The 144179-nt window shown below is 44.3% G+C and overlaps 1 protein-coding gene across 1 annotated transcript; it reads left to right on the top strand.

The window, feature by feature from the left end:
- The first annotated feature begins 24812 nt into the window (after positions 1 to 24812).
- LOC122921652 (vomeronasal type-2 receptor 26-like) lies at positions 24813 to 91732 on the top strand. The gene is made up of 4 exons (XM_044271837.1): positions 24813 to 24821; positions 26986 to 27090; positions 89547 to 90224; positions 91724 to 91732. The coding sequence occupies exons 1-4, from the start codon at positions 24813 to 24815 to the stop codon at positions 91730 to 91732; spliced, it is 801 nt and encodes a 266-aa protein (XP_044127772.1).
- The last annotated feature ends 52447 nt before the right edge of the window (positions 91733 to 144179 follow it).

Below are 144179 nucleotides of genomic sequence, written 5' to 3'. Positions count from 1 at the left end.
CTAGTATTTAGGCGCTGGGTGACAGGTATAGGTTTACTGACAGAATTAGACTTGGAAATGCACAGTAGCGTGTATGTGAAGTTATTCAGAATGACCCTATGTGCACCTTGAATCTGATATACCCTTTTAAGGATAGATTTAAAATAGCTCTGATACAGCAGAAACCACTAAATTAGGAAATTGCTAAATTGGGAATTGTATTTCAACCCAGAACAAAAAAATGTGCTTTGACGGACACTAAATAACTTGCCCAGCCACAGCAGTAACGACAGATTTAGCTGGATATAAATTTGAGGCCTAGTATTTAGGCGCTGGGTGACAGGTATAGGTTTACTGACAGAATTAGACTTGGAAATGCACAGTAGCGTGTGTGTGAAGTTATTCAGAATGACCCTATGTGCACCTTGAATCTAATATACCCTTTTAGGGATAGATTTAAAATAGCTCTGATACAGCAGAAACCACTAAATTAAGAAATTGCTAAATTGGGAATTGTATTTCAACCCAGAACAAAAAATGTGCTTTGACGGACACTAAATAACTTGACCAGCCACAGCAGTAACGACAGATTTAGCTGGATATAAATTTGAGGCCTATTATTTAGGCGCTGGGTGACAGATATAGGTTTACTGACAGAATAAGACTTGGAAAGGCACAGTAGCGTGTGTGTGAAGTTATTCAGAATGACCCTATGTGCACCTTGAATCTGATATACCCTTTTAGGGATAGATTTAACATAGCTCTGATACAGCAGAAACCACTAAATTAAGAAATTGCTAAATTGGGAATTGTATTTCAACCCAGAACAAAAAATGTGCTTTGACGGACACTAAATAACTTGACCAGCCACAGCAGTAACAACAGATTTAGCTGGCTATAAATTTGAGGCCTATTATTTAGGCGCTGGGTGACAGGTATAGGTTTACTGACAGAATAAGACTTGGAAAGGCACAGTAGCGTGTGTGTGAAGTTATTCATAATGACCCTATCTGCACCTTGAATCTAATATACCCTATTAGGGATAAATTTAAAGTAGGCCCGATACAGCAGAAACCACTAAATTAGGACATTGTTAAATTGGGAATTGTATTTCAACCCAGAACAAAAAATGTGCTTTGACGGACACTAAATAACTTGACCAGCCACATCAGTAACTACAGATTTAGCTGGATATAAATTTGAGGCCTAGTATTTAGGCTCTGGGTGACAGGTATAGGTTTACTGACAGAATTAGACTTGGAAATTCACAGGAGCGTGTGTGTGAAGTTATTCAGAATGACCCTATGTGCACCTTGAATCTGATATACCCTTTTAGGGATAGATTTAATATAGCTCTGATACAGGAGAAACCACTAAATTAGGACATTGTTAAATTGGTAATTGTATTTCAACCCAGAACAAAAAATGTGCTTTGACGGACACTAAATAACTTGACAAGCCACAGCAGTAACGACAGATTTAGCTGGATATAGATTTGAGGCCTATTATTTAGGCGCTGGGTGACAGGTATACATTTACTGACAGAATTAGACTGGGATATGGCCAAAAAATAACCACACTATTGATGGTTAAATGCGCTTGGTTTGACAGCTTGACCAACCACACTATAGAGGGTTAAATGCACTTGGCGACAGGCTCAGCTTGCCCCTGATGTAGTATATGGCCAAAAAGTAACCAGACTATTGCTGGTTAAATGCACTTGGTGTGACAGCTTGACCCTGATGTAGGCCTTAGCCAACAAACAACCACATCATTGAGGGTTAAATGCACTTGGTGACAGCTTATGCTGGCGCACCACAAGACACAAAATGGCCGCCGATCACCCCAGAAAAAAGTGACTGAAAAACGCTCTGAGCAGCCTAAAAACAGTGAGCAATTCAATAGCAGCAGTTCAATCATCCACAGCTGCAGATCGATCTCTGAATGAAGTCTTTTGGAGGAGTTAATCACTGCCTAATCTCGCCCTAACGTCACGGCTGCAACCTCTCCCTATGCTGATCAGAGCAGAGTGACGTGCGGCGCTACGTGACTCAAGCTTAAATAGAGGCTGGGTCACATGGTGCTCTGGCCAATCACAGCCATGCCAATTATAGGCATGGCTGTGACGGCCTCTTGGGGCAAGTAGTATGACGCTTGTTGATTGGCTGCTTTGTAGCCTTTCAAAAAGCGCCAAGAAAGCGACAAACACCGAACCCGGACTTTTACGAAAATGTCCGGGTTCGGGTCCGTGTCACGGACACCCCAAAATTCGGTACGAACCCGAACTATACAGTTCGGGTTCGCTCATCCCTATCCATAACATCAAACTTATTTCATTATATTGATAGACTATTACAACCATCAGTTAAATGTTAATATCAAATCTTATATTAAAGACACCACACAAATTATTCAGACTATAGAACAATTAAAGTTTGAACCTCATTGGATAATAGGTAGAGTTGAGCGAACACCTGGATGTTCGGGTTCGAGAAGTTCGGCCGAACTTCCCGAAAATGTTCGGGTTCGGGATCCGAACACGATCCGAACTTCGTCCCGAACCCGAACCCGAACCCCATTGAAGTCAATGGGGACCCGAACTTTTCGGCACTAAAAAGGCTGTAAAACAGCCCAGGAAAGGGCTAGAGGGCTGCAAAAGGCAGCAACATGTAGGTAAATCCCCTGCAAACAAATGTGGATAGGGAAATGAATTAAAATAAAAATTAAATAAATAAAAATTAACCAAAATCAATTGGAGAGAGGTCCCATAGCAGAGAATCTGGCTTCCCGTCACCCACCACTGGAACAGTCCATTCTCAGATATTTAGGTCCCGGAACCCAGGCAGAGGAGAGAGGTCCCGTGACAGAGGATCTGGCTTCATGTCAGCAGAGAATTAGTCTGCATGTCATAGCAGAGAATGAGGCTTCACGTCAGCCACCACTGCAACAGTCCATTGGCATATATTTAGGCCCAGCACACAGGCACAGGAGAGAGGTCCCGTAACAGACAATCTGGCTTCATGTCAGCAGAGAATCAGTCTGCATGTCATAGCAGAGAATCAGGCTTCACGTCACCCACCACTGCAACAGTCCATTGTCATAAATTTAGGCCCAGCACCCAGGCAGAGGAGAGAGGTCCCGTAACAGACAATCTGGCTTCATGTCAGCAGAGAATTAGTCTGCATGTCATAGCAGAGAATGAGGCTTTACGTCACCCACCACTGTAAGAGTCCATTTTCATAAGTTTAGGCCCAGCACCCAGGCAGAGGAGAGAGGTCCCGTAACAGAGGATCTGACTTCATGTCAGCAGAGAATTAGTCTGCATGTCATAGCAGAGAATGAGGCTTCACGTCAGCCACCACTGCAACAGTCCATTGGCATATATTTAGGCCCAGCACCCAGGCAGAGGAGAGAGGTCCCGTAACAGACAATCTGGCTTCATGTCAGCAGAGAATCAGTCTTCATATCATAGCAGAGAATCAGGCTTCACGTCACCCACCACTGTAAGAGTCCATTTTCATAAATTTAGGCCCAGCACCCAGGCAGAGGAGAGAGGTCCCGTAACAGAGGATCTGGCTTCATGTCATAGCAGAGAATCAGGCTTCACGTCACCCAACATTGGAACAGTCCATTGGCATATATTTAGGCCCCGGCACCCAGACAGAGGAGAGGTTCATTCAACTTTGGGTAGCCTCGCAATATAATGGAAAAATGAAAATAAAAATAGGATTGAATGAGGAAGTGCCCTGGAGTCCAATAATATATGGTTAAGGGGAGGTAGTTAATGTTTAATCTGGACAAGGGACGGACAGATCCTGTGGGATCCATGCCTGGTTCATTTTTATGAACGTCAGCTTGTCCACATTGGCTGTAGACAGGCGGCTGCGTTTGTCTGTAATGACGCCCCCTGCCGTGCTGAATACACGTTCAGACAAAACGCTGGCCGCCGGGCAGGCCAGCACCTCCAAGGCATAAAAGGCTAGCTCTGGCCACGTGGACAATTTAGAGACCCAGAAGTTGAATGGGGCCGAACCATCAGTCAGTACGTGGAGGGGTGTGCACATGTAATGTTCCACCATGTTAGTGAAATGTTGCCTCCTGCTAACACGTTGCGTATCAGGTGGTGTTGCAGTTAGCTGTGGCGTGTTGACAAAAGTTTTCCACATCTCTGCCATGCTAACCCTGCCCTCAAAGGAGCTGGCATTGACACAGCTGCCTTGGCGACCTCTTGCTCCTCCTCTGCCTTGGCCTTGGGCTTCCACTTGTTCCCCTGTGACATTTGGGAATGCTCTCAGTAGCGCGTCTACCAACGTGCGCTTGTACTCGCGCATCTTCCTATCACGCTCCAGTGCAGGAAGTAAGGTGGGCACATTGTCTTTGTAACGTGGATCCAGCAGGGTGGCAACCCAGTAGTCCGCACAGGTTAAAATGTGGGCAACTCTGCTGTCGTTGCGCAGGCACTGCAGCATGTAGTCGCTCATGTGTGCCAGGCTGCCCAGGGGTAAGGACAAGCTGTCCTCTGTGGGAGGCGTATCGTCATCGTCCTGCCTTTCCCCCCAGCCACGCACCAGTGATGGACCCGAGCTGCGTTAGGTGCCACCCCGCTGTGAACATGCAGCATCCTCATCCTCCTCCACCTCCTCCTCATCCTCGTCCTCCTCGTCCTCCAGTAGTGGGCCCTGGCTGGCCACATTTGTACCTGGCCTCTGCTGTTGCCAAAAACCTCCCTCTGAGTCACTTCGAAGAGACTGGCCTGAAAGTGCTAAAAATGACCCCTCTTCCTCCTCCTCCTCCTCCTCCTCCTCCTGGGCCACCTCCTCTTCCATCATCGCCCTAAGTGTTTTCTCAAGGAGACATAGAAGTGGTATTGTAACGCTGATAACGGCGTCATCGCCACTGGCCATGTTGGTGGAGTACTCGAAACAGCGCAACAGGGCACACAGGTCTCGCATGGAGGCCCAGTCATTGGTGGTGAAGTGGTGCTGTTCTGTAGTGCGACTGACCCGTGCGTGCTGCAGCTGAAACTCCATTATGGCCTGCTACTGCTCGCACAGTCTGTCCAGCATGTGCAAGGTGGAGTTCCACCTGGTGGGCACGTCGCATATGAGGCGGTGAGCGGGAAGGCCGAAGTTACGCTGTAGCGCAGACAGGCGAGCAGCAGCAGGATGTGAACGCCGGAAGCGCGAACAGACGGCCCGCACTTTATGCAGCAGCTCTGACATGTCGGGGTAGTTGCGTATGAACTTCTGCACCACCAAATTCAGCACATGCGCCAAGCAAGGGATGTGCGTCAAACCGGCTAGTCCCAGAGCTGCAACGAGATTTCGCCCATTATCACACACCACCAGGCCGGGCTTGAGGCTCACCGGCAGCAACCACTCGTCGGTCTGTTGTTCTATACCCCGCCACAACTCCTGTGCGGTGTGGGGCCTGTCCCCCAAACATATGAGTTTCAGAATGGCCTGCTGACGTTTACCCCGGGCTGTGCTGAAGTTGGTGGTGAAGGTGTGTGGCTGACTGGATGAGCAGGTGGATGAAGAGGAGGAGGAAGCCGAGAAGGAGGAGGTGGCAACAGGAGGCAAAGAATGTTGCCCTGCGATCCTTGGCGGCGGAAGGACAAGCGCCAAACAGCTCTCCGCCTGGGGCCCAGCTGCCACTACATTTACCCAGTGTGCAGTTAGGGAGATATAGCGTCCCTGGCCGTGCTTACTGGTCCACGTATCTGTGGTTAGGTGCACCTTGCTACAGATGGCGTTGCGCAGTGCACACTTAATTTTATCGGATACTTGGTTGTGCAGGGAAGGCCCGGCTCTCTTGGAGAAGTAGTGGCGGCGTGGAACAACATACTGTGGGACAGCAAGCAACATGAGCTGTTTGAAGCTGTCTGTGTCCACCAGCCTAAATGACAGCATTTCATAGGCCAGTAGTTTAGAAATGCTGGCATTCAGGGCCAGGGATCGAGGGTGGCTAGGTGGGAATTTACGCTTTCTCTCAAATGTTTGTGAGATGGAGAGCTGAACGCTGCCGTGTGACATGGTTGAGACGCTTGGTGACGGAGGTGGTGGTGGTGGTGTTGGTGGTACATCCCCTGTTTGCTGGGCGGCAGGTGCCAACGTTCCTCCAGAGGCGGAGGAAGAGGCCGAGGCGGCAGCAGCAGAAGAGGTAGCAGGGGGAGCCTGAGTGACTTCCTTGGTTTTAAGGTGTTTACTCCACTGCAGTTCATGCTTTGCATGCAGGTGCCTGGTCATGCAGGTTGTGCTCAGGTTCAGAACGTTAATGCCTCGCTTCAGGCTCTGATGGCACAGCGTGCAAACCACTCGGGTCTTGTCGTCAGCACATTGTTTGAAGAAGTGCCATGCCAGGGAACTCCTTGAAGCTGCCTTTGGGGTGCTCGGTCCCAGATGGCGGCGGTCAGTAGCAGGCGGAGTCTCTTGGCGGCGGGTGTTCTGCTTTTGCCCACTGCTCCCTCTTTTGCTACGCTGTTGGCTCGGTCTCACCACTGCCTCTTCCTCCGAACTGTGAAAGTCAGTGGCACGACCTTCATTCCATGTGGGGTCTAGGACCTCATCGTCCCCTGCATCGTCTTCCAACCAGTCTTGATCCCTGACCTCCTGTTCAGTCTGCACACTGCAGAAAGACGCAGCAGTTGGCACCTGTGTTTCGTCATCATCAGAGACATGCTGAGGTGGTATTTCCATGTTCTCATCATCAGGAAACATAAGTGGTTGTGCAACAGTGCATTCTATGTCTTTCACCGCTGGGGAAGGGCTAGGTGGATGCCCTTGGGAAACCCTGCCAGCGGAGTCTTCAAACAGCATAAGAGACTGCTGCATAACTTGAGGCTGAGACAGTTTCCCTGGTATGCATGGGGTGATGTGACAGACTGATGGGGTTGGTTTTCAGGCGCCATCTGTGCGCTTTCTGCAGAAGACTGGGTGGGAGATAATGTGAACGTGCTGGATCCACTGTCGGCCACCCAATTGACTAATGCCTGTACCTGCTCAGGCCTTACCATCCTTAGAACGGCATTGGGCCCCACCATATATCGCTGTAAATTCTGGCGGCTACTGGGACCTGAGGTAGTTGGTACACTAGGACGTGTGGATGTGGCAGAACGGCCACGTCCTCTCCCAGCACCAGAGGGTCCACTAACATCACCACGACCATGTCCACGTCCGCGTCCCTTACTAGATGTTTTCCTCTTTGTTATGGTTCACCACAACAACAAAAATATTATTTGGCCTAATGTATTGTATTCAAATTCAGCGGGATATAAATTTGAGGCCTAGTATTTAGGCGCTGGGTGACCGGTATGGATTTACTAACAGAATTGGACTTGGAAATGCACAGTAGCGTGTGTGTGAAGTTATTCTGAATGACCCTATGTGCACCTTGAATATTATATACCCTTTTAGGGATAGATTTCAAATAGCTCTGATATAGCAGGAACCACTAAATTATGAAATTGCTAAATTGGGAATTGTATTTCAACCCAGAACAAAAAATGTGCTTTGACGGACACTAAATAACTTTCCCATCCACAACAGGACAGCGGTAATGAGAGATTTAGCGGGATATAAATTTGAGGCCTAGTATTTAGGCGCTGGGTGACAGGTATGGATTTACTAACAGAATTGGACTTGGAAATGCACAGTAGCGTGTGTGTGAAGTTATTCTGAATGACCCTATGTGCACCTTGAATATTATATACCCTTTTAGGATAGATTTCAAATAGCTCTGATATAGCAGAAACCACTAAATTATGAAATTGCTAAATTGGGAATTGTATTTCAACCCAGAACAAAAAATGTGCTTTGACGGACACTAAATAACTTGCCCAGCCACAACAGGACAGCGGTAACGAGAGATTTAGCGGGATATAAATTTGAGGCCTAGTATTTGGGCGCTGGGTGACCGGTATGGATTTACTAACAGAATTGGACTTGGAAATGCACAGTAGCGTGTGTGTGAAGTTATTCTGAATGACCCTATGTGCACCTTGAATATTATATACCCTTTTAGGGATAGATTTCAAATAGCTCTGATATAGCAGAAACCACTAAATTATGAAATTGCTAAATTGGGAATTGTATTTCAACCCTGAACAAAAAATGTGCTTTGACGGACACTAAATAACTTGCCCAGCCACAACAGTACAGCGGTAACGACAGATTTAGCGGGATATAAATTTGAGGCCTAGTATTTAGGCGCTGGGTGACCGGTATGGATTTAGTGACAGAATTAGACTGGGATATGGCCAAAAAATAACCACACTATTGCTGGTTAAATGCACTTGGTGACGGGTGCAGCTTGCCCCTGATGTAGTATATGGCCAAAAAATGAACAGACTATTGCTGTTTAAATGCACTTGGTGTGATAGCTTGACCAACCACACTACTGAGGGTTAAATGCACTTGGTGACGGGCGCAGCTTGCCCCTGATGTAGTATATGGCCAAAAAATGAACAGACTATTGCTGGTTAAATGCACTTGGTGACTAGTGATGAGCGGCAGGTGCCATATTCGATTTCGATAGAATATTCGTTTTATATTCGTCGAAATCGAATATTCGTCATTATTCTTGTTATCGCGATTAATATGCGATTTAAATAATCGAATTTCGATTTTAACTTAAAGGCTACTCTCCTATTGAAATCGCAATTCGATTTTTTCAAGTTATAATAATCGAATTTCGATTTTAACTTAGCACTGCTATATGCCATATTAGGCTAACTAATATGGCATATAGCAGTGCTAAGTTAAAATCGAAATTCGATTATTATAACTTGAAAAAATCGAATTGCGATTTCAACGTAATTCTCAAATCCGACAGTACATTCTAGTATATGGAGTCGTTCCCATGGTGATGGGGACACTCCATAAGCATGGAATATGGCTTCAATGGCTTGGTAGAATTAGCGAATTGACGAATATATTCGTTATATTCCACAAAACGAATATAACGAATGTATTCGTCATATTCCACAAAACGAATATAACGAATGTATTCGTCATATATCACAAAACGAAGATAACGAAGTATTCTGCATCTTCATTTTAGCTACATATTCATCAATTTCGCTAATTCTAGCAATGATATAGGAAAGTTGACTATAGAGACAGCTAAGTATAATTCGCTATGCGATTATATTACTGCTTTTTTTTATAAATAGTATAATTATAATAATTATCAGGTATTATAATTATTCTATTTATTTAAAAAAAAGCAGTAATATAATCGCATAGCGAATTAAACTTACCTGTCCAGTCAGTGCCCGTTGCCGCTTCTGCCGACTTCCATGCTCATGGAGCGTCCCCATCACCATGGGAACATCTCCATATACTAGAATGTACTGTCGGATTTGAGAATTACGTTGAAATCGCAATTTGATTTTTTCAAGTTATAATAATCGAATTTCGATTTTAACTTAGCACTGCTATATGCCATATTAGTTAGCCTAATATGGCATATAGCAGTGCTAAGTTAAAATCGAAATTCGATTATTATAACTTGACATAATCGAATTGCGATTCCAACTTGGACCTGGTTTACTATATGGTTGGCTTCAATGGCTTGGTAGAATTAGCGAATTGACGAATATATTCGTTATATTCCACAAAACGAATATAACGAATGTATTCGTCATATTCCACAAAACGAAGATAACGAAGTATTCGTCATATTCCACAAAACGAAGATAACGAAGTATTCTGCATCTTCGTTTTAGCTACCTATTCATCAATTTCGCTAATTCTAGCAATGATATAGGAAAGTTTACTTTAGAGACAGCTAAGTTTAATTCGCTATGCGATTATATTACTGCTTTTTTTTAAAATAAATAGAATAATTATAATACCTGATAATTATTATAATTATACTATTTATAAAAAAAAAGCAGTCATATAATCGCATAGCGAATTATACTTAGCTGTCTCTATAGTCAACTTTCCTATATCATTGCTAGAATTAGCGAAATTGATGAATAGGTAGCTAAAATGAAGATGCAGAATACTTCGTTATCTTCGTTTTGTGGAATATGACGAATACATTCGTTATATTCGTTTTGTGGAATATGACGAATACATTCGTTATATTCGTTTTGTGGAATATAACGAATATATTCGTCAATTCGCTAATTCTACCAAGCCATTGAAGCCATATTCCATGCTTATGGAGCGTCCCCATCACCATGGGAACGACTCCATATACTAGAATGTACTGTCGGATTTGAGAATTACGTTGAAATCGCAATTCGATTTTTTCAAGTTATAATAATCGAATTTCGATTTTAACTTAGCACTGCTATATGCCATATTAGGCTAACTAATATGGCATATAGCAGTGCTAAGTTAAAATCGAAATTCGATTACTATAACTTCAAAAAATCGAATTGCGATTTTAGCGTAATTCTCAAATCCGACAGTACATTCTAGTATATGGAGATGTTCCCATGGTGATGGGGATGCTCCATGAGCATGGAAGTCGGCAGAAGCGGCAACGGGCACTGACTGGAGCAGCCAGGAAGCCAGGAATCCAAAGGACAGGTAAGAACAACTTTAGGGAAGTGGGAAAGAAAAAAATATAACAATAAAAAAAAACAAAAAAAAAGAATATTCGAAATATCGAATTTATATCACTATATTCGGAATATTCGCGAATTAGCGAAGTGCCGATATTCGCGAAAAAAAATCGATATTCGAATATTCGCGCTCAACACTATTGGTGACGGGCGCAGCTTGCCCCTGATTTAGTATATGGCCAAAAAATGAACAGACTATTGCTGGTTAAATGCACTTGGTGTGATAGCTTGACCAACCACACTACTGAGGGTTAAATGCACTTGGTGACGGGCGCAGCTTGCCCCTGATGTAGTATATGGCCAAAAAATAAACAGACTATTGCTGGTTAAATGCACTTGGTGTGACAGCTTCACCCTGATGTAGGCTTTAGCCAAAAAACAACCACACCATTGAGGGTTAAATGCACTTGGTGACAGGCGCAGCTTGCCCTGATGTAGTATATGGCCAAAAAATAAACAGACTATTGCTGGTTAAATGCACTTGGTGTGACAGCTTCACCTTGATGTAGGCTTTAGCCAAAAAACAACCACACCATTGAGGGTTAAATGCACTTGGTCGCAGCTTGTGCTGGCGCACCACAAGACACAAAATGGCCACCGATCACCCCAGAAAAATGTGACTGACAAACGGTCTGGGCAGCCTAAAAACAGTGAGCAATTGAGTATCAGCAGCTCAATGATCCACAGCTGCAGATCGATCAATAATCAAGTACTTTGGAGGAGTTAATCTGCCTAATCTCGCCCTACTGTCGCAGCCGCAACCTCTCCCTACGCTAATCAGAGCAGAGTGACGGGCGGCGCTATGTGACTCCAGCTTAAATAGAGGCTGGGTCACATGGTGCTCTGGCCAATCACAGCCATGCCAATAGTAGGCATGGCTGTGATGGCCTCTTGGGGCAAGTAGTATGACGCTTGTTTATTGGCTGCTTTGCAGCCTTTCAAAAAGCGCCAAGAAAGCGACGAACACCGAACCCGAACCCGGACTTTTACGAAAATGTCCGGGTTCGGGTCCGTGTCACGGACACCCCAAATTCGGTACGAACCCGAACTATACAGTTCGAGTTCGCTCATCCCTAATAATAGGCACACTTGACGTACATTCTCTGTACACCATAATAGAGCATGATCAGGGCATCGAAGCCATGAAATCACAATTAAAGCAAGGAGGATAATTTCACGAACATCAAATCAATTAAGGTCTAAATTTATTTTAATGGAATAAATTGAAATGATATATTGAATATACGCCTATAAATACAATAGAGCAAATAACATGGGGATAGGCGCTAAAACAAAATAATAATGTCTTTATTAATTGTCTGATTAAGAAATAAGGGGTATCAACCGTCAGTATAATGTGCAAAACTGACTTTAACAATTGTGAAAACACTGATATATACCAAATAGCACCACCATCTGGATTGCCAGTGTAGTCTCACAAGCTACTAGCATAAGGGGCTCATTCAACCACAGGGTTCAAGATGTGTATCCCAGGGTGAAAGGTATCAAGGGGATGTATTGGTATGGGAATTTCACCAAACACCACTCCAAAACAGTGAGAGCCAGCGCGCAGACTCTCACTGCACTAATAATCACAGGTGCTGGACTATGGCAGAGCAATAGCATTCACTCCAGGTGGATTAAAGGAACAATGGTTGCCCTGACATGTCCCTTATTTGCAACAGCTCAACGCTGCGTTTCCATGCATTGGGAATGCATTTCATCAGGAGCTATGTGCACCAGGTTAATACTAGAGCCCAGAGCCTCAGTGTTGTTTTAATGACCGAGGTAATGGACAAACAAACAGTCAGTGATAGAGATCCCTGCCTAGCACCGTTTTCCTCTAGTGTGAGGTACGGAGCTTTACAAACAGTCACTATCCTGCCTGAGCTAGCAACCTCTAGGCTGAGGTGCTGCGTGCTAGTGTGCATGTAATCCGGCACTGTGATGGCCGCAAAGCGGCCCACAGAACACCGAGCTTTACAGGGTGAAACCCCGCCCTGTTAGACACGCCTCCGTCAATCAGCCAATCCGGCCAGGAGGCACGGCACAAGGCAAACTAAAGGCTGAAGGGTGGAGGAACAAGGTGAGTCACAGGGAAAGCGCAGCAAGCGCCACATAAACAAACCAAGGAATTTACAAAGCGGCTTTATATATTTATCGCAGCATGGACATCTTTATTATAATATACAGTGAAGGAGAGTCACTCCAAGAGAAGTGTGTAAAAACGGACAGACACATAGATTCATGTGTGTAGCCACTTGTATCAATGATCACACACATGAATCCACTTCTCATAGTGCATTGTACAGTAACACAAAGAAATCAGCCTGGTCACTAGATGAACGGGACGTATGAGATCGCATCATTGAGGCCGGATGGTTTGATGGTATTCAGAGAAAAAAATCCATCTCGCCTCTTTTTGCAACAATATGCGATCATAATCACCGCCCCTTGGTGACGGCTTCACAGAGTCGATCACTTGAAATTTGACCGAAGATGTATCCCCCCTGTGAAGGTCAAGAACATGACGAGCAATTGGCGTATCTTTGAGATTGGTAATATCCAAAATATGCTCCCCAATCCGTCTTCTTAGCTCTCTGATGGTTTTACCCACATATTTGATGCTGCATATACATGTCATTAAATACACAACACCAACTGACTTGCAATTGTGGAAAGACTTAATGAAGAACGTTTTATCCGCAGTGCTGTTAGTGAAGCTTTTGGATTTTTAATGAACCCACAAAATTTACAGGATCCACAAGGAAACGTACCTGTAAGTGGGTTTCGCAGCCATGACTGCGGACGGGGGCTGATGTACAGACTATGTGTCAACATATCATGTAATTATTGTTGCGGCGATAAGTGACTGAAGGGTTGGCTGAAATCATCCCACCAATATCCGGATCGGATTTCAAAATGTCCCAGTGCTCGTTAAGGACATGGCGCACCTCGTCATGGGCGCCGTCAAAAGTCCCAATGATCCTCACAATATTCTCACTATTGTCCCTCTTTTTCGGAGACAACAACCGATCCCTGTTAGTACTCATTGAGTGCTGGTAAGCCTGCTTTAGACACTGCTGAGGATAACCACGACACTGAAACCTCTGCTGGAGATCTTTAGCAGCCACCCTAAAATCACTGAGATGAGAACAATTCCTCCTAACCCTCAAGTATTGGCCCTTAGGGATTCCTCTCCTAAGGGCCACAGGGTGCGCACTGTCCCATTTCAAAAGGTTATTGGTAGCTGTGGGCTTTCTGAAAACGTTGGTACTAATATGCCCATCAGCAGACAATGAAATGGACAGATCCAGGAAGGAAATGTTCTTCAAATCCATTTCTGAGGTGAAAAAAAGTCCCACGGTGTTGTTGTTGAGGACCGCAACAAATTCACAGAACTACTGTCGCAGCCGCAACCTCTCCCTACGCTAATCAGAGCAGAGTGACGGGCGGCGCTATGTGACTCCAGCTTAAATAGAGGCTGGGTCACATGGTGCTCTGGCCAATCACAGCCATGCCAATAGTAGGCATGGCTGTGATGGCCTCTTGGGGCAAGTAGTATGACGCTTGTTTATTGGCTGCTTTGCAGCCTTTCAAAAAGCGCCAAGAAAGCGACGAACACCGAACCCGAACCCGGACTTTTACGAAAATGTCCGGGTTCGGGTCCGTGTCACGGACACCCCAAAATTCGGTACGAACCCGAACTATACAGTTCGAGTTCGCTCATCCCTAATAATAGGCACACTTGACGTACATTCTCTGTACACCATAATAGAGCATGATCAGGGCATCGAAGCCATGAAATCACAATTAAAGCAAGGAGGATAATTTCACGAACATCAAATCAATTAAGGTCTAAATTTATTTTAGACCTTAATTATTTTATTTTTTTGAATCTGACTATTACCTCCAAATCAAGGGTACCTCCATGGGGACCAGGTTTCCCCTTAGTTATGCCAATTTTTTCATGGGCCAATGGGAAATGAACCACATCACCCCATGGCTGGGGGCAGACCTGGTCTTCTGGCAACGCTATATAGACGATATTTTGTTTGTATGGCAGAACGATGAGGTCAAACTCCAAGAATGTTTATATGAACTTAATAGAAACATGCACAATCTACAGTTCACAGCTAATATAAGCAGATCCCAAGTTGAATTTTTAGACCTACAAGTTACAGTGGAACAAGATAAATTGATGTGTACCACTTATCAAAAAGCTGTGGCTAAAAATGGGTACATATTATATTTGACCTGCCACTTGCCAAGATGGCTTTTGAATATACCTGTAGGTCAGTTTCACCGATTGAAAAGAAACTGTACCTCACATGAATCTAGAAAAATATTTGAGTTCAATACACTTTTACCTGGAGGTCTCAACGCAGAGATGGAGCTGTTTGGCTTCCTATAGGTCTGGACGGCTGCCCCACTTCGACGGGGAATCGGCAGTTAGCTGTTTTCTCCAGCTCTCTGATTTTCCCTTGGAGTGTGGCCGCCGTCCCTATCTATGAAAACAGAAAATACCTATCCATGGGGATAGCAAGACAGCACACACACATATATGTTACACATATATATTATTTTACTTTTATTTTTATTTTTTTACCCGTTTTTTTTAACAATTTGTTAACCATTTTAGTTTCAATACGTTTTATTGTCAGAGTACATGCTCAATGAACAGTTATACATATCCAAATTGTATAAAAGAATTTAAGCAATAACTCCACTTTTTTTGATATATAAAGAAAGAGTTAACACAACAAATAAAGTTAAATTAACACAAAATACAAAATAGAGTTAGAGTCAAGTCTCATAATCACAATCACATATGTAAGCACTCACATATATATAAGCATATGCCGAACATTTCATTTAACACTACATACACGCAGGGTTCAATTAAGCAGAGACCGTTCCTAGCTTTCTCCCTTCTGAGAGACTACCCCAATCCCATTCTCCCCGACAATGACGGGTCCAGACCTCTCCAGAGCTCCAAAGCCTGTATATGTCGATCAACTCGGAAGGTCTGATGTGCTAACATATATTCATAGGATCTTGTTACATCCACCATTCCGATGATCTCCCTCATATCAGGGATAATATCAGTCTTCCAATTCCTTGTAATTGCTAGTTTGGTGGCAATCAGTATGTGGATCACAATAGTCCTAAATTTGGGTAAAAATTTGTCCAGATCTATAAACAACAAGGCCAGAGCTGGGTCCGGAGAGATCTGATGACCCACAATCTCAGAGATCTTATCAAATGCCCTTTCCCAAAGAGCAGCAACCTTCGAACAGGACCACAAAATATGTAGCAAAGTCCCTTTAGAACTACAACCCCTCCAACAAAGCATACTTACATTTGGAAAAAATGTATGCAGTCTAACTGGCGTAAAATACCATCGGAGGGTGGTCTTGATAAAAGCTTCAAGGTGTGATACGCAATTAAGGGTTGAGGTGGCTAATTTGTTAGCTGTTTTCCATTGCAATAAAGTAATTGACCTTCCCAAGTCTGACTCCCAAGCCAGAAGTGGAGCCGTCTTAAGAAATTGATCCTTATCCCCCAGGTACCTATATAGGAATCTGATTCCTGTGAATACCGTGTTTGATGCAGACCATCTAATTAATAGCTGGGAATGACTTTTTATAATGAAGGATGGATTGTTTCCTAAAATGTGTCTAATCTTAAGGTACTGAAGACCTCCTTACTGGGAATTTGGAAGGATTGCCTAATAATTTCAAACGATTTCAAGGCCGTTCCCGACACCAGATCTGCTACTGTATTAATCCCCCTATCTTTCCATTCTTTTAACCGAAGATCTGTGGAAAAGCACTGGAGAGATTCTATCGGGGTAATATGCGCCATTGATGCCACTGTGGGCGATCCTTTGTCATGGTAAGATTTCCATAACACCAATGACGTAGACACAAAGTATGCAGGTTGAATGCCCATATAATCATCATGCAACGCCGCCATTAAAAGGGCACGCAAATTCTTTCCTGGGTTGTTCCTGCGGGAACGATCTTCCAAATCAGCTACTTTCGCTTTCAAAAATGCGATCTCTTCCGCCTGACCGTCACAGGAATCAATGAGATTATTATGCGAATCCGCGAATTCGCCCATCTTGTGCTCGACATGGTGTACTCTGTGTTTTAAATCAGAGACATCCTGTTGGAGGGGCTTCAATATTTGAGACATGTGGGAGGTAACCGAATGGTTAAAAGCTATGAGCATGTCTTTCAACAGAACACTGGATGCTGGCCTCTCATCCATGGGGAACTTTAAAAGCGCCTCTTTAAAAGCACCACCGCCATTTGAGTCTTGGTTGTCGCAAGTCTCCAGAGCCTCTTCAGCCTGGTCATGCAGCCTGGGCCTTTGCTTTGCCGGGCTCTTGGTAGGGGAACTCTGTCCCGCGCGGCCATTGAATGCAGACACCTCCCGCCCTGCTTTAACCCCCGGTTCGCTCACCCTCTTGCTTTCACTCACGGCGGTATGATGCGGCGAACCCTGTGGGCTCCGGTGAGTCGAGCTACCATCTTCAGATGGACGGGGGGAAGAAGCGTTCGCTGTAGATGACGGGCTGAGGGAGGGTTCCATCTGCGCGCTTCTAGTGCCGGCGCCATCTTTGTCTCTGTCTTGGCCAAAGAAAAACTCCAACTTCCCTTGCTTTTTCATACTTCTTTTGCCTCTTGTCATCATCAGGGAAGTAGCCGGCACCAGTCGGTACCGATGGTGACACTGCGGCGACTTTGTTGAGGGTTTTGCTTGACTAACACGCTTTGCTGGAGCAGGAGCTCTGAGTTCAAGCGGCCATACTCCTCGGCTCCTTGGCCACGCCCCTCAATTTGTTAACCATTTTGTATTTTTATGAAATGTTCTAATTAAAATGTTTTATGCACACATGCATAGATTTTATCATTATCAAGGTATATATATTATATATATATATTGTAAGGGATCGCCTCTTATTTGGGGGTCATTCGCACAGATATCTTCAGGACACCAAGTTTAAGATCCAAACACTGTGCTTTATTGCGGCACATCCGCTTAAACATAAACAATAATACAAAATAACAAACACTTGCCCGGCTAGGCTCTAACTAAACAAATAGATGCCTGACTCACCTAAGTCCCTGTTCACACCCTGTGAACACGTGCGGCTTTCTGAGCCAATGTACCACAGCCTCCTGGCTGTACAGAGCACAGTACGCCCACTGTCTCCAGTTCAGTATTTCTTGTGGGGGATTGGGGCTCAGTAGTCTGCCTGACTATGGCCCTGCGACCCTCCCAGGCGTCGCTGTGTCCCCCAACTCCAGGCTATCTCACAGCCTTGTGGTCCCTCAGCATTGCCCAGCTGAGACCACACAGACAGAGCCTCCAGGCCTCTGTCCACAGGTACCACACTCCCCCCTTTCTGACACTCTGGGCGGTGCTTTGTGCTAGGCTGATTACCTCCAGCTTCTCTCACCTGTGGTGGAACAGGGGTGTGGACCGAACTATCCACCCCTTTCTTGCCTCTAACCTGAGTGAGACCTGTCACTGTCTCACAATATATATTATTTTTTTTTAAATAAATTAATATTGAAGTAACTGTATTTACACAAGGTTGAACATTTTATATCTATATGTTGACTTTTTCTCTCACAAAATGATCTAATATAAAATATCAGCAAGTTAATAAAAAAATGAAAAATCGCACAGAAAACGCACCAAAAACGCACCATAATCGCAGGTGCATTTTTGGTCTATGGATGCCATGTAGTAGCATAAGTGCAGACCGACTAACAACTGTTATCGATCTACTATTCGATTTGTTGATCCGAAATAAGTTACTATTCAAAGATTCCATGTTTTCCAAATTGACATTGTTCATCATAGTCAGAATTGTGGACATTGTGTGCTCAATATCGAGGAAGTGGAATATCTGAGCATCACCCACTAATTTTACGATCAGAACTACAAAGTTGCAACATCCATCTGTACTAGCTGTATGAACTTATCTACGACTATATCTACGAATATATCTATATATATATATATATATATATATATATATATATATATATATATAGCAGAAAAAGGAATTCGGCGGCACCAGTCTGTTAGCTCAGGTGCTATGTCCAAAGGAATGAGCTTCAACCTTCTTATATATGTAGAGAACGGGACAGCACTCCAAGACTTGAAAAAAGTAGAAATCTTTATTCACCCATGTGAAAAATAATTGCAACGTTTCAGCTCACAACTGAGCCTTTCTCAAGCTTGAGAAAGGCTCAGTTGTGAGCTGAAACGTTGCAATTATTTTTCACATGGGTGAATAAAGATTTCTACTTTTTTCAAGTCTTGGAGTGCTGTCCTGTTCTCTACATATATATATATATATATATATATATATATATTCAACTACTCTACGTGATTTTTTACAGGTGTTTGAACTCATCTACGAATATATCTATGATCGTATTTATATATATTTATTCAGCCACTCTATGCGATTTTTTACAGGTGTCTTTATCTGCGATTTTACATAAACCAATGTATGCAATTTTTTTGTAAGGTCTTTTTGCAGGTGTTCATAACTGCGATTTTTTATTGAGATTTTTTTTTTTAAAGAATAGCAAAACATGACATTGCAAAGATAATCTGAGATGTACGCAGCCACCGAGGACAAGTATTATTACATTAACAAAAGTTTCCAGTATAATGGAAGACATGACTTGATAGCGTCTTAAAGAAATCACATCACAGGATCAAACTGGTTGCATTATCAGAATACATTTCTTAGCATGTATTAGTTGTTAGGAATTTACATTAAACACTAAAACTATAAGTGACAAGTGTCAAACACAGATCTGTCTAATCAGAAGGCTTAGCTGCAGGAGGGACCTATAGGAGGCAGTCTCAAAGGAAGTCACCAACCCTACCTCTTATGTGGGGTCAGAATATTGAAGATTATCTACTTGGAGAATTTCGGGTGAACCACCCATGGGTTCTAGGTGCGTCTGTACTTTATAGGAGAGAGCACTGAGGGCGGAATCATCCTCTCGTATCGACATGTATTATTTAGCTCAGCAATCACCTCCGAAATAACTGGGGGGGGTAGTTTCTTTCCAATGGCGGGTGATAACTAATTTGGCGCTGAGCAAGACGTGTCCCACTATTGGTCTATATGACGGGCAGAAGTGCTGAATGCCTAGAAACAAAAGAGCAATTTCTGGAGATGGGGGGCTATCATGACCAGATATTTGACCTAGCAATGCAAACACCTGTTTCCAGTAATTAGTGACAACTGGGCATGCCCACAAGACGTGGAGCAAGGAGCCTACGTTTCCACAGCCCCTCCAACACATGGGAGAAGATGTAGGGTAGATAATATGTAACCTCTTGGGTGTAAAGTACCAGTTTAAAAGCGTTTTAACACCAGCCTCATAATGTGTGACACATTTAAAATTGGAGGCTAAAAAGCTTATAGCAGAGGACCATTCAGCCTTAAAAATGAACTGCCCAGCTTGCGTTCCCACTTCTGGAAAGATTTGACTTATCACCCATGTATTCGTATATGCGCCCTGTCGCTCCTTTTTTCAGCAAGTTTTGAGAACAGTAAAGTTGAAGGATCCCTTCATGTATAGGAGGGGGTTTAGTGATGATTGATGTCAGGAGATGTTTAACCCTGAGATAATTAAATATTTCACTTGCTGAAAGCTGGAATAACTGTTGGGCGGTGGTGAACGGGAGGACTCCTTTAGAACAAATGAGTTGAGAGACCTTCTCGATTCCCTGATCCTGCCAACTTCGAGGATTGATATCCCTCAAAATCCATTCCAAGGAGCCGGTGTCTAGATGGGAGAATAGGGTGTTGGTAGAGTCTGCGTATGTGTTGTGGAAATGTAGCCAAAGCTTCCCTACGTGCTTCTCGGTTTGCAGGGAAACATCGGGGACCTTTCTGTTCCATAGTATGCTAATCAACCATTCTTTCAAGGAGCCCTCCTTAATTGAATGGGATTCAATTGTATGTCCCAAAGCTTTATTGCAATCTTTGTCCCACCACTCCCTTCCTCCGGGAAATCATCCAAATTGTATGTCCCAAAGGATAAGGTACTCCCAGAGGTGGTAAAAAAGAAGTTATTAGTACAGGTGGTTATTTCTTGGGGCATTGTACCCAGTGGTCAGAGTCTCCACAGTAATAGCATGTACCCCTTTGGCGTTGTTGATCTCTTCTGGTCGTTGCATGGGTTCTTCAAGATGATTTTCCACCTTGACTCCCATAGGTAAGGAGTCTGGTTTGCCCACAGTCTCTGGAAAGAATAGATGTTCCCGCTGCCTTTTTCTGATGCATCGGTCCAGTCTAACGGCTAGGGTCATAGTCTGCTCTAAGGTTTCAGGAAAGGGATAGCTGACCAACATGTCTTTGAGACTTTCAGAGAGCCCTGATCTAAACTGACACTTGAGTGCTGGCTCATTCCAGCTAGAGGGAACACACCACTTGTGAAATTGGGTACAGTACTCCTCTACTGGTCTGTCCCCCTGAGTACGAGACTTCAACTGAGATTCTGCCACAGTCGCCCTATCAGGTTCATCATAAAGTACACCTCAGGCCTGAAAGAATGATTCCCCTGAAAAACGATTCAGAAGCTTAACATGGGGCTCGATATTCTGCAGTGGGGGGTGGGGGGGGGGGGGCTAGACCGATTCCTGCTGCTGTAACCTTTCCACCAACTCCTGCACCATTTGAGCAAGGTTATGGACCTGATCAGTAAGCACTCGCATCGGGTCCATAATGAAGGTAAGGCATGTGATTCTGTCACATATATGTCCCTGCCTACTTGCACGGTGCACCCAAGGTGACGGTGTACAACTTGATGGCGGTCCCTAATTGGGTACGTGCAAGGCCTTCAAGGTAAGAATACAATAAAGGAGAAAACAACAAACAAAGTGACAGTCAGGCACTGATGGGTTAGTCATATATCAAAGTCAATACGAGCCGAGCTCAGGAGCCAGGAGGAACAACAATACAAAATGGAAAAGCAAGATCAAATCAAACTCATGCAAGGGTCAAAGCCAAGAGGTCACGTCAAATGCAGGAGGTAGCAAGAGCGAGGTCAAAATACGGAGCCGAGGTCAAAACACAACAAACACTAACAGACAATATGCTGGTGAATGAAATAAGACCAATCACAGGCAACCTGTGGCAAGCAGGCTGCCTGTTTTAATAGCCCTGGCTGATGAGTCACATGACATGGCCAGCGTCTCGTGACTCAGTACACAGCCCAACACAACCGAGCATCGCTCATAATTATCAGCGCTCAGCTCCTCTGCCACTCGCCTGTTGCCATGGAGACGAGGACGCAAGCTGCGTTCTTGTGGCTCTCCTTGCTCAGGGCGCCAGCGGCGCTGCGAAGGAAGCACACATCGCCCCGAGTTACAATATAACTATATTCTAAATATATGCAAATTCTCCAAGTGACAATATTCGCAATTCATATTTGTTATTCGAATATTCACGCCCAACACTAGTAATGAGTGCAGAGTAGGAGGGCTTCTTAAAGAAAAAACTAACAGGTCTGTGAGAGCCAGAATTCTTGCTGTTGATAGGTGATCAAATACTTATTTCATGCAATAAAATGTTAATTAATTATCTTCATACAATGTGATTTTCAGTTTTGTTTTTTTAGATTCTGTCTCTCACAGTTGAAGTGTACCTACGATAAAAATGACAGGCCTCTGCATTTTTTGTAGGTGGGAAAACTTGCAAAATTGCCAGTGTATCAAATACTTATTTTCCTAACTGTATATTTTTATGTTATGTACAATTTTAAGGTCACTATATTTTAAATTCATTTTAATTTAATAAAATTTTCATTAACCACCTCCCGTCCGCCCATAGAATATAAAAGTCTGGGAGGTTGTTCTCTATCTCTGAAAGGACATTTAAAAAAGGCCATTCTGAGATCTCAGCTGCACGCTAATCGTGCAGATGCTGATCGGGTTGCTCACTGTCAGTGACAGCAGGGCAACCCTTAGAGAAGGCAGGGACAGTGCCCAGGTGTCCCTGCCTTCTAGATCCCTGTATGCACAGCGCTCACCGAGCACTGTGCATGCAGAGCAGGAAGCGCTATGCAGTTCCTGTTCCAGCCCGGTGGTAATGTGATCACCAGGGGCGGGAGAGTGCAGGAGCTGTGAGGTTGGCTCTATATATATATCACATGATTGACCCAGTCCGATAAACACCATAATAAAATAATAAAAAAACTGTGTAAAAAAATCCATTTTTGTCACCTTACATCACAAAAAGGTGTATGTCCCACAAAATGCTCTTAACTCAAATTTCTTAACTCATCTTGAAACAAAAGCCAGTGAAAAGCAATTGAATGTGTTTGCTTATATTAGATTAGACACAATTTAGAAATCTCAGAAAACAGGAGTGTTAAATCTACTCCATCCGTACCAATAAAACCGTCACCTCATCCTGCAAAAAATGAGCCCCTACATAAGAAGATCGCTCTCAGAACATGGAGACACTAAAACATCATTTTTTTTTTGTAAAAAAATGCTATTATTGTGTTAAAGTGAAATGAATAAAAAAGTATACATATTAGGTATCGCCCCGTCCATAACAACCAGCTCTATAAAAATATCACATGACCTAACTTCTTGGGTGAACACCGGAAAAAAAAACTGTCAAAAAAAGCTATTTTTGTCAGCTTACATCACAAAAAGTGCAACACCAAGTGATCAAAAAGGCATATGTCCCACAAAATGGTACCAATAAAACTGTCACCTCATCCCTAAAAAAATTAGCCCCTACATAAAAAAAAACTATAGCTCTCAGAACATGGACACATTAAAACATAATTTTTTTGTTTCAAAAATGCTATTATTGTGTAAAACTTAAAAAAAATATGAAAAAATATACATATTAGGTATTGTCACGTTTGTAACGATCTGCTCTATAAAAATGTCACTTTCTTTTTGTTTCAATTTTCTTTTTATTGATTTTACATTAATTCTATTGCAAGAACAGAATATAAAGGAGACAAATAAACGTTTGTGACATAAGATACATAATCAATGAGCCAATTATAATGTTACAACAACATAGCGGATAAATGCCATATCAAAGCGCTATGTAAAAATATAAAGCCGAGGTGGTGCGACCCAACAGTCCTGGGATTGTATTGGACAGGTCCTTGAAGCGCATAGTTACACCTGTATTAAATACAGTGAGGACGTGAACTTGGGGCGCAAGCCGTGAAGGATGAAGTGCTGACCGATGCCATGCACAACCAATACTGTGAGGTAGCCACCTACTATTGGTGAATGATAGTGCAGATATGGCGACAGGGCTAAACATCAGTACAGTATAAGTATGTATCAAGTATGTAACCAATAACATAGTACATAATATAACAAGAAGTAGGAAATGGAATGAGGGATAGGGGGTGGAGTTAGGATAGGAGTAGGGGTGGGGGGGAGGAAGATGAAAGGGTTGGGATCAATATCAGAAGTTTTAAAGTTTAGAGTCAGACCACAGTGGTTTGTGACATAGGTGTGAGTTGTTGCAAAACTTGAGAGGATGATCGGAACTCAATCTAGTCCTGCCAAATTTTTGGGAACTTGTAGTGAGATCGTAGTTCCCACGCTGACAGTTCTTTCATTAGGAAGATGAAATTAACCTTTTGTAACCATTGCGCCGTGGTAGGGGCTTTTAGTTGGTTCCATTGTTGTGGTATTAAGGATTTGGCCGCGGCCATGAGGTGTTGGAAAAGAATCATTTTCCCGGTAGGGATAGTCTAATGTTAAGAAGGATGGAGACTGGATTGGGATCTGAGGTTAGAGAGCAGATTTGTCTGGACAGTTTTGGGACTTCAGACCAAAATGGAGTTATGACAGGACATGACCACCACATATGTAAGTATGAGCCTTGTGCAGAGTTGCATTTCCAACACACGTCTGTGTCAAGGCATCCCATTTGTTTAAGCCTGACTGGGGTACGGTACCATCTAGAGATGAGTTTAAAAGAATTCTCCTGTAGTTTTGTGCAGCGTGAGATGCCGTAAGAGTTCTTGTAAATCTGTTTGGATTCTTGCGGGGTCCAAGTGGTAGCAAGATCTTTACTCCAATCTGAGATGTAGTGCCTATCTGTAGGGGAACTAGTTATTTGTAATATAGAGTACACTTTTGAAAGAAGGTGTGGTGGTGGTTTTGAAAGTGAGGACAATTCTCCAAAGGGGGTAAGATCTCTTGGGGTGCCAGCATGGCGAAGGTAAGGAGATATAAGTTTGGTAATGTGCAATCTTTGTAGATGTTGAAGGGAAGTATTTTCTAATGGGTTCTCCCCGAGATCTTTATTGAGGAAGTTAATGAGACCTATTTTATTTAGCTCAGGCAGATTAAGTTTAACTTCCTTAAACTTTGGAAGGTATAGTTCTGATATGTCCCTTATTGTCATCAGAGGGGAGAGGGTGGGGCTAATATCTTTTTTATATTTATTCCAAATCTTTAAGGTGGTTTGTGTGATGGTATTCGAGGAGAGTTGGCTAGGAGGGTTATATGAATCATTATCGCATTGCCATAGAAGGGATCTTAGTGGAAATTTAGCTAGTTGCGATTGTAATGTGAAACTGAGTCTTCTGTCACCGTCTCGTAGCCACTGAACTATTCTGGATAGATGTACAGCGTCGTAGTAGTGTCTACAGTCGGGTAGGGACATACCTCCTCTTAATTTATGTTGAACTAACAGGTTGTGACTAAACCTAGGTCTGTTGCCTCGCCATAAGTAGTTACTAATCAGTCTCCTAATATTTGTGAAAAATTGTACGGGCAGTGAAATGGGGAGAGTTTGGAAAAGGTACAGTAATTTAGGGAGAAGGATAGATTTGATTAGATTTTTCCGTTCCCATCCATGATAAAAATGGTAGGGCCCAGGAATCTAAGGTTGATTTGAATTTCGGTAAAATAGGGGCGTAATTTAAGGTATACAAATCTTTCCATGTGGAGCTGATTTTTAGGCCTAGGTATGTGATGTGGGTTTTGGGCCAATGGTATGGGTAGCGTGATAGGAGCAGTTCTGCGTCTTTGCTGTGCAGATTGAAACCTAAGGCTTCCGATTTTGAAATCTGACCATATTCTTTAAGTAACTTTTGGAGGGCGGGGAAAGCAGAGGTAGGGTTGGTCAATATAAGCAAAATGTCATCAGCATATGCAGCCGTAGTATGTGACCGGGTACCGTCATTGTAACCTCTAATGTCTGGATGTGTTCTAATGGCCGTCAATAGGGGTTCCAATGAGAGTATAAACAGGATTGGGGAAAGTGGGCAGCCTTGTCGGGTCCCGTTTTTTAATAAAAATGTCACTTGACCAAACCCCTCAGGTTAACGCTATAAAAATAAATAAATAAAAACTGTGCTAAAACAACCAATTTTATGGTAACCTTGCCCCATAAAGTCTTATAATGAATGATCAAAAAATCATATGTACCCCAAAATAGTTCCAATAAAACTGGCATCTTATCCCCTAGTTTCCAAAATGGGGTCACTTCTTGGGAGTTTTTACTGTAAGGGTGCATCAGGGGGGCTTTAAATGGGACATGGCATCTAAAAACCATATGGCGCTCCTTTTCTTCTGCGCCCTGTCGTATGCAGTTTATGACCACATGTGGGGTGCTTCTGTAAACCGCAGAATCTGGGTAATAAATATTGAGTTTTGTTTGGCTGTTAACCATCGATGTGTTAAAGAAAAAATTGGATTAAAATGAATCTGCCAAAAAAGTGAAATTTTAAAATTTGATATCCATTTTCCTTTAATTCTTGTGAAACGCCTAAAGAGTTAATAAAGTTAGTAAAATCGGTTTTAAGTAACTTGAGGGGTGTCATTTCTACAATGGGGTCATTTATGGGGGTATTCACTATGTAGGCCCCACAAAGTGACTTCAGACCTGAACTGGTTCTTAAAAAGTGGGTTTTGGCAATTTTCTTAAAAAATTTAAGAATTGCTTATAAACTTCTAATCCTTCTAACACCCTAAAAAATGTAAATTACATTTCCAAAATGATGCCAACATAAAGTAGACATATGGGGGATGTTAAGTAATAAATATTTAATGAGGTATTACTTTCTGTTTTAAAAGCAGTGAAATAGAAATTTAGAAAATGGCGAATTTTTTATTTTTTGGTGTAAATTTAGGATTTTTTCATAAATAAAGGTGAAATGTATTGACTCTAATTTATGACTAGCATGAAGTACAATGTGTCAAGAGAAAACAGTCTCTGAATGGCTTGGATAATTAAAAGCGTTCCAAAGTTATTACCACATAAAGTGAGATATGTCAGATTTGCAAAATTAGGCCTGGTCAGGAAGGGGGCAAATGGCCCAGATGTGAAGTGGTTCTAATATTAATATCATTATCACAATCATTCTTTTTTGTTCAAGTTAACACAGTACATCAAACGACTGCACTCTCAAGATGCTCTAGATGGAATGCTTATTGATGAGAAAGGAGAATGGTTGTCACCTCTGTATATTGTAAACTGGGTAGTAAGATTGAGTGGATCAGGTGGACTTTTTTCAAAGACGCTTGTCGGAATATTTGATCCATCACATCCAGATCTGCTGAATGTTACACCAGCACGGATAACCTGGAGACACAACTTGGTAGGTTAATAAAATGAAGTATTTCTTAGTTTAAATATATTTTATCTTTTCATCATTTTTATTGGTATTATTTTTATTTTTTTCAAACATAAACAGTCCAACACAGTCTGCAAGAGGAGAACAAGGACAGGTTACAGATATCATACTGTAGACCTAATCTATCCAAACTGTCTAAGGCCCAATACACACAAACGTATTTTCTTTCCTTTCCGTTTATTTTGCGGAACCATTCATTTAAATGGGTCCGCAAAAAAAAAAATAGAAGTTACTCCGCTCGCATTACGTTTCCGTATGTCCGTATTTCCGGACATGTCTTATTATTGTCCACATTATGGACAAGGATAGCACTGTTCTATTAGGGGCCAACTGTTCCGCAAAATATGGAATGCCCGCGGACGTCATCCATATTTTTTGGAGATACATTTTTTGCGGATCGCAAAATACATACGTTCGTGTGCATGAGGCCTAATAGTAAGATTACCCATAACAAACAGAGAACAGCTTTCATATTTTCCAGAACAATTTCAAAACAGAAAGCTGAGCTCTGAATGGTTGCTGTTATGGTGGCACTTCGTGACTGTTGCAGTCCTGATACCTGGGACAGGTGCTGCATTACTCACCTAGTTTCTGACTCCCCCTCTTTCCTGCAGCTAAAAGCCCATGTCCCAAACTGCAGGTTTTAATTTGAGTTCAAGGCCTCTTCCTTTGGGCTCATTCACACGACCGTGCCATGTTTTTCGGTCCGCAAATTGCAGGCTCAGCAAAACACAGATGCCGCCCGTGTGCCTTCTGCAATTTGTGGAACGAAACAGAAGGTCCATTATAGAAATGCCTATTCTTGTCCGCAAAGCAGACAAGAATAGGACATAACTCATAATTTTTGTGGGGCCACGGAACGGAGCAACGGATGCGGACAGCACATTGAAGTGAATGGGTTCGCACCTGAGCCACAAAAAATGGGTCTTGGATGCGGAACAAAACCACGGTCATGTGAACAAGCCCTTTCTGTGTATTGAATAGACTATTCCCTGCATTACTTCCAGGGTTAGTTCCCCTGTTTGCTGTGTGTGCAAATGTTTCACTTATCAGCCAATTAATTAACCTACGGTATATATTCCGGTCCGTTTGTCTCACCCGTTGCAATGCCCACGCAACAGATACTGTTTTGTTCTGCTGGCTTGCAAGACCCTGTATTGTTTGGCTGCCTGATTCCTGGATTCTTATCCTCTGACTTGTGCCTGTTGTCCGTACTGATCCTCTGCCCCTGCAGTGAAGGTAGGATCCCTGTATAGGGGTTAAAGGGAGGATACAAGAGGACTGTCAGGACAATGCCCTCAGGAATAGCTTAAAGTCAAACAGGTTAGTTGACGCAGTGTTTTCACACCCACTGTCTGTTATAGCTGCTATGGGCAATAAAGACAGCCCTGCTATTGACCAGTTTGCTTATAAAATTGCACAATAGTAACAACTAAAAATCCCAAATCAAATTTCAATGATATAAATGTGACAGGATGTCTATATAGCAATAGCATTGAAACCCAATGTAAAAACCTTGGGCAAAGCAATACGAAGATCAAGGTACAGTATAAGGGTCCATTCACACGCTCGCAAAGTGGGTCCGCATCCGTTCTGCAATTTTGCGGAACAGGTGCTGACCCATTCATTTTCAATGGGGCCAGAATGTGCTGTCCACATCCGCATTTGCGGATCCGCACTTCCGTTACGCAAAAATATAGAACATTTCCTATTCTTGTCCGCAATTGCGGACAAGGAAAGGCATTTTCTATGAGAGTGCCGGCGATGTGCGATCCGCAAAACACATACGGACGTGTGAATGGACCCTAAGATGTTTAAGAATTTCAACCTGTGTGTACCCCACAATGCACCCTGCTATGTATACAATGGGAACAATATTAAAGTTTAGAATCTGATCAATTAGAAAAATAATGTCTTCAAGCCCAGGATTTGATTGCTGTAATAAAAATGTATTAATTACTATTAGAGATGAGCAAATTGAAATTGACGAAGTGGAATTCGATCCGAATTTCAGCAAAAATCGATTCGCACAAAATCCGAATTTACTCCCGCTTTGTGGTAACAAATGTAATAAAATGGCTGCTGCACATGTGTAACAGTGGCTGCTGTTGTTCCCATGATTACCGCCGTGGTCCCGGGCACCGTGTGGCCAGTGTTTCCCATTTACCGCTGCAGTCCTGGGCTCTGTCTGTGTAGGTACTGTGGTTCTGGGATTCGCTCCACAGTTTCCTCTCAACCCTGGCTACCGCATGCTTGCTGCTTGTTTCTTGCAGCGCTTCCTTAAGGGCCAGCGCGCGTCACTTCCTGGGCTTTATGGGTTAGGTCATGTGACCTCGCTGACCAATCCTTGCCCTCCTGCTCATATATATGTGGCTCAGCCTGCTACTCAGATGCTCTGTGTCAAGGTCCCTGTGTCCTGCTAAGGTTCCTGATTACCACTTGTGTTCCTGTGTTTCTGACTCATACTAGTGTTCCTGGATTCTGCTACCTGTCTGATCCCTGCCTGCTTGCCTTGACTCTCCAGTTGCTGACCGGATTGCCTGACCTGTACCTGTGCCGCCTGCCCTGACCTTTTGACTGTCTGACTACGCTTCTGCCCTCATTCTTCAGTCCTGCATTGTTGCTCCTGGTAACGACCCTGCCTGCTGACATCGCTTGTACTTCTGATACCTTTCTCAGGTATCTCCGGCTCCACCTGGACCAGCTACCTCATGTGCCTATCCTCCTCAAGAGGTAGCGACCTGGTGTTCTCCTCAAGAAAGTCTATCCTTACCATCAGGGGTACTGTGAAGAATTGATAGGTTCACTTAGACAACGCCCTTAGAGGAGGTAGGACGCGTGGTACAATGCGTTCACACCCGCTGGTTTGTGATAAAATGTTATGACATGGAGCTAAGAACTGTGGGAACGAGGGATCACCCACAATGCCATGCATACACCCAATCAGCAGCCAGCCAGCCCCTATGATCTCACAGCCCTATAAATAGCCTCAGACATCTTCAATTCTGGCATTTTCCAGTGTACTTAGTGCAGTGAGAGACGTCAGCCGGCGCTAGGGACAGTGCTTGGAAAGACAAAATTGTGCTAAAAAACAATTTACAAGTTCAGGGAAAGATTAGTCTAGGTGTAGGAAAAGGATAGGGAGGAATTATTCTCTGTAATTCCAGCACACCTTGCTTGTGTCATGGTCTTACCTTCTTGCTGTTCTCCTTCGTTTGACATGTGCTGGCGGCCATCTTGGTTTCTGGGTTTCTTGTAGCCTCCCACCCTGCGGCTTCTCCTTCCCACTGGGAGGAGCTGGATGCCTAGCTCATATATATAGGAGGTCTGTGGCTTCAGTTCCTTGCTTGGTCCTCCTGTGTTCACATGCTTCTAAGACTGCTGCTGCTTCTGGTTCCTGATCCTGGCCTCGTCTGACTACCCCGCTGGTTCCTGATCCTGGCTTCGTCTGACTACCCCGCTGGTTCCTGATCCTGGCTTCGTCTGACTACCCTTCTGGTTCCTGACCTCTGGCTACGCAAGACCCTGCTTCGGTTTAGCCATCCGTTTGGACTTTTGCTTACAGCTTGATTTTCAATAAAGCCTTCTTATTCCCACTTATCTCTTGTTGTACGTCTGGTTCATGGTTCCATGACATTAGGACCAAGCCATGAATTCTGACGGTACAGGGCCATCCTCGCTACCCACGCTGATTGCCAGACTTGATCAGCAGGATCACCTGTTGGGTCGGTTCGCTGTGGCGTTGCAAACCCTGCTTGAACGCACGGCTCATTTCGCTTCCGTTGCCGATGGGTCGGTTGTCGCTCCTGGGCCCGCTCCTACTGCCGCTCCGGTTGTTGCGCCAGAGTCTACCCCGACACCTGTTGCTGCGCCTGCGGTGTCTCGGGGTATGACCGGTTCTGCCCCCCTTCCACAGCGCTTTGGGGGAGAGCCAACTCAGTGCCGAGGTTTCCTTAACCAGGTGGGCATTTATTTCGAGTTGCTGCCACATGCCTTTCCTACTGAGAGATCAAAGGTGGGCTTCTTGATCTCGCTGCTCTCGGACAAGGCCTTGGCCTGGGCCAGCCCTTTATGGGAGAACAACAATCCGGTGGTTGCCGAGTTTTCCGGTTTTGTTGCTTCTCTTCGGAAGGTATTCGATGTGCCGGCTCGTGCTGCCTCTGCTGCGAAGCTCCTTATGTCCATCAGACAGGGTTCACGATCCGTAGCTGAATACGCCATTGAGTTTCGTACCCTGGCAGCAGAGGTGGGCTGGAATAATGAGGCTCTGGTCGCTGCTTTCTCTCATGGTCTCTCGGATGCCTTGAAGGATGAGGTTGCAGCTAAGGACCTACCAGTGGAGCTCGAGTCTCTTATTTCTTTCCTGATTTTGATTGACACCAGACTCAGGGAGAGACCTTCCTTTAAGGAGAGCCTGCGGAGGCCTTCTAACAGATTGGCACCTACGTTTGCTGTCCCACCCGTGCCTCCCTCTCCTCCCACGCCTCCTGGGGATGACTTGTCTGGGGGTGAACCCATGCAGCTGGGGTTTGCTCGCCTGTCCGAGGGGGAGAGGGTACTCCGGAGACGCGAGGGCCGATGCATGTACTGTGGTCTCGGTGGGCATTTTCGGTTGGCATGTCCGAACCGTCCGGGAAACGCTCGCACCTGAGATCCTGTCGGGGGCAGATCTTGGGTGGAGTCTCCTCGTCCCCGGTTTCCCGTGTTGACAAACCACTGATCACTGTTGTCCTCTCCTGGGTCGGGGGCTCGGTGACGACCCAGGCGTTGGTGGACTCTGGTGCTGGTGGTTTGTTCATTGATAGTGTGTTCGCTGCCGCCAATTCCATTCCTCTGCAGCCTCGAGGTTCCCCACTGGCTCTTGAGGCGATAGACGGCAGACCCCTTCTGCCGCCACACGTGACTCATGAGACCCTTCCAGTGGGGATAGCCATTGGTGCCGTTCACAGAGAGTCGGTCTGTCTCCAGGTGATTTCGTCTCCACACTACTCAGTGGTCTTGGGGTACCCCTGGCTCCAGAAGCATAATCCGACTTTCGATTGGAGATCGGCTGAGATCCTCTCGTGGTCACCGCAGTGTGGGGCTAGTTGCATCCATGGGCCTGTCAAGTTGCTGTGTACTTCCTCGGACTCTCTGTTGCCTCCTGAATACGAAGAGTACCGGGATGTATTCGATAAGGTGCGCGCGGTTGCCCTACCTCCGCACCGCCCATACGATTGTGCCATAGAGTTACAATCTGGTGCCGTTCCTCCTCGTGGCAAAGTCTATCCACTGTCGGTAGCGGAGAATGAGGCCATGGAGGAGTACGTGAGGGAGGCGCTTTCACGCGGACACATTCGCAAATCCTCGTCCCCGGCAGGGGCTGGATTTTTCTTTGTGAAAAAGAAGGGCGGTGAGTTGAGGCCTTGCATCGATTACAGGGGTCTCAATCGCATCACGATCAAGAACGCTTACCCGATACCCTTGATTTCCGAGCTGTTCGATCGCCTCAAAGGGGCCACGGTCTTTACCAAACTCGACCTGAGGGCGGCATATAACCTGGTAAGGATCAAGGCGGGCGATGAGTGGAAGACCGCGTTTAACACCAGGACCGGTCATTATGAATCCTTGGTTATGCCCTTTGGGTTGTGCAATGCGCCCGCAGTCTTCCAGGAATTCATCAACGATGTTTTCCGTGACCTGTTGCAGCAGTGGGTGGTGGTCTATTTGGATGACATCTTGGTATATTCTGAATCCATGGAGGCCCACATTATGGATGTCAGACGAGTGTTGCAACGGTTACGAGAGAACAGGCTGTTCGGTAAGCTTGAGAAATGCGAATTTCACCGATCCCAGGTAACCTTCTTAGGTTACATCATTTCCGCTGAGGGGTTCTCCATGGATCCTGAGAAGGTTTCGGCTGTCTTACAGTGGCCCCAGCCCAGTGGTCTCCGTGCCCTGCAGCGCTTTTTGGGCTTTGCCAATTATTATCGGAAGTTCATCAGGGACTTTTCTATGCTAGCCAAGCCTCTCACGGATCTGACCAGGAAGGGCATTCATTTCCAGGTCTGGCCGCTCGAGGCCATCCGAGCTTTTGAGGCTCTAAAGTCCGCCTTTGTGTCGGCTCCGATTCTGTCGCATCCCAACCCTGGGTTGCCCTTTGTCCTCGAGGTGGACGCGTCTGAGACGGGAGTAGGCGCCCTTCTGTCTCAGCGTAGAACACCAGAGGGTCCTCTGCTTCCTTGTGGGTTTTACTCCCGGAAACTGTCTTCCGCGGAGTGCAACTATCAGATTGGTGACAGGGAGTTATTGGCCATCGTGCAGGCCCTTAAAGAATGGAGGCACTTGCTCGAGGGTTCGGTGGTTCCGGTTCTCATCCTGACGGACCACAAGAATCTGACCTACCTTTCTGAGGCCAAGAGATTGACACCACTTCAGGCCAGATGGGCTCTGTTCTTGTCACGTTTTAATTACGTGGTCTCCTACCTACCCGGTTCCAAGAACATCAGAGCGGATGCCTTATCACGGCAGTACTCCGAGCTGTCCAGGGAGGAGTCGATTCCGACTTCGGTCATACCTCCGAATCAGATCCTGGCCGCCATTCGCACCAGTCTGACCTCTCCCCTGGGTGAGCAGATTTTGGCGGCTCAATCTGGTGCTCCCTCTGGGAGACCCAACGGCAGATGTTTTGTGCCTGAGGAGTTGCGCACTCGGTTGTTGCGAACCTACCATAACTCCAAGGCCGCGGGGCATCCTGGAAAGAATCAGCTGTCCTGGGCTGTTTCACGTCTGTTCTGGTGGCCTTCTCTACGTTCCGACATCGCCGCATATGTAGCGGCATGCTCCGTTTGTGCCCAGAGTAAGTCCCCTCGGCACCTTCCGTTGGGCCTTTTGCAACCCATAGCCACCGGGGAGCGCCCATGGTCACACCTGGGGATGGATTTCATTGTGGACCTCCCTGCATCCCGAGGCCATACGGTCATTCTCATGATTGTGGATCGGTTTTCCAAAATGTGCCACTGTGTTCCTCTCAAGAAGTTACCCTCTGCACAAGAGTTGGCCACGATTTTCGCCAGGGAGGTCTTCCGGTTGCACGGTTTGCCCAAGGAGATTGTGTCGGATCGGGGGAGTCAGTTTGTGTCCAGGTTCTGGCGCGCCTTTTGCTCCCAGTTGGGGATTCATCTCTCTTTCTCCTCGGCCTACCACCCTCAGTCCAATGGGGCCGCAGAACGATCCAATCAGGCCTTGGAGCAATTCCTTCGTTGCTATGTCTCCGATCACCAAGACAATTGGGTTGACCTCCTGCCTTGGGCTGAGTTTGCCAGGAACACGGCGGTGAACTCTTCCTCTGGGACGTCTCCCTTCATGGCCAATTATGGGTTCCAACCTGCCGTGTTACCGGAGGTATTCTCTCCCCAGGATATTCCGGCTGTGGAGGATCACCTTTCCGTCCTACGTGCTGCTTGGGTACAGATCCAGAGGTCCCTTGAGGTCTCTGCGCAGCGCCAGAGACTCCAGGCTGATCGCAGACGAGCGCCCGCTCCTTCCTACCAGGTCGGAGACCGTGTATGGTTGTCCACCCGCAACCTCAACCTTCGAGTGCCCACTCCCAAGCTGGCGCCTCGCTTTGTTGGTCCCTTCCGAGTGCTTCGCAGGGTAAACCCGGTAGCCTATGCCCTTGCGCTTCCTCCTGACATGCGGATCTCCAACGTGTTTCATGTCTCCCTGTTGAAGCCACTGGTGTGTAATCGTTTCACTTCCTCGGTTCCTCGGCCCCGTCCGGTCCAAGTGGGCAATCGTGAGGAATATGAGGTGAGCAATATCCTGGACTCACGCCTGGTCCGCGGTCGGTTGCAGTTTTTGGTCCATTGGCGTGGTTATGGTCCAGAGGAGCGTTCCTGGGTTCCCTCCGCAGATGTCCATGCTCCTGCTTTGCTCCGAGCCTTCCACGCACGCTTCCCTCAGAAACCGTTCCTTACTCCGCGGAGGAGGGGCCCTTGAGGGGGAGGTACTGTCATGGTCTTACCTTCTTGCTGTTCTCCTTCGTTTGACATGTGCTGGCGGCCATCTTGGTTTCTGGGTTTCTTGTAGCCTCCCACCCTGCGGCTTCTCCTTCCCACTGGGAGGAGCTGGATGCCTAGCTCATATATAGGAGGTCTGTGGCTTCAGTTCCTTGCTTGGTCCTCCTGTGTTCACATGCTTCTAAGACTGCTGCTGCTTCTGGTTCCTGATCCTGGCCTCGTCTGACTACCCCGCTGGTTCCTGATCCTGGCTTCGTCTGACTACCCCGCTGGTTCCTGATCCTGGCTTCGTCTGACTACCCTTCTGGTTCCTGACCTCTGGCTACGCAAGACCCTGCTTCGGTTTAGCCATCCGTTTGGACTTTTGCTTACAGCTTGATTTTCAATAAAGCCTTCTTATTCCCACTTATCTCTTGTTGTACGTCTGGTTCATGGTTCCATGACAGCTTGTTATTGGAGTACAAGTGCTGTGTGATGTAGCCATTAACAGGGTGTATTACTATGAAATATTTGTATATCTTTTTAGCCCTTGTGCAGTGCAGTTATATGTTCTAAAGCCTTTTTTGGGGTGTATTAGTGGGAAAAGGGCTTATTAGCAGTTCAGCGGTGCAGTTATATGTTTTAAAGCCTTTTTTGGGGCGTATTAGTGGGGGGGAAAGTATTATTTGCCATTCAGCAGTGCAGTTATATGTTCTAAAGCCTTTTTTGGGGTGTATTTATTTTCTTTTTATTTATTTAACTGTATATCAGATAGAGAAGTGATAGGTCCTGCACAGGGGAGTGGCAAAAGCCTAAATGTTTCTGGCTCAGGTAACAGCAGAGTAAGGGGGTGTGGCAGAAGGAGTGTCAGCGAGAGGCCTGAGCGGTGTCATCTAGCGGTTGTATCTTGACCAGCAAACCAGCGATTCTTGAATGGTTGATTCGGTCATCCATTTTGACCTAAGTGACATCAGACACCCCCAGCCAAGAATCGGTAGGCTCGCCAGGCACAACCCTTAGTTGACATGGCCTGGAAGCAGGTCCTGTGCCCTCACCTGTCCTCAACCTGCTTCTGTGCTTTACTGTTCCCTCAGCCAGACAAGTATTATATGTTATGGGCTCTGCTCCACTATACAGTGAGGACGAGCTAGTAAAGGACAGTCATCAGCTACTGGTCAGCCAAGATGTGGAGGAGACATCCGCCGCTTCTGCCGGTAGGTGGGCAAGTAGTGATGAGGAGAGCTGGTGTTGCAAGCGGTCAGGCTCCTGGCTCATAGACCGTTGAGGAGGACATCAGTGATGTGCAGACAGTACTTGATAATGATGTAGCTGATTGCAATTGGGAGCCGGGTGATGAAGGGGCTTCATCATCGGGATAAGAGGGTGGCAGCTTGCACTTGAGGCAACGGCGGAGCCAGCAAGTCACTAGCGTGGCCGGAAGTCAGCAGGGTGGCAGCAGTGGGAAGTCAGGAGCAAAACGTGCCTGGGGTAGACTACCCGCTTCACAGGAGCCTACCTGCCTGGAAAGTAGTGGTGCAGGGGATAAAGAAGGCAGCGCCGGTAACAGTTAGTCAGTGCGAAGTGTTTGGGGTAAAATCACCCACTCGTCAGTGTGGCAGTTTTTTGTTAGGCTGCCGGAGGATGTGAACATGGCCATTTGCCGAATCTGTGGGCAGAAGGTGAATTGTGGCCACGGTGCCAATGTTGGCACCACGGCCCTGCGTCATATGCAGCGTCACCATAAAGTGGCCTGGGAGAACTGTGGCTCTGATGTGGTGGTCCAGCCTGCTGCAGCAACCGCAACAGTATGTGTACACTGATCCAACAGTGCAGAAGCTGAACGTGCTCCTGGCTAAGTTGCTGGTGCTGCAAGTTGTGGACTCTGCACCTTTCAGAGAACTGATGGCTTGTGCCGAGCCGAATTGGAGAGTCCCAAGCAGTCATTTCTTTGCTAAAAAGGCAGTACCAGCCCTGCACACATATGTAGAACAGAAGGTGGGTCAGTTCTTGAGCCTGTTGGTGTCTGCCAATGTGCAAGGCAGCACCGACATGTGGAGCTGTAACTACGGTCAGGGACAATACATGTCTTTACAGCCCACTGGGTCACGCTGTTCTACACCTCTTTTGCTTCGGTGAACTGATTCACACTGGGGAGGAACTGCCCCATGTTCTTCATCAAGAAATCAAATCCTGGCTTTCTCTGTGACAACTCAAAATTGGAACCATGGTGACCGACAACGGGAAGATCATGGTGTCAGTGCTGAATCAAGGAGGGTTGAGCCATGCGCCCTACATGGCGCATGTGTTCAATCTGGTTGTAAAGCTGTTCCTGAATTCTTCCACCCATCTGCAAGACATCCTAAAAATGGCCAGAAAACTTTGCATGCACTTCAGCCATTTGAAAACTGCCAAGCACACCCTCCTTAAGCTGCAGTGGCAAAATGGCATCCCCCAACATAGGCTGATATGCGACGTTTCCACCCGTTAGAATTCCACCATCCATATGTTGGACTGATTATATGAACAGAGAAAGGCCATAAACGATTTATTGATGATACAGGCGGACAGAGGTACTTCCCTGTATAACCTCGATATTAGCCAGTGACAGTTCATGCGTGACAACTGCCGTTTGCTCGGGCCCTTTGAGGAGGCCACTTTATTTGTCAATCACCAGGACTACGGGATGAACAACGTCATTCCACTGATTCATGTCCTGGAACAGATGCTGCTAAACATGGCTGGTCAGGGGATAGAAGACTAGAGATGGACAAACAAAGGCCGGGAAGATTCGCAAACGCGTGTTTGCGATCAAATGTTCGCAAACCGCACATTTGCGGCGGGCCCCATTGACTTTAATGGCAGGCGAACCTGAAAAACCTTCAGGTCATATTTGCAGCCACCAAATACTTACTAGAAGTGCACAAATAGTCCCACAACATGGACCGTGAGGGGAATCACTGGCAAAAATTCCCACAAAAAACAATGTATTTTAATCAGGAAACCATTTTTATGCGTCTTAAAGGGAAACTCTTGAAAATTTACCCTACTGGAGCCTAGAAAGATTTTATTTTAGGCCACTGGAGTACAGGCCCAAAAATTAGGCATTCACCTGACAGAAAATAACTTGTGAACATTGGCCGTTAACCCGATGTATTTGGACACCTGTCGGTCTAGAAATTCCCTGAGGTTGGATCTGGAAGGCAGCTGTCAATGGATTGCTTGAAAGAATGATCTCATATCTGAAGTGACCAACACATCTTCAAACCGCCCTCTTCCTGCAGGCGTGGTAGAAGTGGTACCCGCACCTCTTTTGCTGTGGGTGGAAATTCCTTTGCCAGCGCCCGCAACAGCAGAATGCAGCATCTTTCACAGCAAGGCCTGGAAATGCTGCATTCTGACAGCCCTCTGTGATGCTGGTAACATGTCCACCATTTTGTGCTTGTACCGGGGGTCTAAGTACATTGCCACCCAGTACTGGTCATTGTCCTTTATGCTTATTATATGGGTGTACCTCTTCAAACGCTGGAGCATGAAGGCCCCCATTTGCACTAAATTGGAAGCTGTGGAGTGCCCTGGCTCCTGCTCATCGCCCAGGAGAATGTCGTCCTCGGTCTTCACCCCTTAGCCACGTACAACAGCAGGGATCCCCAAAAGAAACCAAGCTCCCCAGAACCTGTCCTGCTGCAGAGTTCAAACAGGTAGTCATTAGCGTTACGTTGCTGCTTGAGCAGCCTATCAAGCATATACAAGGTGGAGATCCAGTGCGTCGGGCTGTCTAAAAAATGCCCTGAAGTCTGGACTGTGCAGGGCTCCCGAAGTCAGGCTCTGCAAAGGACTCCCATAACAAGCCAGGACCATCAAACTCCTCTCCCTCTGGCTTGTCATGCTCAGCTGTCCAGGGTATAAACTGTGCCACATACCACCAAAGCGCCTGGTAGGCATCCTCCAGCCATAGCTCTTGCCATACCCGGTGCCTCCTCTGCCAGGGCACTCCACAGCTTCCAAATCATAAGCTGACATGCAGGTGGTATCGCCGCTTAACATCAGCAAGGAGAGCCATGGCCGTGTAAGATCTTCTAATATGGCCAAAGATTTTCCTGGCATGCCGCAAGATGTCCTGGAACCAGCGGTATTTGGCAACGAATCACTGCACGACCAAGTTCAGGACGTGTGCCATGCATGGCACGTGTGTCATTTTGCCCTGTTTTAGCGTGCTCAGCAGATTGGCACCGTTGTCACACACCACTTTACCAACTGTCCAGTTGAGCAGAGTTAGTCAGTGATCACCCTGTGATCGCAAAGCTGAAAGCAGTGCAGAACTGGTGTGGCTCTTGGCTTCCAGGCACAACAGCCGCAGAACAGCATGGCAAGGTCTCGTCTGGCACGTCAAATAGGTTCTGGGGAGCTGGGGGGGTGCAGCGGAAGAGGCGGTAGCCGTGTAAAAAAATCAGTCAGCCAAGGAGGATATAGAGTAGGAGGAGGAGAAGAAGAGGCAGGCCTGCATGAAATCCATGGCGGTAACAACAAATCCACACGGGAGCCACGGGTTACATGCTTGACGGCCGTCAGAAGGTTTACCCAGTGGGAAGTAAAAGTTATGCACCTTCCCTGCCCATGTTTGCTAGACCACGTGTCTGTGGTCAGCTGTATCTTGGCACCAACACTGTGTGCCAGAGATACTGTATATTCACTTGCTGCTGAACATGGCCATATAAATATTTCCTTCTGTGGACCTTCTATTGCAGAGTGCCAATGGCCACAAATTTTCTAAAGGTCTCCAAGTCCACCAGTTTATCTGGCAGTAGTTGGCGGGCTAGCAGTTCTGACAAGCCATCGGTCAGCCATTGGGCAAGAGGGTTATCTGGCGTAATCAACTTTTTACTCTTGAACATTTGTGCCACGGAAGCCTGCCCTGTGCCTGATGAACTCAATGATGGCACGGTAGAAGGTGGAGTGGAGGACAAATGGGAGGAGAGAGGAGAAGGAGAAGAGGCAGGACGTGGAGCGCCAGGAGTGTGGCTTTGTGGGTTCTGACCGCGTTGCTCCCATTGGGCTCGGTCATCCCTAGGTGAGTGTTAAGCTTACCGCGACTTATGCGTTGACAGCACAGGCTACAGACGGCAACACTATTGTCAGCAGCTGACACGTAAAAAAAAAGCCCACACTGCGAAGCCATGTGCTGGCATCCTGGGAGCACCAGAAGTGACCGTGCATGGTGGATGGCTGGCTCCAGATACATTTGCAGTCTGCTTTTTGCCTCCTCTGCCCTGCTAGCTCTGCCTGATTCTCCTCCTTCTCCTCCCTCTCTGCTGCTCTGTCTCTCCCTCTGAACTCCCCTTCTCTTCCTCTCTTGTGGGCACCCATGTGACGTACATCGACATGTCACCATCCTCAACTTCACCACAACTGACATTTGAGATCTCAGAGTAGGCAGCAACATCGGGTACCTCCCTCCTTGGGCTGATATGAGTAGTGTTGTCAGACCGCTGGGCGGCGGCCATTGCTTCCTCTTCTTCCTTATCAGATGTCAACAATGTCTGCGCATCGGTAAGCTCTGGGAATGGATGGGAAAACAAAGAGGATGAGGAGTGTAATTTTCAAAATTACCCTGTGCCTAAGTCCCTAGAGAAGAGTAGTATTTGTGGAAGCAGGTATATATCGCAGGCCTCAATCAATATTTGGTGGAAACAGGTATATTGAACCCCTTAATCTGTGTTTTGTGGAAGCAACTATATCGCAGGCCTCAATCAATATTTGGTGAGAACAGGTATATCAAATCCCTTAATCAGGATTTTGTGGAAGCAGGTATATCGTAGCCCTCAATCAATATTTGGTTGAAAAAAGCTATATTAAAGCCCTTAATCAGTATTTTGTGGAAGCAGGTATCTCACAGGCCTCAATCAATATTTGGTGGAAGCAGGTATATCAATCCCCTTAATCAGTATTTTGTTGAAGCGGGTGTATCACAGGACTCAATCAATATTTGGTGGAAACAGGTATATAAATCCCCTTAATCAGTATTTTGTGGAAGCAGGTATATTGTAGTCCTCAATCAGCATTTGGTGTAAGCAGGTATATCAAACCCCATAGTCACTATTTTGTGGAAGCAGGTTTTTCGTAGGCCTCAATCAGTATTTTGTTGAAGCAAGTATATCAATCCCCTTAATCAGTATTTTGTGGAAGCAGGTATATCGTAGCCCTCAATCAGTATTTTGTTGAAGCAGGTATATCAATCCCCTTAATAAGTATTTTGTGGAAGCAGGTATATCACAGCCCACAATCAATATTTGGTGGAAAAAGGTATATCAAACCCTTAATCAGTATTTTGTGGAAGCAGGCATATCACAGGCCTCAATCAATATTTGGTGGAAACAGGTATATCGCAGCCCTCAATCAGTATTTTGTGGAAATATGTATATCAATCCCCTTAATCAGTATTTTGTTGAAGTGGGTGTATCACAGGACTCAATCAATATTTGGTGGAAGCCGGTATATCAATCCCCTTAATCAGTATTTTGTTGAAGCGGGTATATCAAACCCCTTAATCACTATTTTGTGGAAGCAGGTTTTTTATATGCCTCAATCAGTATTTGGTGCAAGCAGGTATATTAATCCCCTTAATCAGTATTTTGTGGAAGCAGGTATATCGTAGCCCTCAATCAGTATTTTGTTGAAGCAGGTATAGCAATCCCCTTAATAAGTATTTTGTGGAAGGAGGTATATCACAGCCCTCAATCAATATTTGGTGGAAAAAGGTATATCAAACCCCTTAATCAATATTTTGTGGAAGCAGGTATATCGCAGGCCTCAATCAATATTTGGTGGAAACAGGTATATTGAGCCCCTTAATCAGTTTTTTGTGGATGCAGGTATATCACAGCCCTCAATCAGTATTTTGTGGGAAGTAGGTATATCAAACCCCTTAATCAATATTTTGTGGAAGCAGGTATATCGCAGGCCACAATCAATATTGGGTGGAAACAGGTATATCAAACCCCTTAATCAGTATTTTGTGGAAGCAGGTATATCGCAGGCCTCAATCAATGTTTGGTGGAAAAAGGTATATCAAACCCCTTAATCAATTTTTTTGTGGAAGCAGATATCTCGCAGGCCTCAATCAATATTTGGTGGAAGTAGGTATATCAATTCCCTTAATCAGTATTTTGTGGAAGCAGGGATATCGCAGGCTTCAATCAATATTTGATGGAAACAGGTATATCAAACCCTTTTATGGAAGCAGGTGTATTATAGGCCTTAATCAATATTTGTTGAAAACAGGTATATCAAACCCCTTAACCTGTTCCAGACAAATGACGTACCGGTACGGCATGTTGTCCCGGTACTTAAGGACACATGACGTACCGGTACGTTATGTATAGTTCCGATCACTGCCGTCCAAGGGCGGTGATCGGTACCCGGTGCCTGCTGACCGTGACCCCCCCATGTCGGCGATCGCAGCAAACTGCAGGTCTGAATTGATGCTGGTTTGCTGCGTTTCCAGGTTATTCACGTCTCTGGGGACCCGACAACCCGCAACAGGATGGTGATGGGTGGTGTGATAATACACCACCCATCACCATCCTGCGATCTTGAGAGATGATGTGACATCACCTTTCAGGATCGCCTCTCATTGGTCGGCTGCAGGGGCGGGCAGTTCAAATTACGTCAGCGCTCCTTTCCTCCTCTTTTTCAGTCCGGGAGCCGAGGACCTCAGAGCCAGCACCCCCATCTGTTCAGAGATCATCATACAGCACCCCATATGTGCCCCAGCACACCCATCTGTGCATCCAGGTATTTAGGGAAAGGTTAGGTTAGGCAGGGATATTCAGGGAAAGTTAGTGAGAGAAAAATAAAATAAACAATTTTTGTTGCATCGCCCCAAATTGGGTGTCTGGGGTCCACAGCACAGCTGTGTGACCTTACCCCCAGGGGTGCTGCAGGTTGCCCCCTTGCCCCCCTCTCCCCCACAACTTTTTTGGGGGCGCAAGCATTTTTTTCCCTGCGTACGCTGACTGTGGCCGGCACTGTTAGTGTATCGCACACCCCACCGCTGATCAACTTCGGACGGTTGATCAGCGATTTCGATGTATTATTTTTTTTTTCACATTTTTTGCCTTTTTTTTGTTTGTTTTTTTGTCTGTTAGGTTTAGGTTAAGTTTGCGAACAGCCGTGACAACACACACACGCACACCAAATAAAGTTTATCACACACACACTCCCCTAAGGCCCGCCGGATGTTCTCAGCCGAGGAGGCATATATCCCAGCTTGTCTCTGAGTCCGAGAGCCCCAGTAAGGATGAGGATGACCCCACTTTCCTTTTGTCATCCGCTTCCTCCTCCTCATCTAGCTAGGGACCCTGTGGCCCATACTAGTACGAGCCGCTCTGGGGATCATACTAGTTTTCCAGCCCACCAGTTAAGTCCACCAGAGCCCCCTGCCGGTGAACTTGTCTGGTATACCCCAGAGAGTTTTGAGCCCATGATTCCTGATTTTGTAGGCCAACCAGGAATCCAGATTTCCACTGTGGGCTTCACTGAATACGACTACTTTAGTCTTTTTTTCAGTGACCTCTTTGTAAATCTAATGGTGGAGCAAATAAACCTGTATGCCCAACAGTTTGTTGCTCAACACCCGGGCTCCTTTTTGGCTAGGCCAGGTGGCTGGACTCTGGTCAGTGCAGCCGAGATGAGGATGTTTTGGCGCCTTGTGCTGCACATGGGTCTAGTCAAGAAACCTAGTGTCAGGCATCACTGGAGTAGGGAAGTCTTCTACCAGACCCCACTTTAGGCCTCATGCACATGACCGTTGTGTGCATCCGTGGCCGTTGTGCCGTTTTCAGTTTTTTTTCGCGGACCCATTGACTTTCAATGGGTCCGTGGAAAAATCGGAAAATGCACCGTTTTGCAGCCAAGGCCGTGATCCGTGTATCCTGTCCGTCCAAAAAATATGACCTGTCCTATTTTTTGGACGGACAACGGTTCATGGACCCATTCAAGTCAATGGGTCCGTGAAAGAACACGGATGCACACAAGATTGGCATCCGTGTCCGTGATCCGTGGCCGTAGGTTACTTTCATACAGACGGATCCGAAGATCCGTCTGCATAAAAGCTTTTTCAGATCTAAGTTTTCACTTCGTGAAAACTCATATCCGACAGTATATTCTAACACAGAAGCGTTCCCATGGTGATGGGGGCGCTTCTAGTTAGAATACACTACAAACTTTGTACAAGACTGCCCCCTGCTGCCTGGCAGCACCCGATCTCTTACAGGGGGATATGATAGCACAATTAACCCCGTCAGGTGCGGCACCTGAAGGGGTTAATTGTACTATCATATCCCCCTGTAAGAGATCAGGGCTTCCAGGCAGCAGGGGGCAGACCCCCCCCTCCCCAGTTTGAATATCGTTGGTGGCACAGTGTGCGCCCCCCATCGGGCCCCCCTTCCTCCCTCTAGTGTAATAAATCGTTGGTGGCACAGTGTGCGCCCCCCATCGGGCCCCCCCTTCCTCCCTCTATTGTTATAAATCGTTGGTGGCACAGTGTGCGCCCCACATCGCCCCCCCTTCCTCCCTCTATTGTTATAAATCGTTGGTGGCACAGTGTGCGCCCCCCATCGGCCCCCCTCCCTCTATAGCAGTAACAACATTGGTGGCAGTGTGCGGCCTCCCATCTCCCCCCCCCCATCATTGGTGGCAGCGGAGTTCCGATCGGAGTCCCAGTTTAATCGCTGGGGCTCCGATCGGTAACCATGGCAACCAGGAAGCTACTGCAGCCCTGGTTGCCATGGTTACTTAGCAATAGTACAACAGTAGAAGATTCATACTTACCTGCTTGCTGCTGCGATGTCTGTGACCGGCCGGGAGCTCCTCCTACTGGTAAGTGACAGTTCTTTAGCAATGCGCCGCACAGACCTTTCACTTACCAGTAGGTGGAGCTCCCGGCCGGACACAGACATCGCAGCAGCAAGCAGGTAACTATGAGTCTTCTACTATTGTACTATTGCTAAGTAACCATGGCAACCAGGACTGCAGTAGCGTCCTGGTTGCCATGGTTACCGATCGGAGCCCCAGCGATTAAACTGGGACTCAGATCGGAACTCCGCTGCCACCAATGATCGGGGGGGGGAGATGGGAGGCCGCACACTGCCACCAATGTTGTTACTGCTATAGAGGGAGGGGGGGCGATGGTGGGCGCACACTGTGCCACCAATGATTTATAACAATTAGGGAGGAAGGGGGGGGCCGGTGGGGGGCGCACACTGTGCCACTCACTATTTATTACACTAGAGGGAGGACGGGGGGCCCGATGGGGGGCGCACACTGTGCCACCAACGATATTCAAACTGGGGAGGGGGGGGTCTGCCCCCTGCTGCCTGGCAGCCCTGATCTCTTACAGGGGGATATGATAGTACAATTAACCCCTTCAGGTGCGGCACCTGAGGAGTTAATTGTGCTGATCACGGCCCCCTGTAAGAGATCGGGTGCTGCCAGGCAGCAGGGGGCAGTCTTGTACAAAGTTTGTAGTGTATTCTAACTAGAAGCGTCCCCATCACCATGGGAACGCCTCTGTGTTAGAATATACTGTCGGATCTGAGTTTCACGAAGTAGCTCATATCCGACAGTATATTCTAACATAGAGGCATTCCCATGGTGATGGGGACGCTTCAAGTTAAAATATACCATCAAAAAATCAAGAAAGACCCACGGACAAAAAAACGGTCACGGATCACGGACCTACGGACCCCGTTTTTGCGGACCGTGAAAATAAACTGTCTCTTGCATGAGGCCTTACAGTATGGCCATGACACGCTATTACAAAAATTGTAATAGCAAGCGATCAAAAAGTCATATGGCCCCCAAAATAGTGCCATTAAAACCGTCCTCTTATCCCGCAATAAATGAGCCCCTACCTAAGATAATCAGCTAAAAACAAAAAACAAATGACTCTGGAGATACTAAAATGTTTTTTTTTTGTTTATAAAAAGATAATATAGTGTAAAACATAAATAAATAAAGAAAAAGTAGACATATTAGGTATCGCCGCGTCCATAAGAATCTGCTATATAAAAATACCCCATGAACTAACCCCTCAGATGAACACAGTAAAAAAAAAAAAAAAAAGTGCCAAAACAGCAATTTTTGGGCAAATTTTCCATTTTCATCCGTTTTTTCCCAGTAACAAAGCAAGGGTTTACAGCCAAACAAAACTTAATATTTATTACCCTCATTCTGCAGTTTACATAAACACCCCATATGTGGTCGTAAACTGCTGTATAACCAAACGGCAGGGCGCAGAATGAAAGGAACGCCGTATGGTTTCTGGAAGGCAGATTTTGATAAATAAATAAAAAGTAGACATATTAGGTATCGCTGGGTCCGTAAGAATCTGCTATATAAAAATACTAACCCCTCAGATGAACACAGTCAAAAAATATATATAAAACAGTGCAAAAACAGCAATTTTTTGGGCAAATTTTCAATTTTAATCCATTTTTTTCCAGTAACAAAGCAAGGGTTAACAGCCAAACAAAACTTAATATTTATTACCCTGATTCTGCAGTTTACATAAACACCCCATATGTGGTCGTATACTGCTGTATGACCAAACGGCAGGGCGCAGAAGATAAGGAACGCCGTATGGTTTCTGGAAGGCAGATTTTGATGGCCTTTTTTTTGGGCACCATGTCCCATTCAAGCCCCCCTGATGCACCCCTAGAGTAGAAACTCATAAAAGCGACCCAATCTAAGAAACTACACCCCTCAAGGTATTCAAAACTGATTTTACAAACTTTATTACCCTTTAGGTGTTCCTAAAAAGTTTATGGCAAATGGAGATTACATTTCAGAATTTATATTTTTGGTAACCTTGCCTCACAAAAAGGTGGAAGACATAGAATGCACTGACGCACAACCACTTATGTTTCCTGATGATGAGGACATGGGAATACCACCTCAGCACGTCTAAGATGATGATGAAACACAGGTGCCAACTGCTGCGTCTTTCTGCAGTGTGCAGACTGAACAGGAGGTCAGGGAGGAAGACTGGGTGGAAGACGATGCAGGGGACGATGAGGTCCTAGACCCCACATGAAATGAAGATCGTGCCACTGACTTTCACAGTTCGTAGGAAGAGGCAGTGGTGAGACCGAGCCAACAGTGTAGAAAAAGAGGGAGCAGTGGGCAAAAGCAGAACACCCGCCGCCAAGAGACTCCGCCTGCTACTGACCGTCGCCATCTGGGACCGAGCACCCCAAAGGCAGCTTCAAGGAGATCCCTGGCATGGCACTTCTTCAAACAATGCGCTGACGACAAGACCCGAGTGGTTTGCAAGCTGTGCCATCAGAGCCTGAAGCGAGGCATTAGCGTTCTGAACCTTAGCACAACCTGCATGACCAGACACCTGGATGCAAAGCATGAACTGCAGTGGAGTAAACACCTTAAAAACAAGGAACTCACTCAGGCTCCCCCTGCTACCTCTTCTGCTGCTGCCGCCTCGGCCTCTTCTGCTGCTGCTGCCTCGGACTCTTCTGCTGCTGCCGCCTCGGCCTCTTCCTCCGCCTCTGGAGGAACGTTGGCACCTGCCACCCAGCAAAAAGGGGATGTACCACCAACACCATCACCTCCGTCACCAAGCATCTAAACCATGTCACACGGCAGCGTTCAGCTCTCCATCTCACAAACATTTGAGAGAAAGCGTAAATTCCCTCCTAGCCACCCTCGATCCCTGGCCCTGAATGCCAGCATTTCTAAACTACTGGCCTATGAAATGCTTTCATTCAGGCTGGTGGACACAGACAGCTTCAAACAGCTCATGTCGCTTGCTGTCCCACAGTATGTTGTTCCCAGCCGCCACTACTTCTTCAAGAGAGCCGTGCCTTCCCTGCACAACCAACTATCCGGTAAAATTAAGTGTGCACTGCGCAACGCCATCTGTGGCAAGGTCCACCTAACCACAGATACGTGGACCAGTAAGCACGGCCAGGGACACTATATCTCCCTAACTTCACACTGGGTAAATGTAGTGGCGGCTGGGCCCCAGGCGGAGAGCTGTTTGGCGCACGTCCTTCCGCCGCCAAGGATCGCAGGGCAACATTCTTTGCCTCCTGTTGCCTCCTCCTCCTACTCGGCTTCCTCCTCCTCTTCTTCCACCTGCTCATCCAGTCAGCCACACACCTTCACCACCAACTTCAACACAGCCCGGGGTAAACGTCAGCAGGCCATTCTGAAACGTATATGTTGGGGGACAGGCCCCACACCGCACAGGAGTTGTGGCAGGGTATAGAACAACAGACCAACGAGTGGTTGCTGCCGGTGAGCCTCAAGCCCGGCCTGGTGGTGTGCGATAATGGGCGAAATCTCGTTGCAGCTCTGGGACTAGCTGGTTTGACGCATATCCCTTGCCTGGCGCATGTGCTGAATTTGGTGGTGCAGAAGTTCATTCACAACTACCCCGATGTCAGAGCTGCTGCATAAAGTGCGGGCCGTCTGTTCGCGCTTCCGGCGTTCACATCCTGCCGCTGCTCGTCTGTCTGTGCTACAGCGTAACTTCGGCCTTCCCGCTCACCGCCTCATATGCGACGTACCCACCAGGTGGAACTCCACCTTGCACATGCTGGACAGACTGTGCGAGCAGCAGCAGGCCATATTGGAGTTTCAGCTGCAGCACGCACGAGTCAGTCGCACTACGGAACAGCACCACTTCACCACCAATAACTGGGCCTCCATGCGAGACGTGTGTGTCCTGTTGCGCTGTTTCGAGTACTCCACCAACATGGCCAGTGGCGATGACGCCGTTATCAGCGTTACAATACCACTTCTATGTCTCCTTGAGAAAACACTTAGGGCGATGATGGAAGAGGAGGTGGCCCAGGAGGAGGAGGAGGAGGAAGAGGGGTCATTTTTAGCACTTTCAGGCCAGTCTCTTCGAAGTGACTCAGAGGGACGTTTTTTGCAACAGCAGAGGCCAGGTACAAATGTGGCTAGCCAGGGCCCACTACTGGAGGACAAGGAGGACGAGGATGAGGAGGAGGTGGAGGAGGATGAGGATTAAGCATGTTCACAGCGGGGTGGCACCCAACACAGCTCGGGTCCATCACTGGTGCGTGGCTGGGGGGAAACGCAGGACGATGACGATACACTTCCCACAGAGGACAGCTTGTCCTTACCTCTGTGCAGCCTGGCACACATGAGCGACTACATGCTGCAGTGCCTGCGCAACGACAGCAGAGTTGCCCACATTTTAACGTGTGCGGACTACTGGGTTGCCACCCTGCTGGATCCATGGTACAAAGACAATGTGCCCACCTTACTTCCTGCACTGGAGCGTGATAGGAAGATGCGCGAGTACAAGCGCACATTGGTAGACACGCTACTGAGAGCATTCCCAAATGTCACAGGGGAACAAGTGGAAGCCCAAGGCGAAGGCAGAGGAGGAGCAAGAGGTCCCCAACGCAGCTGTGTCACGGCCAGCATCTTTGAGGGCAGGGTTAGCATGGCAGAGATGTGGAAAAGTTTTGTCAACACGCCACAGCTAACTGCACCACCACCTGATACGGAACGTGTTAGCAGGAGGCAACATTTCACTAACATGGTGGAACAGTACGTGTGCACACCCCTCCACGTACTGACTGATGGTTCAGCCCCATTCAACTTCAGGGTCTCCAAATTGTCCACGTGGCCAGAGCTAACCTTTTATGCCTTGGAGGTGCTGGCCTGCCCGGCGGCCAGCGTTTTGTCTGAACGTGTATTCAGCACGGCAGGGGGCGTCATTACAGACAAACGCAGCCGCCTGTCTACATCCAATGTGGACAAGCTGACGTTCATAAAAATGAACCAGGCATGGATCCCACAGGACCTGTCCATCCCTTGTGCAGATTAGACATTAACTACCTCCCCTTAACCATATATTATTGTACTTGTATAGTTGAATGAACCTCTCCTCTGTCTGGGTGCCGGGGCCTAAAAATATCTGACAGTGGCCTGTTCCAGTGTTGGGTGACGTGAAGCATGATTCTCTGCTATGACATGAAGCCTGAATTTCTGCTATGGGAACTCTCTCCTCTGTCTGGGTGCCGAGGCCTAAATATATGACTATGAACTGTTCCAGTGTTGGGTGACGTGAAGCCTGATTCTCTGCTATGACATGAAGACTGATTCTCTGCTGACATGAAGCCTGAATCTCTGTTATGGGACCTCTCTCCTCTTTCTGGGTGCCGGGGCCTAAATATCTGACAATGGACTGTTCCAGTGTTGGCTGACGTGAAGCCTGATTCTCTGCTATGACAGGAAGACCGATTCTCTTCTGACATGAAGCCTGAATCTCTGTTATGGGACCTCTCTCCTCTGTCTGGGTGCCGGGGCCTAAATATCTGACAATGGACTGTTCCAGTTTTGGGTGACGTGAAGCATGATTCTCTGCTATGACATGAAGCCTGAATCTCTGTTATGGGACCTCTCTCCTCTGACTGGGTGCCGGGGCCTAAATATATGACAATGGACTGTTCTAGTTTTGGCTGACGTGAAGCCTGATTCTCTGCTATGACATGAAGACTGATTCTCTGCTATGACATGAAGCCTGAATCTCTGTTATTGTCACGGCTGTTTAAGGGTAACAAGAGTATACACAGTAAAAAGAGCTACTGACCGGACCCAAACTAGGGAAGAGAAAGGGTGACCCCTGTCAGACCCTCAACACTCTCCCTATGCTGCTAAAGCACATGCCCGGATCCAAATGGTGGAACGAGGCATGCCCGCGTACCTTAGACTGATGAGCCCTGTAACCCCTACAATAGTGGAAGGGGCACGGCCTCCGATGCCCTGCACAGAATAAGGAGGGAACCGGGGCCACCTCAGATCCAGTCAGGAAATCACCAGGTACATAACAAAGTCTGCACACTTAGCTGATGGAGCTGCAGCCGTAGAGAAGACGGATCCAAGGACCGCTGGCAATATCCGGAGTGCTTGCAGCAGCAGAACACAGGTCCAGAGAACTAGTAGCTAAAGGAGTGAAGATACTCAAGGCAGAGCTACAACTGAAAGGAGAAATATAATCCACGCCCTGCAATAGGAGGAGGGGTGATTTAAAGGCAGAGAAATCAAACGCAGGAGAGACAGCTGAGAGTAAGACCTCATCACAGGGGCGGAGAAACAGAACAGATGAGAAAACCTCCAACCCTAAGTGACATCATCACAGGGGTGGAGACACAGAGCTTTGAGAACAGTCTCAAAGCTCTGGTAGTGACAGTACCCCCCCTTCTACGGGTGGACTCCGGACACCCAGGACCCACCTTCCCAGGATGAGCCCTATGAAATGCCCTGATAAGGCGAGTGGCTTTAATGTCCGACATCGGAACCCACATCCTCTCCTCAGGACCATAACCCTTCCAATGAACGAGGTACTGAAGAGAACCGCGGACAATGCGAGAGTCCACAATTCTGGAAACCTCAAACTCCAGATTGCCATCAACCAAAATCGGAGGAGGAGGCAAAGAGGAGGGTACCGTGGGCTGGACATATGGTTTTAAGAGAGATCTGTGAAAAACATTATGTATCTTCCAAACCCGTGGAAGATCAAGGCGGAAGGCAACAGGATTGATGACTGACAAAATTTTATAAGGCCCAATAAACTTGGGGCCCAATTTCCAGGAGGGAACCTTCAGTTTAATATTTCTTGTAGACAACCACACCAGATCACCCACATTCAGGTCCGGACCAGGCACACGTCTCTTATCAGCCACACGCTTATACTTCTCACTCATCTTTCTGAGATTACTCTGAATCTTTTGCCAAATGGTAGACAAAGACGAGGAAAATCTCTCCTCCTCAGGTAAACCAGAAAGAGCCCCTCCCGAGAATGTCCCAAACTGCGGATGGAACCCATATGCACCAAAAAATGGTGACTTATCAGAAGATTCATGACGACGGTTGTTCAAAGCAAACTCAGCAAGAGGGAGAAATGAACACCAACCCTCCTGGTTCTCTGCCACAAACCAGCGCAAATATGTCTCCAGATTCTGATTGAGGCGCTCAGTCTGACCATTCGACTGCGGGTGAAAAGCAGAAGAGAAGGACAGCCGAACCCCCAGGCGAGAACAGAAAGCCTTCCAGAACCTGGACACAAACTGCGTGCCTCTATCGGAAACAATCTCAGAGGGAATGCCGTGCAATTTAACAATATGATCGACAAAAGCTTGCGCCAACGTTTTAGCATTGGGTAAACCAGGGAAAGGAACGAAATGAGCCATCTTGCTAAAACGGTCCACGACCACCAGGATCACCGACTTCCCCGAGGAACGAGGAAGATCCGTGATAAAGTCCATGGACAGGTGTGTCCAAGGACGGGAAGGTATGGGTAACGGGAGAAGGGAACCTGAAGGTCGTGAACGAGGGACCTTAGCGCGAGCGCACGTCTCACAAGCCGCCACAAAACCCTCCACAGACTTACGAAGAGCCGGCCACCAAAATCTCCGAGCAATGAGATCTACCGTGGCTCTACTCCCGGGGTGACCAGCAAGAACTGTATCATGATGTTCCTTAAAGAGTTTGTGACGTAGCTCAGGAGGCACGAACAACTTCCCGGAGGGACAACGGGCAGGTGCCTCAGACTGGGCAGCCTGGACCTCGGCCTCCAAATCGGAATATAGAGCAGAAACAACTACCCCCTCCGCCAAAATGGGACCCGGGTCCTCGGAGTTTCCTCCTCCCGGAAAACAGCGAGAGAGAGCATCAGCCTTCACATTCTTGATCCCAGGGCGGAAAGTAACAACAAAATTAAATCTGGAGAAGAACAGAGACCATCTGGCCTGTCTCGGATTCATACGCCTGGCCGACTCCAGGTACGCCAGATTCTTATGGTCGGTAAAAACGGTGATAGGGTGCCTGGCCCCCTCCAACCAATGGCGCCATTCCTCGAAAGCCAACTTGATGGCCAACAACTCCCTATCTCCCACATCATAGTTTCTCTCTGCCGGGGAGAGTTTTCTAGAGAAAAAGGCACAAGGTCGCCATTTGGCAGGAGAGGGGCCCTGGGAGAAAACTGTACCCACACCCACCTCGGAAGCATCCACCTCAACAATAAAAGGTAAGGAAACATCGGGATGCAGCAAGATGGGAGCAGACGCAAAACTCTCTTTAATCTTAGAAAAGGCTGCAAGCGCCTCCTCCGACCAAGAGGAAAAATCCGTCCCCTTTTTTGTCATGTCAGTAAGGGGTTTGACAATAGAGGAATAATTCAAAATGAACTTTCTGTAGTAGTTAGCAAAACCCAGAAAGCGCATCAATGCCTTCTGATTTTCAGGAAGCTCCCACTCCAGCACAGCACGGACCTTCTCCGGATCCATGCGAAAACCAGAAGCAGAGAGGAGAAAACCCAGAAATTGAATCTCTGATACCATAAAAAGACATTTCTCCAGTTTGGCATACAGTTTATTTTCCCGCAGTATCTGCAGGACCTGAAAAAGATGATCCTGATGAGTCTGAACATCAGGGGAAAAAATCAAAATATCATCAAGATACACCAATACAAATTTCCCCATTAAATGATAGAAAATACTATTAACAAAATGCTGAAAGACGGCCGGAGCATTCATCAGGCCGAAAGGCATAACGAGATTCTCGAAATGCCCGTTAGGGGTATTAAAGGCCGTTTTCCATTCATCCCCCTCTCTGACCCTGACCAGGTTGTACGCGCCTCTCAGATCCAATTTGGAAAACACCTTGGCCCCAACAATTTGGTTGAAGAGGTCCGGGATCAGAGGAAGGGGATAGGGATCGCGAATCATGATACGGTTCAGCTCCCTAAAATCTAAGCAAGGTCTCAGAGAGCCATCTTTTTTTTTAACAAAAAAAAAAACCCGCGGCAACAGGCGACTTTGAGGGACGAATATGCCCCTTCTCGAGACTCTCAGAGATATAGGTTCGCATTGCGAGTCTCTCCGGTTGTGAGAGATTGTAGAGGCGTGCCTTTGGCAGCTTGGCGCCGGGAATGAGGTTAATGGGACAGTCAAACTCCCGGTGAGGAGGTAGCTCCTGAACACCGCTCTCGGAAAACACATCCGAGAAATCAGAGAGAAATGATGGCAGAGTTTTAGTAGACACCTCAGCAAGAGTGGCTGTGAGACAATTCTCTCTACAAAAGTCACTCCACTCATTTATTTGCCTTCCTTGCCAATCAATAGTGGGGTTATGTCTAGTGAGCCAGGGTAGCCCCAAAACTAGAGGAGAAGGCAATCCGTTAAGGACAAAACAAGATATCTCCTCCACATGAGTGTCACCTACAGCTAGCCGGATATTGTGAACAATGCCTTTCAGAGATCTCTGCGAGAGTGGGGCAGAGTCAATAGCAAAAACAGGTATATCCTTTTCTAATGTACAAACCTGAAACCCATGCAAAGCTACAAATTGAGTGTCAATAAGATTGACGGCCGCTCCACTATCGACAAAAATCTCACAAGGAATGACCTTGCTCTCTAGCGCCACCCTGGCAGACAGGAGAAAACGGGAACTGCAGGTCAGAGGAAAAGCATCAATTCCCACATCAACTTTGCCCAAAGTAGCAGATGAAGCAGAACTTGATGATCTACCTCTTGAGGTTTTTCTCTTATTATCGCTCTTAGTACAGTTCAGGAATCTCCTAGACGGACAAACATTTGCCAAATGACCTATGCCCCCACAACAAAAACACACCATATTCTGAGGACTAAATCCTCTTTTATCAGGGGCAAGTCGGCCTAGCTGCATGGGCTCCTCCTCAGAGGGGAGCGAGACAGGATGAGACCCCTGCATACTGAATGAGTCCGCACCATTGCCCCTAGACTGACAATGGCTGGACGGAGAGGTCTTGTTTCTTTCCCTTAGACGCCTGTCAAGGCGTACCGCCAATGACATGGCAGACTCTAAGGATGTTGGTCTCTCATGGAAAGCAAAGGCATCTTTCAAACCCTCTGAGAGACCATGACAGAACTGACTTCGGAGTGCAGCATCATTCCAGGCTGAATCAGCTGCCCATCTCCGAAATTCAGAACAATAAAGCTCCGCAGACAGTTTGTTCTGGCATAGAACACGTAAGTTCGATTCTGCCAGAGCAACACGATCCGGGTCATCATATATCTGCCCCAGGGCCACAAAAAACCTCTCCACGGATCGCAGGGAAGGATCCCCTGATGGCAGCGAAAAAGCCCAAGTCTGAGCATTACCTCTGAGCAGGGAGATGACAATCCTCACCCTCTGTTCCTCATTACCAGAGGAGTGGGGACACAAACAAAAATGGAGTTTACATGCCTCTCTGAAGCGAACAAAATTCTCACTGCCCCCGGAGAACGTTTCCGGAAGTGAGACCTTTGGCTCGCAACAGACTCCATGAGCCGGAGCAGAGCCCAATGCTTGTAGCTGAGTCAGAGATTGACGGAGATCCGCTACTTCCAAAGAAAGACCCTGCATGCGGTCAACCAGGTCAGAAAGCGGATCCATGTCAACAAGGACGGTTTTGGTGGATTATAATGTCACGGCTGTTTAAGGGTAACAAGAGTATACACAGTAAAAAGAGCTACTGACCGGACCCAAACTAGGGAAGAGAAAGGGTGACCCCTGTCAGACCCTCAACACTCTCCCTATGCTGCTAAAGCACATGCCCGGATCCAAATGGTGGAACGAGGCATGCCCGCGTACCTTAGACTGATGAGCCCTGTAACCCCTACAATAGTGGAAGGGGCACGGCCTCCGATGCCCTGCACAGAATAAGGAGGGAACCGGGGCCACCTCAGATCCAGTCAGGAAATCACCAGGTACATAACAAAGTCTGCACACTTAGCTGATGGAGCTGCAGCCGTAGAGAAGACGGATCCAAGGACCGCTGGCAATATCCGGAGTGCTTGCAGCAGCAGAACACAGGTCCAGAGAACTAGTAGCTAAAGGAGTGAAGATACTCAAGGCAGAGCTACAACTGAAAGGAGAAATATAATCCACGCCCTGCAATAGGAGGAGGGGTGATTTAAAGGCAGAGAAATCAAACGCAGGAGAGACAGCTGAGAGTAAGACCTCATCACAGGGGCGGAGAAACAGAACAGAGAGAAAACCTCCAACCCTAAGTGACATCATCACAGGGGTGGAGACACAGAGCTTTGAGAACATCTCAAAGCTCTGGTAGTGACAGTTATGGGACCGCTCTCCTCTGTCTTGGTGCCGGGGCCTAAATATATGACAATGGACTGTTCCAGTTTTGGGTGACGTGAAGCCTGATTCTCTGCTATGACATGAAGACTGATTCTCTGCTGACATGAAGCCTGAATCTCTGTTATGGGACCTCTCTCCTCTGTCTGTATGCTGGGGCCTATATATATGACAATGAACTGTTCCAGTTTTGGCTGACGTGAAGCTTGATTCTCTGCTATGACATGAAGACTGATTCTCTGCTGACATGAAGCCTGAATCTCTGTTATGGGACCTCTCTCCTCTGTTTGGGTGCCGGGGCCTAAATATCTGACAATGGATTGTTCCAGTTTTGGGTGACGTGAAGCATGATTCTCTGCTATGACATGAAGCCTGAATCTCTGTTATGGGACCTCTCTCCTCTGTCTGGTTGCCGGGGCCTAAATATATGACAATGGACTGTTCCAGTTTCGGCTGACGTGAAGCCTGATTCTCTGCTATGACATGAAGACTGATTCTCTGCTGACACGAAGCCTGAATCTCTGTTATGGGACCTCTCTCCTCTGTCTGGGTGCTGGGGCCTATATATATGACAATGAACTGTTCTAGTTTTGGCTGACATGAAGCCTGATTCTCTGCTATGACATGAAGACTGATTCTCTGCTGACATGAAGCCTGAATCTCTGTTATGGGACCTCTCACCTCTGTCTGGGTGCCGGTGCCTAAATATCTGACAATGGACTGTTCCAGTTTTGGGTGACGTGAAGCATGATTCTCTGCTATGACATGAAGCCTGAATCTCTGTTATGGGACCTCTCTCCTCTGTCTGGGTGCCGGGGCCTAAATATATGACAATGGACTGTTCCAGTGTTGGGTGACGTGAAGCCTGATTCTCTGCTATGACATGAAGACTGATTCTCTGCTGACATGAAGCCAGATTCTCTGCTATGGGACCTCTCTCCTATTGATATTGGTTAATTTTTATTTATTTTATTTTTATTTTTATTAATTTCCCTATCCCAATTTGTTTATAGGGGATTTAACTACATTTTGCTGCCTTTTGCAGTCCTCTAGCCCTTTCCTGGGCTGTTTTACAGCCTTTTTAGTGCCGAAAAGTTCGGGTCCCCATTGACTTCAATGGGGGTCGGGTTCGGGACGAAGTTCGGATCGGGTTCGGATCCCGAACCCGAACATTTCCAGGAAGTTCGGCCGAACTTCTCGAACCCGAACATCCAGGTGTTCGCTCAACTCTACTGAACACTAATTATATTATTTCTTTATTGGCCATTTTTTGGAAATAGAAGTATATTTTTCTTACTCTGGATGAGAAGCCAAATGGCTGGCACAATTTTAGATACCGTAATCAGGCAGGAACCCTGGAGTTTGTTTTTTGTTTAAGTTTTTTTAATCTTTTTTTTTTTTTACCTGTTCCTATAATGTGTATAAGAAAATATGGTGGTGGTGTCTCTTATTTATTCTTATTATTCTGAATCCAGATAACCTCTTTAAGACTTTGTCAGTCTATCCTCTGTAAGTCCAGGTCAATTTCATTTTAAAGACATTTCTTACTTATTCAAAACATTTGCAGTATAATTTATTTATATTATTAGAGGCCAAAAGGTCGATGTAGTGAACTATGTCCTCCAGGAACCAGAAAGATTCTCAGGGAAGGACATCACATCTGCTGCTATGACTGCGTCCCATGCTCAGAAGGAGAGTTTACAAATGTTACAGGTAAGCTTTTTAAGAGTAAAGGATCTGATTATCTGATTGTTTAACTGATTTTTCAAATTAAGGGCTATGCCAAATTTTGGAAATCTGACATGTTTCACTTTATGTGGTAATTAATTTGAAATACTTATCCAAGCCATTCTGTTTTCTCATGGCACATTGTACTTTGTGACATTGGTAAATTTGAGTTGATATAAATCACCTTTATTTATTTCAAAAAAAATAAATAAAGAAAATTTGGAAGAATTCACAATTTTCCAAATTTTAATTTCTCAGCTTTTGAGGCACATAGTGATACCTCACAAAATATTTATTACTTTACATTTTCCATATATCTACTTTATGTTTGCATTATTTTGTAAATGTCATTTCTTTTTTTTTAGCACATAAAAAAAAAAAAAAGAAGCCAAAAACAGGCTGGTTACTAAGGGGTTAAAAACATTTTAAAACAGTAATCCAAAGTTGGCTTCAGTACCGGCTGGTACCTCAGTACCCAAGCTGATTTCATATTCCTTAAAATGCTTTTAAAGTTGCAGAATAGAAAGGCGAAGTTATTCACCAAAGTTTTGCGCAACTTCGGACTTTGCCTCGTCGAAGCACATTCATTGTAATGCTGTACAGAGACAGGTCTCCGAACTGCATTAAAACCAAGTTTTTGGAAATTCACATCAGATATTAAACAGACGGGAACTGTGTCTAGGATGTATAAGGTGCTGTCACACAGTGCTTTTCTGACATGCAGTCAGGATGCAGTTTTTTATTGTAACAAGCTGAAATGAATTAAATCATTCCCACAATGCAGAACACCATAATGATGCTGCTAAACTGACTAAATTGAAAACTGCCTCCTGAATGTATGTCAGAACTGCACTGTGGGCCATCACCCCAAGGTACTATTGAAAGAAAAACAATCAAGTATTAAATTGATTTCTAGAGTTAAATGTGAAAGGGATATTGAGGATATGACAAATGAGGAATGGTGGGATATATAAAGAGTCTAGTGATGTTGTCGGTAAGAGCCTCACTCTGAGTTTCACAGTTTTTTTTTTCTCTTACACTGGGTATATTGATCACCTGCACTTAAAAAAATGGGGCTATTAGATATGTAAATGATTGCCCCAGGTGTGGAGAGGAAAATGCAGGTTTGGTGCATTTATTATGGAGATTCCCAAAACTATTTTGATACTGGTAGGAGGCCTTAACAATAATTCGTTTTGAGAAAATCGAGCTTCGGATCCAAGCTCCAATTAGGTCAAAAACTTTGTTTTAATACTGTGCAATCGTGAGAGACTTTGTTTCTACAAGTTTAAAAACATTTTAAAACAGGAATCCGAAGTTGGCTTCAGTAACGATTGTCACCTCAGTACGAAAGCCGACTTCGGATTCCTGTGTGAAAATAGTTTGCTTTGCCGAATCCCATACATTTTAATGTTTTTACGGAGACAGGTCTGCGAACAGCATTAAACCAAAGTATTTGAACAAATTGACTTGGAATCTTGTATCCGAAGCTCGATTTGCTCACCCCTAGCCATATTGAAATCCCCTAATTACTTTATTTTCCCGACCCAATATAGCTAATGGTTCTATAGCTATTGTAAAGAGCAGCTCAGTTATAGCGGGCAAAGGACAGGGACAATACTCCATTCACTGTCACCCAGAAATTAGAGTATATTAATTTAAACCAATAAAACTTTCACCAAAACCAAAGGATCTAAGAACTTCACATAAATCATCCCATTATTTGTAATCAAAACCTTTTGCTGCATCCAAGGACAATATACCTTTGTCATTACTCTTTTTACCCCCAACTATTATATTCATGAAAACCCTCCTAATATTGGAATTTGATCTCCTCCTTTATTATTGCTTTTATTACTTTCTCTAGCCTATCTACCCAAACTTTTGCTAGTATTATAATTTAATAAGTTGGTGTTTAATAATGATATATGCCTGTATGATTCAGGTTATATAAACACAGCATTATTGGCTTATAATAATCACTCTTGTCCCAGACCTAAAACTTAACCTTTAATCTATTTGTTAAAATGTTTTGAGAACGTGAGCAAACTTAAAGGGGTAAAACTTTCTGATACCCTTAAAGTGCTGAAATACAGTAAAGTAACTTCAGGGGTACAGGCGGGGGTGCACTTGCCCGCACTGCATTCCCTGGAGACACTAGTTGTCCTGATTTATGTGATTCTTATGAGGTGCTACTATCCTCAGTCATATTATATTGGAACTGCTGTATTAACTTGCACTGAAAACGGTATACAGAGTCTAAAACCATAACACCTGCCCCCCAACATGTTTTGCCAGCTACTTTGGCTTCATCAGTGGTATCGGACTGACTTGACTAGGATTCAGGTTCATGCAAATCTGGCAACTTTCCTACTGTTTTAGCCTCACACGGGGTCTCCATCAATTCTGGAAGCAATATTTGCATAAACTCTTAACCTCAAAGGTGTCACGCTCGTGTGTGGGAGGAAAATATCAAACAGAGCATAGGAGGGAAAAGAAGAAACAGGAATAAGGCCTGGAAACCAGGGAAAGAAAATGGACACCTCTGAAAACCCTAACTCCAGTCCTGATAAATTAATAGTATGAACAGGCCCCAAAGGTAGGCAAATTCATACACCGGATACCTAGAATCCTATCTCACCCTGTAGGACCCTGGAACTAATGTCAGGACTGAGTCTACCTGTTCTTCCAAAGGGAAGGACAAACAAGAGTCTCCCTCAGGCCTAATGACAAACAACAGGGAAAGGCAACACACACATACAGTATATAAACAAAATGCAAAAGGGGAAGAAAACACTTATCTTCAAGGAAGCTTTGGTAGCACCAGGAACTCAGCCGAGAACCAAACACAGGCAAACCACAAGTCCAACTGAAGCTATAAACTGCAAAGCATAGTGGGAGAAACAGCAATAAATAGAGAAGGTAAAATGACCACAATAGCCACACCTGGAGAAAGAAGGTGCGGCAAGCACCAGAAACAACACAGACCTCATTTGATCCAAAAGGAAAACATGTCTGATCAAACCAAGTGTTGCCAGTATACATGAGCGAATCGAAGCTGACGAAAAATTTGATTTGCACCAAAGCCGAATTTCCTTGTGCTTCAGGGTAACAAATGACATTTTTCCCTAAAATGGTTGCTGCACGCGTGAGGACATGGAGAAAGGAACTCTAATAAGACGGGAACACCCAGATTGACGTGCACGCATGCAGCCAATCAGCAGCCAGCCAGCCCTGTGATGTCATAGCCCTATAAATAGCGGCAGACATCTGATATTCTGCCATTTACCAGTGTACTGAGTGCAGGGAGAGACGTCTGCAGGCGCTAGGGACAGTGTTAAGAAAAAAACAATTTAAAATGTGCAGAAAAAACTATTTACCAGCACAGGGAAAGATTATTTAAGGTGTAGGGAAAGGATAGGGAGGAATCATTCCACAGCGTTTTAAATGAACAGGGTTCAGTGGGGGAGGTTACAGCCTGGGTAATTGGAATAATCCCATTACACCTTGCTGCACTGACTGCAGGTCCAAATTGCCATTATACAGCTCTGTAATTCCAGCAAACCGTTCTTGTTATAGGTTGCAAGTGCTGTGTGATACAGCCATTAACAGGGTTTATTACAAGGAAATATTTCTACATCTTATTTGCCCTTATGCAGTGCAGTTATATGTTGTAAAGCATTTTTTGGCTTGTGTTAGTGGGAAATAAGGGCTTATTAGCCATTGTGTGTTAAAGTGCGAAAATGACAGCCCTTTTTGGCGTGTGTTAGTGGGAAAAGTAAAATATATTTGCCGGTCACCAGTGCTGTTATCTGTTCTAAAGCCATTTTTGCTGTGTATTAGTGACAAAACCAAAATATATTTAGCAGTGCAGTTACTGTATATGTTTTATAGCCTTAAAGCTTCTATTACCGTAAAAAGAAAAAATATAATTGCTGGTCAGCGATGCAGTTATCTGTTTTAAAGCCATTTTTGCTGTGTTCTAGTGGCAAACCAAAAAGATATTTGCCGATCATCAGTTCTGTAGTGTTAGGCGAGCATGCCGGGCCGAACACCATTTTCACTCGAGCATCGCCATGCTCGGCACATTGCGGTGATTGGCTGTATCTGAATTGGGCCCTTTGTGGGTGACACAGTTCTGGACACAATTTTATAGCCTGGCAGATCTCATCATAGACAGCGGGATCCGTCAGGTGTTGACATCCATGAAGTTCCAGATCCGGAACTGCAGTGATTTTCGTTGTTGTGCTCCTATGACCTGGCAGAACAGTGACCGTCACCAGTACAGATGTGAACAAAGCCTAATGCACATCTCAGAAACTGCAGAACCTAATAATAGTGACAAGGGAACTACAACTCTCATCATCACCAGATTGGTTTTATTAAAAATTAGAGTGCAAGACAGGGAGAGGTAAAAGTGGAGACAACTACAACTCCCAGCATGTCCAGGCTGTTATTATTGGATATAGTGGAAATTACACAGAGAGAGTATAAAGCCGGGTTCACATCACCGTTTAGTTTTCGTATTTCTGATCCGTCAGATGAACATAAAAATAAAGAAAAAAACGGATCCTGTATTTCAAGCATCAGTTTTGCATATTTGGCATCTGTTTGAGACATTTCTGTCTGAGATCCGTTATTTTAGACAGAAAAAAGTTCTGCACCCAAAACAGAAAACTAAACGGAGTACATATGGTGGAGTTGCAAAAACATAAATTTTGCCACAGTTTTTTTTTTTTTTTTTTTTTTTTTTTTTTTATGGCGTTCACCAAGTTGGATCAGTAATGTGATCCTTTTATAGATTAGGTCCTTTTGCACATGGTGATAGCAATTATGTGTAGTTAATTTTATTTTATTTTTTTAAACGTTTTTATATGTTTTACATTTTCTTTATTTATTTTTTTTTACACTTATTTTTTTTTACTCAGTCCCACTTGGCTCTTGATTGAAGATCGAGTCTGATGGCTCTTAAATGCACTGAAATAGTCAGCTACTGCAATGCATAGTAACGTCAGTTTTACACTGACACTAAGCCTGACTAGACCCTGCCTCTGGCATAGCCGCCTGGCAGGCTTATAGGTGCATGGCAAGTCTGAAGGCCTTTGTAAGATGTTTGGCTGCTATGGCAATATCTGGGTCCCTGAAAACACATTGAATGGTCCCTCTATTAATCCCATGGATGCCATGATGGCTACCTACCATGGTATCTATGGGGTTAAATGGCTGGGATCAGTGCCAGAACCAATCTTAGCCATTACAACAGAGTTTCTGCTATATGTTACAGCTGACACCTGCTGATGGAAAGCACTAAGGGGGCACAAATAGTCAATTGCAGCATTGAGGGGGCACAGTAGGAACACCAAGAGGCACAGTGAGGGCACTAAGAAACCCAATGAGAGCACAATGGGGACACTAACTGCCTTTATTAAGGCTCCGATCTCCACTGTCATGCTCAGGTCCTTTGAAGAGGCCACCAGACAGTCATTAGGGGAAACTGTGGAATCAACGATATTATCCGCCTGACATTTATATTCAATGCTCACAGTGATACAACAAGTGATGATGGGAAAAGAGCAGTTATCACATCGTCTTGGCTGCCCTGTAGCTGTTGGGGACTTAGATGGATTAAGTACCATGGAGTAAGAAGTGGAAGAGGATAAGGATGAGGAGCTACCACTGGAGAAGCAGAAGTAGGTGGAGTTGCTGGTGCAGGAGCATGAGGCTGATGAGGAGATGAGGACAAAGACACTGGGCATGACTAATCATTGCAGTGGGGCTAGAGCCAGAAAGAACTAGGTCCTGGCGAGTGAGCTTGCTTGCTTGTGTGCTGACAGGTCTATCATTAACATCAAGCAAACTGATGACTACTGGATGGCCATGCTTTTCTAATCTGACTTTCATAATCAAAGCAAAATGTGGCTATGGTTTTCTGGTGCCGAAAGAGAGACAACATGGTGATATTACCAGGATAACCAGGATAATCTCTGTACACAGCTTTTGTTTAGCAGACTCCTGACCCCTACATGTCTGACCACAAAGCAGAATCAACTGCCTTCTGCCATCTCTGCTACAAGTAGTAGAAATTGTAGCAGCAACAGCCAATGCAGTTTGACAAACATGATGGAGTTGTTTCAAGTGCCACGCCAAGGTAACACACATCAGCCAAAATATATGTACCAACTGAACAATTAAGTTAAGTCCTACCTAGACTGTGCCCTCTCTCCAGCAGATGTCCTGTTTCTTGACCCCTTGGACTTCTGGGCAAGCAATTGGAGCAGTGGTCAGAACTGTCCCAGTTTGCTGTTGCTGTACTGTCTTGTCCAGTCTCCACTGTGATCTTGGAGAGGGTATGCTGCATGGAAGTTGGCGTTACACCAAAATGGACAAAGTTATTCTCTGTAGGTGTATAAAATATCACATTTGTCAAAATAGATGATGGACAAATCAGCCAGGATTTTCAAACACCTCCAGTTGAGACCAATAAATAGATCTGACATTATTGATGGTGGCTATATATTGCTGACCCAGTCATGCCACTGGTGCTGGCTGTCTCCTACATTCATAGTACATTGTGTATTTCTGCTGCTGTCACAACCGCAGCTGCTGCTCCCCAACTGCCACTACTATTAACCAAACACAACCTCACATCTACTATTTCGTTACTGCCACTACTACAAATTGTACAACAACATCAATGCACTTAAATTCCGTATGGGGTCACCCCTATCGGGGCGGGTGCTCTGTGTCTGCTAGGCAGGTGATATGGCAGTCCAGTTACCCTAATCAAGTAGGACATGAGACCGTGCATACTTGGCACGGTCTCACGGATGGAAAATTTAATGGGTAATTTAGTAACTCAGCTTGGGACAGTGCAAACAGACGTAATGGTTATACGAGCTGAGATGGAAAAAGTAAGGCAGCGTCTGCAGGAGATGGAAAAAAGGATTCCCACCCTAGAGAAAGTTGTGTATAAATTAGAGAAAGAAGTGGATCTCTTAAAACAAAAAAATGTTAAGATGGAACAAAAATTGGTAGACCAGGAGGATAGAGCTAGAAGGTCTAATATAAGATGTGTGGGGGTCCCAGAGCGAGCGGAGGGAGAAAATTGTACTGAATTTATGGAAAAATGGTTAAAAGAAAATATTAAAGAAGGTACTCTCTCCCCCTTATTTTCTATCGAAAGAGCACACAGGGTCCCCACAAAAAATAGGGTGCCAGGGGATTTTCCTAGACCGATATTGGTGAAATGTTTATTATCTAAAGATCGAGATGGAATATTAGCCGATGCTAGAACCTCGGAAAGATACTATATACAGGGGGTAAAGGTTAAACTATTCCCAGACTATTCATTTAGTACCAACGTACAAAGAAGAGAATTTATATCGGTCAAGAAAAGATTAAGGGAGGGAGGTATAAAATATAGCCTAATTTTTCGGGCAAAATTAAGGGTGGAACATAATGGTAAAGTTGTATTTTTTCAGACTCCGGCGGAAGTTAGTGAATGGGCGGATGGAGAGGGACTTTGAGGCTGGGGTGGGGGGGAGGAGGGGATAGGAGCCAATATGCTAAGTTAAGGAGCCGCCCGGACTGCTGGCTAGCAGAAAGGGGGACTATATAGATGGGAGGGTGGATATGGGATGGGGTAGGGGGGACGTGGAAATTTTGTTTTAAAGTTTTTTTTTTTGTTTTTTTTTGTTTGTTTTTTGCTCCTCCCCCTCGGTTAGATGGTTAAGATTCTTTCATTGAATGTGAGAGGGCTCCGTGAGACAGTTAAAAGATATGCTATCCTCGAGTGGATGAAGAGGTTTCTGCCAGCCATCATCTGCCTCCAGGAGACACATTTGGATAAGGGATCAGTAAGATGGCTAGAGAGGAGATGGATGGTGGCGGGATACCATTCGGTATATACTACCTATTCTAGAGGGGTCTCAATTTTGATCCATAACAAAGTCAAGTTCGAAGGTCTGGCATGTGAGGCGGACAGTTATGGCAGATACCTCTTCTTACATTGTTATGTAGAAGGGATTAAAACTGTGATCGCAAATATATATATTCCACCACCATATAAATCAGATGTTTTGTATCTACTGTATAGATTTATGTCGAATAAACAGGAATGTATGTTGATTGCGGTAGGCGATTACAATGCGGTTATGGACCCACTCAGGGATAGGATGTCTGGTAGAGGGGGAGGAGCACAAAATGTAGACTTATGTAAATGTATGGCGGGTCCAGAACCCGGATGAAGTTATGTACTCTTGTTACTCAAAAACACACCAAACTTGGTCGAGAATAGATATGACTTTTGGAAATAAAAATTTAATGTTCCAAAATAGGATCACGATAAAGTATACACCTATGGCCTTGTCAGATCATAATGCAATGGTAATTGAGCTGGATTTGAATAAAAAAAATATTTTGCCGTTGTTCAAGTTCAACCCCCATTGGTTATTATTCATCTCGGATAAGGAGAGTATAACTGAGGAGTTAAAAAAAATTTTTATGGAAAATAACGGTTCTGTCAGTAGACTGGTGGTTTGGGACACTTTCAAGGCCTTTTTGAGGGGAATACTGTTTAAAAAAGTAGATTATTGGAAAAAAAGTACTAGGAAAAACGGGAAGGTACTGGAGGAAAAATTGCAAGAGGCAGGAATGACATGTATGAGGTACCCTACTGCAGTCAACAAGAGAGTATGGGAGGAAGAACAAGAAAAGTTGAAGATATATCAATTAGAAAAAAGTAGGAAAGAATTGCTTTTTCAAGGGATACAGGTAGCCTCGGAGGGTGAAAAGGTTGGTAAAATCCTAGCAGATATAGTGAAGAATCAAAAAGGGAAATCATGGATCGGTGCAATTAAAGATAAAACGGGTAAATTAACCACTACACCTGAAGGCATTAAAAATGTGTTTCGGGAGTATTTCCTAGAGCTATATAAGTCCAGGGTGCAATACTCAAAACAAGAGTTAGATTCATATTTAGATAAGATTGCTTTTAGTAGGATATCTGAGATGCAAAGAGAATATCTGGAGAAAGAAATAACGGTGGCAGAAATAAATCTAGCTCTGGGGAAGGTTAAACTTGAGAAGGCTCCAGGAGGAGATGGACTTCCTTTTGAAATATACAAAACCTTCTCTCAGGTTTTGGTATCAGAACTAAAAACAACATTGGATGAGGCCCGAAAATTAGGCGATTTACCTAATTCCATGAAGGAAGCAATTATTACACTAATTCCAAAAAAAGGAAAAGAACAAACAGATCCTGGTTCATATAGGCCCATATCCCTGCTGAACACGGATGTCAAAATTTTGGCAAAAGTTTTGGCTGATAGGCTCTCAAGGGTTATCAAAGTAATAATAAATAAAGACCAAACAGGATTTATACCGGGTAGAACAATATACTCCAATATAAGAAGGTTATTTCTCAACATTGAAGCTAATAGATCAGATGCAGGGGAGAAAGCGATACTTTCATTGGATGCCCAAAAGGCTTTTGATTGTATTGAATGGGAGTATCTATGGGCAGTATTAAGGAGGTTTGGCATGGGGGAAGGATTTATAGGGTGGATACAGTTAATATACTGTAACCCTAGGGCTAGAGTGGTGGTGGATGGGAGCTTGTCCCTGCCGTTTGCCCTATCTCGGGGCACAAGGCAGGGATGCCCTCTCTCCCCCCTTTTATTTGCTATTGCAATTGAACCGTTGGCAAATATAATAAGAAATGATAGGGAGATTGAAAGTTTTCAATATGTGGGTGGGGAAGAAAAGGTGTTAATGTACGCGGATGATATTTTACTTTTTTTGCAAAACACCGGGGATCAGTTTAATAAAGTGATGGAGACAATAGATAAGTTTTTTTTTTTTTCTGGTTTAAATATTAACTGGGGGAAATCACACATGTTATTATTAGGAGATGGACAATTACAGGGAGATACACGGGTACACGTTCTTAAAAAAAACGAAAATTTTAAATACCTCGGTATACAAATCTCTAGAAATATAGAAGAATATGAAAAACTAAATGTCCTTCCCTTAATAAAAGAATTAAGAACTAAAATACACATATGGAAAAGACTACCAATGTCAATACAAGGTAGAGTGAATCTAATAAAAATGGTCCTCCTCCCGAAGATACTCTATGTATTACAAAATGCCCCAGTGAGAATACCGCAGAACATTTTCAAACTATTTGATAGATTAATGGGGGATTTTATTTGGAAGGGTGCGATCCCTCGGATAAAGAAGGAAGTCCTTCAGCTTCCAGTGCAGGAGGGAGGATTAGCGGTCCCTAATTTGTTTTTTTATTTTTTAATAACACAATATGGGAATATAAAGGGTAGTTTAGATAGTCAGGTGGGTAGACAAGAATTAAATAAAAGGGGATGGAAAAAAGATTGTAATCACTTAGAGGTGTTGGAATCAGTTTTTTTGGGGGAAAAAAATACTGAAAATAGGATATTAAATTTAATAGAATACGTATGGGGGGAAATTAAGAAGATATTGGAGATTAAAGGGTTTCTGAAATATACACTGATATGGAAAAATTTTAATTTAAAGGAATTAGAAACAATAAGGGATTATATAGATTGGGGAAAAAAAGGAGTGAAATATTTAGATCAGATCTTTGAAGAGGATAAGCTGAAGGACTTCAACAAAATGGTGTCGGAATTTGGGATACCCCACAGTGATATGTATAAATATTTCCAGCTTAGGAATGCACTACGGACAGTGGTACAGGAAGACAAGTATAGAAGGGAAAAATCAGATAAGTTGGATAAGTTTACAGCAGAAACAGAAGGAGGAGGAATAACTGCAAGGAGATATAAGGTTCTGATGGAGGTAAAGAGAAAAAGGACTATAATGCTTGCTGAGAAAAAATGGGAGAAAGATCTAGACTCCTTTACGGAAGAAAAATGGAGAGATGCCCTTAGGAATTATGCGACAATTTCGGACAGGGGTTCACATAAGATCTCACAATTTTACATAGTGCATAGACTTCATCGATCTCCATGGATATTGAAAAGAATGGGAGTGAGAGAAACAGATAAGTGTTCAAGATGCGGGGAGGAGAGAGCAGATTTGATACATTGTTTTTGGAGATGCCCCAAGCTATATAGATACTGGACAGAAATAATGGAAACCGTGTATTTGCTCCTGAAGGTTCGGTTGCCCAGGGATCCGGTAATTTGTATTCTAGGGGCAACTGAACACTTGAATTTGAACAAAAAAATACGATTGGTCTTGAATAAAGTACTATTTCAGGCCAGACTCCTTATTCTCAGAAAATGGATAAAGGCGGACCCACCGATGGTGGGACAGTGGAGAAAAGCAATAGATAATTTAATTAAAGAAGAACGTGTAATGAATAATAATTCTAAAGGGTCATTAAATCTCGACCAAGTGTGGGAAAATTGGATACTTCAGGGTTGACATCTGCCATGTTTTTTTTTTTTTTTTGTTTTCTCTTTCCACGCTCCCCCTCCTTCACTCCCTTTAGGGGTGGGAGGGTATGGTAAAGGGAGGGGGGAATGAGGGGGAGGGAAGGTAAAAGGGGAGAAAGAAAATAGAAAGGAATAGAAACTACTAATTGTTAATATTTTTTGCTTGTTGTTGGTGCAATGTGTTTTATATGGATGTAGAAAATATAAATAAAATTAAATAAAAAATAAAAAAATTCCGTATGGGGTCACCCCTATCGGGGCGGGTGCTCTGTGTCTGCTAGGCAGGTGATATGGAAGTCCAGTTACCCTAATCAAGTAGGACATGAGAGCTAGGGCACAATAGGCTATATTACCATGCTGAATCCCTAACAACCAGACCACCAGTCACCAATATCCTCTTGACACTGTATTGGAGGATACATTTCACACACTGTTTGCTGTGGTTCATAAGTCTGGAGGTGGTAAGATTGAACCTATCATCTTTATTAGACAACTTTCTAGGTGTGTCAATTAGGATCCAGTATTTTTAGCACACTCACCGTCTCTGTCTCTATACAGATTTTTATTGCATATTTAGTAAAAAAAACTTATGTTTTATATTGTAAGATATATCCGGTCCAAAGTTACTACTGCTAAATCAAATTTACCCTCTATTTCTGAAAAGTTTCTGGTGGCATCTTGGCTGTAATATAGCAGGTTGTGATTTTGAATCCTGTCAGAAGCTTCTCAGAAGTATAGGCTGAAGGTAATTTAAACATATATATATATATATATATATATATATATATATATATATATTTATATAAGTTTTTAGCCATAATATATTTACATTATATATTTAGAATATATAATATATTATAATATGTAAATATATTTTGGCTAAAACATCAGTAGTAGTTTCCCACATATTATGCATTCAATTAAATCAGAAGTATGATTATATATGTAAAATCTAAGTAGCCACCTTTTGCTTTGATTACTGCTTTGCAGACTCTTGGCATTCTCTTGATGAGCTTCAAGACATAGTCACCTGAAATGGTCTTCCAACAGTCTTGAAGGAGTTCCCAAGATGCTTAGCACTTGTTGGCCCTTTTGCCTTCACTCTGCGGTCCAGCTCACCCCAAACCATCTCGATTGGGTTCAGGTCCGGTGACTGTGGAGGCCAGGTCATCTGGCGCAGCACCCCATCACTCTCCTTCATGGTCAAATAGCCCTTACACAGCCTGGAGGTGTGTTTGGGGTCATTGTCCTGTTGAAATATAAATGATGGTCCAACTAAACGCAAACCGGATGGAATAGCATGCAAGATGCTGTGGTAGCCATGCTGGTTCAGTATGCCTTCAATTTTGAATAAATCCCCAACAGTGTCACCAGCAAAGCACCCCCACACCATCACACCTCCTCCTCCATGCTTCACGGTGGGAATAAGGCATGTAGAGTCCATCCGTTCACCTTTTCTGCGTCACACAAAGACACAGTGGTTGGAACCAAAGATCTCAAATTTGGACTCATCAGACCAAAGCACAGATTTCCACTGGTCTAATGTCCATTCCTTGTGTTTTTTTAGCCCAAACAAGTCTCTTCTGCTTGTTGCCTGTCCTTAGCAGTGGTTTCCTAGCAGATATTCTACCATGAAGGCCTGATTCACACAGTCTCCTCTTAACAGTTGTTCTAGAGATGTGTCTGCTGCTAGAACTCTGTGTGGCATTGACCTGGTCTCTAATCTGAGCTGCTGTTAACCTGCGATTTCTGAGGCTGGTGACTCGGATGAACTTATTCTCTGCAGCAGAGGTGACTCTTGGTCTTCCTTTCCTGGGGCGGTCCGCATGTGAGCCAGTTTCTTTGTAGCGCTTGATGGTTTTTGTGACTGCACTTGGGGACACTTTCAAAGTTTTCCCAATTTTTCGGGCTGACTGACCTTCCTTTCTTAAAGTAATGATGGCCACTCGTTTTTCTTAACTTAGCTGCTTTTTTCTTGCCATAATACAAATTCTAACAGTCTATTCAGTAGGACTATCAGCTGTGTATCCACCTGACTTCTCCACAACGCAACTGATGGTCCCAACCCCATTTATAAGGCAAGAAATCCCACTTATTAAACCTGACAGGGAACACCTGTGAAGTGAAAACCATTTCAGGTGACTACCTCTTGAAGCTCATCAAGAGAATGCCAAGAGTGTGCAAAGCAGTAATCAAAGCAAAAGGTGGCTACTTTGAAGAACCTAGAATATGACATATTTTCAGTTGTTTCACACTTTTTTGTTATGTATATAATTCCACATGTGTTAATTCATAGTTTTGATGCCTTAAGTGTGAATCTACAATTTTCATAGTCATTAAAATAAAGAAAACTCTTTAAATGAGAAGATGTGTCCAAACATTTGGTCTGTACTGTATATATATATATATATATATATATATATTTATATATAATTTAAACTTTTTAAATTATTTATTTATTTTCTTTTTTTTTTTTGCAATTACACATTTTTTTCAAGTACTAAAGAAAAATATAAAATATATAAATTTACCTTAGCCTCTATTTCTGGCGGGAATTGAACTCACAATCTTCTACCTTACAGACAAGAACCTTAATCACTAAACTATAGAGCTGTGTTACCAACTACTTTAAAAAATAAATAAATAAGAGACTTCTGCTGCATAAGAATACTTACTGCTAGTAAGTATTCCTATACAGCAGAAGTCTCAAATTTAAATTTTTTAAGTAACTGGAAATGCAGCTTTATAGTGTAGTGGTTAACATTCTTAGCTGTAATGTAGAAGCTTGTGAGTTCAAATCCCACAGGAAACTTTTCAGAAATAGAGGCTAAATTAGATTTAACTACACTGACTCGAGCACACGCGATATTTGGCCGAGCATCATGATGCTCGAGCCAAGCTAGTGTTTGGCCAAGCATGCTCGATCGACACTAATCACATTTTCCAAAATGAACCAAGCCTAGATTGAGCAGAATTTTCACACTCCTCTGACTGAGGCTGATCTATAGATCTAGCCTTGCTGATGGAACCCCATCTTGCCACTGTTGTTGGCTGCCAGCCTCCATCATGCCACTGCCACCATCATGCTACTAATGCAACTTGCTTACTATCACATTCGGTACGACTGTTTCTGCTTCTATCATGCTCATGCCACTGCTCTCACCTGCCTACCATCATGTTCTGTATAGTTGCTAATGCTGTCTCCATCATGCCACTGCTGCGACATGCCAACCATTATCTTTCATAAGGCTGCTGCTGCCTCTATCATGCTGCTGCCTTTCTGCCAACATGTACTGTACCATATTGCTGGTGCTCCTCGCTGCTAATTTCCTACTGACACCATTACCACTACTACTACTATTTAAACTATTACTATTGCCACTACTACCCATAGACAGTCTTGTATGTTCCATGCTATGCTACTCCTGCCGTAATTGCTGCCGCATGCCACTGTATTCATTCCCTTTCCACATCCACACTGCACTGCTGCTGATCCCAAATAGAAGGCAGAATTATTTTGGGTTTGTTCACAAAAATCCACTTTCTCTTCTGACAATTAACACTTGTATATGTCATATAGGCAGGCATTCCGATACTGTCAAGGCATACTTTTTGGACACTTGGTCCCCAAGACACATTTTTTTAATCCCATAACACTGTGTCAGTTTAATGATCATCTGCCCCTGATAGGAGAAACTTTTTGGAAGCTTTGGAATATAAAAAGCATAATACATGTCCCGGTGTGGTGTATTTTGAAGCACACTGTATGTTAATGCCGTCAAACGTGCATTTACCCATTAGTTATGTATGTCAGTGTCACTCAGACATAATTTACCATTGCTGTCATTATGTTCCTCAGCTTGTGGAGGGGGAGGTAAAAAAAATTGCAAAAAAATAAATGAAAAGAGAAAACAAGTTTTCCTTAAAATTCCTAGGATGAGGCAGGGGGGGGGGGGGGTATATACCAACTTTCAGGGCAACTGGAGCAACTTTGGTTCGACCTGAATCAATTGGGTCCGAACTGAACTTTTTAAAAAAATTGGCAAACCAGACCCAAAATAAATCTTGAGTAATTTGCTCATCTCTACTACCGTCCCTAAACAGCCGCACATCTACTGCATTGTGTTTTAGGTTCCATGCTGTACTGCTACTATTACCCCTACAAAGCTTCACATATCCTTCCTTGTCCACAAGGTTTCAAATCCACACCCTGCTGCCACAAAATATGTGGATGCTTGATCAGAACAAGATTCTGTTTCTTTTACTACTAATGTATGTATGAATATGGCCAGACATCTGCCCCCTAAAGCATCATTTTTGGATTGCTTGTTTAGGACAAGCCACTTTTTTAAAACATGCTTCTTGTTAACACTGCCAACTATGTGTGTATCCATAGCTATATAAGACATTGCCAATACTGACATTATTTATTATGTATTTAATGTTGCTGTTTTTACATTAAATACCTTGAAATGGCAGAGAGAGGTAGAGAAGGATAGGAAATAAATAGAGAAGGACAAAAGACAAAATTCTGAGTCCTAGGAGACCTCAGAGTGTCATACACTAGTTTTAAGGCCAATCAAAACACTTTTGATTCCAGTAGAATCAATTCAGTCTCGGATCAAATTGACTGATTTTCTAAAATCGATCCCCAAAATGAATTTAAAGAAATTTGCTTATTTTTCAAAAGCACATTAGTCCACCAGATGTACAGTGGTGCAATGTCCTGATTATTAAATCCCTATATAATGCCCAAGAAATATGTAGAAACTGCAATAATGGTTTTATCAAGTCCATTACTCAAATTACTCCTTGAGTATATTAATTATTAAATAAATCATTTATTAAACATGTTAGCTTTTGCTGCTGTATATACAGAAAATGGTCTCCATTACCCCTGATAAATCTTCACTTGTTATATGTGTTGTATTATATTTATATGTGTGGGGCCAGGATCTCCTCAGCACTCCTCAGGGGGTCAGGTAAAGCTATTAGTACACTTTATATACAGTTTTGGTCAGTATTTGGGGATTTTTATTTCTTACTTTCTAATAATTGTATGCTATTCTTTTGTTTGGAAAGATAATTGGTGAGTGAAGATCTGGGAATTGCACAACTGTATATTTACTGCACTTAAGTGCTTTTGAGTGTCTTTTATCCTGTATGTTTTCCGTGTACACTTTTTTATATATCTATTTCTTGTATTTATTTTGTAGCTAGCATTATGGTTATCACTAGGGATGAGCGAACTCGAACTGTATAGTTCGGGTTCGTACCGAATTTTGGGGTGTCCGTGACACGGACCCGAACCCGGACATTTTCGTAAAAGTCCGGGTTCGGGTTCGGTGTTCGTCGCTTTCTTCGCGCTTTTGTGACGCTTTCTTGGCGCTTTTTGAAAGGCTGCAAAGCAGCCAATCAACAAGCGTCATACTACTTGCCCCAAGAGGCCATCACAGCCATGCCTACTATTGGCATGGCTGTGATTGGCCAGAGCATCATGTGACCCAGCCTCTATTTAAGCTGGAGTCACATAGCGCCGCCCGTCACTCTGCTCTGATTAGCGTAGGGAGAGGTTGCGGCTGCGACAGTAGGGCGAGATTAGGCAGATTAACTCCTACAAAGGACTTGATTAACTGATCGATCTGCAGCTGTGGATCATTGAGCTGCTGATCCTCAATTGCTCACTGTTTTTAGGCTGCCCAGACCGTTTGTCAGTCACATTTTTCTGGGGTGATCGGCGGCCATTTTGTGTCTTGTGGTGCGCCAGCACAAGCTGCGACCAAGTGCATTTAACCCTCAATGGTGTGGTTGTTTTTTGGCTAAAGCCTACATCAGGGTGAAGCTGTCACACCAAGTGCATTTAACCAGCAATAGTCTGTTCATTTTTTGGCCATATACAAAATCAGGGGCAAGCTGCGCCTGTCACCAAGTGCATTTAACCCTCAATGGTGCGTTTGTTTTTTGGCTAAAGCCTACATCAGGGTGAAGCTGTCACACCAAGTGCATTTAACCAGCAATAGTCTGTTTATTTTTTGGCCATATACTACATCAGGGGCAAGCTGCGCCCGTCACCAAGTGCATTTAACCCTCAGTAGTGTGGTTGGTCAAGCTATCACACCAAGTGCATTTAACCAGCAATAGTCTGTTCATTTTTTGGCCATATACTAAATCAGGGGCAAGCTGCGCCCGTCACCAAGTGCATTTAACCAGCAATAGTCTGTTCATTTTTTGGCCATATACTACATCAGGGGCAAGCTGCGCCCGTCACCAAGTGCATTTAACCCTCAGTAGTGTGGTTGGTCAAGCTGTGACACCAAGTGCATTTAACCAGCAATAGTCTGTTCATTTTTTGGCCATATACTACATCAGGGGCAAGCTGCGCCCATCACCAAGTGCATTTAACCAGCAATAGTGTGGTTATTTTTTGGCCATATCCCAGTCTAATTCTGTCACTAAATCCATACCGGTCACCCAGCGCCTAAATACTAGGCCTCAAATTTATATCCCGCTAAATCTCTTGTTACCGCTGTCCTGTTGTGGCTGGGAAAGTTATTTAGTGTCCGTCAAAGCACATTTTTTGTTCTGGGTTGAAATACAATTCCCAATTTAGCAATTTCATAATTTAGTGGTTTCTGCTATATCAGAGCTATTTGAAATCTATCCCTAAAAGGGTATATAATATTCAAGGTGCACATAGGGTCATTCAGAATAACTTCACACACCCGCTACTGTGCATTTCCAAGTCTAATTCTGTCACTAAACCCATACCTGTCACCCAGCGCCTAAATACTAGGCCTCAAATTTATATCCCGCTAAATCTGTCCTTAGTGCTGTAGCTGGGCGAGTTATTTAGTGTCCGTTCAAGCACATTTCTTGTTCTGGGTTGAAATACAATTCCCAATTTAGCAATTTCATAATTTAGTGGTTTCTGCTATATCAGAGCTATTTGAAATCTATCCCTAAAAGGGTAGATCATATTGAAGGTGCACATAGGGACATTCAGAATAACTTCACACACCCGCTACTGTGCATTTCCAAGTCTAATTCTGTCACTAAACCCATACCTGTCACCCAGCGCCTAAATACTAGGCCTCAAATTTATATCCAGCTAAATCTGTCGTTAGTGCTGTAGCTGGGCGAGTTATTTAGTGTCCGTTCAAGCACATTTCTTGTTCTGGGTTGAAATACAATTCCCAATTTAGCAATTTCATAATTTAGTGGTTTCTGCTATATCAGAGCTATTTGAAATCTATCCCTAAAAGGGTATATAATATTCAAGGTGCACATTGGGTCATTCAGAATAACTTCACACACACCCGCTACTGTGTATTTCTAAGTCTAATTCTGTCACTAAACCCATACCTGTCACCCAGCGCCTAAATACTAGGCCTCAAATTTATATCCTGCTAAATCTCTCGTTACCGCTGTCCTGTTGTGGCTGGGAAAGTTATTTAGTGTCCGTCAAAGCACATTTTTTGTTCTGGGTTGAAATACAATTCCCAATTTAGCAATTTCATAATTTAGTGGTTTCTGCTATATCAGAGCTATTTGAAATCTATCCCTAAAAGGGTATATAATATTCAAGGTGCACATTGGGTCATTCAGAATAACTTCACACACACCCGCTACTGTGTATTTCTAAGTCTAATTCTGTCACTAAACCCATACCTGTCACCCAGCGCCTAAATACTAGGCCTCAAATTTATATCCCGCTAAATCTCTCGTTAACGCTGTCCTGTTGTGGCTGGGAAAGTTATTTAGTGTCCGTCAAAGCACATTTTTTGTTCTGGGTTGAAATACAATTCCCAATTTAGCAATTTCATAATTTAGTGGTTTCTGCTATATCAGAGCTATTTGAAATCTATCCCTAAAAGGGTATATAATATTCAAGGTGCACATTGGGTCATTCAGAATAACTTCACACACACCCGCTACTGTGTATTTCTAAGTCTAATTCTGTCACTAAACCCATACCTGTCACCCAGCGCCTAAATACTAGGCCTCAAATTTATATCCTGCTAAATCTCTCGTTAACGCTGTCCTGTTGTGGCTGGGAAAGTTATTTAGTGTCCGTCAAAGCACATTTTTTGTTCTGGGTTGAAATACAATTCCCAATTTAGCAATTTCATAATTTAGTGGTTTCTGCTATATCAGAGCTATTTGAAATCTATCCCTAAAAGGGTATATAATATTCAAGGTGCACATTGGGTCATTCAGAATAACTTCACACACACCCGCTACTGTGTATTTCTAAGTCTAATTCTGTCACTAAACCCATACCTGTCACCCAGCGCCTAAATACTAGGCCTCAAATTTATATCCTGCTAAATCTCTCGTTAACGCTGTCCTGTTGTGGCTGGGAAAGTTATTTAGTGTCCGTCAAAGCACATTTTTTGTTCTGGGTTGAAATACAATTCCCAATTTAGCAATTTCATAATTTAGTGGTTTCTGCTATATCAGAGCTATTTGAAATCTATCCCTAAAAGGGTATATAATATTCAAGGTGCACATTGGGTCATTCAGAATAACTTCACACACACCCGCTACTGTGTATTTCTAAGTCTAATTCTGTCACTAAACCCATACCTGTCACCCAGCGCCTAAATACTAGGCCTCAAATTTATATCCTGCTAAATCTCTCGTTAACGCTGTCCTGTTGTGGCTGGGAAAGTTATTTAGTGTCCGTCAAAGCACATTTTTTGTTCTGGGTTGAAATACAATTCCCAATTTAGCAATTTCATAATTTAGTGGTTTCTGCTATATCAGAGCTATTTGAAATCTATCCCTAAAAGGGTATATAATATTCAAGGTGCACATTGGGTCATTCAGAATAACTTCACACACACACGCTTCTGTGCATTTCCAAGTCTAATTCTGTCACTAAATCCATACCGGTCACCCAGCGCCTAAATACTAGGCCTCAAATTTATATCCTGCTAAATCTCTCGTTAACGCTGTCCTGTTGTGGCTGGGAAAGTTATTTAGTGTCCGTCAAAGCACATTTTTTGTTCTGGGTTGAAATACAATTCCCAATTTAGCAATTTCATAATTTAGTGGTTTCTGCTATATCAGAGCTATTTGAAATCTATCCCTAAAAGGGTATATAATATTCAAGGTGCACATAGGGTCATTCAGAATAACTTCACACACACACGCTTCTGTGCATTTCCAAGTCTAATTCTGTCACTAAATCCATACCGGTCACCCAGCGCCTAAATACTAGGCCTCAAATTTATATCCCGCTGAATTTGAATACAATACATTGGGCCAAATAATATATTTGTTGTTGTGGTGAACCATAACAATGAGAAAAACATCTAGTAAGGGACGCGGACGTGGACATGGTCGTGGTGGTGTTAGTGGACCCTCTGGTGCTGGGAGAGGACGTGGCCGTTCTGCCACATCCACACGTCCTAGTGTACCAACTACCTCAGGTCCCAGTAGCCGCCAGAATTTACAGCGATATATGGTGGGGCCCAATGCCGTTCTAAGGATGGTAAGGCCTGAGCAGGTACAGGCATTAGTCAATTGGGTGGCCGACAGTGGATCCAGCACGTTCACATTATCTCCCACCCAGTCTTCTGCAGAAAGCGCACAGATGGCGCCTGAAAACCAACCCCATCAGTCTGTCACATCACCCCCATGCATACCAGGGAAACTGTCTCAGCCTCAAGTTATGCAGCAGTCTCTTATGCTGTTTGAAGACTCCGGTGGCAGGGTTTCCCAAGGGCATCCACCTAGCCCTTCCCCAGCGGTGAAAGACATAGAATGCACTGACGCACAACCACTTATGTTTCCTGATGATGAGGACATGGGAATACCACCTCAGCATGTCTCTGATGATGACGAAACACAGGTGCCAACTGCTGCGTCTTTCTGCAGTGTGCAGACTGAACAGGAGGTCAGGGATCAAGACTGGGTGGAAGACGATGCAGGGGACGATGAGGTCCTAGACCCCACATGGAATGAAGGTCGTGCCACTGACTTTCACAGTTCGGAGGAAGAGGCAGTGGTGAGACCGAGCCAACAGCGTAGCAAAAGAGGGAGCAGTGGGCAAAAGCAGAACACCCGCCGCCAAGAGACTCCGCCTGCTACTGACCGCCGCCATCTGGGACCGAGCACCCCAAAGGCAGCTTCAAGGAGTTCCCTGGCATGGCACTTCTTCAAACAATGTGCTGACGACAAGACCCGAGTGGTTTGCACGCTGTGCCATCAGAGCCTGAAGCGAGGCATTAACAGTCTGAACCTGAGCACAACCTGCATGACCAGGCACCTGCATGCAAAGCATGAACTGCAGTGGAGTAAACACCTTAAAACCAAGGAAGTCACTCAGGCTCCCCCTGCTACCTCTTCTGCTGCTGCCGCCTCGGCCTATTCTGCTGCTGCCGCCTCGGCCTCTTCCTCCGCCTCTGGAGGAACGTTGGCACCTGCCGCCCAGCAAACAGGGGATGTACCACCAACACCACCACCACCACCTCCGTCACCAAGCGTCTCAACCATGTCACACGCCAGCGTTCAGCTCTCCATCTCACAAACATTTGATAGAAAGCGTAAATTCCCACCTAGCCACCCTCGATCCCTGGCCCTGAATGCCAGCATTTCTAAACTACTGGCCTATGAAATGCTGTCATTTAGGCTGGTGGACACAGACAGCTTCAAACAGCTCATGTCGCTTGCTGTCCCACAGTATGTTGTTCCCAGCCGGCACTACTTCTCCAAGAGAGCCGTGCCTTCCCTGCACAACCAAGTATCCGATAAAATCAAGTGTGCACTGCGCAACGCCATCTGTAGCAAGGTCCACCTAACCACAGATACGTGGACCAGTAAGCACGGCCAGGGACGCTATATCTCCCTAACTGCACACTGGGTAAATGTAGTGGCAGCTGGGCCCCAGGCGGAGAGCTGTTTGGCGCACGTCCTTCCGCCGCCAAGGATCGCAGGGCAACATTCTTTGCCTCCTGTTGCCACCTCCTCCTTCTCGGCTTCCTCCTCCTCTTCTTCCACCTGCTCATCCAGTCAGCCACACACCTTCACCACCAACTTCAGCACAGCCCGGGGTAAACGTCAGCAGGCCATTCTGAAACTCATATGTTTGGGGGACAGGCCCCACACCGCACAGGAGTTGTGGCGGGGTATTGAACAACAGACCGACGAGTGGTTGCTGCCGGTGAGCCTCAAGCCCGGCCTGGTGGTGTGTGATAATGGGCGAAATCTCGTTGCAGCTCTGGGACTAGCCAATTTGACGCACATCCCTTGCTTGGCGCATGTGCTGAATTTGGTGGTGCAGAAGTTCATTCTCAACTACCCCGACATGTCAGAGCTGCTGCATAAAGTGCGGGCCGTCTGTTCGCGCTTCCGGCGTTCACATCCTGCTGCTGCTCGCCTGTCTGCGCTACAGCGTAACTTCGGCCTTCCCGCTCACCGCCTCATATGCGACGTGCCCACCAGGTGGAACTCCACCTTGCACATGCTGGACAGACTGTGCGAGCAGCAGCAGGCCATAGTGGAGTTTCAGCTGCAGCACGCACGGGTCAGTCGCACTACAGAACAGCACCACTTCACCACCAATGACTGGGCCTCCATGCGAGACCTGTGTGCCCTGTTGCGCTGTTTCGAGTACTCCACCAACATGGCCAGTGGCGATGACACCGTTATCAGCGTTACAATACCACTTCTATGTCTCCTTGAGAAAACACTTAGGGCGATAATGGAAGAGGAGGTGGCCCAGGAGGAGGAGGAGGAGGAGGAGGAAGAGGGGTCATTTTTAGCACTTTCAGGCCAGTCTCTTCGAAGTGACTCAGAGGGAGGTTTTTGGCAACAGCAGAGGCCAGGTACAAATGTGGCCAGCCAGGGCCCACTACTGGAGGACGAGGAGGACGAGGATGAGGAGGAGGTGGAGGAGGATGAGGATGAAGCATGGTCACAGCGGGGTGGCACCCAACGCAGCTCGGGTCCATCACTGGTGCGTGGCTGGGGGGAAAGGCAGGACGATGATGATACGCCTCCCACAGAGGACAGCTTGTCCTTACCCCTGGGCAGCCTGGCACACATGAGCGACTACATGCTGCAGTGCCTGCGCAACGACAGCAGAGTTGCCCACATTTTAACCTGTGCGGACTACTGGGTTGCCACCCTGCTGGATCCACGCTACAAAGACAATGTGCCCACCTTACTTCCTGCACTGGAGCGTGATAGGAAGATGCGCGAGTACAAGCGCACGTTGGTAGACGCGCTACTGAGAGCATTCCCAAATGTCACAGGGGAACAAGTGGAAGCCCAAGGCCAAGGCAGAGGAGGAGCAAGAGGTCGCCAAGGCAGCTGTGTCACGGCCAGCTCCTCTGAGGGCAGGGTTAGCATGACAGAGATGTGGAAAACTTTTGTCAACACGCCACAGCTAACTGCACCACCACCTGATACGCAACGTGTTAGCAGGAGGCAACATTTCACTAACATGGTGGAACAGTACGTGTGCACACCCCTCCACGTACTGACTGATGGTTCGGCCCCATTCAACTTCTGGGTCTCTAAATTGTCCACGTGGCCAGAGCTAGCCTTTTATGCCTTGGAGGTGCTGGCCTGCCCGGCAGCCAGCGTTTTGTCTGAACGTGTATTCAGCACGGCAGGGGGCGTCATTACAGACAAACGCAGCCGCCTGTCTACAGCCAATGTGGACAAGCTGACGTTCATAAAAATGAACCAGGCATGGATCCCACAGGACCTGTCCGTCCCTTGTCCAGATTAGACATTAACTACCTCCCCATAACCATATATTATTGGACTCCAGGGCACTTCCTCATTCAATCCTATTTTTATTTTCATTTTACCATTATATTGCGAGGCTACCCAAAGTTGAATTAACCTCTCCTCTGCCTGTGTGCTAGGCCTAAATATATGCCAATGGACTGTTGCAGTGGTGGCTGACATGAAGCCTGATTCTCTGCTATGACATGCAGACTAATTCTCTGCTGACATGAAGCCAGATTGTCTGTTACGGGACCTCTCTCCTCTGCCTGGGTGCTGGGCCTAAATTTATGACAATGGACTGTTGCAGTGGTGGCTGACGTGAAGCCTGATTCTCTGCTATGACATGCAGACTGATTCTCTGCTGACATGAAGCCAGATTGTCTGTTACGGGACCTCTCTGCTCTGCCTGTGTGCTAGGCCTAAATATATGCCAATGGACTGTTGCAGTGGTGGGTGACGTGAAGCCTCATTCTCTGCTATGACATGCAGACTGATTCTCTGCTGACATGAAGCCAGATCGTCTGTTACGGGACCTCTCTGCTCTGCCTGTGTGCTAGGCCTAAATATATGCCAATGGACTGTTGCAGTGGTGGGTGACGTGAAGCCTCATTCTCTGCTATGACATGCAGACTGATTCTCTGCTGTCATGAAGCCAGATTGTCTGTTACGGGACCTCTCTGCTCTGCCTGTGTGCTAGGCCTAAATATATGCCAATGGACTGTTGCAGTGGTGGGTGACGTGAAGCCTCATTCTCTGCTATGACATGCAGACTGATTCTCTGCTGACATGAAGCCAGATTGTCTGTTACGGGACCTCTCTCCTCTGCCTGTGTGCTAGGCCTAAATATATGCCAATGGACTGTTGCAGTGGTGGCTGACGTGAAGCCTCATTCTCTGCTATGACATGCAGACTGATTCTCTGCTGACATGAAGCCAGATCGTCTGTTACGGGACCTCTCTGCTCTGCCTGTGTGCTAGGCCTAAATATATGCCAATGGACTGTTGCAGTGGTGGGTGACGTGAAGCCTCATTCTCTGCTATGACATGCAGACTGATTCTCTGCTGTCATGAAGCCAGATTGTCTGTTACGGGACCTCTCTGCTCTGCCTGTGTGCTAGGCCTAAATATATGCCAATGGACTGTTGCAGTGGTGGGTGACGTGAAGCCTCATTCTCTGCTATGACATGCAGACTGATTCTCTGCTGACATGAAGCCAGATTGTCTGTTACGGGACCTCTCTCCTCTGCCTGTGTGCTAGGCCTAAATATATGCCAATGGACTGTTGCAGTGGTGGGTGACGTGAAGCCTCATTCTCTGCTATGACATGCAGACTGATTCTCTGCTGTCATGAAGCCAGATTGTCTGTTACGGGACCTCTCTGCTCTGCCTGTGTGCTAGGCCTAAATATATGCCAATGGACTGTTGCAGTGGTGGCTGACGTGAAGCCTCATTCTCTGCTATGACATGCAGACTAATTCTCTGCTGACATGAAGCCAGATTGTCTGTTACGGGACCTCTCTCCTCTGCCTGGGTGCTGGGCCTAAATTTATGACAATGGACTGTTGCAGTGGTGGCTGACGTGAAGCCTGATTCTCTGCTATGACATGCAGACTGATTCTCTGCTGACATGAAGCCAGATCCTCTGTTACGGGACCTCTCTCCTCTGCCTGGGTGCTGGGCCTAAATTTATGACAATGGACTGTTGCAGTGGTGGCTGACGTGAAGCCTGATTCTCTGCTATGACATGCAGACTGATTCTCTGCTGTCATGAAGCCAGATTGTCTGTTACGGGACCTCTCTGCTCTGCCTGTGTGCTAGGCCTAAATATATGCCAATGGACTGTTGCAGTGGTGGGTGACGTGAAGCCTCATTCTCTGCTATGACATGCAGACTGATTCTCTGCTGACATGAAGCCAGATTGTCTGTTACGGGACCTCTCTCCTCTGCCTGTGTGCTAGGCCTAAATATATGCCAATGGACTGTTGCAGTGGTGGCTGACGTGAAGCCTCATTCTCTGCTATGACATGCAGACTAATTCTCTGCTGACATGAAGCCAGATTGTCTGTTACGGGACCTCTCTCCTCTGCCTGGGTGCTGGGCCTAAATTTATGACAATGGACTGTTGCAGTGGTGGCTGACGTGAAGCCTGATTCTCTGCTATGACATGCAGACTGATTCTCTGCTGACATGAAGCCAGATCCTCTGTTACGGGACCTCTCTCCTCTGCCTGGGTGCTGGGCCTAAATTTATGACAATGGACTGTTGCAGTGGTGGCTGACGTGAAGCCTGATTCTCTGCTATGACATGCAGACTGATTCTCTGCTGTCATGAAGCCAGATTGTCTGTTACGGGACCTCTCTGCTCTGCCTGTGTGCTAGGCCTAAATATATGCCAATGGACTGTTGCAGTGGTGGGTGACGTGAAGCCTCATTCTCTGCTATGACATGCAGACTGATTCTCTGCTGACATGAAGCCAGATTGTCTGTTACGGGACCTCTCTCCTCTGCCTGTGTGCTAGGCCTAAATATATGCCAATGGACTGTTGCAGTGGTGGCTGACGTGAAGCCTCATTCTCTGCTATGACATGCAGACTAATTCTCTGCTGACATGAAGCCAGATTGTCTGTTACGGGACCTCTCTCCTCTGCCTGGGTGCTGGGCCTAAATTTATGACAATGGACTGTTGCAGTGGTGGCTGACGTGAAGCCTGATTCTCTGCTATGACATGCAGACTGATTCTCTGCTGACATGAAGCCAGATCCTCTGTTACGGGACCTCTCTCCTCTGCCTGTGTGTGTGCTGGGCCTAAATATATGCCAATGGACTGTTGCAGTGGTGGCTGACGTGAAGCCTCATTCTCTGCTATGACATGCAGACTGATTCTCTGCTGACATGAAGCCAGATTCTCTGTTACGGGACCTCTCTCCTCTGCCTGTGTGTGTGCTGGGCCTAAATATATGCCAATGGACTGTTGCAGTGGTGGCTGACGTGAAGCCTCATTCTCTGCTATGACATGCAGACTAATTCTCTGCTGACATGAAGCCAGATTGTCTGTTACGGGACCTCTCTCCTCTGCCTGGGTGCTGGGCCTAAATTTATGACAATGGACTGTTGCAGTGGTGGCTGACGTGAAGCCTGATTCTCTGCTATGACATGCAGACTGATTCTCTGCTGACATGAAGCCAGATCCTCTGTTACGGGACCTCTCTCCTCTGCCTGGGTGCTGGGCCTAAATTTATGACAATGGACTGTTGCAGTGGTGGCTGACGTGAAGCCTGATTCTCTGCTATGACATGCAGACTGATTCTCTGCTGACATGAAGCCAGATCCTCTGTTACGGGACCTCTCTCCTCTGCCTGTGTGTGTGCTGGGCCTAAATATATGCCAATGGACTGTTGCAGTGGTGGCTGACGTGAAGCCTCATTCTCTGCTATGACATGCAGACTGATTCTCTGCTGACATGAAGCCAGATTCTCTGTTACGGGACCTCTCTCCTCTGCCTGTGTGTGTGCTGGGCCTAAATATATGCCAATGGACTGTTGCAGTGGTGGCTGACGTGAAGCCTCATTCTCTGCTATGACATGCAGACTAATTCTCTGCTGACATGAAGCCAGATTGTCTGTTACGGGACCTCTCTCCTCTGCCTGGGTGCTGGGCCTAAATTTATGACAATGGACTGTTGCAGTGGTGGCTGACGTGAAGCCTGATTCTCTGCTATGACATGCAGACTGATTCTCTGCTGACATGAAGCCAGATCCTCTGTTACGGGACCTCTCTCCTCTGCCTGGGTGCTGGGCCTAAATTTATGACAATGGACTGTTGCAGTGGTGGCTGACGTGAAGCCTGATTCTCTGCTATGACATGCAGACTGATTCTCTGCTGACATGAAGCCAGATCCTCTGTTACGGGACCTCTCTCCTCTGCCTGTGTGTGTGCTGGGCCTAAATATATGCCAATGGACTGTTGCAGTGGTGGCTGACGTGAAGCCTCATTCTCTGCTATGACATGCAGACTGATTCTCTGCTGACATGAAGCCAGATTCTCTGTTACGGGACCTCTCTCCTCTGCCTGTGTGTGTGCTGGGCCTAAATATATGCCAATGGACTGTTGCAGTGGTGGCTGACGTGAAGCCTCATTCTCTGCTATGACATGCAGACTAATTCTCTGCTGACATGAAGACAGATTCTCTGTTACGGGACCTCCCTCCTCTGCCTGGGTGCTGGGCCTAAATATATGCCAATGGACTGTTGCAGTGGTGGCTGACGTGAAGCCTCATTCTCTGCTATGACATGCAGACTAATTCTCTGCTGACATGAAGACAGATTCTCTGTTACGGGACCTCCCTCCTCTGCCTGGGTGCTGGGCCTAAATATATGCCAATGGACTGTTGCAGTGGTGGCTGACGTGAAGCCTCATTCTCTGCTATGACATGCAGACTAATTCTCTGCTGACATGAAGACAGATTCTCTGTTACGGGACCTCCCTCCTCTGCCTGGGTGCTGGGCCTAAATATATGCCAATGGACTGTTGCAGTGGTGGCTGACGTGAAGCCTCATTCTCTGCTATGACATGCAGACTGATTCTCTGCTGACATGAAGACAGATTCTCTGTTACGGGACCTCTCTCCTCTGCCTGTGTGTGTGCTGGGCCTAAATATATGCCAATGGACTGTTGCAGTGGTGGCTGACGTGAAGCCTCATTCTCTGCTATGACATGCAGACTGATTCTCTGCTGACATGAAGCCAGATTCTCTGTTACGGGACCTCTCTCCTCTGCCTGTGTGTGTGCTGGGCCTAAATATATGCCAATGGACTGTTGCAGTGGTGGCTGACGTGAAGCCTCATTCTCTGCTATGACATGCAGACTGATTCTCTGCTGACATGAAGCCAGATTCTCTGTTACGGGACCTCTCTCCTCTGCCTGTGTGTGTGCTGGGCCTAAATATATGCCAATGGACTGTTGCAGTGGTGGCTGACGTGAAGCCTCATTCTCTGCTATGACATGCAGACTGATTCTCTGCTGACATGAAGACAGATTCTCTGTTACGGGACCTCTCTCCTCTGCCTGGGTGTGTGCTGGGCCTAAATATATGCCAATGGACTGTTGCAGTGGTGGCTGACGTGAAGCCTCATTCTCTGCTATGACATGCAGACTAATTCTCTGCTGACATGAAGACAGATTCTCTGTTACGGGACCTCCCTCCTCTGCCTGGGTGCTGGGCCTAAATATATGCCAATGGACTGTTGCAGTGGTGGCTGACGTGAAGCCTCATTCTCTGCTATGACATGCAGACTAATTCTCTGCTGACATGAAGACAGATTCTCTGTTACGGGACCTCCCTCCTCTGCCTGGGTGCTGGGCCTAAATATATGCCAATGGACTGTTGCAGTGGTGGCTGACGTGAAGCCTCATTCTCTGCTATGACATGCAGACTGATTCTCTGCTGACATGAAGACAGATTCTCTGTTACGGGACCTCTCTCCTCTGCCTGTGTGTGTGCTGGGCCTAAATATATGCCAATGGACTGTTGCAGTGGTGGCTGACGTGAAGCCTCATTCTCTGCTATGACATGCAGACTGATTCTCTGCTGACATGAAGCCAGATTCTCTGTTACGGGACCTCTCTCCTCTGCCTGTGTGTGTGCTGGGCCTAAATATATGCCAATGGACTGTTGCAGTGGTGGCTGACGTGAAGCCTCATTCTCTGCTATGACATGCAGACTAATTCTCTGCTGACATGAAGACAGATTCTCTGTTACGGGACCTCCCTCCTCTGCCTGGGTGCTGGGCCTAAATATATGCCAATGGACTGTTGCAGTGGTGGCTGACGTGAAGCCTCATTCTCTGCTATGACATGCAGACTAATTCTCTGCTGACATGAAGACAGATTCTCTGTTACGGGACCTCCCTCCTCTGCCTGGGTGCTGGGCCTAAATATATGCCAATGGACTGTTGCAGTGGTGGCTGACGTGAAGCCTCATTCTCTGCTATGACATGCAGACTGATTCTCTGCTGACATGAAGACAGATTCTCTGTTACGGGACCTCTCTCCTCTGCCTGTGTGTGTGCTGGGCCTAAATATATGCCAATGGACTGTTGCAGTGGTGGCTGACGTGAAGCCTCATTCTCTGCTATGACATGCAGACTGATTCTCTGCTGACATGAAGCCAGATTCTCTGTTACGGGACCTCTCTCCTCTGCCTGTGTGTGTGCTGGGCCTAAATATATGCCAATGGACTGTTGCAGTGGTGGCTGACGTGAAGCCTCATTCTCTGCTATGACATGCAGACTGATTCTCTGCTGACATGAAGCCAGATTCTCTGTTACGGGACCTCTCTCCTCTGCCTGTGTGTGTGCTGGGCCTAAATATATGCCAATGGACTGTTGCAGTGGTGGCTGACGTGAAGCCTCATTCTCTGCTATGACATGCAGACTAATTCTCTGCTGACATGAAGACAGATTCTCTGTTACGGGACCTCTCTCCTCTGCCTGGGTGCCGGGGCCTAAATATCTGAGAATGGACTGTTCCAGTGGTGGGTGACGGGAAGCCAGATTCTCTGCTATGGAACCTCTCTCCAATTGATTTTGGTTAATTTTTATTTATTTAATTTTTATTTTAATTCATTTCCCTATCCACATTTGTTTGCAGGGGATTTACCTACATGTTGCTGCCTTTTGCAGCCCTCTAGCTCTTTCCTGGGCTGTTTTACAGCCTTTTTAGTGCCGAAAAGTTCGGGTCCCCATTGACTTCAATGGGGTTCGGGTTCGGGACGAAGTTCGGATCGGGTTCGGATCCCGAACCCGAACATTTCCGGGATGTTCGGCCGAACTTCTCGAACCCGAACATCCAGGTGTTCGCTCAACTCTAGTTATCACATTTGGTTCTTATTGTTTCTATAGGATGGATACTTCCCATTTTATTATAATACCCAGCTGTATACAGCTGTATCTATGTTCATAATGACATAATATGTGCACTATAGAATCTGTGTATTAAAATAGTATAATATGTGTACAATATATGTACATACAAGTGTACAACTAACTTGCGTTAAACTTTTTCACAGACACTGAAAATTGCCAGAGATGTCCTGATCATGAATGGCCAAATGAAGGAAAAAACGAATGTGTCGTCAGAGATGATGAGTTTTTCTCCTATGAGACTGATGTTCTTGCTGTAGTCTTTTCCATCATCTCCACATTACTTGCTCTTATAACTTTTTTTATAATTGGAATATTCTCTTTATTCCAGAAATCTCCCATTGTCAGAGCCAATAACCAGAACCTCAGCTTCATTCTACTGACTTCTCTCATGTTCAGCTTACTCTGTGTGTTTCTATTCATCGGTCGTCCAGTGGATATAACCTGTAGGCTACAACAAATCTGCTTTGGGATCTTCTTCACAGTAGCTGTGTCTTCTGTCCTGGCTAAGACCATCATAGTCTGCATAGCATTCAAGGCCACCAGACCTAGCAGCTCCTGGAGAAAGTGTATGGGAGTTAAGCTTCCTTATTCTTTAGTGTTGGTCTGTTCATCTATTCAGGTCCTCAATGCAGTTATCTGGTTGTCACTTTCTCCTCCATATCAAGAACTAAACCTGGATTATCCTGGGAAGATCATCCTCCAGTGTAATGAAGGTTCTGTCTTGGCTTTTTACCTCATGTTGGGTTATATGGGGTTTCTGGCGGCTTTCAGTTTCATTCTGGCTTTTATGGTGAGAACTTTACCTGACATCTATAATGAAGCCAAGTTCATCACCTTCAGCATGCTGGTGTTCTGCAGTGTCTGGATCTGTGCCATCCCAGCCTATCTGAGCAGTACAGGAAAGCACATGGTCATCGTAGAGATCTTTGCCATATTGTCCTCAGGAGGTGGAATATTGACCTGCATGTTTTTACCTAAATGTTATAATATCCTGATAAATCGTAAAGTAAGTAGTAAAGGACAATTGTTAGAGAAATGTCCTCAGCATAAAAGAAAAAAAATCATACTTAAGAGTTCAATAACTTTACACATAGCACTATCATAATGTGCCAGCTTTGCAACTAGTTATTTTGTACATTTTGGCCTACTATTACTATATTAGCCCAATATAGCGGTATGGAAAGGCATATTTTGCCTGAAAGTTCCTGATGTTAGAAACAAAACCGTCTTTTATTTGAGTGCCTCTGGAAAAGTACATTGGTTTCCCCCCAAAAAAGTCATATCAGCACATAATGGGGTCCTACGGATGCACTTAGCATATACAGTGGGATGCGAAAGTTTGGGCAACCTTGTTAATCGTCATGATTTTCCTGTATAAATAGTTGGTTGTTACGATAAGAAATGTCAGTTAAATATATCATATAGGAGACACACACAGTGATATTTGAGAAGTGAAATGAAGTTTATTGGATTTACAGAAAGTGTGCTATAATTGTTTAAACAAAATTAGGCAGGTGCATACATTTGGGCACCACAGAAAAGAAATTAAATCAATATTTAGTAGATCCTCCTTTTGCAGAAATTACAGCCTCTAAATGCTTCCTGTAGGTTCCAATGAGAGTCTGGATTCTGGTTGAAGGTATTTTGGACCATTCCTCTTTACAAAACATCTTTAGTTCATTCAGGTTTGATGGCTTCCGAGCATGGACAGCTCTCATTAAGTCACACCACAGATTTTCAATTATATTCAGATCTGGGGACTGAGATGGCCATTCCAGAACGTTGTACTTGTTCCTCTGCATAAATGCCTCAGTGGATTTTGAGCCGTGTTTAGGGTCGTTGTCTTGTTGAAAGATCCAGCCCTGGTGCAGCTTGAGCTTTGTCACTGATTCCTGGACATTGGTCTCCAGAATCTGCTGATACTGAGTGGAATCCAAGCGTCCCTCAACTTTGACAAGATTCCCAGTCCCTGCACTGGCCACACAGCCCCACAGAAAGATGGAACCACCGCCATATGTTACTGTAGGTAGCAGGTGTTTTTCTTGGAATGCTGTGTTCTTTTTCCTCCATGCATAACGCCCCTTGTTATGGCAAAATAACTCAATTTTAGTTTAATCAGTCCACAGCACCTTATTCCAAAATGAAGCTGACTTCTCCAAATGTGCTTAATCCCACCTCAAGCGGCACTATTTGTGCTGTGGGCATCTACTTGTGTAAAGTGTGCTGAATGGTTGAACGATGCACAGTGACTCCATCTGCAGCAAGATGATGTTGTAGGTCTTTGGTGCTGGTCTGTGGGTTGACTCTGACTGTTCCCACCATTCGTCGCTTCTGTCTATCCGAGATTTTTCTTGGTCTGCCACTTCGAGCCTTAACTTGAACTGAGCCTGTGGTCTTCCATTTCCTCAATATGTTCCTAACTGTGGAAACAGACAGCTGAAATCTCTGAGACAGCTTTCTGTATCCTTTCCCTAAACCATGATGGTGAACAATCCTTGTCTTCAGGGCATTTGAGAGGGAAACTTACAATTGACCCCCTTAAATACTCTTTCTCATAATTGGATTCACCTGTGTATGTAGGTCAGGGGTCACTGAGCTTACCAAGCCAATTTGAGTTCCAATAATTAGTTCTAAAGGTTTTGGAATCAATAAAATGACAACAGTGCCCAAATGTATGCACCTGCCTAATTCTAGCACACTTATAGCACACTTTCTGTAAATCCAATAAACTTAATTTCACTTCTCAAATATCACTGTGTGTGTCTCCTATATGATAGATTTAACTGACATTTTTTATCGTAACAACCAACGATTTATACAGGAAAATAATGACGATTTACAAGGTTGCCCAAACTTTCGCATCCTACTGTATATATGGACAATACAAATATAGTGGAAATGTCGTGAAGTAAGAACAGCTTATCAATGAAGGGTTAGACTATGTAAACCTATAGCGAGCCTACATTCTAGCTGAGGTAACAATGGCAAGAAAATGTTAATCGGTTATTTCAATGGATTTCAATGGCTTTTGTCACAAGATAACATTGTGATATGTGTTCTCGGAGTCAATTTTAGCTTATCAGCACCAGGTTCTAAAGCAAGTGGTCTAATAATCATGTATTCTCTGTGTCCTTACACAATAAAGAGGTCCAAATTCTGCGCCATGAGCACAGGGGCTACACGTCAAGAGAGTCATAAAATTATTTTCTATAATGGAACTGCTGAAGAAAAGCCAAAGATCACCACACACCTTGTCAAGCATCAACTGGAGGGTATAAAGCTTTCTACCAGTGGAAATATCTCCTCTGGAATGATCGATCACATTTAACTATCTGACATTCTGATAAATCCGGCTTTGGCATATTTCAGGAGAACACTATGTACAGGAATGTGTAGTTTCTGCTTTAACCCGTTCCCTACCTGCGCCGTACATGTACGGTGCTGGTGCAATGTGTAAACACGGCGCCCGCTAGCACGTGCAGCGGGTGCCATGGCCGGCAGATCTCTGCTGTTTCAAACAGCAGACACCTGCGGCTAATTACCGTGATAATAATGCCGATTGTGGTAATTAAATGCTTTAGATGCCGTGACCAAGTGAGATCACAGCATCTAAATGCTCAGAAACCAGGAAGCTTGCGCTTTCGGGATTCCTACCATTTGTGAGAGACACGCTTTAGATACCGCTGTCATATTCTGTTATAAATAAAACACCCTTTTTGGGCAAAATACTTAATTTGTGGCCTTGTCTGCATCTGTTAGTGTGAGATACACGCTTTAGATACAGCTGTCAAGTTCTGTTATTAAAAAAACACCCTTTTTGGGCAAAATACTCAATTTGTGGCCTTGTCTGCATCGGCAGCAGCTTGTGGAAGGAGGAGGGGCTGTGTGTGGCTGCAAGCTGCAGAGTGAGGTAGGATGTGCTGCTGGAGTACACAAAATTCATGAGGGGCAGCTTATGGAGCACATATATGAGGGGGCAGGCAGAGCACTCAGGGGCAGTGGGGTTCAAGTGGAGTGGAATCTGGTGCAATTAAGGGGGTTTATCGTACAGATCCGGGTGTATTCTGAGGGCCATGATGTGTGTGTCTGTCTGCCCCTGTGTGTGTCAGTCTGTCTCTCTGTCCCTGTGTGTGCCCCCTTCTGTGTCTAAGGCCTCATGCACACCAGCCGTGTGCATCACAGATGCGGACCATTTCACTTGAATGGGTCCGCAATCCCTCACTACGGAGTGCTTCTGTGGTGTTTCTGGCCGTGCCTCCGCACTGCAAAAAATATAGAACAAATTGCGGTCCCCAATGCATGGAGCGGATGCATAAAAGCCATATGCATGAGGCCTAAGGCATTACTTATACTCCAAAATGCAAACTACAAATTGGCATGGTATTAAAAGCAGGAAGTGCCTAACCCCTATACGCAGTGGTGCATCTATACCGGGGGGGGGGGCAGATTCTGCACCTGTGGTCCGCTGCCAATGGCATACAATGGAGGATGCCTGCAGTGGACCAGAAGTACCACAATGGACATCCTACACAGGATAGCAAATGTGTGGATGTGATAAACAGTAAAAATAAAAACAAAAATAGACAGGTGCACTCTGCGGTCTTACTAACCCTCGTACTGGTGTAAAATTGAGAATTGGCCAACATGTCCTGCTTGGAGGACATGTCTGAGGCCGAGCACCGTGCCAAGGTTTCTCAAGTAGCTCGGGACCTAACACTAAACCTACCTGGGCCGTATGGGCAATACCAGGAGCCAGTGGGCGAATTACAGGAGCGCAAAGTCCGACTCAAAGCAATCTCCCAGTAACCTCCAGCATGTGACCATGCATACAATGGGAGGAGGCAGAGAGCTCTGAGTCCCACCCAAGACTGGCTGATATAGCCCAGGCCTCACATGTGCACCAGAATGCTGCCTGTGGATGGAAATAAAGGCACATTCAAATTCGGAGTTTCTACTCCTCCAAAAAATTCAAAATACAAACTACAAATTGGCGTGGTATTAAAAAGCAGGAAGTGCTCAACCCCATATGCAGTGGTGCATCTATACCGGAGTGGGCAGATACTGCACCTGTGGTCCGGGCTCAGACATCTCCTCCAAGCAGGACATGCTGGCTAATTCTCAATTTACACCAGTACGAGGGTTAGTAAGACCACATCTTTCTGTTTTTGTTATATTTTTATTATTACTTAAGACCCCATCCCACAGTCTAGCCAGGGCCTAATGGGTTACAGTTTAGACCACCTAATGGTTGATAATTCCCTTTTAAACCCCAGTCTATGTCCCCTTAGTACTGGGAATCAGTGGGAGTCATATTAGAAGGTAACAAAAGGTTAGAGCATAACTAAAAGTGGAATTCCCTTTTAATGCCCCCTTAAGGTGGCCACACATTAGATAGAAGTTGGTTGACGATCGCACAGGTGTCTGTCCCCGTGTGTGTGTGTCTGTCCCCGTGTGTGTGTGTCTGTCCCTGTGTGTATCTCTCAGTGTGTGTGTCTCTCCATGTGTGTGTGTCTCTCCGTGTGTGTGTCTTTCCTTGTGCGTGTCTCTCTGTGTGTGTGTCTGTCCCCATGTGTGTGTGTCTGTCCCCATATGTGTGTGTCTGTCCCTGTGTGTGTCTCTCTCTATGTGTGTATCTCTCCATGTGTGTGTCCCTCCATGTGTATGTCTTTCCATGTGTGTGTCTCTCCATGTGTGTGTGTATCTCTCTGTGTGTCTCTCCGTGTGTGTATGTCTCTCCATGTGTGTGTCTTTCCGTGTGTGTGTCTCTCTCTCTCTCTGTGTCTGTCTCTGTGTGTCTCTCTCTGTGAGTGTGTGTCTGTGTGTGTCTGTCACTCCCTGTGTGTGTGTCTCTGTGTGTGTGTCTCTCTCTCTGTGTGTCTGTCCCTGTGTGTGTCACCATCACCATGCCCACAGTGTTCCTATGTTTTGACACATCTGCATCAGGACGTTCTGTGCGGAGCAAGAAGAAGATGGAAGAGGAGGCAACGCCGCCAGTATGGAGTCCGTGGTAGAGGCACAGGGAGGCACACTAAGGATGCAGGTAACACTACCGCATGATCTACACTAGTGTTAGCTGTGGTTTTAGATAGGACTGCAGGTAACACTACCACATCATAAGCCCTAGTGTCATCTGTGGTTTTACATAGGACTGCAGGTAACACTACTACATTTTCTGTACTCAGATAGCCATGACTGTGTCATCTGTGCTGTTACATAGGACTGCAGGTGATATCTACTGTATTATCTGTACTCAGAGTTACCACTGTGTAAGGGGGCCCACTGAGACTTTATCGCCCAAAGGCCCACATGAACCTGGAGCCGGCCCTGATCACACCTATTGATAGCACGTTACCAGTCCTTAAAAGGACTTCTGTGGCTCATTAGCTAGCGTTTGGTGTTCCTAAGTTCCTAACCTCCTGTCCCTGCTACAAAATGCAACCTCTCCCTACACTGGCAAAACACATAATGTAAAATGGCTGCCAGATCGTGTTCAGTTATAGGGTTGGGGGTATGTCCATGTGCCGAAATGTCTCAATTGGCTGCCCTGTCCCACCTGATGGATGTGTCATGAAACAAGGTTTGGTGCAATGCAAAAAAATATGGCGTGTGTGAATATCACCATATGTTCCCATGTTCAGCGAAATGCGAATGCGTAAAGTTTGCCGTGAAACGACCGCCGGGCAAACCGCAATGCTATCTCTATTGCCAACCTCCCTACCCAATGACTGGGCCACTATGTTGACTCCTCATGCGATTGCCACCCTTCTTACTCTGTGACTGGGCCACTAGTGTCCCTGTTATGCCTTGCTGACATTACCATTTATTTTACCCTTCTTCTGATCTGTCAGAAAGATTGAAAATGGAAAAACACAACAAATTCTGTCTTTGGAGCATCCATAAGTCCTGTATCACACAGTCCCTATTTTCATCAGGATATGCTTAAGATTTGGAAGCCAAAAGCAGAAGTGGGTACAAAACACAGAAGAAATGCAAACATTCCAAATCACATGTCATCTCTTTTTTGGATCCACTCCTGTTTTTTTGGGGGGGGGGGGGCCCTTAGCAATACTGATGGATTACTGACCAAATGCTGGCTGTGTGAGGTGGAGGCTCAAAAGACAGGATCCGTTCTTTTGCCCTTGTTCTTGTGACAAATCAGAAGAAGGGAAAAATAAACAGTGACATCAACACAAACTTACTGCTGACACCCTATCCACAGTGTCTTGGGGCCACTACTTGTATCAGTGCCAAGTTATGTAGAAATCTATGTGGAATCAGCTGATGGTGTGAAAGGAGTGCGCTCTTTCACTCTATTGTAGAATCTTGGGCCTCTGTACAGGAAATGTATACCTGACGCTAACATTGACCTACAAACCGGATTCCCAAAAAGTTGGGACATTAACAAATTGTGAATAAAAACTGAATGCAATGATGTGGAGATGGCAAATGTCAATATTTTATTTGTAATAGAACGTAGATGACAGAGCAAACGTTTAATCCGAGTAAATGTATCATTTTAAAGGAAAAATACGTTGATTCAAATATTCACAGTGTCAACAAATCCCCAAAAAGTTGGGACAAGTAACAATAAGAGGCTGGAAAAAGTAAATTTCAGCATAACGAAGAGCTGGAAGACCAATTAACACAAATTAGGTCAATTGGCAACATGATTGGGTATAAAAAGAGCTTCTCAGAGTGGCAGTGTCTCTCAGAAGCCAAGATGGGTAGAGGATCACCAATTCCCACAATGTTGCGCAGAAAGATAGTGGAGCAATATCAGAAAGGCGTTACCCAGCGAAAAATTGCAAAGACTTTGCATCTATCATCATCAACTGTGCATAACATCATCCGAAGATTCAGAGAATCTGAAACAATCTCTGTGCGTAAGGGTCAAGGTCGTAAAACCATACTGGATGCCCGTGATCTCCGGGCCCTTAAATGCTACTGTAAATGCTACTGTAAAGGAAATCACAGAATTGGCTCAGGAATACTTCCAGAAACCATTGTCAGTGAACACAATCCACCGTGCCATCCGCCGTTGCCAGCTGAAACTCTACAGTGCAAAGAAGAAGCCATTTCTAAGCAAGATCCACAAGCTCAGGTGTTTTCACTGGGCCAGGGATCATTTAAAATGGAGTGTGGCAAAATGAAAGACTGTTCTGTGGTCAGACGAGTCACGATTCAAAGTTCTTTTTGGAAATCTGGGACGCCATGTCATCCGGACCAAAGAGGACAAGGACAACCCAAGGTGTTATCAACGCTCAGTTCAGAAGTCTGCATCTCTGATGGTATGGGGTTGCATGAGTGCATGTGGCATGGGCAGCTTGCATGTCTGGAAAGGCACCATCAATGCAGAAAGATATATTCAGGTTCTAGAACAACATCTGCTCCCATCCAGACGTCATCTCTTTCAGGGAAGACCCTGCATTTTTCAACAAGATAATGCCAGACCACATTCTGCATCAATCACAACATCATGGCTGCGTAGGAGAATGATCCGGGTACTGAAATGGCCAGTCTGCAGTCCAGATCTTTCACCTATAGAGAACATTTGGCGCATCATAAAGAGGAAGGTGCAACAAAGAAGGCCCAAGACGATTGAACAGTTAGATGCCTGTATTAGACAAGAATGGGAGAGCATTCCTATTTCTAAACTTGAGAAACTGGTCTCCTTGGTCCCCAGACGTCTGTTGAGTGTTGTAAGAAGAAGGGGAGATGCCACACAGTGGTGAAAATGGCCTTTTCCCAACTTTTTGGGGATTTGTTGACACCATGAAATTCTGATTCAACATATTTTTCCCTTAAAATTGTACATTTTCTCAGTTTAAACTTTTGTTCCGTGATTTATGTTCTATTCTGAATAAAATATTAGAAGTTGGCACCTCCACATCATTGCATTCAGTTTTTATTCACGATTTGTATAGTGTCCCAACTTTTTTGGAATCTGGTTTGTACCAAGAGCTGTATAATGGCTATTTGGATCCCAAAATAATCTTTTCCTGCACTTGTCAATCGCTTTGCTATCGCTATCCCTCGAGTCTTCTGACGTCTCTCCCTGCACTAAGATGCTGTGAAGTGATTCTTTCCTATCCTTTCCCTTAACTTATAAATCATTTTTTCAGTTTCTTTTTTCACAATCAGGTTTTTCCTATTGCTGATCCCTAGCGCCTTCTCACGTCTGTCCCTGCACTCAGAACGCTGGAAATTGACAGAATCTAAAATGGCTGCCGGATTTATAGGGCTGTGATATCATGGGGCTGGCTAGCCGCTGATTGGCTGAATGCATGTCAGTTTGGGTGATCCCTCCTTCCGAGAGTTCCTTGCCCCATGACCTCAGTCCTCCCACGTGTAGCCACCATTTTAGGAAAAAATGTGATTTGTTACCACGAAGTGTGAGAAAATTTGCATTCAAATTCTAAACGAATTCCACTTCGTCAGCTTCGATTCGCTCATCTCTAAAGACGAGTATAAAAATGGCGTTACGGTAATGCTTTTGCTATAACTGGACGTTAACATGCAGTAATATGCAAAATACTTAATAGCATGGGTATAGTGCACTGAAGTCCTTTTTAGATAAAAAAATGCAATGCAGTGTTTTCACTTGCAGCAGAATTCTTCTGAACTGCTGGCATTAGACCTCCTGTAGAAATTTGAGTTTTTCTTTTCAGTTTTTTTTTATAAAAACTAGCTGTCAAAAATACAACTGGGTGACCAGTCCACAGAGGTGCATTACCAATGAGGCCAGTTGAGGTCATTGCCTCAGGCAGCACCAGGTAGGGGCAAGAGGGAGGCAGCAGAAGGGCCATGGGCAATGAGTGCTTTCATTGTGGCAAAGGGGTTAGTTTAAGAAATTGTCCCCATGGTGGGCGCCATTTCAGTTTCCGCCTCAGGCAGCAGAAAGGCTAGGTGCACCCCTGCCAGTACCTCACTCCTTCAAAGTTTTCCCTAAAATCTACCCAACTGTATCTCCCTATTCTCTCCCTAAAGTGTTTATCTACAGTAGATTAATGGTTTGAATCTTCAGTTGATTTTTATCAAATGCTACCACATACCAACCTTCCAGGTCAGAAGCTGAACACAGAAAGGTATTCTATGGAATTCTCAGCAAAGGACCCTTATGAATTTTGTTCCAGATTGGCTGATCAGACTGTCTGTCCGCTTCTGAGCCAATCAGGGAAAGCTCACCCTCTCCACTTCCTCCTTGTGTCATGTGAGCATATCATATTTACTGTAAAAGGGCAATGGTCACTGTTTTTATGTGATTCATTCAAAACAAATGACAAAAGCTTTGGATTTGTTTGGCGCTCAAATTTATGTGAAATTCATGACTAATCTTATTAGTTTTTTTCTAGTGTAGAATCAATTTGGCCTCAAATCATTTTTGTTTTTATTTGCTGATTCTGACAACAAATTTCAAGAAGTCATCTCACCTCTTAATGTTTCGCTGAGTAACACTGGTGTCATGAATAGGGATGAGAGAACCCGAACTGTATAGTTCGGGTTCGTACCAAATTTTGGGGTGTCCGTGACACGGACCCGAACCCGAACATTTTAGTAAAAGTCCGGGTTCGGGTTCGGTGTTCGTCGCTTTCTTGGCGCTTTTTGAAAGGCTGCAAAGCAGCCAATCAACAAGCGTCATACTACTTGCCCAAGAGGCCGTCACAGCCATGCCTACTATTGGCATTGCTGTGATTGGCCAGTGCAGCATTTGACCCAGCCTCTATTTAAGCTGGAGTCACGTAGCGCCGCACGTCACTCTGCTCTGAACAGTGTAGGGAGAGGTTGCAGCTGCGACGTTAGGGCCAGATTAGGCAGTGATTAACTCCTCCAAAGGACTTTTTAGGCTGCACAGAGCGTTTTTCATTCACTTTTTTATGGGGTGATCGGCGGCCATTTTGTGTCTTGTGGTGCGCCAGCGCAAGCTTCCACCAAGTACATTTAACCATCAATAGTGTGGTTATTTTTTGACTATATCTTACATCAGGGGCAATCTGTCACCAAGTGCATTTAACCATCAATAGTGTGGTTATTTTTTGGCTATCTACTACATATGGGGCAAGCTGTCACCAAGTGCATTTAACCATCAATAGTGTGGTTGTTTTTTTGGCTATATCCTACATATGGGGCAAGCTGTCACCAAGTGCATTTAACCCTCAATAGTGTGGTTATTTTTTGGCTATATCCTACATCAGGGTCAAGCTGTCACCAAGTGCATTTAACCATCAATAGTGTGGTTATTTTTTTGGCTATATACTACATATGGGGCAAGCTTTCACCAAGTGCATTTAACCCTCAATAGTGTGGTTGTTTTTTGGCTATATCCTACACATGGGGCAAGCTGTCACCAAGTGCATTTAACCATCAATAGTGTGGTTATTTTTGGGCTATATCCTACATCAGGGGCTTGGCTGTGCTTGCTATTTTATTGAGGAGTGAAATACAATTGCCAAAATAGCAGTACCCTAAATCTGGTGTTTCAGCTGTGGCCAGCCAATTGTAATACTGTCTGCTGTCTGGCAAAGGATATATTTTTGTTCAGGGTTGACATACAATTCCCAACTTAGCAATTTCCTAAATTAGTGGTTTCTGCTGTATCAGGGCTACGTTAAATCTAACCCTAAAAGGGTATATTAGATTCAAGGTGCACATAGGGTCATTCTCAATAACTTCACACACACGCTACTGTGCATTTCCAAGTCTAATTCTGTCTGTAAACGTATACCTTTCACCCAGCGCCTAAATAATAGGCCTCAAATTTACATTCATCTAAATCTGTGTTTATTGCTGTGGCTGGTCAAGTTATTTAGTGTCCGTCAAAGCACAGTTTTTGTTCTGGGTTGAAGTACAATTCCCAATTTTGCAATTCTCTAAATTTGTGGTTTCTGCTGTATCAGGCCTACTTTAAATCTATCCCTAAAAGGGTATATAAGATTCAAGGTGCAGATAGGGTCATTCAGAATAACTTCACACACACGCTACTGTGCAATTCCAAGTCTAATTCTGTGTGTAAATGTATACCTGTCACCCAGCGCCTAAATACTAGGCCTGAGGCCTCAAATTTATATTCATCTAAATCTGTCATTATTACTGTGGCTGGTCAAGTTATTTAGTGTCCGTCAAAGCACAGTTTTTGTTCTGGGTTGAAATACAATTCCCAATTTTGCAATTCTTTAAATTAGTGGTTTCTGCTGTATCAGACCTACTTTAAATCTATCCCTAAAAGGATATATAAGATTCAAGGTGCAGATAGGGTTATTCTCAATAACTTCACACACACGCTACTGTGCAATTCCAAGTCTAATTCTGTCAGTAAACCTATACCTGTCATCCAGCGCCTAAATACTAGGCCTCAAATTATTATTCAGCTAAATATTTCGTCACTGCTGTGCCTTTATTAGTGTAATACGGTACCTAAATAGATAGCCAGATAGTGTTAGGTGTCTGTAAAAAAAGGCCTGAATTTGAATTCAATACATTGGGCCAAATAATATTTTTCTTATTGTGGTGAACAGTAACAATGAGGAAAACATATAGTAAGGGACGCAGACATGGTCGTGGTGGTGTTAGTGGACCCTCTGGTGCTGGGAGAGGACGTGGCCGTTCTGCCACAGCCACACGTCCTAGTGTACCAACTACCTCAGGTCCCAGTTGCCGCCATAATTTACAGCAATATTTAGTGGGGCCCAATGCCGTTCTAAGGATGGTAAGGCCTGAGCAGGTACAGGCATTAGTCAATTGGGTGGCCGACAGTGGATCCAGCACGTTCACATTATCTCCCACCCAGTCTTCTGCAGAAAACGCACGGATGGCACCTGAAAACCAAGCCCATCAGTCTGTCACATCACCCCCATGCATATCAGGGAAACTGTCTGAGCCTCAAGTTATGCAGCAGTCTCTTATGCTGTTTGAAGACTCTGCTGGCAGGGTTTCCCAAGGGCATCCACCTAGCCCTTCCCCAGCGGTGGAAGACATAGACTGCACTGACGCACAACCACTTATGTTTCCTGATGATGAGGACATGGGAATACCACCTCAGCACGTCTCTGATGATGACGAAACACAGGTGCCAACTGCTGCTTCTTTCTGCAGTGTGCAAACTGAACAGGGAGGAAGACTGGGTGGGAGACGATGCAGGGGACGATGAGGTCCTAGATCCCACATGGAATGAAGGTCGTGCCACTGACTTTCACAGTTTGGAGGAAGAGGCAGTGTTGAGACCAAGCCAACAGCGTAGCAAAAGAGGGAGCAGTGGGCAAAAGCAGAACACCCGCCGCCAAGAGACTCCGTCTGCTCCTGACCGCCGCCATCTGGGACCGAGCACCCCAAAGCCAGCTTCAAGAAGTTCCCTGGCATGGCACTTCTTCAAACAATGTGTTGACGACAAGACCCGAATGGTTTGCATGCTGTGCCATCAGAGCCTGAAGCGAGGCATTAACGTTCTGAACCTTAGCACAACCTGCATGACCAGGCACCTGCATGCAAAGCATGAACTGCAGTGGATTAAACACCTTAAAAACAAGGAACTCACTCAGGCTCCCCCTGCTACCTCTCCTGCTGCTGCCGCCTTGGCCTCTTCTCCTGCTGCTGCCGCCTCGGTCTCTTCCTCCGCCTCTGGAGGAATGTTGGCACCTGCCGCCCAGCAAACAACACCACCACCTCCGTCACCAAGCATCTCAACCATGTCACACGCCAGCGTTCAGCTCTCCATCTCGCAAACATTTGAGAGAAAGCGTAAATTCCCACCTAGCCACCCTCGATCCCTGGCCCTGAATGCCAGCATTTCTAAACTACTGGCCTATGAAATGCTGTCATTCAGGCTGGTTGACACAGACAGCTTCAAACAGCTCATGTCGCTTGCTATCCCACAGTATGTTGTTCCCAGACACCACTACTTCTCCAAGAGAGCCGTGCCTTCCCTGCACAACCAAGTATCCGATAAAATCAAGTGTGCACTGCGCAACGCCATCTGTGGCAAGGTCCACCTAACCACAGATACGTGGACCAGTAAGCACGGCCAGGGACGCTATATCTCCCTAACTGCACACTGGGTAAATGTAGTGGCGGCTGGGCCCCAGGCAGAGAGCTGTTTGGCGCACGTCCTTCCGCCGCCAAGGATCGCAGGGCAACATTCTTAGCCTCCTGTTGCCTCCTCCTCCTTCTCAGCTTCCTCCTCCTCTTCTTCCACCTGCTCATCCAGTCAGCCACACACCTTCACCACCAACTTCAGCACAGCCCGGGGTAAACGTCAGCAGGCCATAATAAAACTCATATGTTTGGGGGACAGGCCCCACACCGCATAGGAGTTGTGGCGTGGTATAGAGCAACAGACCGACGAGTGGTTGCTGACGGTGAGCCTCAAGCCCGGCCTAATGGTGTGCGATAATGGGCAAAATCTCGTTGCAGCTCTGGGACTAGCTGGTTTGACTCACATCCCTTGCCTGGCGCATGTGCTGAATTTGATGGTGCAGAAGTTCATTCGCAACTACCCCGACATGTCAGAGCTGCTGCATAAAGTGCGGGCCGTCTGTTCGCGCTTCTGGTGTTCACATCCTGCCTCTGCTCGCCTGTCTGTGCTACAGCGTAACTTCGGCCTTCCCGCTCACCGCCTCATATGCGACGTGCCCACCAGGTGGAACTCCACCTTGCACATGTTGGACAGACTGTGCGAGCAGCAGCAGGCCATAGTGGAGTTTCAGCTGCAGCACGCACGGGTCAGTCGCACTGCAGAACAGCACCACTTCACCACCAATGACTGGGCCTCCATGCGAGACCTGTGTGCCCTGTTGCGCTGTTTCGATTACTCCACCAACATGGCCAGTGGCGATGACGCCGTTATCAGCGTTACAATACCACTTCTATGTCTCCTTGAGAAAACACTTAGGGCGATGATGGAAGAGAAGGTGGCCCAGGAGGAGGAGGAGGAGGAAGAGGGGTCATTTTTAGCACTTTCAGGCCAGTCTCTTCGAAGTGACTCAGAGGCAGGTTTTTTGCAACAGCAGAGGCCAGGTACAAATGTGGCCAGCCAGGGCCCACTACTGGAGGACGAGGAGGACGAGGATGAGGAGGAGGTGGAGGAGGATGAGGATTAAGCATGTTCACAGCGGTGTGGCACCCAACGCAGCTCGGGCCCATCACTGGTGCGTGGCTGGGGGGAAGCGCAGGATGATGACGATACGCCTCCCACAGAGGACAGCTTGTCCTTACGTCTGGGCAGCCTGGCACACATGAGCGACTACATGCTGCAGTGCCTGCGCAACGACAGCAGAGTTGCCCACATTTTAACGTGTGCGGACTACTGGGTTGCCACCCTGCTGGATCCACGGTACAAAGGCAATGTGCCCACCTTACTTCCTGCACTGGAGCGTGATAGGAAGATGCGCGAGTACAAGCGCACATTGGTAGACGCGCTACTGAGAGCATTCCCAAATGTCACAGGGGAACAAGTGGTAGCCCAAGGCGAAGGCAGAGGAGGAGCAAGAGGTCGCCAACGCAGCTGTGTCACGGCCAGATCCTCTGAGTGCAGGGTTAGCATGGCAGAGATGTGGAAAAGTTTTGTCAACACGCCACAGCTAACTGCACCACCACCTGATACGGAACGTGTTAGCAGGAGGCAACATTTCACTAACATGGTGGAACAGTAGGTGTGCACACCCCTCCACGTACTGACTGATGGTTCGGACCCATTCAACTTCTGGGTCTCCAAATTGTCCACGTGGCCAGAGCTAGTTTTTTATGCCTTGAAGGTGCTGGCCTGCCCGGCGGCCAGCGTTTTGTCTGAACGTGTATTCAGCACGGCAGGGGGCGTCATTACAGACAAACGCAGCCGCCTGTCTACAGCCAATGTGGACAAGCTGACGTTCATAAAAATGAACCAGGCATGGATCCCACAGGACCTGTCCATCCCTTGTGCAGATTAGACATTAACTACCTCCCCTTAACCATATATTATTGTACTCCAGGGCACTTCCTCATTCAATCCTATTTTTATGTTACCATTATATTGCGGGGCAACCCAAAGTTGAATGAACCTCTCCTCTGTCTGTGTGCCGGGGCCTAAAAATATCTGACAGTGGCCTGTTCCAGTGTTGGGTGACGTGAAGCATGATTCTCTGCTATGACATGAAGCCTGAATCACTGCTATGGGACCTCTCTCCTCTGTCTGGGTGCCGGGGCCTAAATATATGACAATGGACAGTTCCAGTGTTGGCTGACGTGAAGCCTGATTCTCTGCTATGACATGAAGACTGATTCTCTGCTGACATGAAGCCTGAATCTTTGTTATAGGACCTCTCTCCTCTGTCTGGGTGCCGGGGCCTAAATATATGACAATGGACTGTTCCAGTTTTGGCTGACGTGAAGCCTGATTCTCTGCTATGACATGAAGACTGATTCTCTGCTGACATGAAGCCTGAATCTCTGTTATGGGACCTCTCTCCTCTGTCTGGGTGCAGGGGCCTAAATAGATGACAATGGACTGTTCCAGTGTTGGGTGACGTGAAGCCTGATTCTCTGCTATGACATGAAGACTGATTCTCTGCTGACATGAAGCCTGAATCTCTGTTATGGGACCTCTCTCCTCTGTCTGGGTGCCGGGGTCTAAATATCTGACAGTGGCCTGTTCCAGTGGTGGGTGACATGAAGCCAGATTCTCTGCTATAGGACCTCTCTCCAATTGATATTGGTTAATTTTTATTTATTTTATTTTTATTTTTATTCATTTCCCTATCCACATTTGTTTGCAGGGGATTTAACTACATTTTGCTGCCATTTGCAGCCCTCTAGCCCTTTTCTGGGCTGTTTTACAGCCTTTTTAGTGCCGAAAAGTTCGGGTCCGGGACGAAGTTCGGGTCGGGTTCGGATCCTGAACCCGAACATTTCCGGGAAGTTTGGCCGAACTTCTCGAACCCGAACATCCAGGTGTTCGCTAGACTCTAGTTATAAGTTAACCGCCTAACGCGGGATTGCGTTCTGCGGGCGGTCGATCTGTTCCTCCTTGACGCGCCGATGCGTCATCTCACGAGACGCGAGATTTCCTGTGAACGCGCGCACACAGGAGCGCGCATTCACAGGATCGGGAGGTAAACGAGTGGATCTACAGCCTGCCAGTGGCGATCATTTGCTGGCAGGCTGTAGATGCAATTTTTTTAACCCCTGTCAGATATTTAGGCCCTGGCACCCAGGCAGTGGAGAGAGGTCCCATAACAGAGAATCTGGCTTCATGTCAGCAGAAAATCAGTCTTCATTGCATAGCAGAGAATCAGGCTTCACGTCACCCACCACTGGAACAGTCCATTGTCAGATATTTAGGCCCCGGCACCCAGGCAGAGGAGAGAGGTCCCATAACAGAGAATCTGGCTTCATGTCGGCAGAGAATCAGTCTTCATGTCATAGCAGAGAATCATGCTTTGCATCACCCACCACTGGAACAGTACATTGTCATATATTTAGGCCCCGGCACCCAGGCAGAGGAGAAAGGTCCCATAACAGAGATTCAGGCTTCATGTCAGCAGCGAATCAGTCTTCATGTCATAGCAGAGAATCATGCTTCACGTCACCGACCACTGTAACAGTCCATTGTCAGATATTTAGGCCCTGGCACCCAGGCAGAGGAGAGAGGTCCCATAACAGAGAATCTGGCTTCATGTCAGCAGAGAATCAGTCTTCATGTCACAGCAGAGAATCAGGCTTCACGTCACCCACCACTGGAACAGTACATTGTCATATATTTAGGCCCCGGCACCCAGGCAGAGGAGAGAGGTCCCATAACAGAGAATCTGGCTTCATGTCAGCAGAGAATCAGTCTTCATGTCATAGCAGAGAATCATGCTTCACGTCACCCACCACTGTAACAGTCCATTGTCAGATATTTAGGCCCAGGCACCCAGGCAGATTAGAGAGGTCCCATAACAGATATTCAGGCTTCATATCAGCAGAGAAATAGTCTTCATGTCATAGCAGAGAATAATGCTTCGCATCACCCACCACTGTAACAGTCCATTGTCAGATATTTAGGCCCTGGCACCCAGGCAGAGGAGAGAGGTCCCATAACAGGGATTCAGGCTTCATGTCAGCAGAGAATCAGTCTTCATGTCATAGCAGAGAATCATGCTTTGCATCACCCACCACTGTAACAGTCTATTGTCAGATATTTAGGCCCCGGCACCCAGGAAGAGGAGAGAGGTCCCATAACAGAGATTCAGGCTTCATTTCAGCAGAGAATCAGTCTTAATGTCATAGCAGAGAATCATGCTTCACGTCACCCACCACTGTAACAGTCCATTGTCAGATATTTAGGCCCCGACACCCAGGCAGAGGAGAGAGGTCCCATAACAGAGATTCACGCTTCAAGTCAGCAGAGAATCAGTCTTCATGTCATAGCAGAGAATCATGCTTCGCATCACCCACCACTGTAACAGTCTATTGTCAGATATTTAGGCCCCGGCACCCAGGCAGAGGAGAGAGGTCCCATAACAGAGATTCAGGCTTCATTTCAGCAGAGAATCAGTCTTCATGTCATAGCAGAGAATCATGCTTCACGTCACCCACCACTGTAACAGTCCATTGTCAGATATCTAGGCCCCGGCACCCAGGCAGAGGAGAGAGGTCCCATAACAGAGATTCAGGCTTCATGTCAGCAGAGAATCAGTCTTCATGTCATTGCAGAGAATCATGTTTCACCTCACCCACCACTGTAACAGTCTATTGTCAGATATTTAGGCCCCGGCACCCAGGCAGAGGAGAGAGGTCCCATAACAGAGATTCAGGCTTCATTTTAGCAGAGAATCAGTCTTCATGTCATAGCAGAGAATCATGCTTCACGTCACCCACCACTGTAACAGTCCATTGTCAGATATTTAGGCCCCGGCACCCAGGCAGAGGAGAGAGGTCCCATAACAGAGATTCAGGCTTTATGTCAGCAGAGAATCAGTCTTCGTGTCATAGCAGAGAATCATGCTTCACATCACCCACCACTGTAACAGTCCATTGTCAGATATTTAGTCCCCGGCACCCAGGCAGAGGAGAGAGGTCCTATAACAGAGATTGAGGCTTCATTTCAGCAGAGAATCAGTCTTCATGTCATAGCAGAGAATCATGCTTCACGTCACCCACCACTGTAACAGTCCATTATCAGCAAATATTTAGGCCCTGGCACCCAGGCAGAGGAGAGAGGTCCCATAACGAGAATCTGGCTTCATGTCAGCTGAGAATCAGTCTTCATGTCATAGCAGAGAATCAGGCTTCACGTCACCCACCACTGGAACAGTCCATTGTCAGATATTTAGGCCCCATGACCTAACCCTTCAGATGAACACGGTCAAAAAAATAAAATAAAAACGGTGCAAAAAAAAGTTATTTTTTTGTCACCTTATATCACAAAAATTATAATAGCAAGCAATCAAAAAGTCATATGCCCCCCAAAACAGTGCCAATAAAACCGTGCTCTCATCGCACAAAATATGATCCCCTACCTAAGATAATCGGCTAAAAACAAAAAAAAAACGACTCTTAGGCCCCTTTCACACAGGCGTTGCGGGAAAAGGTGCGGGTGCGTTTGGTACCCAAAGCCGAACTTCTTCACAGAAGTTCGGGCTTGGGATCGGTGTTCTGTAGATTGTATCATTTTCCCTTAAAACATGGTTATAAGTGAAAATTATAGCATTCTGAATACAGAATGCATAGTGCAATAACGCTGGAGGGGTTAAAAAAATAAATAAAAAATTGAACTCACTTTAATCCACTTGATTGCGCAGCCCGGCTTCTCTTCTGTCTTCTTCTTTGCTGTGTGCAGGAAAAGGACCTGTGGTGACGTCACTCCGGTCATCACATGGTCCGTCACATAATCTTTTACCATGGTGATGGATCATGTGATGACCGGAGTAACATCACCACAGGTCCTTTTCCTGCACACAGCAAAGAAGAAGACAGAGGAGAAGTCGGGCAGCGCGATCAAGTGGATTAAGGTGAGTTAATTTTTGGTATATTTTTTTAACCCCTCCAGCGCTATTGTACTATGCATTCTGTATTCAGAATGCTATTATTTTCCCTTATAACCATGTTATAAGGGAAAATAATAATGATCGGCTCTCCATCCCGATCGTCTCCTAGCAACCGTGCTTGAAAATTGCAACGCATCCACACTTGCTTACGGATGCTTGCGATTTTCACGCAACCCCATTCATTTCTATGGGGCCTGCGTTACGTGAAAAACGCACAGAGGAGCATGCTGAGATTTTCACACAACGCAAAAGTAATGCATGAAAATCACCGCTCATATGCACAGCCCCATAGAAATCAATGGGTCAGGATTCAGTGCGGGTGCAATGCGTTCATCTCACGCATTGCATCCGCGCGGAATACTGGCCCGTGTGAAAGGGCCTTAGACTATGGAGATACAAAAAATATTATTTTTTGTTTATAAAAAGATAATATAGTTTAAAACATAATAACATTTTAAAAAAGTAGACAAATTAGGTATCACCGCGTCCGTAAGAATCTGCTCCATAAAAAATACCCCATGACCTAACCCCTCAGATGAACACGGTCAAAAAAATAAAATAAAAACGCTGCCAAAAGAGCAATTTTTTTAAAATGTTTCCATTTTAATCAGTTTTTTCCAAAACCAAAACAAGGGTTAACAGCCAAACAAAACTTAATATTTATTACCCAGATTCTGCAGTTTACAGAAACTCCTCATATGTGGTTGTAAACTGCTGCATGACCAAACGGCAGGGCACAGAAGGAAAGGAACGCCAAATGGTTTCTGGAAGGCAGATTTTGATGGCCTTTTTGTTTTTGGCACCATGTCCCATTTGAAGCCCCCCTGATGCACCCCTATAGTAGAAACTCCATAGAAGCGACCCCATCTAAGAAACTACACCCCTCAAGGTATTCAAAACTGATTTTACAAACTTTATTAACCCTTTAGGTGTTCCTCAACAGTTTATGGCAAATGGAGATGAAATTTCAGAATTTCAAAAATGTAATATAGATAAACCAAAAATCATATGTACCCTAAAAATAGTCCCAACAAAACAGCCACCTTATCCCATAGTTTCCAAAATGGGGTCACTTTTATGGAGTTTCTACTCTAGGGGTGCATCGGTGGGGCTTTAAATGGGATATGGTGTAAATAAACCAGTCCAGCAAAATCTGCCTTCCAAAAACCATACGGCGCACCTTTCCCTCTACGCCCAACTGTGTGCCCGTACAGTAGATTACGGCCACATATGGGTTGTTTCTGCAAACTACAGAATCGGGGCAATAAATGTAGCATTTTGTTTGGCTGTTAACCCTTGCTTTGTTGCTGGAAAAAATGGATTAAAATTAAATTTGAGAATTTAAATTTTTGGGCAAATTTTCCATCTCCATTTGCCAATAACTCTTGTGCAACACCTAAAGGGTTAATAAAGTTTTTAAAATCAGTTTTGAATACCTTGAGGGGTGTAGTTTCTTAGATGTGGTCACTTTTATGGAGTTTCTACTCTAGGGGTGCATCAGGGGGGCTTCAAATGTGACATGGTATAAATAAACCAGTCCAGCTAAATCTGCCTTCCAAAAACCATACGGCGCACCTTTCCCTCTACGCCCAACTGTGTGCCCAACTGTGTGCCCGTACAGTAGTTTACGGCCACATATGGGATGTTTCTGCAAACTACAGAATCGGGGCAATAAATGTAGCATTTTGTTTGGCTGTTAACACTTGCTTTGTTGCTGGAAAAAATGGATTAGAATTGAAAATTTGCCCAAAAATTGAAATTCTCAAATTTCATATCCATTTGCCAATAAGTCTTGTGCAACAACTAAAGGGTTAACAAAGTTTGTAAAATCAGTTTTGAATACTTTGAGGGGTTGTTTCATTATGTAAGCCTCACAAAGTGACTTCAGACCTGAACTGGTCCTGAAAAAGTGGGTTTTAGAAATTTTCAGAAAAATTTCTAGATTTGCTTCTAAACCTCTAAGCCTTCTAACGTCCCCAAAAACTAAAATGTACTTCCCAAAATGATCCAAACATGAAGTAGACATATAGGAAATGTAAAGTAAAATTTATTTTTGGAGGTATTACTATGTATTATAGAAATAGAGAAATTGAAACTTGGAAATATGGTATTTTTAAAAAAAATTGGGTAAATTTTTTATTTAATTTTTTGGTATTTTTATTTGGTATTTTTCCAGTTGCAAAGCAAGGGTTAACAGCAAAACAAAACTCAATATTTATAGCCCTGATTCTGTAGTTTACAGAAACACCCGATATGTGGTCATAAACTGCTGTACAGGCACACGGCATTGCGCAGAAGGAAAGGAACGCATATGGTTTTTGGAAGGCAGATTTCACTTGGATAATTTTAAGCTTCTGTGTCACATTTGAAGCTTCCTGATGCACCCCTAGAGTAGAAACTCCCAAAAAGTTACACCATTTTGGAAACTACAGGATAAGGTGGCAGTTTTGTTGGTACTGTTTTAGGGTACATATGATTTTTGGTTGCTCTATATTACACTTATTGTGAGGCAAAGTAACAAGAAATAGCTGTTTTGGCACCATTTTTATTTTTTGTTATTTATAACATTCATCTGACAGGTTAGATCATGTGGTATTTTTATAGAGCAGGTTGTCACAGACACGACAATGCCAAATATGACAACTATTTTTTGGTTGTTTGTTTTAGTTTTACAAAACAAAGCATTGATCTCCACATTCTGAAAGTCGTAGTTTTATTTATTTTTTGGGCGACTGTCTTGTGTAGAGGCTAATTTTTTTTCAGGATGAAATGACAGTTTGATTGGTACTATTATAGGGTGCATATGACTTTTTGATCGCTTGCTATTACACTTTTTGTGATGTAAGGTGACAAAATTGGCATTTTTTACACCTTTTTTTATTTTAATTTTTTTCGGTATTCACCTTAGGGGTTAAATCATGTGATATTTTTATAGAGCAGGTTATTACGGACGTGGCAATACCTAATATGTCCACTTTTTTATTTATGTAAGATTTACACAATGTTTTTATTTTTGAAACAATAAAAATCATGTTTTAGTGTCTTCATAGTCTGAGAGCCATAGTTTTTTTTCCAGTTTTTGGGCGATTATCTTAGATAGGGTACCATTTTTGTGGGATGAAATGGTGGTTTGATTGGTACTTTTTTGGGGTGCGTATGACTTTTTGATCGCTTGCTATTACACTTTTTGTGATGTAAGTTGACAAAAAAATATAATTTTTTACGCTGTTTTTATTTTTTATTTTTTTTAGGTCATGAGATATTTCTATAGAGCAAGTTATTACAGATGCGGCGATACCTAATCTGTCAACTTTTTTATTTATGTAAGATTTACACAATGTTTTCATTCTTGAAACAATAAAAAACATGTTTTAGTGTCTTCATAGTCTGAGAGCCATAGTTTTTTTCAGTTTTTGGACGATTGTCTTAGGTAGGGGGTGACGGTTAGATTGGTACTATTTTAGCAGGCATACACCTTTTTGATCGCTTGGTGTTGTACTTTTAGTGATGTAAGGTGACCAAAAAAATTGTTTCATTTAGCACAGTTTTTATTTTTTACGGTGTTCATCTGAGGGGTTAAGTCATGTGATATGTTTATGGAGCCGGTCGATATGAACATGGTGATACCTAATATGTCTACTTTTATTTTTTCCCTATTTTTGACCCAAATTTTTTTTTACTTTATTTGTGGAAAATGACTTTTTTGTTTTTTTTGGTTGAAACTACATTTTTGGGAGGGGAAAACTTTATTTTTTCAACTTTTTTTCACTTTATTTTCTTGTCCCACTTATTACTCATACAGCTTCCTGCCTGTGAGATCCAGGGGGCTGGATCTCACAGGCTCTCCACCGGAAGGCACCCCCGATGCCTAAGGAAGGCATTGTACTGCCTTTCATGCCATCGGGTCCCCATCACAGCAGCACGGGGACCAGATGGCAGCGCCGATCCCCGCCCGACATCACATGTGCCGCGGTCAGTGCTGACCTCGGCACATGAAGGGATAATGTGCCGGCGTCGGTGATTTCACCAATGTCGGCGCATGCAGCAGGGGTCCTGCTATCAGTGACTGCCGGACCCCTGCCACTGATCAGGCGGGTGCAGCTCCTGCACCCGCCCGATCCCCATGAAGTACATGTACGTCATGGGTCTTTAAGTCCCGCAAAGAAATGACGTACATGTACGTCATGTGTCCTTAAGGGGTTAAAGAATGTATTTGTCTTGCACTGATGAACATAAGTATTTGAACAACTGAGAAAATCAGTGTCAGTATTTGTTACAGAAGCCTTTGTTTGCAATTACAGAGGTCAAACGTTTCCAGTAGTTCTTGACCAGGTTTGCACACACTGCAACAGGGATTTTGGCCCACTCCTCCACACAGATCTCCTCTAGATCTGTCAGGTTTTGGCGCTGTCGCTAAGCAACACGGAATTTCAGCTCACTCCAAAGATGTTTTTATTGGATTTAGGTCTGGAGACTGGCTAGGCCACTCCAGAACCTTGATATGCTTCTTATAGAGCCACTCCTTGATTATCCTGGCGTGTGCTTTGGGTAGTTGTCATGTTGGAAGACCCAGCCACGACCCATCTTCAATGCTCTGACTGAGGGAAGGAGGTTGTTGCTCAAAATCTCACAATAAATGTCCCCATTCATCCTCTCCTTAATACAGTGCAGTCATCCTGTCCCCTTAGCAGTAAAGCACCCCCAAAGCATGATGTTACCACCCCCATGCTTCACAGTAGGGATGGTGTTCTTGGGATGCAACTCATACTTCTTTTTCCTCCAAACAGGACAGTTTAGACCAAAAAGTTTTACTTTAGTCTCATCTGACCACATTAAATTCTCCCATACCTCCTCTGGATCATCCAGATTGTCATTGGCAAACTACAGACGGGTCTGGACAATTGGTGACTTGAGCAGGGCAACCTTCTGTGCAATGCATGATTTGAAACCATAACGGCGTAGTGTTCTACCGACTGTGGTCCCAGCTCTCTTCATGCTATTGACCAGCTCCTAGGCTGATTCCTCACCTCTTTTATGATCAGTGATACCCCACGAGGTGAGATCTTGCATGGAGTCCCAGTCCGAGGGAGACTGACAGTCGTCTTTAGCCTCTTCTATTTTCTAACAATTGCTCCAACAGTTAATCTATTTTGACCAAGCTGCTTGGCAATTGCCCCGTAGCCCTTTCCAGCCTTGTGGAGGTCCACAATTTTGTCTCTGGTGTCTTTTGACAGCTCTTTGGTCTTGCCCATGGTAGTAGTTGGTGTCTGACTGACTGTGGGGTGGACAGGGATCTTTAAAGAGCTCAGACGGGTGCTACTAAGTTAGATCAATGAGTGGAGCAGAGATGGACTTTTTAAAGGCACAGTAACAGGCCTTTGAGAGCAGAATTCTTCCTATTTCTCAGGTGTTCAAACACTTATGTTCAGCAGTGTCACACAAATACATTATATAAAAATCATACAATGTGAATTCCTGATTTATTTTTTTATTCTGTCTCTCAGAGTGGGAATGCACCTACATGTAAATTTCAGACCCCTCCATGATTTCTAAGTGGGAGAACTTGCAAAATCACAGGGTGTTTAAATATTTCTGTTCCTCACTGTATATTGTCCAGATCTATCCCTTATTTGTATTTTACATTGTATTGGAATTTAATGGAATTTTATTGATATTTATAAATTGGAATTGCGTTTATTATACTGTATTATACAATGTATAATGTTCTATACAGTCCAGATCTATTCTGTTTATTGAATTACACATTGCATTATAATCTATAGGGTCCAGATCTATGATTTATTACACTATACATTGTATTAGATGTCACACTGTATAACAGATGACAGATCAGAGCTGCGCTCTCCGCTCTCGCTCCCCCTCCCTCCCTCACTACATGGATAAATCTGTAATACATCCAGGAGTCAGTTACCTGGACACATAATTACTAGTAAAACAACATGAGTGGCCCCCACCTCACATCTCACAATGCCGCACAGCAGAGAATTCCCCCGCCATATGGCTTCATACAGAATCATAATTACAGGGAGGAACCGTATTGACACTGAAGGGCCGACTCCAGAGAACAAGGAGAAACTTTTAGTTATTTCCATCTTGTGAACTTTCTTTCTGCTGGGAATCGGTCCCTGAATTGTCTCTTAACCCGTCTGTAACATGAGAGGAATTCATGAAGAAAGACTTTTTATTTACCGAGTACAATAGAGGAAATCAATATCAAAGCCGAAGAAATGTACCGGACATCAGGTGCAATGTGAAGAGACACGTGATGAATTTGTGTAATAATGTATTTTGCATTTTAGTGATTTTTATTATTTTTTTAAACTTTTTTGTACTTCCCAATATATAAAAAAAAATCAAAGCCCAATAAATAAATAAGATTAATTTGCATTTCGAAGAAAAAATAATAATTCTGTGTTTAAAATAAAAAAATAAATCAAAAAGAATCAGTCTTTTAGTCTTCCCCTCTATACTGCACTGTGTAAAAGCAGCCTAAATGTGTTACATGTCAAAACTAGACCACCCCAATAATCCGTAATGAGTGGCGAAGCATTGGTGGAGTAAGATCAGGATTATCAGGATTATTTTATATTACACAGAGGTTGACCGGACATTTACAATAATACTGGCTCAAGCACATAATACAGGATCTCATTCAGTCCACACAGAAAAACATAAAGTGAGAATGTCTGTAAAAACAACAAATCCAGTAAAATTGGTGGAAAATCCAAACCCTTGAAACATTCTTCAGAAATAATACAGTTCCAAGGGGTTTACGAATCCCACTGTTTTGGACAGCACATATATCACCAGAACACCAGAAAGACCAAATGGTTAGAATCAGATACAGAGGCATCATCATCTGAATTAGAATGTGAACCAGAAACATAGAGTCAGGGGGTTCCAACATCCAATTACCAAGGCAAAGCAGGGTTGAGAGGTAGGAGGGGTAGAACTAGAGGTTACAACCAGGCTTGAGCGAATTGAACTTCGGATCATAGAGCCAAAGTCGATTTGTTCAAATACTTTAATGAATGGAGCCAACAATCGTCTCATTCGAAGTCACATGACTACTGTATTCTTTTCTGCATACTTAAAAAAATAAAAAATAGCATTCTGAAGTGGGCTATAGTACTGACTAGCAGTGGTGTGCCTAAGGTATTTGGCACCCGGGGCGGGTACTTTCTCTGGCACCCCCGTCCCCCCGCCGAAACCATAAGAAACTTTATTTTTACATTTAAATATACCGAAATATTGATTTTGTTTGAAATAACATTTTTTATCACCAGTAAACAATAAATTGCTAGTAAATTAAACATTTAAGGGAATCTGTCACCATGAAAATACAATGTAAGCTTGGTATTACACATTTTGTGAGGGAAGGTGAAGAAAAACATCTGTTTTTGCACAGCTTTTATATTTTTTTTTACAGGTTCAGCTGACGGGGGCGGATCATGTTATATTTTTATAGAGCAGGCTGGAGTTGTGTGCATCCGCGGCCGTTGTTCCGTTTTCAGTTTTTATCCGCGGACCCATTGAAAGTAAAAAAAAAAAAATCGGAAAATGGAATCGTGGAAAAATCGGAAAATGCTCCGTTTGGCATCCGCATCCGTGATCCGTGTTTCCAGTCCGTGAAAAAAATAGGACCTGTCCTATTTTTTTAACCGACAACGGTTAACGGACCCATTCAAGTCAATGGGTCCTTGAAAAAACACGGCTGCACACAAGATTGTCATTCGCGTCCGTGATCCATGTCCGTGATCCGTGTCCGTTTTTTCCTAACATTTCAAAGGCAAACTTTTTTTTTTCATTTTTCATGTCCGTGGATCCTCCAAAAATCAAGGAAGACCCACGGAAGAAAAAACGGACTCGGATCACGGAACAACGGAAACCGTTTTTGCGGACCGCAAAAAAAAAACGTCCGTGTGCATGAGGCCTAATTATGTGGCTGGAGGTATATTAGATGGTCATTGGATATTAATTTTTCTGCAGGCCAGTAGAGTTTGGGCCCCAAACATTAGGCATTCACCGGACAGAAAAGAACAAGTAATTATGTGGTTGGAGGTAGATTTGGCTACTTTCACACTAGAGTTTTTCTTTGGTGCTGAGTTCCATCCTAGGTGATAAAATCTGGAAAAGAACTGATCAGTTTTATCTCCATGCATTCTGAATGGAGAGTAATCCGTTCAGGATGCATCAGGATGTCTTCAGTTCAGTCTTTTTGACTGATCAGGCTATTCAGAAAACCATAGCATGTTGTATTTTTACCTCCGGCCAAAAATCCGGAACACTTTGACTGAACGCCGGATCTGGCCTTTTTCCCATTGACTTGCACTAACGCCGGACCCGTCGCCGTGTGTTCCGTCAAACCAGATCCAGCTTTTGCATGTTAAACCCGAAAAATGGGAAAAAAAGTTAAAGTCCATAAATGGCGAATCCGTTTTTTCCAATGCATTTTTTCATTGTGATCAAAATCCTGATCAGGATTCAAATGTAATTCGTTTTCACACAATTTTCCGTATCCTGCGGGCAGTTCCGGTGACGGAATTGAATGCCGGATTCAAACAACGCTAGTGTGAAAGTAGCCTTAGGCGGTCAATAGATATCAATTTTACTGCAGGCCAGTGGAGTTCAGGCCCCAAACATTAGGCATTCACCGGACAGAAAAGAACAAGTAATTATGTGGCTGGAGGTAGATTACATGGTCAATTGATATCAATTTTACCGCAGACCAGTCGATTACAGGCCCCAAAAAATTATAATTCACCGGACAGAAAACATCAAGTGATTATGTGGCTGGAGGCACATTTGGCAGTAACTGTATAACAATTTTACTGTTGGCCAGTTAGATTACAAGCCCCAAAAATCATGCATTCACCAAACAGAAAATAACAAGCAATAATTTGGCTGGAGGAACATTAGATGATCACCGTATAACAATTTTACTGTTGGACAGTTAGATTACAGGCCCCAAAAATTATTTATTCACCGTACATATAAGATCAAGTGATTATGTGGCTGGAGGCACATTAGGCGGTCAATGGATATCAATTTTACTGCAGGAGAGTGGACTACAGGCCTCAAAAATTATTCATTCACCGGACAGAAAACATCAAGTGATTATGTGGCTGGAGGTAAATTAGGTGGTCATCGTATAACAATTTTACTGTTGACCAGTTAGATTACAGGCCCCCAAAATTATGCATTTACCCGACAGAAAAGAACAAGGAATTATGTTGATGGAGTTAGATTAGGTGATCACTGTATAACAATTTTACTGTTGACCAGTTAGATTACAAGCCCCAAAAATCATGCATTCACCAAACAGAAAATAACAAGCAATAATTTGGCTGGAGGTACATTAGATGATCACGGTATAACAATTTTACTGTTGGACAGTTAGATTACAGGTGCCCAAAATTATTTATTCACCGTACATATAAGATCAAGTGATTATGTGGCTGGAGGCACATTAGGCGGTCAATGGATATCAATTTTACTGCAGGAGAGTGGACTACAGGACCCAAAAATTATTCATTCACCGGACAGAAAACATCAAGTGATTATATGGCTGGAGGTACATTAGGTGGTCACCGTATAACAATTTTACTGTTGACCAGTTAGATTACAGGCCCCCAAAATTATGCATTTACCCGACAGAAAAGAACAAGTAATTATGTGCATGTAGTTAGATTAGATGGTCATTGGATATCAATTTTACTGCAGGCCAGTAGTGTTCAGGCCCCAAACATTAGGCATTCACCGGACAGAAAAGAACAAGTAATTATGTGGTTGGAGGTAGGTTAGACGGTCAATAGATATCAGTTTTACTAGAGGCTAGTGAAGTTCAGGCACCATACATTAGGCATTCAGCGGACAGAAAAGAACAAGTAATTATGTGGCTGGAGGTAGATTAGACGGTCAATTGATCAATTTTACCGCAGGCCAGTCGATTACAGGCCCCAAAAAATTATCATTCACCGGACAGAAAACATCAAGTGATTATGTGGCTGGAGGTACATTTGGCGGTAACTGTATAACAATTTTACTGTTGGCAAGTTATAATACAAGCCCCAAAAATCATGCATTCACCGAACAGAAAATAACAAGCAATAATTTGGCTGGAGGTACATTAGATGATCACCGTATAACAATTTTTACTGTTGGCCAATTAGATTACAGACCTGAAAAATTATGCATTCACCGTACATAAAAGAACAAGTAATTATGTGGTTGGAGGTAGATTAGACGGTCATTGGGTATCAATTTTAATGGAGGCCAGTGAAGTTAAAGCCCCAAACATAAGGCATTCACCAGATAGAAGAGTTCAAGCAATTATGTGGCTGGTGGTATATTAGACGGTCATTGGATATCAATTTTACTGCATGACATTGGAGTTCAGGCACCATACATTATGCATTAACCGGACAGAAAAGAACAAGCAGTTATGTGGCTGGAGTAATTATGTGGCTAGAGTCAGATTAGATGGTCAATGGATATACATTTTACTGCAGGGTGTATGCAATTTTATACTGCTTGTATTCTATTCACTTTTGTGAGTATAATGAATACTGTTATTCTGTATATGTGATGGTATTTCACTTTTGTGGCTATCCTTTGGTCTCTGACAGAGGCAAATGAGTGGAGACACTGCTGCTTGCTGTGGCCCTATTGCTTCCCTATATATACGGATTTTTTGAAGGGGTCTGAAGTGGTGTTTTTCCTGCCTTCTGGAGCAGCACGGTCCAACTCTAAAAGGAACAGTTAGAAAACAGACCCCAAAAATCATGCATTCAGCAGACAGAAAACATCAAGTGATTATATGGCTAGAGGCACATTAGGCGGCCAATGAATATCAATTTAACTGCCGGCCAGTGGACTACAGGCCTAAAAAATTATTCAATCACCGGACAGAAAAGAACATGTAATTATGTGGCTGGAGGTACATTAGGCGCTAACCAAATAATTTTACTGTTGGCCAGTTATATTACAGGCCCAAAAAATCATGCATTCACTGGACAGAGAAGAACAAGTAATTATGTGGCTGGAGATATATTAGACGATCATTGGATATCAATTTTACTGCAAGCCAGTTGATTACAGGCCCCAAACATTAGGCATTCACCAGACAGAAAAGAACAAGTAATTATGTGGTTGGAGGTAGATTAGACGGTCATTGAATATCAATTTTAGAGCAGGCCAGTGGACTTCAGGCTCTAAACATTAGAAATTCAAAGGATAGAAAAGTTAAAGTAATTATGTGGCTGGAGGTATATTAGACGGTCATTGGATATCATTTTTACTCCAGGCCAGTGGAGTTCAGGCCCCAAATATTATTCATTGACCGGACAGAAAACATCAAGTGATTATGTGGCTGGAGGTACATTAGGGGGTCACCGTATAACAATTTTACTGTTGGACAGTTAGATTACAGGTTCCAACAATTGTGCATTCACCAGACAGGAAATAACAAGTAATTATGTGGCTGGAGGTAGATTAGACGGTCAATTGATATCAATTTTACTGCAGGCCAGTTAGATTGCAGGCCCCTAAAATCATGCATTCAGCGGACAGAAAAAACAAGTAATTATGTGGCTGGAGGTAGATTAGGCGGTCACCGTATACAAATTTTACTGTTGGCCAGTTAGATTACAGGCTCCCAAAATTATGCATTTACCGTACATAAAAGATCAACTGATTATGTGGCTGGAGGTAGATTAGATGGTCAATGGATATCAATTTTACTGCAGACCAGTGGACTACAGGCCCCAAAAATTATTCATTCAATGGACAGAAAACATCAAGTGATTGTGTAGCTAGAGGCACATTAGGCGGTCAAAGGATATCAATTTTACTGCAGGCCAGTGTACTATAGGACCCAAAAATTATTAATTTACCGGACAGAAAACATCAAGTAATTATGTGGCTGGAGGTACATTAGGTGGTCATCGTATAACAATTTTACTGTTGGCCAGTTAGATTACATGCCCCAAAAATTATGCCTTTACTCGACAGAAAAGATCAAGTAATTAAGTGGCTGGAGGTATGGATATCAATTTTACTGCAGGCCACTAGACTACAGGCCCCCAAAATGATTCATTCACCGGACAGAAAAGATCGAGTGATTATGTGGCTGGAGGTATATAAGACGGTCAATGGATATCAATTTTACTGCAGGCCAGTACAAGTACATGTCAAATACATATATTTAAAATAACTAAAAATATAAAATTAGATTAAAAACATGGCTAACAAAATTCCCCCTCTTGAATAAACCCCAAATGATAATTGGTGAAATTCGGTTACACGTGGTCGTCACCGGTGTTGAATACCTCTGAGGTCCCAAACAATAGGCATTAACCAGACAGAAATGGCCTTTTATGCCACTGTATTTACATAAGACAGGGACCATTATTTGTTCTGGGTTGCGACGCATATGTGTGGCTTGGCATGAGGAAATTCAATTACATGTGGTCATCACAGGTGTTGAATTCCTCCGAGATCCATGCATCCATTATTTTTTTTGAAATGTGAGGTAGTCCACACTGTTGTGAGATAGGCAAGTGTGCTTATCGGTCAAGTTCCTGCCTGCTGCGCTGAACGTCCTTTCCGACAGGACACTCGACGAGGTGCAAGCCAAGAGTTCCATTGCAAATTGTGCCAGCTCTGGCCACAGGTCAAGCCTGCACACCCAGTAGTCAAGGGGTTCCTCGTTTCTCAGAGCGTCCACATCGGCCGTTAACCTGATGTAGTCAGACACCTGTCAGTCTACGCATTCCCTGAGGCTGAATCCGGAGGGCGGCTGTCGATGGGTTGGTTGCAAGAATGATCTCATATCCGAAGTGACCAACACATCTCTAAACCAACCTCTTGTTTCATGCGCTGTAGGACTGGTACCCACAACTGTTTCTCTGTGGGTGGAAATTCCTCTGCCAGCGCCCCCAACAACATTTCCTCCATTTTGTGTTTGTACCAGGGTTCTAAGTATGTTGCCATCCAGTACTGGTCCTTGCCCTTTATGGTTTTTATACAGGGGTCCCTCTTCAAACACTGGAGCATGAAGGCCCCTATTTGCACTAAATTGGAAGCGGTGGAGCACCCTGCCTCCTGCTTATCGCCCAGGAGAATGTTGTCCTCGGTCTCCTACCCCAGCCACGGACAACACCAGGGATCCCGAAAAGTTTAAAGTCCTCCCCAAAGCCTGATTTTCTTGCTCCTCCAGCCCCCAGCCACTATTCTCCTCTGACTCCTCTTCAGACTCCTGCTAACTTGTCTCAGGTGGAGTAGAACCCCTGTGAAGTCATTAGGAATTGCAACTTCCTCATCTTCCAGCTCCTGCTCCTCGACGGCTTGATCAATAAAAAAAAAACAATGCACGGTCCAGAAAGAAGGTATAAGGTACAATGTCACTGATGGTGCCCTGGCTGCGACTGACCAGTTTGTTGATCTCATCAAATGGCCGCAGAAGTCTGCATGCGTCGCGCATGAGCAGCCACTGGCGCAGTGAAAAGAAATTAAGCTCCCAGAACCTGTCCTGATGCAGAGTTCGTACAGGTAGACGTTAATGGCACGTTGCTGCTGGAGCAGCCTATCAAGCATATACAAAGTGGAGTATCAAGCATACAAAAGGTGGAGTTCCAGCGCGTCGGGCTGTCATATATCACACGTCTGACGGACAGGTGGTGTCGCCATGATTGTCAGCAAGGCGAGCCATGGCCGTGTAAGATCTTCTAAAATGGCCAGAGATTTTTCTGGCCTACTGCAAAACGTCCTGGAACCCGGGGTATTTTGCAACGAATCGCTGCACGACTAAGTTCAGGACGTGTGCCATGCACAACACGTATGAAATTTTGCCCTGTTTCAGCGCTCTTAGCAGATTGGCACCGTTGTCGCACACCATTTTACCAACTGTCAAATTGAGCGGGGTTAGCCACTGAACGGCCTGTGAACGCAGGGCTGAAAGGAGTGCTGAAGCGGTGTGGCTCTTGGCTTCCAGGCACAACAGCAGCAGCACAGCATGGCAACGTCTCACCTGGCACGTCAAATAGGTTCTGGGGATCTGGGGGGGGTGTAGCGGAAGAGGCGATAGCAGTGGAAAAGGAGTAGTCAGCCAAGGAGTAGACGGAGGATGGAGTAGGAGGAGGAGAAGAAGAGGCAGGTCTGCATGCAATCCTAGACGGTAACACCAAATCCAAACGGGTGCCACGGGTTGCATGCTTGACAACCATCAGAAGGTTCACCCAGTGGGCAGTAAAAGTTATGCACCTTCCCTGCCTGTGTTTGCTAGACCACGTGTCTGTGGTCAGATGTAACGTATCTTGGCACCGACACTACGTGCCAGGGATACATTCACTTGCCGCTGAACATGGCCATATAGCTCTGGGATGCCGTTCTGGGAGAAATATTTTCTTCCGGGGACCTTCCATTGCGGTGTGCCAATGGCCACAAATTTTCTAAATGCCTCTGAGTCCACCAGCTTATATGGCAGTAGTTGGCAGCTAGTAATTCCGACAAACAGGCGATGAGCAAGACAAGAGGATTATCCGGCGTCATCAACTTTTTACATTCGGACATTTGGGCTGCAAATGCATGTGATTGGCTAAAATATAAACTGTCACAGTCTTCTACAAGGGCCCCAGGGGGAGTGTCCCTTGCTAGGAGACCTGCATAAAAGGCTGAAAAATAACCCATTAAAGAGTTCCTGTTTTACATTCAACATAAAGCCTCGTCTCATGTGTGTGGGGATTGCTATACGCTGAATATTTGCTATACTCCCCTGGCTATAACAAATTATGGGGATATGTGGGGATTTGAGGTGGTTTCTGTGTTTTGGGGAAAAATATGTGTTTTCTGCCTGTGAGTGACTAAATTAGCCTATTATGTTTGGTAATTGTATCACAGGCAGAGACCATTGTGTTTTGGTAATTGTATTTTGTTGATTGCATCAAAGACAATGGCTATTCTGTAATTGAGTGTGTCACAGACGATGCCATTGTGTTTGTTGAATGTATAGTTTTAGTGTTTAAACTGTAAAACTGTAAAGGATTGGCTGCTATGTTATGTCCTCAGTTCCCAACCAGGTCCACAGGGGTGGTACCCTTGTTTTAAAATGTGTATATAAGTCAATACTTGTGTGTTAAATAAAGAGTTCCTGTTTTACCCTTCATCATGTTGAGGCTGGTGTTTGGGTAACTGATCTACACTAGGGATTGCTATACACTATATACTCCCCTGGCTATAACTACTAGCTCTTGTAAGAGCTGTTCCTGTTCCTGGTTCCTGTGATGGTTACGGTGTCGAGTGGAGTGGTTGGAGTCCTCGGAAAGCACTAGGAGCATCCATCAACGGAGCTACCTAGTCGGGGTGCCAGAAGATCCGTTACAAGCACCCTATAGTATACAGCACCCCACAGTAAACAGTATAACACTCTATAGTATACAGCACTCTACAGTATGTAGTATAACACTCTATAGTATACAGCATCACACAGTATAATATAGAACCCTATGGCAATTAGTACCACACAGTATGCAGTTTAACACTATATAGTATACAGCACCCCACAGAATGCAGTATAGCACCCTATAGTATATAACACCCCACATTATGCAGTATAGCATCCTATAGTATATAGTACCACAAAGTTTGCAATATAGCACCCTATAGTATAAAGCACCCCAAAGTATGCAGTATATCACCCTATAGTATACAGCACCCCACAGTATGGAGTTTAGCACTCTGTAGTATACTGTACCTCACTGTATGCAGTATAGCACACTATAGAATGCAGCACCCCACAGTATGCAGTATAGAACTCTATAGTATACAGCACCTCACATTATGCAGTATAGCACCCTATTGTATACAGCACCCCACAGTATGCAGTATAGCACCCTATAGTATACAGCACCCCACAGTATGCAGTATAGCACCCTATAGTATACAGCACCCACAGTTTTCAGTATAGCACCCTATAGTATACAGCACCACACAGTATGCAGCATACCACACTATATTATACATCACCCCACAGTATGCAGCATAGCATTGTATAGTATACAGCACACAACAGTATGCAGTATAACACCCTACACTATACAGCACCCCACAGTATGCAGTATAACACCCTATGGAAATACATCACACAACAGTATTCAGTATAGCACACTAAAGTATACAGAACCCCACAGTATGCAGTATAGCACACTATAGTACACAGAACAACACAGTATGCAGTATAACACTCTATAGTATACAGCACCCCGCAGTATGCAGTATATCACCCCATAGTATATATCACACCACAGTATGAGGTATAGCACTCTATATTATACAGTGCCCCACAGTATGCAGTATACCACCCTATAGTATACAGTACCTCACAGTATGCAGTATAGAACTCTATAGTATACAGCACCTCACATTATGCAGTATAGCACCCTATTGTATACAGTACCCCACAGTATGCAGTATAGCACCCTATAGTATACAGCACCCCACAGTATGCAGTATAGCACCCTATAGTATACAGCACCCACAGTTTTCAGTATAGCACCCTATAGTATACAGCACCACACAGTATGCAGCATACCACACTATATTATACATCACCCCACAGTATGCAGCATAGCATTGTATAGTATACAGCACACAACAGTATGCAGTATAACACCCTACACTATACAGCACCCCACAGTATGCAGTATAACACCCTATGGAAATACATCACACAACAGTATTCAGTATAGCACACTAAAGTATACAGAACCCCACAGTATGCAGTATAGCACACTATAGTACACAGAACAACACAGTATGCAGTATAACACTCTATAGTATACAGCACCCGCAGTATGCAGTATATCACCCCATAGTATATATCACACCACAGTATGAGGTATAGCACCCTATATTATACAGTGCCCCACAGTATGCAGTATACCACCCTATAGTATACAGTACCTCACAGTATGAAGTATAACACTCTATAGTATACAGCATCTTACAGTATGCAGTATAACACTGTATAGTATACAGCACCCCGCAGTATGCAGTATATCACCCTATAGTATATATCACACCACAGTAAGAGGTATAGCACCCTATATTATACAGTGCCCCACAGTAGGCAGTATTGCACCCTATAGAATGCAGCACCCCACAGTATAGCACCCTATAGTATACAGCACCCCACAGTATGCAATATAGCACCCTATAGTATACAGCACCCCACAGTATGCAGTATAGCACCCTATAGTATACAGCACCCCCAGTTTGCAGTATAGCACCCTATATTATACAGCACCCCGCAGTATGCAGTATATCACCCTATAGTATATATCACACCACAGTAAGAGGTATAGCACCCTATATTATACAGTGCCCCACAGTAGGCAGTATTGCACCCTATAGAATGCAGCACCCCACAGTATAGCACCCTATAGTATACAGCACCCCACAGTATGCAATATACCACACTATATTATACATCACCCCACAGTATGTAGCATAGCATTGTATAGTATACAGCACACAACAGTATGCAGTATAACACCATATACTATACAGCACCCCACAGTATGCAGTATTACACTCTATGGTAATACATCACACAACAGTAATCAGCATAGCACACTATAGTATACAGCACCCCACAGTATGCAGTATAGCACACTATAGTATACAGAACAACACAGTATGAGGTATAGCACCCTATAGTATATATCAGACCACAGTATGAGGTATAGCACCCTATATTATACAGTGCCCCACAGTATGCAGTATAGCACCCTATAGTATACAGTACCCCACAGTATGCAGTATAACACTCTATAGTATATAGCATCTTACAGTATGCAGTATAGCACCCTATAATATAGAGCACTCCACAGTATGCAGTATAGCACCCTATAGTATACAGAAACGAACAGTATGCAGTATAGCACACTTTAGTATACAGCACCCCACAGTATGCAGTATAGAAACATATAGTATACAACACCCCACAGTATGCAGTATAGAACACTATAGTATACAAAACCCTTAAAGAATGCAGTATAACACCCTATAGTATACAGAAACCCACAGTATGCAGTATAGCACAGTAGAGTATATAGCACCCCATAGTATGCAGTATAGCACCCTATAGTATACAGAAACCCCACAGTATGCAGTATAGCACTCTATAGTATACAGCACCCCACATTATTCAGTATAGCACCCTATTGTATACAGCACCCCACAGTATGCAGTATAGCACCCTATAGTATACAGCACCACACAGTATGCAGTATAGCACCTTATAGTATACAGCACCACACAGTATGCAGTATATCACACTATATTTTACATCACACCACAGTATGCAGCATAGCATTGTATAGCATACAGCACACAACAGTATGCAGTATAACACCCTATGGTATGAGGTATAGCACCCTATATTATACAGTGCCCCAAAGTATGCAGAATAGCACCCTATAGTATATAGTACCCCACAGTATGCAGTATAACACTCTATAGTATATAGCATCTTACAGTATGCAGTATAACACCCTATAATATAGAGCACTCCACAGTATGCAGTATATTACCCTATAGTATACAGAAACTCACAGTATGCAGTATAGCACCCTTTAGTATACAGCACCCCACAGTATGCAGAATAGAAACATATAGTATACAACACCCCACAGTATACAGTACAGCACACTATAGTATACAAAACCCTTAAAGAATGGAGTACAACACCCTATAGTATACAGCACCCCACAGTATGCAGAATAGCACTGTATAGTATACAGCACCCCATAGTATGTAGTATAGCACCCTATTGTATACAGCACACCACATTATGCAGTATAACACCCTATTGTATACAGCACCAAACAGTATGCAGTATGACACCCTATAGAATACAGAAACCCACAGTATGCAGTATAGCACAGTATAGTATATAGCACCCCATAGTATGCAGTATAGCACCCTATAGTATACAGAAACCCACAGTATGCAGTATAGCACTCTATAGTATACAGCACCCAACATTATTCAGTATAGCAACCTATTGTATACAGCACCTCACAGTATGCAGTATAGCACCCTATAGTATAAAGCACCCCTCAGTATGCAGAATAGCACTCTATAGTATACAGCCCCCCACAGTAAGCAGTATAGAACCCTATTATAAACAGCACCCCATAGTATGCAGTTTAGCACCCATAGTATACATAAACTCACAGTATGCAGTATAGCACCCTATAGTATACAGCACCCCACAGTATGCAGTATAGAGTCCTTTATTATATAACACCACACAGTATGAAGTACAGAACCCTATAGTATACAACACCCCCAAAGTATGCAGAATTACACCCTATAGTATACATTACCCCACAGAATGCAGTATAGCACTCTATAATATACAGCACCCACAGTATGCAGTATAGCACCCTATAGTACACAGCACTTAACAGTATATAACACACCACAGTATGCAGTATAGCACCCTATAGAATACAGAAACCCAAAATATGAAGTATACCACCCTATAGTATATAGCACCCCACATTATGCAGTATAACACACTATTGTATAAAGCACCAAACAGTATGCAGTATAGCATCCTATAGTATATTGTACCTCACAGTATGCAGTATAGCACCCTATAGAATACAGCAACCCACAGTATACAGTATAACACAATATAGTATATAGCACCCCACAGTATGCAGTATAGCAACCTATAGTATACAGCACCACATTTTACGCAGTATAGCACCCTATAGTATAAGGCAACCAACAGAATGATATAGCACCCTATGGTATACAGTACCACACAGTATGCAGTTTAGCACTATATACTATACAGCACCCCACAGTATGCAGTATAGCACCTTATAGTATATAGCACCCCACAGTATGCAGTATAGCTACCTTTAGTATATGGAACCCCACAGTATGCAGTATAGCACTCTATAGTATACAACACCACACAGTATGCAGTAAAGCACCCTATAGTATACAGCACCCCCACATTATGCAGTAAAGCACCCTATAGTAAACATTAACCCACAGTATGCAGTATATCACCCAATAGTATAAAGCACCACACAGTATGCAGTATTGCACCCTATAGTATAAGACATCCTACAGCATGATATAGCACCCTATGGTATATAGTACCCCACATTATGCAGTTTAGCACTATAAACTATACATCACCCCACAGTATGCAGTATAGCACCTCATAGTATATAGAAACCCACAGTATGAAGTAAAGTTACCTTTTATACAGCACCCCACAGTATGCAGTATAGCACCCCATTTTATACAGTACCCCAAAGTATGCAGTATAGCACACTATAGTATAAAGCAACCCACAGTATGCATTAGAGCACCCTATATTGTACAGTACCCCACAGTATACAGTATACACTCTATAGTATACAGTACCTCACAGTATGCAGTATATTACCCTATAGTATTCAGCACCCCAAAGTATGCAGTATAGCACCCTATAGAATACAGAACCCCACAGTATGCATTTCAACACCCTTTAGTATACATCTACCCACAGTGTGCAGTATAGCACGCTATAGTATACAGCGCCCATAGTATGCAGCATAGCATCCTATAGTATACAGCACCCCACAGTATGCAGTATAGCACCATACAGTATACCGCACCCTACAGTATGCAGTATAGCACCCTATAGCATGCAACACCCGCAGTATGCAGTATAGCACCCTATAATATACAGCACCCCACAGTATGCAGTATAACACTCTTTACTATATAGCACCACACAGTATGCAGAATAACACACTATGGTATATATCCCACAAAAGTATGCAGTATATCACCCTATAGTATACAGTACACCAAAGTATGCAGTATAACATTGCATAGTATACAGCAGCCCACCGTATGCAGTATAGCACCCTATAGTATACAGTACACCACAGTATGCAGTATAACACTGTATAGTATACAGCAGCCCACAGTATGCAGTATAGCAGCCTATTGTATACAGCACCCCACAGTATGCAGAATAACACTCTATAGTATACAGCATCCCACATTAGGCAGTAAAGCACCCTATTGTATACAGCACCCCACAGTATGCAGTATAGCACCCTATAGCATGCAACACCCCACAGTATGCAATATAACACCATATAGTATAAATCACCCACAGTATGCAGTATAGCACCCTATAGTATACAGCACCCCACAGTATGCAGTATAACACTCTATAGTATACAGCACCTCACAGTTTACATAATAGCACCATATAGTATACAGCACACCACAGTATGCAGTATAACACTCTTTACTATATAGCACCACACAGTATGCAGAATAACACACTATGGTATACATCCCACAAAAGTATGCAGTATATCACCCTATAGTATACAGTACACCAAAGTATGCAGTATAACATTGCATAGTATACAGCAGCCCACCGTATGCAGTATAGCACCCTATAGTATACAGTACACCACAGTATGCAGTATAACACTGTATAGTATACAGCAGCCCACAGTATGCAGTATAGCACCCTATTGTATACAGCACCCCACAGTATGCAGAATAACACTCTATAGTATACAGCATCCCACATTAGGCAGTAAAGCACCCTATCGTATACAGCACCCCACAGTATGCAGTATAGCACCCTGTAGTTTACAGTACCTCACAGTGTACAGTATAGAACCCTATAGTATACAGAAAACCACAGCATGCATTATAGCACCCTATAGTATACAACAAACCACAGTATGCAGTATACCACCCTGTAGTATACAGCACCGCACAGTATGCAGTATAGGACCCTATAGTATACAGCAAACACAGTATGCAGTATAGCACCCTATAGTATACAGCACCCTACAGTGTGCAGTATAGCATGCTATACAATTCAGCACCCCACAGTATGCAGTAGAGAAACCTATAGTATACAGCACCCTATAGTATACAGCACCCCACAGTATGCAGTATAACACCTTATGGTATACATTACAAAAAAGTATGCAGTATAGCACCCTATAGTATATAGCACCCCACAAAATGCAGTATAGCACCCTATAGTATACAGCACATCACAGTATGCATTATAACACCCTATAGTATACAGCACAACACAGTATGAAAAATATCACCCTATAGTATACATCACACCACAGTATGAGGCATAGCACCCTATAGTATTCAGTAAACCACATTATGCAGTATAGCACCCTATAAAATACATCACCCCACGGTGTGCAGTTTTGCACACTATAGTATAGATCACCCTACAGTATGCAGCATAGTACCCTATAGAATAAAGCACCACACAGTATGCAGTAAAATACTCTATAGTATACAGTACCCCACAGTATGCAGTATAGCACCCTATAGTATACAGTACCTCACAGTAAGCAGTATAACACTCTATAGTATATAGCACCTTACAGTATGCAGTATAGCACCCTATAATATGCAGCACTCACAGTATGCAGTAAAACACCCTATAGTATACAGTGCCTCACAGTATGCAGTATAGCATCCTATAGTATATAGCACCCCACAGTATGCAGTATTGAAACCTATAGTATAAAGCAACCACAGAATGCATTATAGTACCCTATAGTATACATCATCCCACAGTATGCAGTATAGCACCCTATAGTATACATCACCCCACAGCATGCAGTATAGCACCCTATAGTATGCAGTACCTCACAGTATGCAGTATTGAACCGTATAGTATACCGCACACCAAAGCATGCAGTATAGCTTTTTATAGTATACAACACCCTACAGTATGCATTATACAACCTTATAGTTAAAAGCAATCCATAGTATGCAGTATAACACCCTATAGTATACAGCACTTTACAGTATGCAGTATAGCACCATATAGTATACAGCAACCACAGTTTGTAGTATAGCACACTATAGAATACAGCACCCCACAGTATTCTGTATAGCACCCTATAGAATACATCACCCCACAGTGTGCGGTATAGCACCCTATAGTATACAAAACCCATTAGTATGCAGTATAGCACCCTATAGTATACACCACCCCACAGTATGCAGTATAGCGCCCACAATATACTGCACTCCACAGTATGCAGTATAGCACCCTATACTATACAGGACCTCACAGTATGCAGTATAGCACCCTATATTATACAGCACACCATAGCTTGCATTATAGCACTCTATAGCATACAATACCCCACAGTATTCAGTTTACCACCTTATAGTATACAGCACACCATAGTATGCAGTATAACACCCTATAGTATACAGCACCCACAGTATGCAGTATAGAACTTATATTTTACAGTACATCACAGTATTCAGTATAGAACCCTATAGTATATAGCACCCCACAGTATGCAGTATAGAAACATAAAGTATACAGCACCCTATAGTATACAGCATCCACATTATGCAGTATAGCACCCTATAGTATACAGCACCCCATAGTATGCAGTATAGCACCATATAAAATACATCAACCCACAGTACGCAGTATAGCACCCTATAAAATAGAGCACCCCACAGTATACAGTATAACACTCTATAGTATACAGCACCCCACAGTATGCAGCATAGCACCATCTAGTATGTAGCACTACACAGTATGCAGTATACATCACACCACAGTATGGGTTATAGTACCCTATAGTATACAGTACCCCACAGTATGCAGTTTAGCACTCTATAGTATACAGTACCCCACAGTATGCAGTATAATACTCAATAGTATATAGCACCTCATAGTATGCAGTATAGCACTCTATAATATACAGCACCCCACATTATGCATACAGTACCTCACAGTATGCTATATAGCACCCTATAGTATACAACACACCACAGTATGCAGTATAGCACCCTATAGTATACAACACACCACAGTAAGCAGTATAGCACCCTAAAGTATACAGCACTACACAGTGTGCAGTATAGCACCATATAGTATACAGCAACCACAGTATACAGTGTAGCACCCTATTGTATACAGCACCCCACAGTATGCAGTATAACACCCTATGGTATACATCACACAACAGTATGGAGTATAGCACCCTCTAGTATACAGCACACTACAGTATGCAGTGTAACACCCTATAGTATACTGTACCCCACAGAATGCAGTATATCACCCTATAGTATACATCAAACTACAGTATGAGGTATAGCACCCTATAGTATTCAGAAACCCACAGTATGCAGTATAGCACCCTATAGTATACAGCACCCCAAAGCATGCAGTATAGCAGCCTATAGTATGCAGCACTCCATAGTATACAGTATAGCACCCTATAGTATGCAGCACCTACAGTATGCAGTATAGCACCCTATAGTGTACAGCACCCCAAAGCATGCAGTATAGCAGCCTATACTATGCAGAACTACATAGTATACAGTATAGCACTCTTTAGTAGACATTACCTCATAGTATGCAGTATAGCATCCTCAAGAATACAGTGCCCTACAGTATGCAGTACAGCACCCTATAGTATACAGTACCTCACAGTATCCAGTATAGCACCCTATAGTATACATTACCCAACACTATGCAATATAGAAACCAGTAGCATACAGCACCCTATAGTATACAGCACCAAATTATGCAGTATAGCACCCTATATTATATAGCACCCACAGTATGCAGTATAGCACGCTATAGTTTATATCACCCCACAGTATGCAGTATAGCACCATATAGTATGCAGCACCCCACAGTATACAGAATAGCACCATATAATATACAGCACACCACAGTATGCAGTATAACACCCTATACTATACAGCACCCCACAGTATGAAGTATAACACCCTAAGGTATACATCAAACACAAGTATGCAGTATAGAACCCTATATTAGACAGCACCCCACAGTATGCAGTAAAGCACCCTATAGTATACAGCACACCACACTATGCATTACTACACCATATTGTATTCTGCACCCCACAGTAAGCAGTAAATCATCCTATAGTATACATCACACAATATAGTATGAGTTATATCACCCTATAGTATGCAGCACCTTACAGAATGCAGTATAGCACCCTATAGTATACAGTACCCCACAGTAAGCAGTATAACACTCTATAGTAAATAGCACCTTACAGTATGAAGTATAGCACCCTTAAATATACAGCACCCCACAATGTGCAGTATAGCACCCTATATTATACAGCACCCCTCAGTATGCAGTGTAGCACCCTATAGTATACATCACCCCACAGTATGCAGTATAACACCCTATAGTATACTGCACCCCACAGAATTCAGTATATCACACTATAGGATACAGTACAGACCAAAAGTTTGGACACACCTTTTCATTCAAAGAGTTTTCTTTATTTTCATGACTATGCAAATTGTAGATTCACACTGAAGGCATCAAATCTATGAATTAACACATTTGGAATTATATACATAACAAAAAAGTGTGAAACAACTGAAAATATGTCATATTCTAGGTTCTTCAAAGTAGCCACCTTTTGCTTTGATTACTGCTTTGCACACTCTTGGCATTCTCTTGATGAGCTTCAAGAGGTAGTCACCTGAAATGGTTTTCACTTCACAGGTGTGCCCTGTCAGGTTTAATAAGTGGGATTTCTTGCCTTATAAATGGGGTTGGGACCATCAGTTGCGTTGTGGAGAAGTCAGGTGGATACACAGCTGATAGTCCTACTGAATAGACTGTTAGAATTTGTATTATGGCAAGAAAAAAACAGCCAAGTAAAGAAAAACGAGTGACCATCATTACTTTAAGAAATGAAGGTCAGTCAGTCCGAAAAATTGGGAAAACTTTGAAAGTGTCCCCAAGTGCATTCAAAAAAACCATCAAGCGCTACAAAGAAACTGGCTCACATGTGGACCGCCCCAGGAAAGGAAGACCAAGAGTCACCTCTGCTGCGGAGGATACATTCATCCGAGTCACCAGCCTCAGAAATCGCAGGTTAACAGCAGCTCAGATTAGAGACCAGGTCAATGCCACACAGAGGTCTAGCAGCAGACACATCTCTAGAACAACTGTTAAGAGAAAACTGTGTGAATCAGGCCTTCATGGTAGAATATCTGTTAGGAAACCACTGCTAAGGACAGGCAACAAGCAGAAGAGACTTGTTTGGGCTAAAGAACACAAGGAATGGACATTAGACAAGTGGAAATCTGTGCTTTGGTCTGATGAGTCCAAATTTGAGATCTTTGGTTCCAACCACCGTGTCTTTGTGCGACGCAGAAAAGGTGAACGGATGGACGCTACATGCCTGGTTCCCACTGTGAAGCATGGAGGAGGAGGTGTGATGGTGTGGTGGTGCTTTGCTGGTGACACTGTTGGGGATTTATTCAAAATTGAAGGCATACTGAACCAGCATGGCTACCACAGCATCTTACAGCGGCATGCTATTCCATCCGGTTTGCGTTTAGTTGGACCATCATTAATTTTTCAACAGGACAATGACCCCAAACACACCTCCAGGCTGTGTAAGGGCTATTTGACCATGAAGGAGAGTGATGGGGTGCTGCGCCAGATGACCTGGTCTCCATAGTCACCGGACCTGAACCCAATCGAGATGGTTTGGGGTGAGCTGGACCGCAGAGTGAAGGCAAAAGGGCCAACAAGTGCTAAGCATCTCTGGGAACTCCTTCAAGACTGTTGGAAGACCATTTCAGGTGACTACCTCTTGAAGTTCATCAAGAGAATGCCAAGAGTGTGCAAAGCAGTAATCAAAGCAAAAGGTGGCTACTTTGAAGTACCTAGAATATGACATATTTTCAGTTGTTTCACACTTTTTTGTTATGTATATAATTCCAAATGTGTTAATTCATAGTTTTGATGCCTTCAGTGTGAATCTACAATATTTATAGTCATGAAAATAAAGAAAACTCTTTGAATGAGAAGGTGTGTCCAAACTTTTGGTCTGTACTGTACATTACACTACAGTATGACATATAGCACCCTATAGTATACAGCACCTCACAGTATTCAGTATAGCACCCTATAGTATACAGTACCCCACAGTATGCAGTATAACACTCCATAGTAAATAGCACCTTATAGTATGCAGCATATCACTCTATAATATACAGCACCCCACAGTATGCAGTATAGCACCATATAGTATACAGCACCTCACAGTATTAAGTATAGAAATCTATAGTATACACCACACATTATACAGTAGAGCACCCTATATTATACAACATCCCAAAGTATGCAGTGTAGCACCCTATAGTATACAACACCCCACAGTATCTAGTATAGCACTGTATAGTATACAGCACAATAAAGTATATAGTAAAGCAAATTATAGTATACAGCACCCCACAGTATGCAGTAAAGCACCCTATAGTGTACAGCACCTTACACAATGCAGTATAGCACCCTATAAAATACAGAAACCCACAGTATGCAGCATAGTGCCCTATAGCATACAGCACCAAACAGTATACAGTACAGTGCTTAATATTATACAGTACCTTGCAGTATACAGTATAGCTCCCTATTGTATACAGCACCCTACACTATGCAGTATAGCACTCTATAGTATACTGCACCTCACAGTATGAAGTATAGCACCTTATAGAATACAGAACCCCACAGTATGCAGTATAGTACCCTATAGTATACAGCAACAAACATTATACAGTATAGTACTAAATATTATACAGTACCTCACAGTATACAGTATAGCACCCTATAGTATACAGCACCCCACACTATGCAGTATAGCACCCTATTGTATACAGCACCCCATAGTATGGATTATAGCACCCAATAGTATATAGCACCCCACAGTATACAGTATATCACTCAATAGTATACAGTACCTCACAGTATTCAGTATAGCACTATATAGAATACAGCACCCCACAGTTTAAAGTACTGCATGCTGTTGTATACATCACCCCACAGTATGCAGTATAGGACCCTATAGTATATAGCACCCCACAGTATGCAGTATAGCACCCAATAGAATACAGCACTCTATAGTATGCAGTATAGCACTCTATAATATACAGCACCCCACAGTATGCAGTATATCACCCTATAGTATACAGCACACCACATTGAGTAGTATAGCACTCTTTAGTAGACAGTATACAGTATAGCATCCTATAGAATACAGTACCCTACAGTATGAAATACAACACACTATAGTATACATCATCCCACAGTATGCAGTATAGAAACCTATAGTATACAGCACCCTATAGTATACATCACTGCATTATGCAGTATAGCACCCTATATTATACAGCACCCCACAATATGCAGTATAGCACTCTATAGTATACAGTTTCTCACAATATGCAGTTTAGCACCCTATAGTATGTATCACCCCAAAGTATGCAGTATAGAAACCTATAGTATACAGCATCCTACAGTATACAGCACCACAATATGCAGTATAGCACCCTATATTATACAGCACCCCACAGTAAGCAGTATAGCACCCTATAGTATACATCACCCTACAGTATACAGTATAGCAACATATAATATATAGCACCCCTCATTATGCAGTATAGCACTCCATAGTATACAGCACCCCACAGTATTCAGTATAGCACCATATAGTACACAGCACTCCACAGTATGAAGTATAGCACCCTATATTATACAGCACCTTACAGTATGCAGTATAGCACCCTATAGTATACATCACCCCACAGTATGCAGTATAGCACCCTATACTATGCAACACCCCACAGAATGCAGTATATCACCCTATGGTATACATCAAACAACAGTATGCAGTATAGCACCCCATAATATACAGCACACCACAATATGCAGTATAACATCCTATAGTATACTGCACCAAACAGAATGCAGTATATCACTCTATAGTATACATCAAACTACAGTATGAGGTTTAGCACCCAATAATATACAGCACCCCACAGTATGCAGTATAGCAACCTATAGTATACAATACCCCACAGTATACAGTAGAGCACCCTATATTATACATTATCCCAAAGTATGCAGTAAAACACCCTATAGTATACAGCACCCCACAGTATCTAGTATAGCACTGTATAGTATACAGCACCCTACAGTATATAGTAAAGCGACCTATAGTATACAGCACCCAACAGTATGCAGTATAGTACCCTATAATGCATATCACCCCACAGAATGCAGTATAGCACCCTATAGAATACAGAAACCCACCGTATGCAGTATAGTACCCTATATTATACAGGACCAAACAGTATACAGAATAGTACTAAATATTATACAGTACCTCCCAGTATACAGTATAGCACCCTATAGTATACAGCACCCCACACTATGCAGTATTGCACCCTATTGTATATATCACCCCACAGTACGCAATATAGGACTCTATAGTATATAGCACCTCACAGTATGCATTATAGCACCCAATAGTATACAGCACCCGACAGTATACAGTAAAGCACCCTATGGTATAGAGCACCCCACAGTATGAAGTATAACACCCTATACTATACAGCACCTAACAGTATACAGTATAGTACTATTTAGTAGACAGTACCTCACAGTATGCAGTATAGCATTCTAAAGAATACAGCACACTACAGTATGAAATACAGCACCCTAAAGAATACAGTACCTCACAGTATGCAGTATAGCACCATATAATATACATCACCCCACAGTATGCAGTACAGAAACCTGTAGTATAGAGCACCCTATATTATAAAGCACCACAGTATGCAGTATAGCACCCTATATTATTTAGCACCTTACAGTATTCAGTGTAGCACCCTATAGAATAAATCACTCCACAGTATGCAGTATAGAACCCTATAGTATACAGCACCCCACAGTATGCAGTATAACACTTTATAGTATACAGCACCCCACAGTATGCAGTATAGCACAATATAGTACACAGCACACCACAGTATGCAGTATAGCACTTTATAATATACAGCACCCCAAAATATGCAGTATAGCATCCTATTGTATACAGTACCTCACAGTATGCAGGAAAGAAATCTATAGTATACATCACCCCACAGTATGCAATAGAGGATCCTATATTATACAACATTCCAAAGTATGCAGTATAACACCATATAGTATATAGCACCCCACAGTATGTAGTATAGCACTGTATAGTATAAAGCACCCCACAGTATGCAGTAAAGCACCCTAAAGTATACAGCACCACACAGTATGTAGTATAGCACCCTATTGTATATAGTACCCCACAGTATGCAGTATGGAACCCTATAGTATACAGTACCTCACAGTATGCAGTATAGCATCCTTAACTATACAGCACCCCATCGTATGTAGTATAATACCCTATAGTATACATTACACAGCATTATGCAGTATAGCACCCTATAGTATAGAGCACACGAGTATGTAGTATAAAACCCTATAGTATAAGGCACCACACAGTATGATATAGCACCCTATGGTATACAGTACCGCACAGTATGCAGTTTAGCACTCTATAGTATATATAGAACCCCACAGTATGCAGCATATCACCGGATAGTATATAGCACCCCACAGTATGCAGTATAGCACCCTATAGTATACAGCACCCACATAGTATTCAGTATATCACCTTATAGTATACAGTACCCCACAATATGCAGTACAGCACCGTATTGTATACAGCACTCCACAGTATACAGTATAGCACTCTATAGTATACAGCACCTTACAGTATGAAGTATAGCACCCTATAGTTTACAGTACCCCACAGTATGCTGTATAACACTCTAGTATATAGCACCTTATAGTATGCAGAATAACACCCTATAATATACAGCACCCAGAGCATGCAGTAAAGCAAACTATAGTATGCAGCACCACACAATATACAGTATAGCACCCTAGAGTATACAACACTCCACAGTATACAGTATAGCACCCTAGAGTATACAGCATTCCACAGGATACAGTATAGCACCCTATAGTATACAGCATCCACATAGTATGCAGTATAGCACCCTATAGTATACAGCACCCCACAATATACAGTATAGCACCCTAGACTATACAGCACTCTACAGTATACAGTACAGCACTCTATAGTATACAGCACCTTGCAGTATGCAGTATAGCACCCTATAGTATACAGTCCCCTATAGTAAGCAGTATAACTATCTAGTATCTAGCACCTTACAATATGCAGTATAGCACACTATAATATACAGCACCCACAGTATGCAGTAAAGAATCCAATAGTATATAGTACCTCACAGTATGCAGTATAGAACACTATCATATACATCACACCACAGTATGCATTATAACACCCTATAGTATAAGGCACACCCCAGTATGATATAGCACCCTATGGTATAAAGTACCACATAGTATGCAGTTTAGCACTCTTTAGTATACAGCACCCAACAGTATGCAGCATAACACTCTATAGTATATAGCACCTTACAGTATCCAATATAGCACCCTATAGTATAAAGCACAACACAGTATGCATTTTAACACCATATAGCAAACAGCAGCCCATAGTATGCAGTATAACACTCTATAGTATACAGCACCTTACAGTATGCAGTATAGCACCCTATAGAATACAGCACACCATAGTAGGCACTATAGCCCCTTATTGTATAAAGCACATTACAGTATGCACTATAGCACCCTATATTACACAGTACCCCACATTATGCAATAAAGCACCCTATAGTATACAGCACCCCACAGTATGCAGTACAGCACTCTATAGTATATATCACCCTAAAGTATGCAGTATAACACCCTATAATATACAGCACCCCACAGTATGCAGTATAGCACCCTATAGTATTCAGCACCCCACAGTATGCAGTATAGTACCATATTGTTTTAAGCACCCCACAGTATGCATTATAGCATCCTATAGTATACAGCATACTACAGTATGCAGTATAGCAGCCTATAGTATACAGCACCTGAGAGTACGCAGTATAACACCCTATAGTATACAGCACCCCAAAGTATGCAGTAAAGCACCCTATATTATACAATACCTCCCAGTATGCAGTATAACAGGCTATAGTATACAGCACCCTACAGAATCTAATATATATTATAACACACCACAGTATACCGTATAAAACACCCCACAGTATTCAGTGAAACATCTTATAGCATACAGTATAGCACCCAATAGTATTCAGCACCCCACAGTATGCAGTATAGTACCCTATTGTTAGAGCACCCAACAGTATGCAGTATATCATCCTATAGTATACAGCACAATACAGTATGCAGTATAGCACCCTATAGTATACAACACCTCACAGTATGCAGTATAACACTTATAGTATACAGCACCCCAAAGTATGCAGTAAAGCACCCTATAGTATACAATACATCACAGTATGCAGTATAGCACCCTATAGTATACAGCACCCTACAGAATCTAATATACACTGACCTAAAGAATTATTAGGAACACCTGTTCTATTTCTCATCGAGTATCTAGTCAACCAATCACATGGCAGTTGCTTCAATGCATGTAGGGTTGTGGTCCTGGTCAAGAAAATCTTCTGAACTCCAAACTGAATGTCAGAATGGGAAGGAAAGGTGATTTAAGCAATTTTGAGTGTGGCATGGTTGTTGGTGCCAGACGGGCCGGTCTGAGTATTTCACAAACTGCTCAGTTACTGGGATTTTCACGCACAACCATTTCTAGGGTTTACAAAGAATGGTATGAAAAGGTAAAAACATCCAGTATGCGGCAATCCTGTGGGCGAAAATGTCTTGTTTATGCTAGAGGTCAGAGGAGAATGGGCCGACTGATTCAAGCTGATAGAAGAGCAACGTTGACTGAAATAACCACTCGTTACAACCGAGGTATGCAGCAAAGCATTTGTGATGCCGCAACACGCACAACCTTGAGGCGGATGGGCTACAACAGCAGAAGACCCCACCGGATACCACTCATCTCCACTACAAATAGGAAAAAGAGGCTACAATTTGCACGAGCTCACCAAAATTGGACTGTTGAAGACTGGAAAAATGTTGCCTGGTCTGATGAGTCTTGATTTCTGTTGAGACATTCAAATGGTAGAGTCCGAATTTGGCGTAAACAGAATGAGAACATGTATCCATCATGCCTTGTTACCACTGTGCAGGCTGGTGGTGGTGGTGTAATGGTGTGGGAGATGTTTTCTGGGCACACTTTAGGCCCCTTAGTGGCAATTGGCCATCGTTTAAATGAAAGGGGCTACCTGAGCATTGTTTCTGACCATGTCCATCCCTTCATGACCACCATGTACCCATCCTCTGATGGCTACTTCCAGCAGGATAAGGCACCATGTCACAAAGCTCAAATCATTTCAAATTGGTTTCTTGAACATGACAATGAGTTCACTGTACTAAAATGGCCCCCACAGTCACCAGATCTCAACCCAATAGAGCATCTTTGGGATGTGGTGGAACGGGAGCTTCGTGCCCTGGATGTGCATCCCTCAAATCTCCATCAACTGCAGGATGCTATCCTATCAATATGGGCAGACATTTCTAAAGAATGCTATCAGCACCTTGTTGAATCAATGCCATGTAGAATTAAGACAGTTCTGAAGACAAAAGGGGGTCCAACACCGTATTAGTATGGTGTTCCTAATAATTCTGTAGGTGAGTGTATATTATAGCACCCCACAGTATACAGTACAGACCAAAAGTTTGGACACACCTTCTCATTCAAAGAGTTTTCTTTATTTCCATGACTATGAAAATTGTAGATTCACACTGAAGGCATCAAAACTATGAATTAACACAAGTGGAATTATATACATAACAAAAAAGTGTGAAACAACTGAAAATATGTCATTCTAGGTTCTTCAAAGTAGCCACCTTTTGCTTTGATTACTGCTTTGCACACTCTAGGCATTCTCTTGATGAGCTTCAAGAGGTAGTCACCTGAAATGGTCTTCCAACAGTCTTAAAGGAGTTCCCAGAGATGCTTAGCACTTGTTGGCCCTTTTGCCTTCACTCTGCGGTCCAGCTCACCCCAAACCATCTCGATTGGGTTCAGGTCCGGTCACTGAGGAGGCCAGGTCATCTGGCGCAGCACCCCATCACTCTCCTTCATTAACAAATAGCCCTTACACAGCCTGGAGGTGTGTTTGGGGGTCATTGTCCTGTTGAAAAATAAATCATGGTCCAACTAAACGCAAATCGGATGGAATAGCATGTTGCTGCAAGATGCTGTGGTAGCCAGGCTGGTTCAGTATGCCTTCAATTTTGAATAAATCCCCAACAGTGTCACCAGCAAAGAATCAACACCACAATCACACCTCCTCCTCCATGCTTCACGGTGGGAACCAGGCATGTAGAGTCCATCCGTTCACCTTTTCTGCGTCGCACAAAGACACGGTGGTTGGAACCAAAGATCTCAAATTTGGACTCATCAGACCAAAGCACAGATTTCCACTGGTCTAATGTCCATTCCTTGTGTTCTTTAGCCCAAACAAGTCTTTTCTGCTTGTTACTAGAGTTGAGCGGACACCTGGATGTTCGGGTTCGAGAAGTTCGGCCGAACTTCCCGGAAATGTTCGGGTTCGGGATCCGAACCCGATCCGAACTTCGTCCCGAACCCGAACTTTTCGGCACTAAAAAGGCTGTAAAACAGCCCAGAAAAGGGCTAGAGGGCTGAAAAAGGCAGCAACATGTAGGTAAATCCCCTGCAAACAAATTTGGATAGGGAAATGAATAAAAATAAAATAAATAAAAATTAACAAAAATCAATTGGAGAGAGGTCCTATAGCAGAGAATCTGGCTTCACGTCACCCACCACTGGAACAGTCCATTCTCAGATATTTAGGCCCCGGCACCCAGGCAGAGGAGAGAGGTCCCGTAACAGAGAATCTGTCTTCATGTCAGCAGAGAATCAGTCTGCATGTCATAGCAGAGAATCAGGCTTCACGTCAGCCACCACTGCAACAGTCCATTG

This window comes from Bufo gargarizans, chromosome 1 (assembly GCF_014858855.1).
Source record: "Bufo gargarizans isolate SCDJY-AF-19 chromosome 1, ASM1485885v1, whole genome shotgun sequence".
Classification (NCBI taxonomy): Eukaryota; Metazoa; Chordata; class Amphibia; order Anura; family Bufonidae; genus Bufo; species Bufo gargarizans.
The sequence above is the reverse complement of the archived record's forward strand: the minus strand, read 5'-3'. Positions and strand labels throughout refer to the sequence as shown.

Coding starts and splice junctions, on each gene's coding strand:
- LOC122921652 (XM_044271837.1), top strand. Junction 27,091..89,546: donor TGTATATTGTAAACTGGGTA/GTAAGATTGAGT, acceptor TCTTTATTCCAG/AAATCTCCCATTGTCAGAGC.